This window comes from Toxorhynchites rutilus, chromosome 2, assembly GCF_029784135.1.
Source record: "Toxorhynchites rutilus septentrionalis strain SRP chromosome 2, ASM2978413v1, whole genome shotgun sequence".
In the NCBI taxonomy this organism is placed as follows: Eukaryota; Metazoa; Arthropoda; class Insecta; order Diptera; family Culicidae; genus Toxorhynchites; species Toxorhynchites rutilus.
This window is the reverse complement of record NC_073745.1, coordinates 167,102,210-167,230,758: the sequence shown is the minus strand read 5'-3', so window position 1 is coordinate 167,230,758 and position 128,549 is coordinate 167,102,210. Positions and strand designations below refer to the sequence as shown.

General features: G+C 39.7%; 1 protein-coding gene and 1 long non-coding RNA gene across 4 annotated transcripts; both read left to right on the top strand.

The window, feature by feature from the left end:
* Positions 1 to 16,851: 16,851 nt before the first annotated feature.
* LOC129769025 (uncharacterized) lies at positions 16,852 to 17,535 on the top strand. The gene is made up of 3 exons (XR_008741796.1): positions 16,852 to 16,898; positions 17,143 to 17,200; positions 17,386 to 17,535. It is a non-coding gene; the product is annotated as an uncharacterized LOC129769025 (long non-coding RNA).
* Positions 17,536 to 17,970: 435 nt separating this feature from the next.
* LOC129768995 (WD repeat and FYVE domain-containing protein 3) lies at positions 17,971 to 126,552 on the top strand. 3 transcript variants are annotated; one of them, XM_055770970.1, is made up of 32 exons: positions 17,971 to 18,129; positions 18,217 to 18,515; positions 20,599 to 20,740; positions 21,111 to 21,260; positions 74,765 to 74,957; positions 75,018 to 75,204; positions 75,265 to 75,923; positions 76,249 to 76,398; positions 92,839 to 93,008; positions 93,065 to 93,238; positions 93,798 to 93,952; positions 94,040 to 94,190; positions 94,252 to 95,104; positions 95,169 to 95,479; positions 103,178 to 103,837; positions 108,028 to 108,162; positions 108,227 to 108,379; positions 108,440 to 109,124; positions 111,030 to 112,729; positions 116,037 to 116,188; positions 116,245 to 116,350; positions 116,405 to 116,595; positions 116,648 to 116,951; positions 117,015 to 117,644; positions 121,569 to 121,672; positions 121,740 to 121,954; positions 122,020 to 122,507; positions 122,594 to 122,785; positions 123,994 to 124,114; positions 125,574 to 125,894; positions 125,957 to 126,071; positions 126,208 to 126,552. In XM_055770970.1, the coding sequence occupies exons 2-32, from the start codon at positions 18,241 to 18,243 to the stop codon at positions 126,359 to 126,361; spliced, it is 9,996 nt and encodes a 3,331-aa protein (XP_055626945.1). In that variant the 5' UTR covers positions 17,971 to 18,129; positions 18,217 to 18,240; the 3' UTR covers positions 126,362 to 126,552. The 3 variants fall into 3 exon arrangements, with proteins under 3 accessions (XP_055626945.1, XP_055626947.1, XP_055626946.1); XM_055770971.1 differs by lacking the exons at positions 17,971 to 18,129; positions 18,217 to 18,515 and adding an exon at positions 18,602 to 18,725; XM_055770972.1 differs by lacking the exons at positions 108,028 to 108,162; positions 108,227 to 108,379; positions 108,440 to 109,124; positions 111,030 to 112,729.
* The last annotated feature ends 1,997 nt before the right edge of the window (positions 126,553 to 128,549 follow it).

The following is a 128,549-nucleotide window of genomic DNA, read 5'->3' as shown; positions in this document are numbered from 1 at the left end:
ATAGCCCCATGCTCAAAAGAACTAGTTCACTTAAGTGAACGGTTGGTCACTGAACGGTTCATTAAAGAGAACCGTTTTGCCCTCTAGTGCATCTCTAGTAGATAGCCTTAGATGTGCCAGTGCAGCGCACCGTTGAGTGTAGCGCAATTCAAGAGCATATTGATCCCTCCATCTTTTCGCAAGTACCACACTCCCGGAAGACTCACTCACTCGTTCACATATTGAATTAGAATATTCAAATTTATAAACTTAGGTTAGTGTAGGTGTAAGCATTATACACGAAGCCATGGATAATCTGGGGGGGCAGCTCGTCGATTTGAAACGCGAGATGTCAACAAACAGAAGCAAGAATTCCGCAACGGCTTTAATAAAAATCATATTACGTCACTTATTGATATATATATTTTTTTTATCCCATTTTATTTATTTATTAGGCTCATCAACATTTTATCTGTAACAGAGCCGGGTTTGTATCGTGTACATGTACATATGTTTATGTTTCTATAAATTGTAAATTACACAGTAGTAGTAGTAGACATTTAGGCGTTTGGTTTTCTGTTCCATTATGGTAAATTACACTATAGTAACCATTTAAGGCGTAAGGGTATTCTATCTGTTCTTCCATTGTTCAGCAGACCGGACAGCGGAAACAGTTGATATTGATCATTGTTGGGTTATTTATAGAACAGCAGCCCGATGTTTCTTGCAGAGCAGAGCAGTTGTATGGATGAAACGATCTTGTTTCGACCGTGGATCGATGTCCATCGCTGATGATGGTTGCGTGGACGTATTTATTCTATAATAACACAAAGTTGGTCAATTGAGGGCCCTGAGTTTGAACTCACGATCGATCGCTTAGTAAGCGAACGCGTAACCAAGTGGCTACGAAGACCCCTAACTTATTGATATTTTTTTTTTAATTCGTTTATTTTTACAGGCTCAGTTACTTAAGTTTAAAGGAGCCGAATTCTTAAATATATTTTTAAAACTATATATATATAGAAACAATTTTCTTACATCTATGGTTAGTAAGGTGGAAAACTGATTACTCGCGGTGTACTCGAGTTTAGGAGGGTGACATATTTTTAGGAGAAGGATGGGATATAAGGAAATTGTAACAATGTTGATGAGCACTCAATTCTTAAATCTATTCGAATATCTATAGTTTATTTACATTTCAACTTATTCTACTATTTATAGCAAGGGGACGAATTACCCGCAAAGGAAGGAAAGGAGGGTATAAGGATGTAGGGACAATCACACACGAAGATCTATAGCTTTAAGGAAAACATATATATATGGGACATGTAATCAAGGTCTAACCGAGCCAACACATCTCTCACCGGCACATTGGGCTGTCTTCCTTGGGCCCGAAGGGAGTTTTCTAAATTCGATCTGGCGACCAGATACACCTCGCACGACCAAACAATGTGCTCGATGTCGTGATAACCTTGGCCACAAACGCAGAGATTGCTGCTGGCAAGATTGAAACGAAAGAGTAGTGCATCTAACGAACAGTGATTGGACATGAGTCGGGAGAAGGTGCGGATAAAGTCCCGACTCAAGTCTAGACTTTTGAACCACGGTTTGAGGCTAACCTTAGGGATAATCGAGTGAAACCACCGGCCCAATTCATCTTCATTCCACTTGCGTTGCCAGTTAGCGATGGTATTTTTGCGAACTAAAGAATAAAATTCATTCAAGGCGATTTGACGCTGATAAATATCGCCTTCAATTGCACCTACCTTTGCTAATGAGTCAGCCCTCTCATTACCCGGAATTGAGCGATGTGAAGGGACCCAGACAAAGGTAATGACATAACAGCGTCTGGATAAAGCACTCAAAATTTCTCGTATTCTCTCAAGGAAGTACGGCGAGTGCTTTTCCGGCCTTACTGAACGGATAGCTTCGACAGAGCTAAGACTATCCGTTACAATGTAATAGTGTTCAACAGGTCGTGAGGCGACGCTGTCCAGCGCCCAGTATATCGCTGCCAATTCAGCAATATATACCGAGCAAGGATTCTGAAGACTGTGTGAGGTGCTAAAAAATACGTTGAACACTCCAAATCCAGTGGACTCATTCATAGAGGACCCATCAGTAAAGTATATATTATCACAATTGATACGCCCATACTTTGCATTGAAGATTGTAGGAACGAACCCCAATCTAAGATAATCTGGATTTTCATGGATTTTCTCCTTCATGAACAGATCGAAATGTACAGAGGAATTGATGTAGTCAGGAAAACAAACACGGTTGGGAATATACGAAGAAGGATCAACCTGCATGGAGACGAATTCATGATATGAGATCATGAATCCAGAATGAAAATTTAGCTCGATCAGCTGCTCAAAATTTCCGATCACCAATGGGTTCATAACCTTACACCGGATGAGGAACCGAAGAGATAATAAATTGAAGCGATCTTTTAGTGGGAGTACGCCTGCCAAAACCTCGAGGCTCATGGTATGCGTTGAGGGCATACATCCCAACGCAATACGGAGACAAAGATACTGAATTCGCTCGAGTTTAATGAGGTGTGTTTTGGCAGCTGATTGAAAACAGAAACTGCCATACTCCATCACTGAGAGAATAGTTGTTCGATACAACATAATAAGATCTTCGGGATGGGCTCCCCACCAGGTGCCGGTAATTGTACGGAGAAAGTTTATTCTTTGTTGACATTTTTTACTCAGATACCTAATATGGGCCCCCCAAGTACATTTGGAGTCGAACCAGACCTCAAGATACTTGAATGACATAGCATGAGTTATCGGTTTACCCAAAAGTTGAAGCTTTGGTTTTGCTGGTCTATGCTTCCTAGAAAAAACCACCATCTCTGTTTTCTCCGTGGAGAATTCGATCCCTAGCCCAATGGCCCAGGTTGAAAAATTGTTCAAAGTATCTTGTAAGGGTCCTTGCAGGTCGGATTCGTTTGATCCTACGACAGACACCACTCCATCATCTGCAAGTTGTCTTAGGTTGCAATTTTGTGTAAGGCAATTGTCGATGTCGCTTACATAGAAGTTGTACAAAAGGGGGCTTAAACATGAGCCCTGGGGGAGGCCCATGTAAGAGACCCGACTTAATGCCGAATCTCCGTGAGAAAAGTTCAAATGTTTCTCACAAAGCAAGTTACAATAACATATTATTCAATAGAGGCGGCAGACCCCGAGAGTGTAATTTGTCTGACAAAACCTCTATTGAAACAGAATCAAAGGCCCCATTTATGTCCAAGAATACTGAAGCCATTTGTTTTTTTCGGCGTAAGCCATTTGAATTTCTGAAGAAAGCAACGCAAGACAATCATTCGTCCCCATTGCCCCTGCAGAACCCATATTGTGTATCTGAGAGTAGGCCATTCGTTTCAACCCATCGATCAAGGCGAAACAAGATCATTTTCTCCAAAAACAATTTCCGTATACAAGACAACATTGCTATTGGGCGGTACGAATTGAAGTCGGACGCGGGTTTTCCGGGTTTTTGAATAGCTATAACTCGTACTTGTCTCCAATCATCTGGAACAATATTATGCTCCAGAAACCGATTGAATAAGTTCAACAAGCGATGTTTCGCCACATCAGGGAGATTTCTCAGCAAGTTGAACTTAATTCTATCCGATCCCGGAGCAGAATTGTTACATGAAAGGAGAGCAAGAGAGAATTCTACCATCGAAAACTCGGAATCAAGATCGCACCTATCTTGTGGTATATCTCGAACAATTTTTTGCACAGGAGCGGAATCAGGACAAACCTTCCGTGCAAAATTTAAAATCCATCGATGTGAATATTCTTCGCTTTCATTCGTTGAAGAGCGATTTCTCATGTTTCGAGCCACTTTCCATAATTTTTTCATTGACGTTTCTCGTGACAAACCTCCCACGAAATTTCGCCAATAAGCACGTTTTTTCCCTTTGATCAAGTTTTTAAATTGATTTTCAAGGTCCAAATACGTCTGAAACTTTTCAGGGGTTCCACGTTTCCGAAAAGCCTTAAATGCATTCGATTTTTCTACATAAAGCTTGGAACATATGCTATCCCACCATAGATTGGGAGGCCTTCGACGAATAGTGGAACCTGGGATGGGTTTCGTTTGAGCGGGAACCGCGCTGTCATAGATCAAACGAGAAAGGAAGTTATACTCCTCCAATGGAGGTAAACCATCTCTGGAATTGATGGCTAGAGCAATCGCGTCCGTATATTTTTTCCAGTCAATGTGTCTTGTGAGGTCATATGCCATGTTTATAGATTCAGAAGAATTCGACCCAATGGTGATGGAAATTTTGATTGGCAAGTGATCACTACCGTTGGGGTCCTGGATTACATTCCACTTGCAATCTAACGATAGTGAATTCGAGCAAAGCGAGAGGTCAAGAGCACTTGGGTTAGCAGGAGGTTTAGACACACGTGTTGTTTCCCCAGTGTTCAAAACGGTCATATTGAAGTTGTTACGAAGGTCATATATCAACAATGAACGATTGTCGTCGTACTGTTCCCCCCAGGCAGTTCCATGAGAGTTGAAGTCTCCCAAGATCAATCGTGGCTCAGGAAGGAGTGAGCACATGTCATCAAGTTGTTTGCCGGCTAACCGCAGCTCTCGGAGGCCAATACAAACTGACAATACAGAGGTCTTTGCCTCTGATGTTTGCATGACAAGCAACAGCTTCGATCCCTCCAATAGGTGGAAGGTCAATTCGAAAAAATGAGTGGCACTTATTGATCCCCAAAAGCACCCCTCCGTATAATATTAAAATCGTGGAAAGAGATATCATCTCGCGAAGAAAGCCAAGTTTCGGACAGAGCAAAAACATCACAATTGATGTTATGAATTAAAAATTTGAATGTATCCAATTTAGGGATAAGACTACGACAATTCCACTGTAAAACAGTGATATCTCCGACCTCTCTATCTAAATTAGACATCAAGAGAGATAATCATTGCAAGGAGGGGCCATGTTTGCATCAATTGCTGTAAAATTGTCTTTAATACTGGAAGCATTGAGATGACAAGGGTTCTGATGGAGTCGGAAACATTAAAACACTTGAAGATTTGATCCAAAAGGTCAGACAACTTTATAAATCCCGATTGGGAAGTTGAGCTAGACGGAAAAACAGGGACAGTTGGGGTTTTTGATGTCCCCTCGAGTGCTGGGTCGTTCGAAGGTGAACTATTCCCACGGAAGCCAGGAGGAACCTGATTTTGCTTGTCCGCTGCACTCGATTTTTTAGGCAAGCTAACTGGGGGTATCACCGGGGGGACTTGTTCTTGAACTTTGGGAGTGGTCACATTTTTGCACCGGGGATTCCATTTGAAAATAAACGGTGTGCCCCCGCTAGCTGTGTCCGCTTCCATTTCATCAACTGGCAACGTGGAAAAGATATTGTGTGTTGATATTGGTTGTTGTTGTTGTTGGGCCAGTGGAGAAGCGCCCTTTAAAATTTCCGCAAAAGTGCGCTTCGAGCGTTCCTTTAAAGAGCGCTTCTGTTTCTCCCAGTGACTCTTGTAAGTTTCACAAGCTGAGAGCGCGTGTGGGGATCCTCCGCAATATGGACACTTATGCTCAGTCGCACTGCAGGATTTCCCCTCATGTTGCTCTCCGCAAGTGGCACAGCGCTCCTTGTTGGCACAATAATCTGAAGTGTGACCAACTGACTTGCATTTGTTGCAAGTCATGGGCTTTGGCACGAAGAGTCACACAGGTAGTCTCAATTTGTCCACCATAACGTAGTCAGGGAGGGCGGCACCAGCAAAGGTGACTCGAAACGAGTCTGACGGCGTAAATTTAGTTTGGTCCCCATCATGGGAGAGTTTCCCGAGTTGGCGACAGTCCAAGATCTTTACTTCCATTGAGGGAAGCTTCTTGAACTTGCCTTTTCCTTCTTTTTTTATTTGTTCGCTCGTCAGACCCGTTTCAGTTATCACCCCCGCAATTTCTACGTTATGGGAGGGTATAAATGTTCTATATTCGAGAGTGAAGTGTTGGTCAGCAACAATCTCGTTTGCGTGTTTCCGTTCATTCACGACAACCCGCAATTTGTTCGGTCTAACCCTGCGAATTTCAGATACAGAAGTGTATCTGGCCAGATCTTTCATGATCTGAATCACGTTAAGGCTTTTTCCTTTTGGTTTTGGCCGGAGGAAAACAACCCACGGGCCAGTTCCAGGTGCATCTTCTGGATAAACTCTGACACGTGGAGCGGAGACAACAGAGGGAGAAGACGAGGACGAGGACGAGGACGAGGATTGGGTTGGATCGGAAACATCAGAAGGGGGAAGCGAAATCGATGATGGGAGAGGGGGAGTGGAAGTAACAGTGGGCTCAGAAGGGAGGCTTGCTATTTTCTTAGAGGGGGGGCTTGGAAGGATGAGCAGATTCGTCCCCAGAAGAATTATCTTCTTTTTGAGAGACTCGTTTATGTTTTTTCCCAGATCTTGAATGGGATTCATTATCGGAGATCTCCATCTCTGGAGATCCTCCATATTCTCCATTTTACAAAATTTTTTGTCTTATTTCTAATCTATTATTGATTTTAACAATAATCTCAAAAAAAAAATAACAAAACAAACAAACAAAAAATTATGATGATAATATTAAGCAATGAACATATGAGTTGAACAATAATATTAATATTAAATATGTGTACCTTAATATAAAAGTTGTTCCGATACTGCGCTCTACTGCCCTAACCAGGGAGAGACAGAGGCTACGCGCTATGGATCAACACAATAGCGCAAGAATAGCTCACACGGTCACGTGATGATAATTCCCGTTAACGACAGCCACACGATGGCGATCCCGTTATGCCAATGTTCAACAGCCGCCAAGGGCTGCAAGCTGCAAGAGCGCTGCTTCCTTTGTTCCACTTCACAAAAGGTCAATTCGAAAGCGGACAGCAATGACCTTCACTCGTACACTATACCAATCGCACAATAGTAAAAGTGGCAACGCACAATAACGACACTGAACTTTACTCGTCAAGAGTTGGATAGCGAATGAACTTATTGATATAGTAATGATTAATTTGAAGGAAAACAATACCGAGTACCTTAATTCGATTACATCCGATTTAACTCGCGATGTTGGCTAAATGCGTGAGGAATTTGAAAAGCTGGGTAATTTATCATTTGAAATTGCTGATAATATTAATGACGGATCACAAAATGCCCAAATCGGAATGCAAGTCCTAGATGAGATGAAAATGTTGTCGACTACTCTGGGGGCATCGAGTAGTCATACCGAACGCTTTCCACCTCCACCAGAATCGAGTCCCAGGTTGGCAGAAGAACTGAGCGCAAGTGTAGAGTGAAATACAGCAAATTCAGGCTGGCAAGTTCTAAGATCTACCAGAAGGGCGAAGGCCGACTGGACCGAATATGACGCGCTACTACTTCGTGGGCTCCAACCCAATAGGAATAATCGTCGGAATGTTGAAGGTAGAAGGAATTACAGCAACTCAGAGCACAACTATGTCATTAGATATACAAATAATAACAAAAATGCGCGCCACAGAAATATCAGGAGCAACTCACACATTAATAATATCCGCTATCATAACCCCAACAGATATAACAGTACACTCAACATGAACAACATTCGAATTAATAGTAGCGAATCCAGCAGCAGGAACAAAAATCAACGCAGGAACAACATTAACAATCATCAAACGAGAAACAATACCGTATTTCTACCACCGGACAGGGTACTCTTGGCAGCGGCTAAACATCAGTTCTATAGGCCACCCAAAACGATTCCACGAATGATCAACTTCCAAAGAGGAGAGGTCCTTAAGCCATATCCTGTGGACCATCAATCTCATCACACAACGCAGCTACATTCATCGTCTCACAGGTACATCCTATTCCAAATGTACTAAATTGTTTCCTAGATTTGGTGTTTACTAATTGCACAGAAGATTTCCATGTGTCGAAAGCTGAATGTCCTCTTTGGAAAAATGAAAATTTCCACACCGCAATAGAATACTCTTTATTTATCGAAAGCACAAGCACACGCCCCGCTGATTGTGGTTTTGAGATAAATTTTGATTTCAAAAAAGCAGACTACGAGCAAATTAATTGTAAACTTAATGATATAAATTGGCCATTTCTACTTAAAGTTGAAAGGAACATAGACAAAGCTGTTGAAATTTTTGATGATAATCTATATAGAATCATAAGCGAACATGTTCCAACAAGAAAGAAAAAACCTAATACAAATTCAAAAATACCAGTATTGTTCACTCGTGATATTATAAATTTTAAAAAACATAAAACAAAAAGCTCATAAAAGATACAAAGCAAGCGAACTTTGGATAATTTAACCATTTACAAAGCTATTTGTAAAAACTTTGATGCGGAAATATCACTACAATATGAAAGCTATATTACAAGGATAGAAAATAATATTAAATCCGATTCTAAGAAATTTTTCAATTTTGCCAGCGATAGATCAAATCTAATAATTTCACATCAAGTATAAAATCTGGAGAACACGTTGCATCAAATATTAGTAATCAATTCGCCCTTTTTTCAAGGTAACTGCACAACAAATAACGTGGTCTCAATTGATAATATTACCGCTAACGAACGTCTGGAGGATCTAGATTCATCCCTACAAAAACAATTTTTATTATTTTCCCTGTGACATCTCCCCTTCCCCATATGAAGCTCGTTGTATGTTAATAAATATTGAAACATTGAGAAACGCAGAGAAAATGCCATAATTTTATGTTTAATTGACTTGACAGGATTAGTTCTGAAAACTTACTTGAAAATCTAGATTTTTATGCACCAACACGAGCCTTGCGAGCACGGAATTTGTTCAAACCAACTTCATTTCGAACTTTATATGCTATGAATGGTCTACTCAATAGAATGATGAGAACATACAATAAGTACAGTGATGTAATTGATGTGACAATAACGAAGAAATTATTGAAAAACTCATTGACTGAAAGATCATTGTATTCGTGAATTACAGTTTTGTCATATATGTTTACTGCGTTGCATTTCGTAATTCATTATTATTACAAAATACATGATAACTCTAATAATTGATTTTCATAAATATAGCTATAAATTATTCATTAAGAATATTGTAATTGTAATATAGTGCACCCACGGCCGAGTGGTTAGCGTCTCACATTATCATGCCGGGTGTCCGGGTTCGACTCCCGTCCTGGCCGGGGGATTTTTCGTCAAAGAAATTTCCTTCGACTTGCACTGTGGTCACGCGTATTCTAGAGCTTGCCCCTCGGAATACATTCAAGGCGTGTTATTTGGCTTAAGAAATCTCAACTAAGTATTAATAAACGACGCTAGTTAATGCATAAGTTGAGACGGCAATAGTTCTATAGGGAACGTTAACGTCATTCAAGAAGACGTAATTGTAATATAATGTATGTAATTGTTTGTCTAGTTTGACGAAATAAAGAAATAAGTAGGTTATCGAATTAAAATTAAATAATGGAATTTCAGTACCAAAATAGAATGTAAAACAACAAAAGAATAGAACAAATATCGAAATTGTATAGTTAATAGAACTAAAAACATAAATTGTAACCCAAGAAAAATGAAGAACATATATTAAAAGGATAGGTTATATCTATGATATAACCTGTACCCGTTCGATATCATAAATTCCTGTTCATTCTGACATAGAGGCACACAGACACGGCGGATTGCGATATCCGAGGTTTCTGCCTAGAGCTTGAATCGGGAGTACAATTACGTGTCGTATATAATTTAAAAATGTGTAATGTATGTGAAAATCTGAGTGTTTTGTACATGTATCTGAAAAATTGAATGTGAAGGCCAGCAACCTGAAAAGAATAGAAATATTACAGAGAAGTTACTCATCTGTGTAACGCAAACCTATCTGTAAACTCCTGTAAATTTATATAAAAGGATAACTGGAGAAAAGGTCTGCACAGGGAACCTATTCTGCTTTTACACAAATTCTTAAGCAGGTCGGACATCTAGACAGAAGGAAAGAGGAGACAACCACCAACCACAGGGAAAACACCAACCGCCACCAACGAAGAAATCCCGTTGAGAATCCGAACCACATTGCTTAAAATTGCGCAAGTACAAAAGGCAATTGTGATGACACAAATGGAGTTAGAATATGAAGATATGAGGAAGCTATGGCCCTAGAGTGAAAGTTGCCACCATATGTCCCACTGTACCACTGTCATCGCGAGTATCCAAGTAAGGTCAAAATCACCTCCAATGCGTCACTGAGCGTTGCCTCGGCATGTAGAATTAAATGTAACTTACTATAATACAATATATTTTCCTTTGAATAGGTCTTTTCCTGAGCCTTGTGGTACCCTGCTGAATGAGCTAGTTGTTCATAAAGTGAATTCAGAATTACAAACCGCAAGGTTGCCATAGCACCTATTATTTTACTAAAATCATATGTTTGCTATGATTAAAATATTGATTAAATGAGTGTTCTTACCCGCATTTGTAGTCCGTGTTAGGAAAAAACATCCGGAGTGCAAAAATGCATGCGGATATAAAAGTACCTCCGGCTTGCATGAATCAGTAACTTCAACTTAAATTTTTCATACTATACACTGCGTTTCACAACTATAGAACCACTTATTTTTTCTCAGTTTCCACAGATATTGAAGAATTCGGTTAAATTGAAGTATATAATGTACGACATAGCATCTATCTTCATTTATGAGACTGGCCATTTGAACTTTATTGTTGTGTCCAGGCGCGAAACATTCAAAAAACTAAAATTCCAGTCTTCATATCTATAGAACCAGATGGAAAAACTCTCACTCCTTCACAAAATTACCGTCAATTTCACATGAATTACAATAAGTTTCTAATTCGTAGGTCATCCTTAAGCGGCCTTTACACGATCAGTAGCATTGTCATTATCATTATCAATGATGATGTTTTGTTTTGACGTAGGACTACGTCTTTCATTTCTATACCGGGGTGTAAAATCAAAGTTTCGAAAACGAAAGCGTTACGCCGGAGACCGAGATTTTGAGCGTTAATAGCTCCTAAACAACTGAACGAAATGGTATGATAAACACTTCATTCGATAGATAAAATGTCTACGCGTTCTATACTTGTTACTTTCTGATCCAAAAACTTGTTTCAATAGTCTTAAAATTGCTTTCAAAACAGGCTATTGAAATCACCAATCGGTATATAAGCGAGCGCCGCTCGGAAATCCACTCAGTTCTAATTGAACAGCGATTGGAGCATGTTGTCGCTGTTGTGGTGAAGCTCTTCGTTTATCATGAAAGCGCGAATGAACGGTGTCACCAAGAGCCTGTTTGTGCACCTTAGGCCAGAAGGGAATCCATCAGGAGGAGAGTGATGCCACAAACTCTTCCCCGGGAAGATCTCGAAGCAGCCGCTACACACACACACACACACATACACGCGCGGAATTCTTTCCGTTTGGATGCCATTCAGCATCGAGAAAGATCCGGAAAATAATTTGCCAGTTCCTCTGGGAATTTTCAAAATATAATCATGTGAAAGAGTTTAATTGAATGTTTTCTATCCATGTTACACTGTGACCAAATATGTTTCAATCAAGTGCTATTAACAGGTGGTTATCGAGTTGGCATTAACCACTGGTGGGCTTCCAGTATCGAGGAAAATGTGAAAATATCTAATCGTTACTGAAAATAATCTGCCAGTTCCTTTGGGAATTTTCAAAATATATTCATGTGAAAGAGTTTAATTGAATGTTTTCTATCCATGTTACACTGTGACCAAATATGTTTCAATCAAGTGCTATTAACAGGTGGTTATCGAGTTGGCATTAACCACTGGTGGGCTTCCAGTATCGAGGAAAATGTGGAAATATCTAATCGTTGCTGAAAATAATCTGCCAGTTCCTCTGGGAATTTTCAAAATATATTCATGTTAAAGAGTTTATTTGAATGTTTTCTTTCCATGTAACACTGTGATCAAATACATTTGGTTTTGTGGTTTTTCAATCAATCGCAATTAACAGGATAGCTTCAGAAGATTATTCTTCCCCATCAGTAGGATATTTCCGTATCCAATATTGTATGCGCCCGCAATCGATTATTGCTCAGTCGCCGAAAGTTCTGAGCTCAGAGAGTTCATTCCCCTCTAGTTTGCCTTCCAAATTGCCATCGTAAACCACACCTTCTCTCGATTCAATCACACACAAAAAGCATACTTAAGCGATATTCTGGTGGTGAGACACATTCATTTTTCGTGAGGACATCGACAAGAAAACATCGTTGCCTAACGTGCTGGAGGAGGTGGACGGCGAAGGATCGACACATACACGCGCAGAACTCTTTCCGTTAGGATGCCATTCAGCATCGAGAAAGTTCCGGAAAGATCTAATCATTGCTGGAAAATAATCTGCCAGTTCCTTTGGGAATTTTCAAAATATATTCATGTGAAAGAGTTTAATTGAATGTTTTCTATCCATGTAACACTGTGACCAAATATGTTTCAATCAAGTGCTATTAACAGGTGGTTATCGAGTTGGCATTAACCACTGGTGGGCTTCCAGTATCGAGGAAAATGTGGAAATATCTAATCGTTACTGAAAATAATCTGCCAGTTCCTCTGGGAATTTTCAAAATATATTCATGTGAAAGAGTTTAATTGAATGTTTTCTATCCATGTTACACTGTGACCAAATATGTTTCAATCAAGTGCTATTAACAGGTGGTTATCGAGTTGGCATTAACCACTGGTGGGCTTCCAGTATCGAGGAAAATGTGGAAATATCTAATCGTTACTGAAAATAATCTGCCAGTTCCTTTGGGAATTTTCAAAATATATTCATGTGAAAGAGTTTAATTGAATGTTTTCTATCCATGTAACACTGTGACCAAATACATTTGGTTTTGTGGTTTTTCAATCAATCGCAATTAACAGGATAGCTTCAGAAGATTATTCTTCCCCATCAGTAGGATATTTCCGTATCCAATATTGTATGCGTCCGCAACCGATTATTGCTCAGTCGCCGAAAGTTCCGAGCTCAGAGAGTTCATTCCCCTCTAGTTTGCCTTCCAAATTGCCATCGTAAACCACACCTTCTCTCGATTCAATCACACACAAAAAGCATACTTAAGCGATATTCTGGTGGTGAGACACATTCATTTTTCGTGAGGACATCGACAAGAAAACATCGTTGCCTAACGTGCTGGAGGAGGTGGACGGCGAAGGATCGACACATACACGCGCAGAACTCTTTCCGTTAGGATGCCATTCAGCATCGAGAAAGTTCCGGAAAGATCTAATCATTGCTGGAAAATAATCTGCCAGTTCCTTTGGGAATTTTCAAAATATATTCATGTGAAAGAGTTTAATTGAATGTTTTCTATCCATGTAACACTGTGACCAAATATGTTTCAATCAAGTGCTATTAACAGGTGGTTATCGAGTTGGCATTAACCACTGGTGGGCTTCCAGTATCGAGGAAAATGTGGAAATATCTAATCGTTACTGAAAATAATCTGCCAGTTCCTCTGGGAATTTTCAAAATATATTCATGTGAAAGAGTTTAATTGAATGTTTTCTATCCATGTTACACTGTGACCAAATATGTTTCAATCAAGTGCTATTAACAGGTGGTTATCGAGTTGGCATTAACCACTGGTGGGCTTCCAGTATCGAGGAAAATGTGGAAATATCTAATCGTTACTGAAAATAATCTGCCAGTTCCTTTGGGAATTTTCAAAATATATTCATGTGAAAGAGTTTAATTGAATGTTTTCTATCCATGTAACACTGTGACCAAATACATTTGGTTTTGTGGTTTTTCAATCAATCGCAATTAACAGGATAGCTTCAGAAGATTATTCTTCCCCATCAGTAGGATATTTCCGTATCCAATATTGTATGCGTCCGCAACCGATTATTGCTCAGTCGCCGAAAGTTCCGAGCTCAGAGAGTTCATTCCCCTCTAGTTTGCCTTCCAAATTGCCATCGTAAACCACACCTTCTCTCGATTCAATCACACACAAAAAGCATACTTAAGCGATATGCTGGTGGTGAGACACATTCATTTTTCGTGAGGACATCGACAAGACAACATCGTTGCCTAACGTGCTGGAGGAGGTGGACGGCGAAGGATCGACACATACACGCGCAGAACTCTTTCCGTTAGGATGCCATTCAGCATCGAGAAAGTTCCGGAAAGATCTAATCATTGCTGGAAAATAATCTGCCAGTTCCTTTGGGAATTTTCAAAATATATTCATGTGAAAGAGTTTAATTGAATGTTTTCTATCCATGTAACACTGTGACCAAATATGTTTCAATCAAGTGCTATTAACAGGTGGTTATCAAGTTGGCATTAACCACTGGTGGGCTTCCAGTATCGATGAAAATGTGGAAATATCTAATCGTTACTGAAAATAATCTGCCAGTTCCTTTGGGAATTTTCAAAATATATTCATGTGAAAGAGTTTAATTGAATGTTTTCTATCCATGTAACACTGTGACCAAATATGTTTCAATCAAGTGCTATTAACAGGTGGTTATCGAGTTGGTATTAACCACTGGTGGGCTTCCAGTATCGAGGAAAATGTGGAAATAACTAATCGTTACTGAAAATAATCTGCCAGTTCCTCTGGGAATTTTCAAAATATATTCATGTGAAAGAGTTTAATTGAATGTTTTCTATCCATAAAATATCCATATAATACATTTGGGTTTGTGATTTGTCAATCAAGTACAGTTAGCAGGTTAGCTTCTGAAGATTATTCTTCAGAACAAGGTTTTTCGTATCCTATATTGGATGCATAAAACCTTGTGCCTCCAACGTAACGCTCTCGTTTTCGAAGTCTCCCAAATATTCATTTATTCATTCATTCAGAATGGATTTAGATTCAACTTCAAACAAATGATCTCTAAATCAACGATAGTGCTACGTCACCCTTGCGGTTATACCATAGATATAACCCACTTCCTGTTTTTTTGGTATGGAATTGGTTTGATTTTTTCTTAAAATTCTGAAATTTTCTGCAATGTTCCCGGATTGAATTATTCTTTCTACGCTAAAAAGGTTAGAAAATCATCAATTTACATTGTTTTATTCATAACATATAACAAATGATTCGGTACATGTGTTGTATATAACATTTATTCACTAGGCAATCACTAGGATGTGTGGCAAAAGCAATCCCCTGAATAATCAATGACATCAACAAACTTAATATAATATCGATTGCATCGCCATTATCCACAATTTGGGCTTCTGAAAAATGTCCGGAAGTTAGTACTCATAACCTATATTCACTATCAAACATAAACGTTTTGAAGTTTATCTATGACTTTGGTCCAATCAGGTGTTGGAACTATTGTTATAATTTTCTTACCATTTACTGATGGCATTTATTGGCTAAAAAGATTTTGAATATAAATTAATGAAAATAATCACGACCGAATCTTGCTTTCAAGTGCGTAGAATATACAAACATCATCACTTTTGTAGTTCTGAGCTCTAATATAGATGTCGCATGAACTGATGTAGCTTTGCGTAAATTCGTCAATTATAGTAATGAGAGAGATCAGAAAATCCGGAAATATATAATTATTGCTTGTCGTATCAATTTTGTCAACCCCACACGATCATTGTTATTGTCATTCTGATGAAGTAATGTCATTATTATTTATCGTGTAAGGGACCCTTTAGTTCTCAATCAGTTCAAATAATCCATTCGGGGTGGTTTCGACCAAGCTGCGCCATGCTGTAGTGTGTATTTCGTTATACGCAGAAAATACTGCTCGTTTAAGCTTTCCAAATTACTCATACTGCTTGTAATCTGCATCTACTATTCGTACGATCACTCCTCATCAAGGACTTATGAGGGGTTTGTTCTGGTAAACATGCTAACCAGTTCAGAATCTGAAGTCCCGATTCATTAAAACATGCTTTCCGGATTCTATGAATTGATATCAAATTACCCAATTATTACAGTGTTTTTAATGCAAAAACAGAAGTAAGTGATTCTAAAGTATTTCGTTGCACTTCTGACAGTTCATTGGTGTTGATGGTGAGGTATCTAAACCACGCACAACCACGGTTGTTCTGTTACAGTTGTTCTTTGGGACGATTCATCACGTCATTTCGTTATACCTATATGCATAAGGAATAGAAGTGCCGAGCCACGAATTAGAGGCAACTGATTGTATTTGCAATGTCGATTTTCCCTTGGTTTTGAAGTCTGGGTTGGAGAAACCGAATTCCGCTGTTAATCTGGTTGCTCCTTTTGGTCGGTACCATTTGAGGAGCACAAATTGGACCAATCAAAACGGTGTATTTCACGCGTTTGGATAATGATTGTTATTTAACAATTATCCTATAGTTTATTTTATGAAAAATAAGATGTTATTCATTGTGATAGATACGTACAAATATTTCTTATCAATTTATGCAAACATCCTTACAATCTACTACGACATTCTCAAGTTATGAGCAATCGAAAGCTTTCATTTTTTCCTACATGCCCAGTGTTTAGATTTTCATGTTATGTTCCATATATTCGCTTTTCATAGTTCGTCAAAAATACAGGGATGTCTTGGGTATGGCTTTTATCCTAAAAAATTTAATAGCTAGAAAAACAAAATAAGAAGGCAACAAAGCAACCCAGATTCCTATATTTTACCCCGCCTTGCCACCCGCAGACGGCACTGCCCTAAGCTTCTGCTATAATCACAATAAAACTACATGAATTGAGCGAATCGCTATCACAGCAGCCTTTTTTCCTCATTGAACTGTCAAAACACAACACAACAGTTTTTGGAAAGAGAAACGATTTTTGTAAGTATTAAAAATTGCTTTTATTTTCAGTTTAAACTCAATTTAATTCGTTTCAGATTGGATTGATCGAACTCCCGAACTGCAGAGTAGACAGATAGGACAGGTGAGTAAGTTTATTTCACTGTTCTATCAGAAAAATCTGTTGTATTGGTCGGCAGAGACATAGAGGCAGTTGAATTATTAAAATAATTGTGCCGGATATTTTTCCCGTATACAGGGATGTGACCGGAATAAATATTTGTTATCTGATAACGAATATTTATTCCGGTAATATAATAAAAATAATATCGTTTCTATAGGCTATAATATTTTATATACATGTATACTATTTATTATTTTTATTTCAGGTTAATTTCACATTGCCTTTTATTGCTCCAGCTTCAACAGGCATCATAGTAAATACAGGTGAGTACAATGATTTATTTTTGTTGCATAGTTTTCATGTTTTTTGTTATGAACGGAATCGACCTAATAGTAAAAACGGTTCCTTGTTTCTGGTTTTTTCTAGACCAAGGAATCGTTTTTGTTATCGTTCCTATTATCTCTAACGTATAATGTACTTTCGTATTGATTATTTTATTTATTTTCAGGTTAATCCCGCATTGCCTTCCACCGCTCCACCGACAGCAGGCATTCACATCAATATTATTATATACTACACATACTTTTAACATGAATATATATTTAGATGTACATTATAAAACTAAGTGAATAACCGATAAGTTGATGATTGTATTTCAAGTTGCAATTGTATTTAAGTGTAAATTGCTTTTTCTAGAAATAAAATACATATTTTTTATCAACAGTATTTCTTTCATTACATTTTATTTTCATTTCCTTGAAAAGAAACAGAGCCATAATAAGGGTCGAGCAGTTTTGCGTGTGGTCGACGCGGTGCCAGATTGGCCCAATGTTGGCTTATAATTGGTTGTCAAATACGAAGGGTAGGTCGACAGAATCATTGCAAAATGGCACGATATCGGTACCGTTGTCGACACCATTTGTTGGGACCAATTTTGCACAAAAAAGTAGACTGGGAATGCTGAGATCAAATCTGTAAAATTTCCTATTTCATCGCATATTATTCATCGATTTTTTTACCTTCAGTGAAAAGCGCAATATATGTTTTGCCATATGCGTTGTTTTCGTTCAACCTTTTCAAAACACTTGGGTATGAATCAAGTAATATCAAAGTCCTTGCTGTCAGAACGAGTCGTCCTGAATCGCTGTGCAATTTAGGCAAAGAAAATCAATAAAGTGTTTTTCCAGGTTGTTGAAGTAAAATATACTTGAGCACATATAAAGTTTTATAACATGGCTTTTGAAGTGTGAAGGTGAACATTTTGTTGTTTCGAAGTTGATATATCAATGAGGTTTTTTATTTTCAAATTAAGTTCATTACTCTTTTGTTTACTTTGCAGTTGTTTTCGTTTTAAAGGATCGCTATGAACGAACTAACGACTGATTATGGAGCCACTAGTGGTGAAAACAACAGTAATTCTGAAACAAAATGTTTCAAGCATTTACAAAAACTATTCATGGAATTTATAAGTACAAAGGATTTGTTAACCGACAATGTCAGAGAATTCCAGTTATACAATATGCTACCATTGTTCTGTAAATTGTTCGAATCATGCCAGGCAAGTGATCTGCATTTTCCAGACATCTCTTTTTTCTGCCAACATTTATCGAAACTCATGGTCACAGAAATCAAAAGACGGTAAGATATATTCGTTCTATGTTAAGTTCAACTCAAGTAGACTAATCAATTTTCCATTTATTATTTACGAGTGCATTGTTTTCATTTCTGATCTGAAAAATCGAGCTATGTTTGTGGTCACTCGATTTGTCCAAAACTATCACACCGAAATCTGACTCGTGCGTTTGCATTTATTGCAGAGCAGTATAACAGCACAACAAAAAACAGGAAGTGGGTTATATCTATGGTCTAACCGCAAGGGTGACGTACGACTATCGTTGATTTAGAGATCATTTGTTTGAAGTTGAATCTGAATTCATTCTGAATGAATGAATATTTGGAGAACTTCGAAAACGAGAGCGTTACGTTGGAGGCACAAGTATTTGTGCATCCAATATTGGATACGGAAATATCCTACTGATGGGGAAGAATAATCTTCAGAAGCTATCCTGTTAATTGCGATTGATTGAAAAATCACAAAACCAAATGTATTTGGTCACAGTGTTACATGGATAGAAAACATTAAAATGAACTCTTTCACATGAATGTAATTTTAAATTCCCAGAGGAACTGGCAGATTATTTTCAGTAACGATTAGATATTTCCACATTTTCCTCGATACTGGAAGCCCACCAGTGGTTAATGCTAACTCGATAAACATCTGTTAATAGCACTTGATTGAAACATATTTGGTCACAGTGTTACATGGATAGAAAACATTCAAATAAACTCTTTCACATGAATGTATTTTTAAATTCCTAGAGGAACTGGCAGATTATTTTCCGGATCTTTCTCGATGCTGAACGGCATCCAAACGGAAAGAATTCCGTGCATGTATGTGTATGTGTAGCGGCTGCTTCGATGGTCACCTTCTCTTCTCCTGAAGGATCGGCTTCTCTGTGCTCCCTCACAGTTTCAAACAAACTGCTTGAGTTTCAGGGCAGATCTCGATCCTTCGCCTTCCAGCACCCTCATCAACAATGTTGTCTTGTTGATGTCCTCACGAAAAATGAATGCGTCTCACCACCAGAATATTGCTTAAGTATGCTTTTTTGCGTTATTGAATCGAGAGAAGGCGTGGTTTACGATGGCAATTTAGAAGGCAAACTAGAGGGGAATGAACTCTCTGAGCTCGGAACTTTCGGCGACAGAGCAATAATCGATTGCGGGCGCATACAATATTGGATACGGAAATATCCTACTGATGGAGAAGAATGATCTTCAGAAGCTATACTGTTAATTGCGATTGATTGAAAAATCACAAAACCAAATGTATTTGGTCACAGTGTTACATGGATAGAAAACATTAAAATAAACTAAAAAGATATTTCCACATTTTCCTCGATACTGGAAGCTCCAGTGGTTAATGCTAACTCGATAACCATCTGTTAATGGCACTTGATTGAAAAATATTTGGTCACAGTGTTATATGGTTATGGAGAAAACATCGAAATAAACTCTTTCACATGAATGTATTTTTAAAGAGGAACTGGCAGATTATTTTCCGGATCTTTCTCGATGCTGAACGGCATCCAAACGGAAATAATTCCGCGCGTGTATGTGTGTGTGTGTAGCGGCTGCTTCGAGATCTTCCCGGGGAACCGTTTGTGGCATCACTCTCCTGGATGGATTCCCTTCTGGCCAGGTGCACAAACAATCTATTGGTGACACCGTTCATCCGCGCTTTCATGATAAATGAAGAGCTTCACCACAACAGCGACAACATGCTCCAATCGCTGTTCAATTAGAACTGAGTGCATTTCCAAGCGGCGCTCGCTTATATACCGATTGGTGATTTCAATAGCCTGGTTTGAAAGCAAATTTAAGACTATTGAAACAAGTTTTTGGATCAGAAAGTAACAAGTATAGAACGCGTAGACATTTTATCTTTCGAATGAAGTGTTTATCATACCATTGCGTTCAGTTGTTTAGGAGCTATTAACACTCAAAATCTCGGTCTCCGGCGTAACGCTTTCGTTTTCGAAACTTTGATTTTACACCCCGGTATAGAAATGAAAGACGTAGTCCTACGTCAAAAAAATCATAAATAAAGCCGTCTGGACTTCTATATTGTATATTCACATTATTCTATATTCTATTTCAGAGGATCCAATCAGAGCACAGAAACAGCTTCTATGAAGATAGTAGCTTTCCTCGAGTTTGATGAAAATAACGAACATAGCAATGGCTGGCTACTTTTGACTGCAGTTAACATCATGGCAAATGGAGACAGATCTTTGATAGAAGTAAGATATCAACAGCTTATTTGAATGAAATAACGTGAAATAAGACGAATATGTGTAGAATCTGTATGAACAGTATTTGTCAGTTAGTATTGGAATTCAGAGTAGTAGTTCATCATTGCACATTCAAGTTGTTCGAATGTAGTTGGGCTGGGATTTTCTGTTTCTCCTGTTTTCCTTTTTTTAACAATTTGTTTATTATATGAGCATAGGCGTTATACGAATTCTGTTCACTCATCCCGTCGGTCTTAATTATTTCCCATTGTTCTGATTTTTTTAGGTTTAGGCATAGCAAATATGTCCTAAAGTCGTATGCCAAATAACACATTTCGGTTGCATTTTTATTTGTTTAATTTTTTTTTGTTCGTTTCAGGTCATGACTAATGCTTCAATTCCTTCGACCTTGGTGAAGTGTTTATATTTGTTCTTCGATTTGCCTGAAATAACTGATTGCCAAGTTGAAAAACAAGTAAAGTTCACCAGACATGAGAAACGTCTCATGCTGCAGAAAGTGTTCGTACAGGTAAGTAATACTAATATTCACACAATGTTCTACCATGAAATTTCAGTGATATTTTTCCCTTGACCGTTTGTATACGGAGCGAATTTTGTGAGCACATGCCAAAAATGCACATTATTCTCCATTGCGCGAGCAAAGGTTTCCAGGTGTGTGGAAGATGGCATCGATCTAATTGATTTATTTATTTATTTTCGTCAAACAAATGTAGACTACACACTTATATATTAACACTTAGACAGCCATGGTGTTTTGGCCAAAAAGATCGTAAAAACCTGGAGCGTCCAATGGTTGATTTTTATACTAGATGGTTGCCAGGAACCCATCTAACATGAAATTTCATCCCCATCTGCCATATAAGGGTAAAAACTACCCGTGTGCAGTACTGCACACGCGGCCCCAACTCAAGGTGAACGAGTGAAATATCGATAAAAAACTTTATAAAACAATTTATTTTTTCATTATTTCAAACTCGTAAAATGTCCTCTATTAAAACAATCCAGACCAGGGCACGCCATAGTCATAGTCAACTGAGGTCGGCTGATTAACCGACTGACTATATCCGTAGTCAGTTAGTAATGGCTTTGGCTTCTTCACGCAGTTTCTCTGCCAAAACGACTGAATAGTCAGTCGGGCGTTTAGTCGCTATCTCCCTCTACCGACTCGACTATATCATTTCATTCTTCCCAGTCAAATTTTCCTCATTGCATTTTGAAGTGACTTCCCCCAAAACGAATTCGTTCTTCTCTCTCTTTCCCATGTATCTTTATGCATGCATCGATGTTTGAGTTCACTTTGAGTTCACTGGATTTGACAAACGCTACAGGTGAGCTAGATTTTTTTGTATGTAATAATGTCTTAGGCGGCTCGCACACCGCAGCAATAAGCAACTAGCAAACTGCAGTACACAATATGCAACAGGAAACATATTTTGTTGTTCTTCGCATACCAGAGCAATAAAAACCCCTGACATTATGCAAACAATCGCCTTAATGTACGAAACTTGTCAAAATATGAGCGATAAGTTGCTATTCAACCGACACGCCGTGTTGCTAGCGACATGTGTTGCTCTGTAAAGGCGACAGCGATATCGTATTGCGTCGGTGTGCGAGATCAACAAAGATTAAATGGAAAAATCCATTGGTGATAATATTGCTTATTGCATGTTGACAGTTGCTAGTTGCTCATTGCTCCGGTGTGCGAGCCGCCTTAGGGTGGGTTTAGACTAGGGATATATTCATGTGAAGAAATATGATGAGATTTATAGAAATCGCATCAACCGTTTACACTAGCGTGAACTTCTATAATGAATATATTCATATCTTCGGTGAATTTATTCACCTGAAGTAGAACTGCATCCAACTTTAGTGATTTCTCACCAGTGAGAAATTCACAAGCGTTTACATATGCTGAATTTATTCAAGTTATATATACCTCGAATAAGTGTATCATATTTATTCTCACAAGTTTACACCTATTTTCACGTGAATAAATCCATTTATAGCCATAGATCTCCCTAATGTAAACCCGCCATAACATACTTAAAATTATCCAATTTAAGTCAAATATGCGCCGTTTTGTTCGCAAACTTGTTGCCATTTAGAAGGCAACTTCATAGTTGAGCAGCTCATAGTGGATGATTTCCTCCCAATCCCACCAAACACACAGCAAAACCTTCCTGGTCGTCAATCCGGGCTTGGCGATGGTTTGGGCCGGCTCACCGCGCTTCGACCACGACTTTTTCGCTTTAGGTTGTCGTACGTGAGCCACTTTTCATCAGCAGTCACCATCTTCTTCAAAAATGGGTCGAATTCGTTCCGTTTCAGCAGTGCATCGCAGGCGTTGATTCGGTCTAAAAGTTTTTTTTTGCGTCAACTCTTGTGGCACTCATACATCCAGCTTTTTTTGGAATCCAATCTTCTGCAAATGGTTCCAAACGGTTTTATGGTCTATACCCAGTTATACCCATGGTAGGTCGACACTCCCTCCTCCTCAAGGGGAACTGGGGTGCATAACTCGAGAACTAACCAAGTAAATGGAGCCAAATTTAGCATGTGAAGGCTTTAGGAGGCATGGCAAGAATTGTGTCTGAAAATAGATTTATATTATTTTTTTTCATACATACATTTGTTGAATCTTCCATGATGTTGTAACCTTCGGTCACTAATTACAGTTGTAGCTCCGCCACAAATAGGTTTCACCTGAAACTCAACTACTTGCTACTCGTTCGTTTGTCATTTGACAGGGAATAAGTCTGCCGTTGTAGGTACCTTGGGACGGAAGTTGAGTAGTTTGAACCTTGTAGTTGTGCGCCCAGGAGTTGAATAACTCACACATTTTTCCAACCCGATAGGACATTCGTATGTTCGAGCTCACGACATTTTGATTTGTTCTCGGCATGTCCTGTGCTCGTTCATTCTGTCGTCGACTGTCTCCGAGAATTGTAGTGCGCGTCGTGAAAAGTAATTTCTAATTGTTAAATGTTAAAATTAAAATAATTTAGTGTTGATTTGTTGTAGGATTAAAAATATAACTAATAAGTTTGTGGTTTAATATAAGTCGTCATAATAAAAATATATTTAAAAGAAACCGGTCAGTATGCTAAAAACAGATAGTTAAAACTTAACCTAACCTTAATCTACAGTTTTAATAAAAGTTTCGAATCAATACAAAGGAACAACGGACATATAGTTCACATAAACCAAACACGTTAAAAAGGCCCACACGGAGAATCTGAAGCAGATCGCGCAGGAAGAAGGCCCTGACGAGGGACGATCACATACGGCGCAACTTTACCCAAATACCGGCCAGCGTTCACTATATGATAATTATCCGCGCTGAGAACCTCGAAACCAACTCCAAAAACAGCAAGTACTGTGTACTCACCAAATAAACCACTCACACACTCCCCCATAAATCAAACCCAACGAATAAATACAATTGTTTCAAATATACCCAGTTTTAAGAACATTTCCGCAACAAACAGCCCTCAATTATCTTCCTGTTGTTCGTCACTCGGGTTCGACCGGAACCACCAGGCCTCGCTCGCAGACAGTGGCCAAAGTTACAAGCACGGTTGCCTTTGATCCACCATCAGTGAGATTCGGATTTTGAAGAATCGTGTGTCGTTGGCGACTAGTGGGCATTTGTTCTTATTTTGTGTTCCTGCTTACCAGAGTTTCCTTGGTCCGTACATAAGACGAAAGACTGCATGACTTAAAGAGTCTCCTCTCGCGCATAGCCGGGGAGTTACAATGTGGAAATAACAATATTTTCTAACATAACGTTAGTTATCAATTTTTACAGTTAAAATTTGACATGTGTGCCGGAGCACAACACTAACGTTTGACCACGTTCAAATAATTAACGTTTTTGACGTAGAACTAAGTCTTTCATTTAGGGTGCCAAATCAGAAAACTTTTCACGTTTTTATGAAATAAAGTTAACGTTAATAACTATTTTTGCCACGAACGGATTCTGGCGATTTACATACCAAACAAATCGGAAATTCCTTAAGATTTGTTTGGTATGTTATTCATTACAATTCCATGGTGTGTAACTGGTTAAAATTCATGAAAACGATAAGCGTTTTCCATTTTCCCATACATTTGTTCTGTTCATTTGTGTGCTTTCCCGAACAGAGCTGTCAATAACGGGCAACTTATCGACGAGCAACGAAGGGGAAATCGTAAGATTTTATGTCTTCGTGAACAAAGGAAAAGAAGAAGAACGAAGGGGAATATTTGCCTAGAATATAAACAGTGGATCTCGCTGAGGCAATCTTTCATATTTCGTGAGGACACCGACTAAACAATATCGTTACTGGGCTAGTTGGACGGTGAGTGATCGAAGGCTTTTCTCAAGGCAATGGGGGTGGAGGAGTAATACGAGGAAAAAGTAAAGTGTTCCAAGGGCCTTTTTGAAGGTTAGAGACGAATGAACTGAACAAGTTTAAAGTCTCACATGACTTAGTTTCGGATTGAGCTGTGAACGCGACCAAATTACTGACTCGCTGATGTCTCTAGCATTGCAATCATTACATCAAACTGACGCCATTGCATTAAGGTTCTGAACTACACAATTGTGTGAGGAATCATCAAGCTAGGCTATCGTCAGCTCACCAAGAAAATAAATGTTCTGGAATTGTGATTTGGTTTCGCATGACGGTAGCAAAACTCTCTCCACAAAGGATGACAGCTAAGCTGATCTAGACCTGCTGAGGCAAATATTCAGCCTTTTTCGAAGCAGTTGACATCGTTTGTTTTCCGTCATCATAAAGGCTTCGATGGTGCCTTTGACATTGCATCAATGCATTGAACTGGCGCTATGGTGAAGCAGGAGCAGGATTGTTTGAGGAATACCAAGTCATTCAATAAGTTATTAATTTATTTGGGTTCGCGTGCCAGTTGCAAAACTGCCTTCAACTAAGATTGCATTTGCGCTAATCTTGATCATAATGAAACAGTACTACTCTTTTTGAGGTTGTTGAGATTAACAGAAAGAGTTCATTTCGTTTATTTAGTCACCGAGAAGTAAATGTCGTTCTGGAATTTTGCATGTGATTTGGTTTGGTTTGCCCGTAGTAAAACTTTCTCCACTAAGGATGATAACTGCGTTTATCTCGAGCATATATTGTTCTGCGAGGACAAGAATGAATCATCAACCAATAATCGTCAAATAATTCCACAAGGAAAAATATTTCAGTGTGACCAAACTGGTAGAATGGTTATTTCTAAAATTTCGTAGCATTATAAAATAACATTCGCAGTTATGAACAAGCGACTTGAATTAAACTACAGCGTAGTTCTCAACGTCAACAATGCGGTCGTGTCTTGGACACAACCTCCTATAATTTTTTTTCTTCAGACGTGTAGGTTGACCGAGTTGCCTTGCTAGTGAATTTGGATGATTCATCGCCTTTTCCGCATAATTCCTCCTCGTTTTAAGAAGTTCTTCTTTAACCGTCGCCATCCCTAAGTCTCGATGTATGACACTATTGCGGATGTACCAAGGGGTGCCAGTAATTTGTCTTAGCAGTTTATTTTGTACTCTTTCGATGATTTCGATATTACTTGCTGAAGCTGTTTGCCAAAGTTGACAGCCAAATAGGCTTCAGCATGGATTTGTATACAAGTAGTTTGAACTCTAGTTTTTATTTCGACTTCCTCCCGATTAGCCAATGTGTTTGATTTAATCGCAATTTCAATTGCGTTTTCTTTGCTTCTATGTGTTTCTTCCAGGTTAGACGGCGGTCTAGGTGTATACCGAAATATTTAATTTCATTCGATTGTGGTATTGCAGATCTATTGAACCTGATTTGCGGGCATGTGTTCTGATTAAGCGTGAACGTAAAGTGGAAACATTTTGTTTCATTTACTTAATTCTCCGTTTTTGAAGCCCCTTTTCCACGACCTTTATGTGTTCCTGGAGATCCCGTGAAGCAATCGTTCTGTTTTTGTGACTGTTGAGAATAGCTGTGTCATCTGCGAATGTAGTCATTAAGTTTCGCGCGGTTGGGAGATCAGCTGGTCGGTGTTAAGTCAGAGCGGACCAAGTCGCAGAGTTAAAAATTTCGAGTTATTGATTGCATTAGGTTAAACATCTTGTAAGCTCCATTCCACATTTATCAGATTTGGAAGAAACTTCAAACTCGTTTTCCTCGAAATCATTAAAATGTCACATGCTCCGGTCTGACTTAACACCGACCAGCTGTGTAGATGAGATAGAGAATTGGTCCAAGAACACTGGCCTCTGTTGATAGAATTTGGTTATACCGAATTTTCTTACCAGTAGGTAAGAACGCATAATTTCATATACTTGTGGTAGCATATTTTTAATTTTACAGAGCAGTCCTTCGTACCAGACTTTATCGAATGCTTGAGCTATGGCGCTGAGCAATAACCACGGCCTTCATATACTTTACGAATTTCTTCTATTAATCGGTGCACTTGTTCAATATTGCCATATTTTGCTCGGAATCCGAATTGATGATTCGGGATCAATCTTTCAATCTCGGGCGCTGATTTTATTAGGATAATTTTTTCGAACACTTTTGAGAAAATTGGAAGGATGCTGATAGGTTTTGAAATTCCACTTTCTGTGTGTCTTTCCCTGGCTTAGGAATCATAATGATGGTCGAAATTTTCCATGCTTGTGGGGAATATCCTATATGGATCATTGCGTTGAAAATTCTCGTGAGATGTTTTATTGCTAGGTCAGGTAGTTCCTTGATCATATTTCTGTTCATGTGGTCGATACCGGGTGACTTTTTCACATTGATATGATTTTGGATAGCATGTCTCACCAGCCGATGTTTGATGTTCATTTTGTTTTGGTTTGTAGCACCAGAAAATTCGAGCGTTTCTTGATTAGGTCCCGATTGATTCGGAGTGAAAACTTTTTGAAGATGGTTTGCAAAAGTTGCTGCTTCCATAGTGAGTAATTAGTATCGTGATTTGGTGACAATTCAGTTAAGTAATTATGATATTTTTCATCTTTCTCGTCTAGTAATATCTTTCTTAAATTACGTTGTGCCATATTGAATTGGTTTTTAGATTTTGGCGATCGTTTGTTTTGCCAGATACGTCTTAGTCGTCGCTTTTCTGCAACTGCTGACAATAATAATTTTTTTTGTGTTTCTGGGTCTTCATAGGTGGGGTAGCTATCTTCGCAGCATTCTTCGTGAGTACACTGAGCTGGTTAACTGCGTCCTCGATATCCTCGAGAATGTTAGAAGAGATTTATTTTGTCTAGTTCGTTGAAAAGGTAGTGAGATTAGATGACGTCTGCTCTCTTCCTTTTCTATGAAGTATTCCAGAAGTATTGGTGAGTGATCAGATGATAAGTCCAAAAGAAGCTTCGATCGAATTCGTTTACTATTGATATTTTTTGTGACAGCGAAATCTAGCAGGTCTGGAAGTCGTGCGAGATCCCCTGGCTAGTGTGTCGGTTCACCGTATGATGCAATGTCATAGCCAGAGTCAGTGATAACTGTATAATACGCGTCCACGAGTGGTAATCAGCCTTGATCCCCAAAAGATGTGTTTTGCGTTGAAGTCACCAGCGACGATAAATCGGTGCCCTTGAAGTGAGAAGAAGTCTTTCAGTTCCTCTTTCGAAGGGTGGCGGTTTTTTGACGTAGGACTACGTCTTTCATTTCTATACCGGGGTGTAAAATCAAAGTTTCGAAAACGAAAGCGTTACGCCGGAGATCGAGATTTTGAGCGTTAACAGCTCCTAAACAACTGAACGAAATGGTATGATAAACACTTCATTCGAAAGATAAAATGTCAACGCGTTATATACTTGTTACTTTTTCATCCAAAAACTTGTTTCAATAGCCTTAAAATTGCTTTCAAAAACAGGCTATTGAAATCACCAATCGGTATATAAGCGAGCGCCGCTCGTAAACCCACTCAGTTATAATTGAACAGCGATTGGAGCATGTTGTCGCTGTTGTGGTGAAGCTATCTTCGTTTATCACAAAAGCGCTGATGAACGGTGTCACCAAGTGCCTGTTTGTGCACCTTAGGCCAGAAGGGAATCCATCAGGAGGAGAGTGATGCCACGGTTCCGCTTGGAACATCGGAGCAGCCGCCACACACACACATACACGCGAGAAACCCTCGTTGCTGACAAATATTCTATTACTTCCCCTGGGAATTGAAAAATATATTCATGCGAAAGAGTTTATTTTGATGTTTTCTATCCATACAACACTGCAACCAAATACATTTGGTTTTGTGATTTTTCAATCAATCGCAATTGACAGGAAAGCTTCTGAATATTATTTTCTCCCCTCAGTAGATAATTTTCGTATCCAATATTGGATGCATAACATGAAAAACGGAAAATTTTTCGCATCGCGAAAGTCATGTAATTTTCGAGCGATTATTTGCTTCCTACTCATATAATGCTGCGACCAAATACATTTCGTTTTGGATTTTTCAATCAAGTGCGATCAAAGTAAGACCACGTCTTTCGGCAATTTATTAGAGGTGCAATTACCCAGCGCCAATTAGAGTCGACTATCGATTGCGGCATTCGTACACAAATAATTTTATAATGCAGTTTCATCGGAGTGATTTCTTCGATATGGGAAAATAATCACTACATCATGTCATGTATTTCATATTCTTCACTATCAAATCCATATACATGGCCCCTATCGGTATCGAATTATCATCGACACCACGATTTTCGCTAAATGCTCATTTCAGTTCGGCCTGCAAAAAACTTTTCTGAACTCTAATCCATCAAATTTGGAGCCCTGAAGGGCCGTTGATTATATGCTAAGCTAATATAGCACGATCTCTTCGGATACGATGGGCCAGCTGGATGTCCTTGGGCATAATGTGACGCGTTTTGCGTGTATAGCACACAAATTGGTATCTTCAAATAGGCCTCCTGCAGTGACATAACCGCGGGACTTTGACGAGCAAGTCGGTTTTGAAGTCCTGGGCAATTCCACGAACCAAACGCTGCAAAGGTAGCTTGCGGATCAGCAATTCGGTCGACTTCTGATAGCGATAGACGAATTTCACGCAAAGTTCCCGGTCGATAGCGATGTGGCTTTTTAACACACTTCCTGCGACTGGTGCGCATATCCTAGCTGCTTTCGTGGTGCCTTACCACCGAAAGACTAACGAGCTGTCTGCTTGGTCCCTCAACAAACAAGTCCTCACGGTGCGAGAGTAGAGTAAGAAATGAACTTTTATGGTTTATAATATCACGCTTCCTTTGCTTTCGTTCATTTTGTATGTATGTATGTTTCGTATCGCGAAAATTATATAATTTTCAATCGATTGCTCAGTCGCTGAAAGTTTCAAACTCAGAGAGTTCATTCCCCTCTAGTTTGCCTTCCAAATTGCCATCGTAAACCACACCTTCTCTAGATTCAATCACGTACCAAAAGCATACTTAAGCGATGTTCTGGTGGTGAAACGCATTCATTTTTCGTGAGGACATCGACAAGACAACATCGTTACTGAACGAGCTGAACGAGCTGAACGAGCTGAACGAGCTGGACTAGCTGGACGAGCTGAACGGCGAGGGATCGAGGAGTTCATTACCTGGCCTGACTTGACCTGAAACGCATTCATTCATTCCCTTGGAATTGAAAATTTTTATCCATATAATACTGCGACCAAACACATTTGGTTTTGTGATTTTTCAATCAAGTGCGATCAACGTAAGACCACGTCTTTCGGCAATTTATTAGAGGTGCAATCAATCCTAAGAAGGAATTCCCGTTCTACGCGCACTGGTAAACGATGTTTGCTCAACAATTTCTCAAACGAGAAATGGGTGTTGTGAGAAAGGATAAACGAACGCAAAAAATATGTAGACTGATTTGATGCAACAGTTATTTTGTCTATTGGAATTGGAATACAAATCATATCCCAATACAAGCAATGTATTATGTATTATACAACTATCGTGTGATTGCTTTTTTTTGCTGAATATTGTGCCTTCAACGTAACGCTCTCGTTTTCGAAGTCCCCCAGGTATTTATTTATTCATTCATTCAGAATTGATTCAGAAGCTACTAAAAACAATTGATCACTAAATGAAAGATAGTCCTACGTCACCGTTGCGGTTATACCACAGATATAACTCACTTCCTGTTTTCTTTAATGTTGTGTATACAGGGCACCCCCTGTAGTTTGCAGTGTGGTTGCCACCGCAGTTACTGCATTTTTTTGCTTCTATTGCTGTTCTTGAGACTGGACATTTTTTTGTCTCATGAATACCACTGCAGACTACGCAGACTGCTGAAAGGCCAGTCTGTTTGTGCGGCTCTTCGAACATCACTAAACGATTTAAAAGTCGGGTGACTTAATAAATTGGATGCACTTCACCCGGCTTCAATTTCCTTGTTGATGGCTCTAGTTCTACTCTATAGAGCGGCTGTGGTTGTTTTAATCGGTTCAACATATTAGTAACCGAAGCCACTTCAAAACCGTTATTGGTTAGAACGTTTTTTATGTGATCGGGTGAAACACCCTGTTCTATGCCTTTCAGTACCCAGGGGTACCAAATGTACTGCATCACGACAGTAATCTCATGACTGTCGCCACCATTGTCCCGTGACAGTCACGCGATTGAATTTTTACTACAGTCACACAGTGGAAATGTTATGCGACATATATTGTTACTGTCGTGTACTGTACACGAATACATTCCCATGTGAGAGTATTTTGGTCTTTCGTCTGCGACAGACCCGCTTGCTCATTAGTGATGTTTTTGTAGATTTTGAATGCAATAGTTATACGTTGCTACCGTCGTTGATGATTTTTTCCCTCGTGCTGATGTTGTCGGGTGTCTTAGTATGTATTTTTCCAGTACGTCATTTTATTTCATTTCATTTTCGCAAACTAAAGAGATTAACCTGCTGTGCAGCGAAGAATTAATAACAATTAATAACTGGCGAATTCTGCAGCATATTCCGATACGGGAAAATTTAATTTGTCGATGACGCGGCTATTCTATGTAGAGAAGTTTTCGGGGGAAATAGTGTGAGCAACAGAAGAGAATCTGTTGAATGAGGTGCGTGGTGAAGTGTCGTGGGTGGAGGTCGTGTGAATGAAAGTTATGCGAATGCAACTGTAGGGCCAGATTATAATGCGGCTGGGGGAAGTGTTGCGCACTTAGCAATGTAGGTTTGGACATGAAGGAGATTTTATTTTATTTATGAATAAAATATGTTTAGCGCGTAATCTTAATACAGGGAAACTTCGACATAACGTACCCTCGTTATAACGTACCCTCGATATAACGTCACTCGATATAACGTACATTTTACCTCGATATAACGTACACTTTTCCAAAGTGTTAAGGAAAAATTTTTTTAATATTTTTTTCTGATAGAATAATGAATTATTTTTATTGTGATGCTAAAACAAGTTTTGTACCTTCAATCAATTCCGAAATACAGCTGGCTTTGTGATTCCGGATTCTAAATGAATCAAGCTTTAATCAACAGTACGAAGGGAAACATCATGAGAAAGGCTGGCTTCGTCTTCTGATTGAAGTTATTTATTAACTTTACTAAAACAGCAACACAATAATGTAATATAGACTACGTTTGTGAGTACTTTATTATGCTTCGATATAACGTACAATTCGATACAATGTACAATTTTGAAAGTGAAATGTACGTTATATCGAAGTTTACCTGTATTATCAACAAAATTTTAGTATTATTATCATTATTACTAACTGACCCGGTAAACGTTATGCTGCCATTTAGATAATTGAAATACAGCCACTGATGGGGACGGGGAACTTACTTCGACAAGTAGACGGGTTTAAACTGGTAACTTCGGGTTTCGCGATTCGAAAACCTTTTCTTCGAACCGGATGCAGCAAAAATGGCGATTTTCTTCAACGAAAATCCCATTAGACGGGAATTGAAATAAAACTGTTCTTTTCCACTAAGAAAACAGTTGATACGCTAAACTAATTGTACGCGTAATCAGCACGACACAATTGGATAGAAAAAATTCTCGAAGAATATTCGAGAATTTCACACTTTCGGGGAACGATTGAAAATACTGTGCGTTTTATTCCTTACGTTGTGCTTTAATGACTAATTTGAACAGATGGTATTACATTTTCTATTTGAAGAAAGTCAATGAGAACTAGATCATGAGAGAAAAAGTTAATTGCACACAATTTCGTAACGGTTTATCGATTTCATCAGCTCTAACATTACCGGCCACCTTTTGAAATCAAATTTCAAAACTACTTTACATGAGATGGAAAATTAATCTTCAGTTGCACACTCTAATGGGCAAATTTTGGAGACTGCACGCTTGAAGATTCCACTGGGCATGCGAAGGGTCGCAACTCGGGTCACTCCATCAGGTCCTGGATGCACTTCGAGAACGCGGGCGAGAGGCCAACGAGCTGGAGGAAGGGATTCATCCTTGACGATGACGATGTCTCCAACGGTAATCTGATAGCGCTTCGGGTTGGCACTGTATTGTTGGTTTAACTCCTTCAAATACTCATTCCGCCAGCGGTACCAAAAGTTTTGTGAATATTTCTGGAGCTTCTGGTACTGGTCGAGACGGTTCAGAGGAACATCACGGATATCTGCTTCGGGTAGTGGACGGATCATGTTTCTCACCAAGAAATGTGCCGGAGTTAAAACAGAAAAATCGTTGGGATCGCTCGATAGCGGTAATAGAGGGCTAGAGTTCATGCTACCTTCAATTTTGATTAAAACGGTTGTTAGCTCTTCGAAAGAAAGCAGTGAGGAACCAAGTTGGCGCACCAAGTGGTTCTTGGCTACTTTTACCGCGGCCTCCCAGAGACCACCGAAATTAGGAGCGCGAGGTGGTATCAGGTGCCATTGGATGTTGTCATCGGATAGATGCTTGGAAATCTTGTCGTTGTTTACTCCTGGTTTAAGCATAGTATAGACTTCATGCAAGGTATTTTTCGCACCAATAAAATTCGTACCATTGTCCGAATATATATGCTGCGGCCTATTTCTCCTCGAAACAAAACGGTCTAGAGCCATCAGGAAGGCATTCGTGCTCATGTCGCTCGCCAATTCCAGATGAACAGCTTTCGTACTCAAGCATACGAAAATACATATGTGGGACTTACGGGCTGCAGCTTTTCGATGGCTTGGTTTAAGGAAAACGGGTCCACAATAATCGACACCTGTGCAGATAAAGGCTTCATTTGCTGTCACTCTTGCAGCTGGCAGCTGGCCAATTGGTTGTTGAATTGGTTGCGGGTTAGATCTTCTGCATTCGTAGCATTTTCGAATGGCACTACGAACAGCTCTCCGACCATTTATTGGCCAGAATTCATCACGTAATACAGCGAGTGTGACCATAATTCCACCATGCATGAGCTTGCGATGTTGGTGTTTCAGAAGAAGTTGCGTAAAATGATGAAATCCGGGAATGACGATCTGATGTTTCACATTATATGGCGCGTCAGATAGGCGCAACCGGCCACCAACGCGGATCAAACCATCAGAATCAATGAACGGGCTTAACAAATGGATTGAGGATTTTCCTGATACCATTTGCCCTTTTTTCAGGCGCTTTAGATCTTCGGGGAACGTTTCAGCTTGAACCAGCTTCAAGATGGCTTTCTTGGCATTCTGGAGCTCGGCGACAGACAAAACGCTGCTGACATTACGTTGTTGTGTATTTCTGCGAGAGTTGTTATAAAAACGAAAACAGAATCCAACTGCACTAAGTAGGAGTGAGTACGACGAAAATCTGTCGATCAACGATTTTGACTGGAGCACTTGATTTGTCAGGATCATTTTCGAGCTAACCTCCATTTCCTCGGACGGTAACTGGTTTTTCTGCGGGATTTGAACCGGCCACCTTGATCTATTTTCTTTTAACCAGCTAGGACCAAATTTTCACAGTTTGCTTGCTACTAGTTCTTCTGCGGACATTCCTCGGGAAACGAGATCAGCGGGGTTATCCTTTCCAGCTACGTGGAGCCATTGCAATCCGTGAGTTGTGGATTGAATTTCCGATATGCGGTTTGCAACGAAGGTTTTCCAGGATCTGGGGGGAGATTTCATCCACTGCAATACTACTGTGGAATCGGTCCAAAATACCACAGTAGAGAAATTTATATCTAATGCCGTTGAAATTTTCTCATATAATCGAGAAGCGATGAGAGCCGCACACAGTTCTAACCTTGGAATACTGAGCGGTTTCAAGGGTGCCACCTTGGACTTCGATGTCAACAAACTGATTTTAACGATACCGTTTGCTGTTTCAGAACGGATGTATACGCAAGCACCATATGCTACCTTCGAAGCATCTGCAAAGCAATGCAATTCGGCGCGTTGACATCCGGGAATCAGAGCGTATCTATCAATACGGAAGTTGGAAAGCTGTGGTAATTGCTCGGCGAATCGAATCCACTGCTGATGTATTTCTGGAGGAACTTCCGTATCCCACTCAAGGGCTAGCAGCCACAGATGTTGCATGAGAATTTTTGCCTGCACAATGACGGGAGAAATGAATCCAAGAGGGTCGAATAATTGAGCAATTGCAGACAGGATGTTGCGCTTAGTAGGTGCCTGATTTTCGATGATGAGTGATGTTTCAATTTTGAAAACGTCTGCCTCAGGTTCCCAACTGATGCCGAGAGTTTTGATGGTTTCATCGGGTCCGAACTTAACAGATGATTCAGTTCCAAGGAGCTCAGGAGGAAGACCAGCCAAAACCGGAAGCGAATTCGAGCACCACTTCCGCAGTCGGAATCCGCCTTTCAGCAAAATCTCCGTTAACTCCGTACGCAATAGAATTGCTCCTTCGATTGTGTCGTCACCGCTGATGAAGTCGTCAACGTAAACATTTTTCTTCAGAGCGTTGCTTGCTCTCGGGTAATCATTTCCATGATCTTCAGCTAACTGTAACAGGGTTCTCGTAGCGAGGAACGAAGATGGTGCGAGACCATACGTAACAGTGCATAACTCATAAGTCTGCACGGATCCGTTACTGCCAGGTGGCCACAAAATCCTCTGCAGCGAGCGGTCATCGGGATGCATAAGTACCTGCCGGTACATTTTCTCCGCATCCGTCACTAATGCGATCATAACCATGCGAAATCGAAGATGTATGTCGAGAATGTTGTCCTGCACGACTGGCCCAACTACCAACGCATCGTTTAGTGAGTGTCCGGAGCTAGTTTTCGCTGATCCATCGAACACGACGCGAACCTTGGTCGTTGAACTTGATTGGTTTATCACGGGATGGTGCGGAAGGTAACATCTGATAGAAATAGCTTCATCATCATCGGGAACGGGAACCATGTGACCCAGGCTAATATACTCATTAATGAACGCATGATACTGAATCTTCAGTTCTTCATTCTTCTGCAGTCGCTTGTCCAACCAGCTAAGACGCCGCATTGCTATGGCTTTCGATTCGCCAATCATCTTATTGAAATCGGGATGCTTGGGCATTCGAACAATATATCGCCCAGAGGGATCACGGGAAACTGTATTCTGATAGAAATTTTCACAGTTTTGCTCGTCCACGGAGTAATTAGAAGCGCTCACATCTTCTAGCTGCCAAAATCGCTGCAGCAGTTCATCGATTGGTACAACTGTCGCCACATGACAAGTTGCTATCGCTTGCTTTGAATGTTCACGGTTACTCTCGATCTTTCCCGACGCAATCCACCCAAACACGGTTTCGATAAACAAAAGGTTTGCTATACGAAATTGTCCTTTCCGCAAGAAGGAATAGAAATGAGCAGCACCTATTATCATATCCACTCTACGAGGAGTTCCAAAATCGGGGTCGGCTAAGGCAATGTCATCGGGAAGCTCCAGTTCAGACGTACTGAACGGTACGGATGGAGTATCGCATGTAACTTTCCGCAATACCAAAAAATCGAGCACTTCATGGAAATCGGATACACGTTATCTAACTTCAGCAGATACTTCATGTTTTGCATTTGTAACGGTCCCATCTACACCGGCAATTGGCACGTTGACAGACCTGCGGCTCAAATGAAGTTGTTGGCACAGACGCTCGCTAATGGCATTTGGTTGAGAGCCGGTATCCAGCATGACATGGGCGACGTGCTCTTGAACGTAAGCATCTACTACGATCAACACAACTGTGGTCAGAAGAACGCTGGTAGGATGGAGTACTGTCTTCGCACACGGGGAACTGTCGGTAGGAACAGCAGAAACGGTGAGAACGCTGGAGGGACCCGGATTGGTAGCCCTAGATGTGAATGATCCTTTAACAGCATTCTCTTCGGGAATGGTCGAGCTTAGCTCGTATGGTTCAGGATGAATCATCGAATGATGACGCTTCGAACAATGTTTACACGTAAACTTCGATCGGCATGAGCGAGCGAAATGGTCGCTACGGAAGCAATTGATACAAAGCTTTTTCTCAATCACAACCTTCATACGACTTTTTGCATCCATGTTGTTGAAGACGGAGCAATCAAACAGGGGGTGTTTTTGCTTCTCACAGGCTGGACATAGTGGATATGTTTTCGGCGAAACTTCTGCAGCTGCGTTGGAACTCACACGGGGATTACTGGGACGCTTCGAGATGGAGGATTGATTCGCTGACTTCACTTGGTTGTGGTGTGGACGATTAACCGATATCGTCTCTAGTATGCGGGCTCGTCTTTGAAGGAACTCAATCATCTTGTTAAAAGTGGGTTGATTTTCGGTGGCGATAGACTCTTCCCACGCAGCTAGAGAGGCATCATCTAGTTTATCCTCTAATAGCTCCATCAGTATCGAACTGAAATGCTCGACGGGCTCACCAAGCTGCTCTAAAATCTTGGTGTGACGCTGGAAATCGTCCACAATTTTGTGGAGGGCATCAACGGACTGGTTGGAAATCTTCGGGTACTTCAACAGAGCACGGATGTGCTTCTTACGCAGTAGGGCCTTGTTTGAATAGCGCTGCACTAACGTATCCCAAGCGACGGTGTAGTTATAGCAGTAATCGCGATGGACTGGATCAGGCTTGCAGCTTCTCCTTTCAAGGACGCTCTCAAATAGTGAAATTTTTGGACGAATGAAATCTCCGTGGACGCATATATCATGGACCGGAACGTGTCATGGAACGTCAGCCAATTGTTGAAGTCGCCGTCAAACTCGGGAAGTGTGATGGTGGGAAGCTTCACGTTGTTAGGACCAGGTGCCTCACGAGCCGCAGCGGGGTACGCGGGTGCGACGGGAGCAGCAAGGGGCAGCATCGAAACCAAAGCAGCCTTCGCTTCGAAATATTTTTCTTCCATTTGAACTCTGATTTGTTCACTGATTGCTGAAAAATCTTCACTATCATCCAGTTCTTCGTATTCGGATTGAACGATTTCAAACGTTTCCCAAATCTTCTCAAGGCGTTCCAGCCGATGAGGAATTTCGCCTTGCTGTCTCTCGGGATCATAATTCAGGATAAACTGGATCACTCTATCCATAGCTTTGATGGAATTTTTCTGCTTCGCTTCCTTCGCCTTCAACCTCCTTTCGTCTGGCATTTTCCGTAGATAGTATTTTCGGCTTCCGGAGTGATATTAGACACGACGGCGATGAAGCTGAAACGGTCGAAAGGGACCAGGAAGCACCCCAAAAAACCACGTAATCGTATTGGAGAGGTACTCACCTTATACCTTTCAAAATGAGGCCTTGTATAATATATATGGTAAATATCAGCGACAATATTTCAAAAACGGCTATGTTCGTTGGCAGTCTAGGTTATGCGCAACACGTGTAACGGGACGGGATCGATTTTCCGGGAATTATCAGCACCAGAACTCAAATACGGCAATGCGTGTTGGTAAACGGGATTATGCTTCACGCATGTAACGGGACGGGATTGATTATTCCAATATGAATCCAGTAAACTCCAAAAACGATGAAACGTGTTGGTGTGCGAGGTTATGCGCAACACATGTGACGGGACGGGAACGATTCTTCCAGGATGGATCCTGGTCACTGGCACCAAAATGATGGGGACGGGGAACTTACTTCGACAAGTAGACGGGTTTAAACTGGTAACTTCGGGTTTCGCGATTCGAAAACCTTTTCTTCGAACCGGATGTAGCAAAAATGGCGATTTTCTTCAACGAAAATCCCATTAGACGGGAATTGAAATAAAACTGTTCTTTTCCACTAAGAAAACAGTTGATACGCTAAACTAATTGTACGCGTAATCAGCACGACACAATTTTTTTTTTCCCAAAATATATTTTTTATTAAGTCCAATATTTTGACAATTTTTGTTTTACAACTATGTTAGTAATATGTAACCGATTACTCGCGGTTGGCTCGAGGTTAGTATTACAAGTGTTCTCATAATTGGTATGTTGCAGTCTTCGATGCTCTGTACGTGTGCCCGACACGGGATACTTCCTATTAGGATGCAGCTGACCATTAATCAGCAACGCCCCCCTAGTCTGTACCCCATATCTAGCATGGTGCGTCTTTCTCGACTCGAGGAATCCAGGATAGAATGGTCACTAGCCGGCGCAATCATCAGCTCGTGTAGAGTTGTCATGAGCGGTACAACCTTTGGCTCTTGTTGAATGATCAGTGGACTGCACAACCTTCGGCCCGTGCATCTGTAAAGAGTGTGTGTATGTATTGCCGCGACTAAGTAAAAGTTTATCGATCGGATAGGAGGGATGTGAAACGGGGACACAACGAAGGAAACATCATTAAACGTTGACATCGGCGTTTCTGAGGAACAGGTATAGATGAAGCAGAAGATCAGGATCCCGGCTACCTAAGATATCCCGGACGGGGATATCCGATTGTCTGCCTTGTGCTCTCAGTGCTCTAGAGAGCTGAGCGCGAGCAGCATGGAACCGGATACACGACCAGACAACATGCTCGATGTCGTGGTAGCCATCGCCACAATCACAAAGATTGTTTGCTGCGAGCCCAACGCGATAGAGATGCGCGTTTAGGTTGTAGTGATTGGACATAAGCCGAGATATCACGCGAATGAAATCACGACCTACATTCAATCCCTTGAACCATGCACTCGTCGAGACCTTAGGGATAATCGTGTGTAACCAACGATCTTCACTCCACATGCGCTGCCAACTAACGAGTGTGTCCTGACGAGGAATGTGAAAAAATTCATTATAGGCAATTTGCCTTTCAAAAAGTGTGCCTTCTGAAGCGCCCACCTTAGCTAGCGAGTCCGCTTTCTCATTCCCCGGAATCGAGCAATGAGAGGGAACCCATACTAAGGTAATCTTGAATAATTTTTCGACCAAAACACTCAATAGATGTCTTATTCTTGTTAGGAAATAAGATGAGCGTTTATCAACTTTCATTGAGCGGATTGCCTCTATTGAGCTGAGACTGTCTGAAAAAATAAAATAATGGTCGATGGGCAGTGTTTCAATGATCCCTAGAGCATAGTATATCGCACCCATTTCTGCGACATACACGGAACAAGGATCTTTGAGTTTGAAAGAGGCACTGTAATTTTCATTGAAGATGCCGAAGCCAGTGGACCCGTTTATGTATGAACCGTCAGTAAAGAATATTTTATCAGATCCAACTTTCCCATATTTTTCCGAAAATATCGACGGAATAACATTGGAGCGTAGGTGATCTGGTATTCCATTCCACGACACAATTGGATAGAAAAAATTCTCGAAGAATATTCGAGAATTTCACACTTTCGGGGAACGTTTGAAAATACCGTGCGTTTTATTCCTTACGTTGTGCTTCAATGACTAATTTGAAGGAAGGAAGGTATTGAATTAGAGAGACTTTAAACTCTGAGAGTTCATTCGTCTCTCGACTAATTTGAACAGATGGTATTACATTTTATATTTGAAGAAAGTCAATGAGAACTAGATCATGAGAGAAAAAGTTAATTGCACACAATTTCGTAACGGTTTATCGATTTCATAATCAGCTCTAACAGCCACCTTACTGCCCTCATTCACGGACTTGCAAATGTATTTAATGCTTTTCACGGAACTACAGAACTGCAGAACATTAATATATATGTTGTTCATGCAAGATTTTATTACTCTGTTACATAGAACACATGTTTGATACGGTAGAGTGTGGCTAGGATGCATAGCTCGATTGAACTTGAGTCGTCGAACGGATTACAGAATGCAAAATTGCGATCCGTTCGGGTAATTCTAACTCGATTGTATTTCAGAATACGACGGTATACTTTAACCTGGTGAATTAGGTTTGCCTGGTTGATTCTTGCTTTGAAATATATGATTCATTGACATTCAAAACTATAATTATATCATGATCTGAAGAATTTTCCACACATAGAGATATTTTGATTTGAACATTCAGCTATTTTTGAAAGTGTGAAGTTAATAAAAAAAATATTGCCTTTTTTTATGTACAAATTTATTTCCATGAAATCTTCTACGTGCGAAAATTTTCGTTATACTTGTTTCATTTGCGATTTTTTCGGGAATCTGTTTAATGGGGGAATCAACTCTGGTAAATCGAAAAAATGGTTTTTATGCAATGTTGTACCGGAAGGATTCTTCGATATTTCATTTCGTTGAAAATCTGCAGTAAAAACTATGGGGTCATCTCAAGAGTAACATGGCTGTACGAATCTTTAAGAGCATTTATCTACGTTTATCTCAGAATCTAGTGGACCAATTTAGCAGAAGTTTTTTTTCAGCATGCAAAAATGAATTCTGACCTACGAAAAGTACCTATCTGCTTTGATCGATTATCATCATTGATAACTTCTCTGATAACCACGGCCTTACGATGTTTGTTGAATTTTTTATTATTATTCAAATGGCAGACATTTTGGCAATTTTCATAATTTTCAAAAACCGCTACGTAACAATTCAGATAATAAGATTTTTACATGCTAAAAAAATCAGCCATATCGGTCCACTGGATTATGAGAAAAACGTACAACTAGCAAGAAAATGTTTTAAAGATTTAAAAAAAAATATCTTTCAAATGAAAGCAACATACTTGGCTCACGTAGCGTACTTTTTAGTGTAGAGCCAGTTTAGTTCTACAACTCTGTCATTGTTAAAATTCGAACATATGCGTAGGAGGGTTTTTTCTATGAAATATGATCATCTATCACCTCCTGAGAGATTCTGGGAAAATATATTAAATTCTTCTTTTACATTCAATAATCAAAAATTATATGCATGAAAAACAAATTAAAAAAAACATTTTTGACTCGATTATATACAGGATTCTATTATATACAGTGAAAAGAAATCGGAGACTGTATATAATCGAGTTCGCGCTGCATTAGTTTCCAACTTGGAGGATAAATCTAAACACTCCCAACACTGAGTATTTCCGACGTCACCAATATATTATCGAAGAAACTCTCGCCTAGAATTATTAAGCTGTGCGTGTTTTTCTCATATGAATTGTTGATCATTTGTGTATCTGGATTCAGGCATCCCAACAGTAAAGCATTCTTATTACAGTCGATATGAAATTAACTCGGCTTCCTATGTGTGCACACAACTAGTGATCACAGCCATATGTCCGATACACATCTCAAAGCGTACTGGTGAAGAAGCACAAACGCATAAGATACAGGCTAGCATTACGATCGCCAGAAAAATGTCATGACATTTTTCTGGCGACAGTCACGTGTGACAGTAACCCGGGTAAACCGATGAGATTCATCGCTTCGTCAGCGACTGTTACGGCGACAGAGCGAACGGAATAGCAGACACGAAAAAATCGGAAACGAACAGTCTCCCCGGCTCACTACGGTCGGGCACGACAAATTAGATGAATTCGACGAAACAGCGACTGTTGCTGTATAGTATTACTTTATGCATTCATGCTCTGTCGCTTGTATACGAGTGTAGCGCGCTCACAGAGACTGTCGATTCAATTTCATACCGACTGTTATGAAAATACAGTACTTTTGGGATGCCTGACAGTACCACAGTTAGACCTTTCCAAGCCTTCAAGCGGTAGGTGTAATAGTGAGTTTTTTCCTTCTCTAACGCGTTCGATAATATTTCCGCGTTGCACATTGCGGCACAGAAAGTTGTTGCTACCGATAGCTTTTTTAACTAGTTCAATCGCGTTTCTGGTTACCACCTGACGCAGGTAAATCGGTGCGGGCTTCGGTTGGACAGTTTCTTGCTGTGCACTTTCGTCGTTCACTGGAGCAAGGCCATCGAACCTATTGCTCAGAGGGATAAATGTGTTTGCTGTAATTTTTGTTTTTTTGGCTGCGTTGCCAGTGTTTGCACTATTGGGGCTCATTTTTCTTTTAAAATAGCGATCTAGCCCTGTTTGTACTTTTTTTTTATTGTCTACTGGTTTCTTCAAATTCGAATTGAAATTACTATTTTCCGGCGTTTTGTTCAAAGCGAACTCACTTTCAACGCGGGTTAATGAGTTTTCTACCGCATCACTTTTTTTCGTCGGCGTTCTAGAAAGGCCAGATTTTACAAACGGATTGACTTGTTCTCCGTTCATTTCACTGCGAGGATACTTCGTCCTTCTCACTCTCTCCTAACACTCTTGAAAGAGCGCCAGAAGCGAGCGCAAAATAGAGTGCGAACGCGTACACTATCGCAACGAACGAACTTGTCACGGGCTTGAGGGGTGAAGGAAAAGACTGGACTGCTCAGCCAAGCAGCTAATTATTTATATTATAATGACGAGTTCTGGTAGAAGTGTTCGCGCCCGACTCGACCACTCCGGGGTGACGTCATCGGTACACACATTGAGCGCATGTGCGGGACAGTTTTATTTCATCGCCGACAGCACCGCGCATCGGATTGCATCGCTAGTGTCATCTGTTCACATACCTATAAAAGGATGTGGCATTTGCGGATTTATTGATTCAGTTTTAACGTGTTATATGCTTAACAGAGAATGAAAATCCTAATAGTAAAGTAGTAAAACGTGTTTGACTTCCAAGTGCAATCTTACCTTCCAGGAGAAAACATTCGCACCATCGATATCAGACTAGTAGATTGTCCCTCAAATGCCTGCCTTTTTCAAGGCGGAAGAAAGAGTATGGGCCTGATCACGAACGTCATTTCACGGTGAAAACGAAGTGAATTGTATACAATGTTATTACGGCTGCCACCGTGTGTGTAGATTCCGGAAGAGTTCATCCGTCGTGACAACTTTGATGATCTAGGTGTTATTATGAATACCACGATACTGTCATGTCACGGAGAAAAACAAGTATATTTGTCGCTTGTGTTTTAGATGGTGAAAGCTAGTCACGCGGAATGGAGTAAGTTTAACACTTTGCGAACCGCTCACGAGATTTCTCGTGTTTCGCGTCCCATCCGTTGCGGACCGCTCACGAGATTTCTCGTTTTTGCGTTCCTTCTTTACGGACTTGTGTGAAATTAACGGATAAAAGTTTTTGTTGCGTGCAATTTCTGTTCAATGTCTTGCTGGATTTAATGAATAATGAATTATCAAAAAAGTTGTTCAAATAGAGTTATCGAAGTTATTCGATAGATAAATATTTTGCCTATCTTCCAGCATCAATTTTATCAATCGAAGAAAGGTATGTGAAAAGTTATAAGCCAAGTTGTATAGAAGAAATTAATTATGAGAAAGAAAATTGAAAAAATAATATTTGAAAGGACCCAAAACACTTTCTTGAGATAGTACTTATTCGATATAGAATATTTTATTTATCTTTCATTTTACTTCTAGAACGTTGTTGTGGATCATTCAGTACTGAGATATTATTGAATGAACGAAAAATTTCGAATCCGTATTCGATAATAAATAGTTCAATAAATAACCATCGAAAAACAGTTTTGAAATAAATACTATACACCAAGGATTTTTTCTACGCGAGGGATGGAGTTTTGTTATAATTTGTCTATTTGAGTATTTTCTCAAATTTTCATTTCCAGCCTATTGAGAATGGTGAAAAAAAAAGAAAAACTCATTTTTCACTATAGCTCTTATAGTGAACCATATACGAGAATTATCTTATTATTATCTGAAAAAAACACACATATCTATAAAAGGCGTAGGAACACATTTAAATACGAATTATAGTAGTACTAAATCTCTAAATCCTCAAAAAAATCAATATTTCAAGATTTATTTTAGTACTTCAAATGGTGAATTACATAGGGATTCCAAAAAAAGGCAAAATTTCTATACAATAGAAATTTTTACTTCCTTCCTAACAAAATTGTGGCTGGAAGATTGGTAAAATATTTCTCTATTGAAAAACTTCGATAACTCTAACCGAACTTTTTTTGATTGGACGCTTCGCGTAGTGTGTAGTGAGCAAGAAGAAGAGGAAGGCTGGCTCGAGCCCTGCAAAAAACGAACGCATTGCCGGGGGCAATAAAATTTCGAGGCAAGCGTCATCTAATGATGCACGCGATGTTAGTGCAGTGAAAAGCGCTCGCATTGAACCGAGCCTTCGCATCGAACAACAGCGAAGTAGGCGACTTCGGCGCGTCGGTCGAAAATGTAAACGCCGTTACCCAGGCAGCAACCAGCTCCCCCCGCTGGTGGTGAACGCGGTTGTTCTTGACAAACTCATCAGCGAATTTGCATCGATGGGTGTTACAGGAGAGTACAAGCTGTGTGACATAATTCAGTCTTTTTCCAAGCAGTGAACATTGTTTGTTTTCCGTCATAAGGGCTTCGATGGTGCTATTGACATTGCATGAATGTATTAAATTGACGTCATGGCGAAGCAGGCGTTAAGTTTGTGCGCCAAAAAATCATTTGAGGAATACCCACCTCTTTAATGTCGTACTAGAATGTTATAAGTTATTTGGGTTCACGTGCCATTCGCAAAACTGCCTTCAACTAGGATTGCATTTGCACTAGTCTTGATAATAATGAAGCAATGCTACTGTTTTCGAGGTTGTTGATATTAAAAAAAAGAGTTTATTTCGCTTGTTTAATCACCAAGAAAGTGAATGTCGTTCAGGAATTTTGTATGTGATTAGGTTTCGCTTGCCAGTAGCAAAACTTCCTCCACTAAGGGTTACAGCTGCGCTTAGCTCGAGTATTAGAAAGTAATGCAACTTTTTGACGTAGGACTACGTCTTTCATTTCTATACCGGGGGTAAAATCAAAGTTTCGAAAACGAAAGTGTTACGCCGGAGGCCGAGATTTTGAGCGTTAATAGCTCTTAAACAACTGAACGAAATGGTATGATAAACACTTCATTCGAAAGATAAAATGTCTACGCTTTATATACTTGTTACCTTTCCATCCAAAAACTTGTTTCAATAGCCTTAAAATTGCTTTCAAAACAAGCTATTGAAATCATCAATCGGTATATAAGCGAGCTCCGCTCGTAAACCCACTCAGTTATAATTGAACAGCGATTGGAGCGTGTTGTCACTGTTGTGGTGAAGCTAACTTCGTTTATCTTGAAAGCGCTGATGAACGGTGTCACCAAGAGCCTGTTTGTGCACTTTAGGCCAGAAGGGAATCCATCAGGAGGAGAGTGAAGCCACGGTTCCGCTTGAAACATCGGAGCAGCCGCCACACACACATAAATGCGTGGAACCCTCGTTGCTATCATCGTTGCTGAAAAATAATCTACCAGTTCCCCTAGGAATTGAAAAATATATTCATGCGAAAGAGTTTATTTCAATGTTTTCTATCCATACAACACTGCAACCAAATACATTTGGTTTTGTGATTTTTCAATCAATCGCAATTAACAGGAATGCTTCTGAATATTATTTTTCCCCATCAGTAGAAAATTTTTGTATCCAATATTGGATGCATAACATGAAAAACGGAAAATGTTTCACATTGCGAAAATCAAGTCATTTTCGAGCGATTATTTGCTTATTATTGTTTGGAGGTTGAAGAAAATTGGCAGAAAACATCTTCATTTTATCTTTCGAAAAATGTGAATCATACCACTTCGTTTTGCCAGAAAGAGATTATTAATGCTCAAAGGAGGAATCGAGTCCTCCGAGGAAATTACCCAGCGCAAATTAGAGTCGACTATCGATTGCGGCATTCGTACACAAATAATTTTATGATGCAGTTTCATCAAAGTGATTTCTTCGATATGAGGATATATTCACTACATCATGTCATATATTTCATATTCTTCATTATGAAATCCACATTCATGGCACCTATCGATATCGATTTATCATCGACACCACGATTTCGCTAACGAGCTGTCTGCTTGTCCCAAACAAACGAGTCCTCACGGTGCGAGAGAAGAGTGAGAAATGAACGGAAGCAAAGAAAGCGTCATTTAATAAACCATAAAAGTATAGAATGTAAACCACCCTTATTATATTCGTTGCTTACCCTGAGAGAGAAACCAATAACATCGAAGTAAGTATACAGTAAGCTTGTATAATAAAGAGGGTGTGGTTTACATTCTATACTTTTATGGTTTATAAAATTATGCTTCCTTTGCTTTCGTTTGCGAAGTGTGAAGAAGCCACATTGCTATCGACCGGGAACTTTGCGTAAAATTCGTCGCTATCAGAAGTCGAACGAATTGCTGATCCGCAAGCTACCTGTGCAGCATTTGGTTCGTGGAATTGCTCAGGACTTTAAACCGACTTGCGCTTCCAAAGTTTCGCAGTTATTACGCTGCAGGAAGCCTATTCGAAGATACCAATTTGTGTGCTATCCACGCAAAACGCATCACATCATGCCCAAGAACATTCAGCTGGCCCGTCGAATCCAAGAAGAGCGTGCTATATTTGCTTAGCATATAATCAACGGCCCTTTTCAGGGCTCCAAATTTGATGGATTAGAGCTCAGAAAAGTTTTTTGCAGGCCAAACTGAAAGGAGCATTTTCGTTTGGATGCCATTCAGCATCGAGAAAATTCTGGAAAGATCTAATCGTTGCCGAAAAATTATATGCCAGTTTCCCTGGTAATTGAATAATACATTCATGCGAGTTTATTTTAATGTTTTCTATCCATATAATAATGCGACCACATACATTTGGTTTTGTGATTTGTCAATCAAGTACAGTTAGCAGTGCAGCGACCCCATAATAACAGACGGGTTTATTTACCCAAGTTTACGATAGGGCCCGATCGAGGCAAAATAAAAACATCTTTATCGCACGATCCTTAGTGAGGATCGTGTGAGTCAGTTTTAAGATAAGGTCGGAACGATCCAGAATAAATAAATAAATCCGTTTCTTTTACGATCATATGATTCATAGTTTTTCAGATAGGGAAACATTTTATTGCACGACCCGTGTGAGGTCTAGTTTACGATAAGCTCGGGTCGATCCCGAACATAAATAAATACATTTCTCCTGCACGATCCTGTTTGAGGATCGTGTGATTTATAGCGTCTAGTTTTAAGATAGGAATTTTTGTTTATGTTTTGGTGTTACGATAGCGGGGAGCTTATCGTAAGATTAGGTTTCGTTAAGAGGAATGAGAAAAATAAAAAGGGAGTGAGTTTTGAGACACGAAAGAGGACGGTCGTTGTCTCTCTTGTTAGAACGGAAAAGAAATCCAGTTGCCTAGACCGCTAGGCAACGCCTCTCATGTGGTAACAGCGGAAAAAAGTGCTTCTAAGTACAGGGCCATTTTCTGACTGGATAGAGAGAGCATATTCCGTTATTTGTGGTGAAAAAAATACGATACTAGCAGAACATCATCTACAGTTTGCTATAGTTTAACAAAATTCCGGTGAATTGTAAACTCAGAAAAAAGAAAAACACTTGCAAAGTTTTCTCAAAAAGTGTGGGAAAAGTGTTGATACTCCTAAAGTTACAAGAAAAAGAAAAAAAAAGTCCAAGGCTGACTCTGGATAAGTGAGCGAACGGTGCATTAGTGTGTGAAAACGAGCATAAGAAGGAAAAAGAAACTGTTCGGGGGGAATTTCCCAGCAATATTTTATAAGTTATCGAAAAACGTTTTTTTTTTCCTCTATCTGGCAACGAATCGCTTAGTGTCGGTATCAGTGAAAAAAAAAGGAACTTTGTGGACTCTTTGTGTTTCGAAAACCGAATAAATTTTTATTCCAGTGAGTGAAAATAAAAAAAAAGCAACAGGACCCGAGGAATGTTCTCGTGGAGAATGAGGATGTTCCAAATTTTATTGATAAGGTGAGTTTTTTTTTAATTTTTGAATTACAAATACTTCGGCTTAATCGGGAATAATTTCCACATGGCCATAGAACATATAGGATTGACGCATTCATGCATATACATTACATTCATTTTGAAAACATTTGATTTTGTGAAGACATTTCAATATAATAGTGTATGTGGATTTTTTTGGGAGATATTATTCCAATAAAACTCCTAATATTGGCAGAAAATATCATCAAAAAAAAAAAAAAGTAAGGCTTTTAACTTAGAATCATTCGTTCACTCTTGTTAGCAGTGTTAGTTGTTGTCTCGGCGTAATCATTGTTTTTTTTTTTCTTTAATTTGAAGCGAGAGAGTATTGCTGTTTGACGGGTGTACGCTAAGAGAAACGGGAAGAATATTTTGTTTTGAGCTAATGAATGAAGAAGAGGGAAAACGTGAAACAATCCAGCAGGCGGAAATATAAGATAAATATTCCTAGAGGAATATAAGTGTGTACATGAATATAAGTTTATGGCCCATTTTGACACCGAACGCTAAAATGTTCGAATTAGAAGAGGTTTTCTAGTTACATACTATTTCAAGGCTTCAAAGCTGAAATAAACATCTTGAGTAATTTATAAAAATTGATTCACAAATGAGAGTCATCCATTCTATTTTTTTTCTCGGCATTTGGAACTTTGTAAAGAACACCCTAACAAAACACAGTAGTCATTCAATGAATGGTTTTTCAAGTCAATTATAATTTCTAAACTCATAAAATTTAGTTCGCTGTTGCACAATATATTCTTTCTTTATATTTATTGAAATAAACTTCAAAGGGTGTGAGTTTAAGTGGGTGAATGTTTGAAAAAGCAAACGTCGGATAAATTATTGTAATATTATTATACAAAAATAATGAGATCGCGATGGATTTCATATCATCGTATAATCGGTTCACACGAGAAGTGAAAGAACGATTTATTTACTTCAAAAAGAATATTTCTAAAGATGTTGCCGAATGGAAAGGCAAATTTGCTCCAACAGTACAAGCTGGTGATAAATTACACAAACTTATAGGTACGATCGAAATTTGCAACGAAATTAATAATAGGATAGAATCTAAATTCCTCGCATTTGAACGAAGAATTATAGAACTAGAAAATGAGAAACACCAGATGAAGGTGGATATAAAAAACCTTCAACATGAAAAATGCCAGTTATTAAACAAACTGAGTAATTTTGATGAAATAGAAGAATCAAACAAGAAATTGGAGAATAATTTGGACTGGGAAATTAGCGAAAAAACTGGCTTAAAATTAATAGTTGAAGAAAGGCTTCAAGATATCAGTCGGCTAGAGAAACGACTCAAAAATGAGAAAAATTCACACTCAGTTATTCAAAGCACAAAAATCTCGCTAGAGAAAAAAATTGAGCGCCTGCAGATGCAGCACTCCGAATCGAAAAAAGCAGACGAAATAAATACTGCCAATTGGAAAATCAGGCTCAAAGAAAGCGAAACGAAGCTTCAAAATGAAAGATACAAAAATACACAGCTAACGGAGAAACACTTGCTATTGGAAGAATACAAGCGGAAAACGTCTGGAGAAGTCGAGGAGCTGCGCACGTTGCTGCAAGAAAATAAGTTCGCTCTAGAACAAGAAAAAAGGAAAAACAATCAAGCAAAAACGCAGCTAAAAGCACTGATAAAAAGGAATCATGAACTCGAAGAAAAAAATAAAACGACAGAGAATCAATTGGAACTGTGCGCTAGTAATAACGCCGAGTTAAATAATACAAATGAGCTTTTGGACAATCGATGTCGATCATTAAAGAACGAATTGACAACTAAGGAACAAGAAAAACTATGTTTGAACGACAAAAACAATTGCTCGACGGACGAAATAATGGGATTGAAAAACTCGATTAAGGCACTGGAAAAGAAATTGAAAAATCACAATGAAACCAAAATGGAAAACCATCGTCTGAACACATTGATTGGACAGTTTCAGGTAGAATTGAACACTTTGGAAAAAGAAAAAACGGATCTTATCGTTGCTGCTAAAAAGAAAGAAATGGAAGATTGGAAGAACAACGATATGGAAACAAAGAAGAATAATGAACCAAAGAAATCAAATCTGAACAGCAGACAGGAGTCATTTATAAAAATAAGATGGTAATATCAAACAAACTATCAAGCTAAATATCCCCAATATTTGGATATTTTAAAAAGGGGCAATGTGGGAAAATTTTCTAATTGATGTGGCTTTATTAATTTTTTTTTCTCTTCTCGAAACATAAAGTGGAATCAAAGAAGGAACAACTATTATTAACAGTATTCCATCAATTCTGTAAAAAAAATGCTAATTTCGTTTGAAAAAACATTTCTATCTCCCATACTTCAAAAGTATGATCAGGGAAATATGGGGAAATGCACTTATCGAATTTTAAATGTGTGATTTTGAATTTAAAACAAACACACTTTGGAAGTGGGATTTTTATAAAATGCAAAATTTGCATTAAAGTTTATGAGTAATTAAAAATGTGGGTCAAAATTATATTATCAAACATAAAAAAGAAACATAATAGCGCTATAAATGCGAAGATAATTAATGGAAGAGGAATACACACCCTTCAAATAAATGATAATGGAAGAGTCATACAAACCCTTCAAATATATGAAGAAAGAAATAAAAGAGTGAACAAGGGGATGTTAATAAACATATTATACAAAGAGATATTTTTCATGTAGCTGCAAAAGCTCAACAATGTTGGTCGATAAGACGTTTTGGGAAATTTTATGGAGAAATGATAATTTTATTTTTTTTTTCATTCAGAATTGCTAAATTACAGAATTGAAGGAATTAATTTTGATTCTATGAAAATTGCGAGAGCTGTATCTTATTTGCCTACAGCCAAATTATAACAAGAATGAGTCCATCAATCGCAATAATAGCTTTTGAAAGTACCGAAGGGCTGCTGGGCTCCTGTAAGGGCATATAGGACTAAAACATTCACACTTTAATTTTTAAATAACTACAGATGTGGAATTATAAAAATTTATCTCATGAATTAACGAAAATTAAATGCAAGGAAACTAAAATTTGGAAAAAGAGGAATTATTACCCTCTAAATACATAAAACAAAGAAATTTATGAGAAAAAAAAATTAAGGTACACAAAGAACTGTAAACAAAGCTATGGTCGATACGGATAGAATTCAAGAAACATTTAGGGAGATACATCATTATGATCTCCATTCATCAACATAATTACTTATAACCTCTAGTAGAAATTAAAATTGTATCTGCCCATCATAAACAAAGTTCCAAGTATTTTCACAGATCCCACCTAGGACCTACAAAAGGAGGGGGGAGAGACCGCATCCACAGTTTGTTTTTAGGACCGGAACAGAGTGACGCCACACATCAGCAGAGAGGAGAAAGACGCGATCTATCAACAGAAGAATGGTAAGAAGGTTTAAAAAAAAACGGTAAAAAAACAGGAATAAATTTTCAATAGAGTTCTGGATAAAATACACAAAAAAAAAAAGAAAAGAGAGAAATTATGAGAAAAAAAATGTGTTAATGAATGAGAAGAGAATAATCGAACACGTTTTAAAAAAGTTAAATCAATTTTATTGGTAATTTGCTCAAAAGCTAGAAATATGAAAAAAGATCGGCAATGTAAAAAAAACAAATCAAAACAATGTATGAAATAAAAACAAAGAACGAAACAATGTAAAAAAAAAAAATTTGTAATTACGTACACTGTAAAATGGTCAAACTGGTAAGACGAAAATTAATTTTCAACGAGGAGCGAGACGTGGTCAGGCAGGCAAAGACAGATCTCAGCATAACGCTGATGGGAAGAGGAACGATTCGGCATCCCAGCCGGATGCTCGCAAGAAGAGGACGACGAGTCATGCGGAAGGTCGATGGTCAACGGTGTTGGATGTTGTGAGACGATGGAGCCAAAACAACATGGAGCAATTCGAGAGTCGAGTAAAGCGGGAATCGTGATCACCATCTGATCCTAAGGACACTGGAGTGAAAGTAGTAGAATTCATGATGGAACTGGATTCCATAATTGGAGTAATGACTTTGTACACTTTACGTTGAAGTAAAAGATTACAACAGTCTCAAAAAAATGATTATTTATCGCCGGAAACTGATAATACTGTTAAAAATGAACATGAGGCACATGATGTTTAAAGTATTGATGAAAGATGAACGAAAAGCCTTAAATGAATGGAAAAACTATATTGCAAACATTACAATTGAAGATGCAAATGAAATTCCAAAAAAAAACTGATAAACAAAATTAATTTCAATCCAACAATGGAAGGCGTGGTGGACTTAGGGACCATTCTAAAAGGTTGTTCTAGAATAGGACCCAGGAACACGCATCAGAGAGAAAGACAGATAACGTGACGTGAAGAGGAGGCAAGCGGCAGCCCACACCTAGTATCAGAGACCAACCAATTGACGAGTCACAGCGGAACATAAGCAACCAATTGACGAGTCACAGTGGAAGGTGAGCAGCCAGTCAGCGGACGGACAATAAGAGCAACGATTTTATTTAAAAAACAAGAAAAGTTTATGCAAGAGTGGAAAAAAAATAACAAAAATATTATATTTATAATTATGAGAAAATGCACATGAGATAATGCAATTAAAAAAAAAAAGAAGTAAATTCAATGTTAAAATAATAATAATAGTATGAATCTAATATATACAGAAAAACGGTAGATTAGGATAAAGATAACATAGCAAACAAGATATTGTTATACACATTTATACATATATGAAAAAAGATTAATTTATAAAAAAAAAATAAAAAAACAAATTGATTAGAATATATTAGCCTTTCGAACCAATTTTAGGGAAAACTCTTTTAGTTTCCCCTAAAACTCATTGAGTAGGGGGATATGCAGCGACCCCATAATAACAGACGGGTTTATTTACCCAAGTTTACGATAGGGCCCGATCGAGGCAAAATAAAAACATCTTTATCGCACGATCCTTAGTGAGGATCGTGTGAGTCAGTTTTAAGATAAGGTCGGAACGATCCAGAATAAATAAATAAATCCGTTTCTTTTACGATCATATGATTCATAGTTTTTCAGATAGGGAAACATTTTATTGCACGACCCGTGTGAGGTCTAGTTTACGATAAGCTCGGGTCGATCCCGAACATAAATAAATACATTTCTCCTGCACGATCCTGTTTGAGGATCGTGTGATTTATAGCGTCTAGTTTTAAGATAGGAATTTTTGTTTATGTTTTGGTGTTACGATAGCGGGGAGCTTATCGTAAGATTAGGTTTCGTTAAGAGGAATGAGAAAAATAAAAAGGGAGTGAGTTTTGAGACACGAAAGAGGACGGTCGTTGTCTCTCTTGTTAGAACGGAAAAGAAATCCAGTTGCCTAGACCGCTAGGCAACGCCTCTCAGCAGGAAAGCTTCTGAAGATTATTCTTCAGAACAATGTATCCAATACTGGATTCATAAAACCTTGAGCTTCCAACGTAACGCTCTTGTTTTCGAAGTCCCCCAAATATTCATTTATTCATTCATTCAGAATGGATTTAGATTCAACAAATGATCTCTAAATCAACGATAGTCCTACGTCACCCTTGCGGTTATACCATAGATATAACCCACTTCATGTTTTTTCGAGGCCAGTAATATAAACAGAAGTGTTTCTTTTGAGAATAGCGCAAAATGATGAGAAATGTTTATATTCCTAGTAGTTTCAAGTCACTAATGTATGGCTCTGTATGCATGCTATGGCCAACGCTTGTTTGGCGTTTGATTTACGTTGTACGAATGATGCCTGGAGGTGCAATCCCACTGAGGCAATACTAAATAACATGTAGCATGATATTTGATGCTTGCAAGTGTTGTTATTGTTGTTGTTTCCTCGCGATGCCAAAGATATATTGCTATAATCAACTGTAACCGAGTAATGTCAATTGCGGAAAAGGCCACCGGAATAGCGTTCGAGGTAAATTTTCAATGCATTGACATGAAATAAATTGCGACATACGATCTGCTAGTGTATTGTTCTGCGAAGGCAAGAATGAATCATCAGTCAATTATCGTCAACTGATTCTACTATGAAAAAAAGCATTTCAGAGATTGTTCTACTAAGCAGTTGTTTCTAAAATTTCACAGCATTATAGAATAATATCCGAAGGTTTAAACAAGCGACTTTTATAATATAACAGCGTAGTTCTACGTCAACAATGCGGTCGTATCTTGGACACAACCTCCTGTAATTTTTTGTTTCCACCAAGCTGTGTTTCCCTCACACAGACTTCAAAATCAATGTGCCTGGGGGAATCCGCTTTGTCAAAACATGCAAGTCGGGGGTATTTTGTTCCCACCGAGCTGTGTTTCCCTAACACGGACTTCAAAACTAATGTGCCTGGGGGAATCCGCTTTGCAAATACACGCAAGCTGGGGGTATTTTTTCTCACTGAGCTGTGTTTCCCTAACCCGAACTTCGTAATTAATGTGCCTGGGGGAATCCGCTTTGCAAATACATGCAAATCGGTTTTTTTTTGGTGTTGAGTACTTTTGTACTCGCTTGTCGTTGTGCAGACCGGAATATGTTTCCCTAAAACGTACTTTTAAACCGAGAAGCCTGGGAAATCGTCATTTCACATACTAGAGATGAATGAACTTTCGCGGTTCGAGAACTACGTAAACATGAGATGTGCAATTATTTCAGAGGGAAATGTAAAATACAATGATCGTTTATCAATTCTTCCGTTCACATATTTCGGTAGTCCTAGGCATCATATCAAACGTAAAAGGACGTTCATCAAATTTATTTGTAACGAAGAACATAATCTATTACAAAAATTTCGATGCATTCTGAAATAATATTCGAATCGGTGAACAAGTGAATTGCATAATATAATTGCGTCGTTCTACGTCGAAAATATGCGGTCGTGTCATACATACAATCCCTTACAATAGATTTTCATATAACTGTAATGTTTTTCCAACATTGCAGGGATGGTTTTTGTAATTCAAATATTCGCAATTGGTGGACCCGAATCAGGATGACAGTTTTATCGAATAAGGCCATTGACTTTTGTTTTTACGTTATAGATATTTTCAACGATATTGTTTTGAAGACATACTTTGAATTAAAGAATATTTAAGTTTCAAATAAGGAAAAAATGAATCTATTATTGCAAAGCTTTTAAATTAATAATTTTTAAATTATTTTCTAGTTCTTCCATAATTTTGATATCCGTCTAATGAAAATCTGAATCATTCTCTGCTTTTGGCAAATTCCTTGTAATTCATCAGATGTTTCATATGAAACTTATGCTTCTGACCGACGCTACTGACCAGTTTCTGTTTAAATAATTGTATCAAACCTCATGTCCCGTATATCAAATTACACGATAATGGGAAGAATAAGAGGATTAAACTTCAGAATCCCATATGGGAGTAGCTCAGATTATACTGATCATGAGATGGATAAATTCGAGTTTATTCTGAGATATAGAAGATATTATTATTCATCAAAATCGTAGAAACGGTTCTTAAAAAACAGGAAGTGGGTTATATCTATGGTATAACCGCAAGGGTGACGTAGGACTATCGTTGATTTAGAGATCATTTGTTTGAAGTTGAATCTAAATCCATCCTGAATGAATGAATAAATAAATATTTGGGTGACTTCAAAAACGAGAATGTTACTTTGAAGACTCAAGGTTTTATGCATCCAATATTGGATACAAAAAACCTTGTTCTGAAGAATAATTTTCAGAAGCTTTCCTGTTAACTGCACTTGATTGACAAATCACAAAACCAAATGTATGTGGTCGCAGTATTATATGGATAGAAAACATTAAAATAAACTCGCTTGAATGTAATTTTCAATTCCAAGGGGAACTGGCAGATTATTTTTCAGCAACGATCATTTCTTTCCAGGTTTCCTCTCGATAACCAGCAAACGAAAAGAGTTGCGCGCGTGTATGTGTGTGTGTGTGTGTGGCGGCTGCTTCTATGTCTTCCCGAGAAACCGTATTTCGATGCTGATACTCTCTTGGTCACCTTCTCTTCTCCTTCTGATCGATCGGCTTTTCTGCGCTCCCTCACAGTTAAAACAAACTGATTGCATTTCAGGTCAAGCCAGGTAATGAATACCTCGATCCCTCGCCGTTCAGCTCGTTCAGTAACGATGTTGTCTTGTCGATGTCCTCAGGCGTCGTGCACAAATTACGTAACGCAAAAATCCGGATTTTAAACCTCCCCCCCTTTCGTAACGCAATTTCCTATCTCTAATAAACAGAAAGTAACGCAACATCTAACCCCTCCCCCCTTATCGCGTTACGTAATTTGTGCACGACGCCTCACGAAAAATGAATGGGTTTCACCACCAGAATATCATTTCAGTATGCTTTTCGTGCGTGATTGAATCGAGAGAAGGTGCGGTTTACGATGGCAATTTGGAAGGCAAACTAGAGGAGAATGAACTCTCTGAATATAAAAATTTCGGCGACTGAGCAATAATCGATTGAAAATTATATAATTTTGGCGATACGAAACATTTTCCGTTTTTCATGTTATGCATCCATTATTGGATACGAAAATATCCTACTGATGGGAAAGAATAATCTTCAGAAGCTTTCCAGCTAATTACACTTGATTGAAAAATTACGAAATCAAACGTATTTGGTCGCTGTGTTCGCCATATAATTAGAAAACATTAAAATAAACTCTTTCGCATGGATGTATTCTTCAATTCCCAGGGAACTGGCAGATTATTTTTCAGCAACGATTAGATCTTTCCGGAATTTTCTCGATGCTGTATGGCATCCGAACGAAAATTCTCGTTTCAGTTTGGCCTGCAAAAAACTTTTCTGAACTCTAATCCATCAAATTTGGAGCCCTGAAAAGGGCTGTTGATTATATGCTAAGCTAAAATAGCACTCTCCTTGGATTCGACGGGCCAGCTGGATTTCCTTGGGCATGATGTGACGCGTTTTGCATGGATAGCACACAAATTGGTATCTTCGAATAAGCCTCCTGCAGCGTCATAACCGCGGAACTTTGGAAGCGCAAGTCGGTTTTGAAGTCCTGAGCAATTCCACGAACCAAATGCTGCAAAGGTAGCTTGCGGATCAGCAATTCGGTCGACTTCTGATAGCGACGAATTTCATGCGAAGTTCCCGGTCGATAGCGATGTGGCTTCTTCATGCTTCCTGCGGCTGGTGCGCTTATCCGAGCTGCTTTCGTGGTGCCTTACCACCGAAGGACTAACGAGCTGTCTGCTTAGTCCCGATGAAACGAGTCCTCACGGTGCGAGAGTAGAGTAAGAAATGAACGAAAGCAAGGGAAGTGTCATTTTATAAAACATAAAAGAATCGAATGTAAACCCCACCCTCTTTATTATATAAGCTTACTGTATACTCACGAATAAAATAAGGGTGGGATTTAGATTCTATACTTTTATGGTTTATAAAATGACGCTTCCTTTGCTTTCGTTCATTTCTTACTCTACTCTCGCACCGTGAGGACTCGAGCTCGTGAGTCTTTCGCAGACAGCTCGTTAGTCATTCGGTGGTAAGGCACACGAAGTCAGCTCGGATAAGCGCACCAGTAGCAGGATAGGTGGAGAAGCCACATCGCTATCGACCGGGAACTTTGCGTGAAATTCATCGCTATCAGAAGTCGACCGAATTGCTGATCCGCAGCTACCTTTGCAGCATTTGGATCGTGGAATTGCTCAGGACTTCAAAACCGACTTGCGCTTCCAAAGTTCCGCGGCTATGACGCTGCAGGAGGCTTATTCGAAGATACCAATTTGTGTGCTATCCATGCAAAACGCGTCACATCATGCCCAAGGACATCCAGCTGGCCCATCGTATCCGAGGAGAGCGTGCTATATTAGCTTAGCATATAATCAACAGCCCTTTTCAGGGCTCAAATTTGATGGATTAGAGTACAGAAAAGTTTTTTACAGGCCGAACTGAAAGGAGCATTTAGCGAAAATCGTGGTTTCGATAATAATTCGTTACCGATAGGTGCCATGGATATGGATTTCTTAATGAAGAATATGAAATACATGACATGATGTAGTGAATATATCCGAAGAAATCACTTTGGTGAAACTGCATTATAAAATTATTTGTGTACGAATGCCGCAATCGATAGTCGACTCTAATTTGCGCTTTGTAATTTCCTCGGAGGACTCGATTCCTCCTTTGAACATTAATAATCTCTTTCTGGTAAAACGATGTGGTATGAATCACATTATTTAAATGATAGAATGAAGAAGTTTTCTGCCAATTTCCTTCAACCTCCAAACGTATCTTTCTCCCGTTTGTCGTTTTCGCGTTCGCTAATCCTTTCTCACAACACCCATTTCTCGTTTGAGAAATTGTTGAGTAAACATTGTTTGCCAGTGTGCGTAGAGCGGAAATTCCTAAAGATTCATTGCACCTCTAATAAATTGCCGAAAGACGTGGTCTTACGTTGATCGCACTTGATTGAAAAAATCCAAAACGAAATGTATTTGGTCGCAGCATTATATGAGTAGAAAGCAAATAATCGCTCGAAAATTACTTGATTTTCGCGATGTGAAACATTTTCCGTTTTTCATGTTATGCATCCAATATTGGATACGAAAATTTCCACTGATGGGGAAAAAAAATATTCAGAAGCTTTCCTGTTAATTGCGATTGATTGAAAAATAACAAAACCAAATGTATTTGGTTGCAGTGTTATATGGATATAAAACATTAAAATAAACTCTTTCGCATGAATGTATTTTTCAATTCCCAGGGGAACTGGCAGATTATTTTTCAGCAACGATGATAGCAACGAGAATTCCGCGCGTGTATGTGTGTGTGTGTGTGTGTGTGGCGGCTGCTCCGATGTTTCAAGCGGAACCGTGGCATCACTCTCCTCCTGATGGGTTCCGATTTGGCCTTAGGTGCACAAACAGGCTCTTGGTGACACCGTTCATCTGCGTTTTCATGATAAACGAAATTAGCTTCACAACAACAGCGACAACATGCTCCAATCGCTGTTCAATCATAACTGAGTGGGTTTACGAGCGGCGCTCGCTTATATACCGATTGGTGATTTCAATAGCCTGTTTTGAAAGCAATTTTAAGACTATTGAAACATGTTTTTGGATGAAAAAGTAACAAGTATATGACGCGTAGACATTTTATCTTTCAAATGAAGTGTTTATCATACCATTTCGTTCAGTTGTTTAAGAGCTATTAACGCTCAAAATCTCGGTCTCCAGCGTAACGCTTTCGTTCTCGAAACTTTGGTTTTACACCCCGGTATAGAAATGAAAGACGTAGTCCTACGTCAAAATGATTTTAACGTTGACCTATAACTAAATAATTTCACTATTCAAATGAGTAAGACAGAGCTGAGTACAAGAGTATGCGAGATATCGATTATTAAACTCTTGATAGTCATGCTTTATCTGTAGAATTTATAGAAAGAGGAAATAAAATAACATTCCCTTATGTTCAGCAACTACAATATTCAAGTGGAACCTAGTATTCCTCCTCATTTTCGAACCAGCGTTTGATTCAGCAAACTAACGCACCAAGCAAATGATTCATTGAAATCATCGACGTATAATCGCAAACTTGTCATTTTAAAACATACGTCCAATTAAATGGAATATCATCTCATACACTTATTTATTTTACCTACATAACGTTCAAACGTCCGAAATTATGCAACCGACATATGGTTCAAACGCTCGAAATTATGCAACTGACATGTATCTTATAAACGGGAATGAACTCTTTCACTTCACGGAGTTTATTTTTACACGCAACTGACCGTGACAATGATGATAGGCACAAAAAGATTAAGTGAAGTGTAAGTGACGTGAAAGCGTTTGTGACAGTGATGTTCGTGATCAGGCCCTATATTTCCACACAGTTGAAACGTTTTCCCGTGTTTACAGTCCACTGTCTTGGCGCTGAGGAACGCCAAGAAATTGGTAAGGGTCTATTAGAAGATTAATCAATGAATAGTTCTGCGATTGAATCCACGAACGTTCGCTTAGTAAATGAACGTGAATGTTTGAAAGGATGATGATATCCATTTTGTGTGGGTCGAAGTTTGCCGGGTAGGCCAGTATAATATAAAAGTTGATGGGTCTGAGCCTAGGGGCACGGACGGGATCTTGCCATAGGACTTTGATTGTGTGTAGTAATTGCATTTAAATTGAATGTTTTCATTGTTCAAAACCTGTAGTTTTTCTCTTTTGACACATCAAATGGAAGCCTTGAAAAAACCGTTTCCTGTATGAACTTGTATCCTTTAACGGGTTAGATGAGATAGCGTGAAAGAATCCGGAACCACAATCTGTTGAAAATTGTACACAAAAATTCAATTAAAGCCATAACTACCCTTTTCTTCGGTTTATTCAATTATGCGGAAGAAGACAAAGAGTCATCACGTATCATTTTTGAACACAAGTCTAAATAGTTGAGATCTACGTAAATATAAGCCTAAGTCAAATAAATCTATGACTACAAGAAATATATTATAGATAAAAATAGCATTTTCTCCTTCGTCGCCACATTGTCCGGAACATTGTTTGTTATAACTTTAGAGTCAGGTGATGTATATTGAGTGTTATATGGCCATGAGTGCTCTCTTGAGAAATTCGTATAGCTGCTATAGTGAATTGATCTCATTGGGAGCTAAGTTCTGCACGAATTGTTTGGGCAACATACAGTACCTATTATCGATAAAGAGAGAATAATTTATCATACGCATCAACTCACATTGTGAGCTAACTTAACTTTTAACTTTTAGTTAACTTTTTTTACTATATTCATTGGTCATGTTTTAGGCAAAAAAAATGCTGGATAAATTTCCTGTCTGATGGTATATAACACAATATATGTCGCAATAATGATTTATTTTGAATAATGTGCATATGAAAACCCTTAATGAATCGTTACATTTTTCGTAGAGTGACCCCCTATATAGAAATCAATGACATAGTCCTATGTCAAAAAATTTAACACAACTTTTAGAGTGACACCTCACGTACTGAATAAACTGAATCCTTTATTCATTCTCATTCGATCCTATACTTACAGCATAGTGTTTTTCTTATCAAGGGTATTCAACATTCACTCAGCCTTACACAACCGAGAACATTATAGTAGAACTGATAATGAACCAAACTATGATGTTAAGTGATTTCAAACGTGCTACCTTATTTTAGAGCGGACTTAGCATGTACGATGAAAGTTGTTCCCTGCTCGTTTGTATTATCGCTGCTCTCATAGATCATGAAGTATCGCACCATCGAATTCTTCCAGATGATTTCCTGCGGCGCAGAACGAATTTGGGTATTTGTAATTTTGTTCTCATGTGTCTTCAAGTTGGTGTTAAATTTGCCAGTCTGAATACTTTCGAAAAACTCGGGTTTTGGGTTGATGTTATTTTTATGTTTCTTTATGTGATAAATAAAAGTAACACACTTTTAGAGTGACACCTCACGTACTCAGTTTACTAATTAAAACTGACTTATTTCATTCACTCTCATTCGATATACACTAGTTTTCATATTTACACTATGCACAATGCTTTTTATACAATTCAAATCCCTCTTTGGGTTCACTAAGTCAAGAATCATTTTGGGTTTAAATGAGAGTATCCTCTCTGACGGAAAGCGATCATCTCCTGTCAAGCAAGTATTTCTATATGTAATTAAAAATAAATTAATCTGGTCCTCCAGGTCAAGTTTCTTCACTTCAGGTTCTAATAAAAACTTTTTAATACTTCTTTCACAATCCGGACTGATCTCTCAGCTCGCCCATTGCTAGATGGATTATAAGGTGGACTTTTCATCACCTTGATACCCTGTTTTTCTAAAAAACTCACAAAACTAAAAGAGTTAAATGGAGGGCCACCATCTGTAACTATCACGTCTGGTAAACCAAATCTTGCAAACAATTCAACAAACTTCTTCAAAACTTTCTTGGTGTCCGTGCCATGTTGCATCCACATCACCTCAATCCATTTAGAAAAACTGTCAACAATTAACAGGAAACTTCGCCTTTCAAAAAAGAGAAAATCTGCATGTATCCTGCTAAAAGGTCTCGTAGTAGGTATCCATGAAGAAGAGATTTTTGTTTGTGGAACTATCGCCATTTTTTTTTACATATATCACATGATGCAACATAGCGTTCTATGTCTGCATTAACCCCATACCAATATATGGAACGACGTGCCTATTGCTTCATTTTGACGATCCCTGCATGATTAGCATGTAGAAGTTTTAAAATGTGATTATGCATTGATAGAGGAATTATCACTCTATCTTGATATAGTAAACAGTTGTCTACTATTTCCAAATCATGCTGATTGGATACATTTTTAAACTGTTTCTCCATTTTCTCAGGTCAACCCTTTTGCAAGAAGGCAATAACCTTCTGCAGAAAAACATCCTTTGATGTTTCCTTAGCTACTGTCATACAATCGATTGGGAAATCATGACCAAAATTTATGTTATTTAAAAACACAGGATCAAACTTTTCTGGTACCTGTTGGTCTAAAGGAAATCGCGAACAAAAATCCGCGTTCCCCATTTTTGATGATGGCCTGTATCTTATTTCAAAGTCATAAATGGATAGTTCCGAAACAAACCTTTGAAGACGTGTCACTAATACAGAATTTTTTCCTAGTTTACCAAAAATACCCACTAAAGGTTTATGATCTGTATATACTAAAAATTGTTGACCAAATAGATACTTATGAATTTTTTTTATTGTGCACACTAAGGCTAACGCCTCCAAGTGTAGTATTGGGTATGATCTTTGAGCTATATTCAGAGAAAATGAAGTGAATGCTATTGGTCTCTCTATTCCATCTATATCATGAGCTATAACGCCTCCCAATCCGTAACTGGACGCATCCGACACAATAACATTCGGTTTCTTTGGATCATAGTACTCTAACAAATTTGCCTTCAGAAGCTCCGATTTACTTTCGCTAAAAGCCTTATCACAATTTTCATTCCACAAAAATAATACATTTTTCTTCAATAAATTGTACAAGTGATATAGATTAGATGATAAATTTGGAATGAAGCGACTGTAATAATTGATGAGGCCCAGAAATGATTTCAATTCTGTAGTATTCGTCGGTACCTTGGCCCCCTGAATTGTAGATAACTTGTCAGGACATGGAAGTGAGAACATGACCTAAGTATGGTAAGGTGGACACAAAAAATTGACACTTGTTCCAGTTTATCTTGATATTAGCCTTCACTAACTTATTCAGAACTGTATATAACCGTCTTCGACATTCGTCAAAATCCTTACCAGCAATGAGTACATCATCCAAATAGCAGAAGACTCCATCTGTCTGCCCCAAAACTTGCTCCATTACCTGCTGGAAAATAGCCGCACTTGATGACGCCTCTTGAGGTAACCGGTTATACGTGAATAATCCTTTAATTGTATTGATTACAACTATTTTCCTCGACTTTTCGGATAAGGAAAGTTGAGTATATGCACTCTCAAGGTCTAAAGAACAAAATAGCTTGCAAGCTGCAAGATTAGCAAATAAATCCTGCGCCACAGGTAAGGGATAGCTATTTGGAAGGATCAATTTATTTATTGACACCTTGCAATCAATAACTAATCTAATTTCATTATTTTTTTTCATTACTACAACAACCGGAGACGCCCACTCACTGGTTTTAATAGGAGTAATGACATTTTCTTTTTCGAGTTTATCTAAATGAGAAATTACTCTGTCTCTCAAACGGTAAGGTACATCATAAGTACGTTTGAAAATGGGCGTGTTTTCTCGCAATATTAATTCCGCTTCATAACCAATAATTGGCGTGGTAAAATCTTTAGTGAATAAATTAGAAAATTTTTGTTTTATATCTGAAATAACTGTCTCCACACTGGTCTGTAAACTCACGTTATTAACGTTTTCTGGTTCAGAAAAATAACTTCTCCAGTCCGAGTAAAACACATCTAACCATTTTCTGCCTATAAGAGGAATGAAATCATTTTCGCAATCTATCACAATCAATTTTAAAAACTTTTCAACTTTTTTTTTTTTTTTTTTCAATTTTACATGTACCTTAACCATTCCCTCAATGGCCAATTTTGAACCATTAATTACTACCAACTTTTGGTTACAATGAATAAGCGGCTTGTTCAATAGCCCAACATAAAAGCTTTTGCTCATTATTGTGACCGATGAACCGCAATCGACTTCCATCTTCACAGAATTACCCTCGATCGATATCACTATGTAACATGGCTAATTTTATTTAAGGACGAAACTAACATACAATAATAATCACCTGAATCACTGTCACTGTCGTCGCTATCTTTGTTAGCCCTCATGCGATTGAGTAATTCAGATAATTTCTTGTCAGACTCTGGCCCGTCACTAACACCGACATTATCCACAAAATTAATAGCATCCCGTTTCAAATTTTTCACTTTAAAACATCTCTTTTTTATGTGACCATCAAGGCGCGTAGAAATATATCCTAAGGTGGGCCAACTTGCTAAAACCACTCTTCAGCCATCTTGGAAATCTACTGTGTTTTGTTTTTAAACAAAACACAATACGCTTGTGCCGGAGCTCACTCGTGATCAGTCTGTCTCTTTCACGCTTCAAGGAAATAATTCGCCTTCTGCTTTCTTCCGTACTGTTTTCATATACCGCTCCCCTAACCAACTTAGTGACGAAACGGCCTCACCTAGTACCTTAGACCCGTCTTGGTGACCATATTTGCCACAAAATTCGCAGACCATACCGCTTCCTTTGTCATTCTTATATTTTCGCCATTCATCCGACACAAAACTATCGTTTCCACGATCGTATCCGTTCCTACTTCTTCTATTATAAGATGTTTTATTCCTTCTGTTCATAATGTGCTTTTCGTTCCTAGATTTTATGAAGCCCAAACGGGTTTTTATCGGACCACGAATAGTAGCCACTTGACCCAGATGATTGGTTTCACTAATTAATTTTGATCTACTAGCTGCTAATTCCTCTTCTAGCAATCGTCTCTGAAGATTTTTGTCGAACACTCCCATAGTATACCGATCACATAAGGCCATTTCTTTGAATTCGCCAAACCGACATTCCTGGGCCAACAATTTCACAGCCAGAATAAAGTTCTCTAAACTTTCATTTGGCTGCTGTACTCTGCTGTGGAATCTGAAACGTTGCATAGAACTTGACTCAGCTTTATCATATCTCGATTTCAGCTTCGTCACTATTTCTTCATATGTAAGTCGGTTCAAATCCACACCAGGGTACAGTAGTTTAAGCTCATCGAAGTGTTGCGGTGAAACATTCCGCTCAAAGACCCCTTGTACAGCCATAAAGTAAATACGGCAGAATAGGTAGACGTAGATAACGTATGGGAGAATTGTCAATAGATAAGAGCAAGAAATCAAAAAATAGAATTGTTATCATTTGATGAAAAGCGTGAATTCGAATCTTTGAGGTGAATTAAATTATATTTCCTGATTATTAGACATACTAAACTTACAGCTGATTTCAGACAAAATCAACTAAAATTTATATTTAATTTGGAAACTGATAGAGAATGTATGATCTATGAATGAGACTAATTGTGAGTAATTTATTGATATAACCTGAATTTTGTACTCAATATTAAAATAAACCTTCCAGCTTTGAGCTAATCTCACCTGAAAAGAAACGAGTAGCTTCAAGGAACTCAGAAAGAAAAGTTCAAACAACATTCTCAAAGAATTATCGTCAGAATGAACCGTTCATTTGTCCGTCAGACCCGCTCTAAAACCAGGGCTACTCAAGAGGCTGCTGGAAATCGCAATCAATCTGGCGACTGCGCTTGTGCGACGATGGATGATCCGGACACGACAGCGGATGATAGCTTCGTGCCGTCGGCGATCGATCTGGAGCACGGAGGAGACCATGATTGTGCGGTGTGTGATCGGCCCAACAATGCCGAACTGTATATGGTCCAATGCGTTGGTTCCATTTCTCGTGCGCAAAGGTCGACACAAATGGAGTTCGCGTGAATGATTTTTCCTGTGTGCAATGTTCCACCAAGTTGCCTTCCCCACCTGCGAGTTCTGTTACTGGACGGTCCAGTGTTTCTAGCTTACGGCGAGCTCAGATAGCCCGAGAGCTAGAACAATTGGAGGAGGAAAAGCGGGCACAGGAGAAAGTACAGGAAGAACGTCTACGGATGGAGAAGCTGTTGGTCGATAAAGCGATGAAGGACAAGATGGATCGAGAAAAGGAGTATATCGCTCGAGTTTGAGGATGAGCTTCTACGGCAGCATGATGAGGAAAGATCGTATGCAGGAAGTAAACACAGTAGCCGTAATAGTATCCAGAAGGTGGAAGCATGGGTTCAGGAGCATGTTGAGCCGGCTACAGGGGACCAAGTCGATGTGGAAGCGAATGAAGTTGGCTCTCGTAGCATCGCACAAACGGGAACGAAACCAACCGGAACGTCAACTCCATTGATGACCAGCGGTATATCGGAGATTATCGGAGATGATGTTTCCGTTCCTCGTACCAGCGTAATCATCGGAGGAGGTGTGGAGAATGAATTAGATTCCGAGAATAATCAACATCCCACTTCACCAAACAAGCTGATTTCTTCAAAACTATTGCTAGTTAACATGGAACCGTATAGGCGCCTACTGGAGGATTCTAATTCCGCTCCGTTGAAAAGTGGGTCCAATACTGGGGCAATCCCGAAAATCCTTCCAAAGCTTCCGAATCCTCCTCCATACGACGCATGGAGACAGGAAACCAATGAGCGGAGGAAGCTACAGTGTCTTGAGTTACAACGTCTGCATGAAATCGAACTGAAGCGTCACGAGCAGCATGAGCGTGAGCTGGAAGATCGCCTCAAGCGTGTGGAAGAGGAACGTGACGTGGAACGACGGCGGCTGCTTCAGTTAGAAGACGTCTTGCGGAAGCAACGTGATCTAACGCTGATGCATCAGGAAGAGAACAACCTACAGCGTCAACGTGAAGTGGACCTTGTCAACAAGTTGAAGCAAATAGAACAGCAACATGCGAATGAGAAGAACCAATTACTTACGGTGGAAAATAATTTGCAACATTAGCTTGAAATGAGTCGTCAATTGTACCAGGACCTGAAGACGGCGAGACAACATGAAAGAGATGAAGACCGTCAGCGAATTCGGTCATTGGAGTTAGAAGTGTCCAAATGCCAGGAAACACTTCAACGTTAACGGGAACAGACCTGTTCACATCAAGCGACAGAGCCGCAACAAGTTTCACCAGTGGTTTCGAATCAGTCGATTCCACACGTGAGCACGAATCGTGCTCCTCAGGTAGGGTTTGATGAAATAAATAAACACGTTTCGTTTCCAACACCCTGTCACAACGTTGGTGGTTCGATCAACAGGGTAAACACCCCTCATTTGTTCCCTGTACCCCCGGAATTAGAAACACAGAATCAGTTGCAATACAACTCGTTAGGCAACACTCATGTAGGGTCACAGAATCAGCTACCACTCAATTTCGTAGGGCAGCAAGGTCAGCCTCAGTTCAATCCATTAAGTTCGTATCAAGTAGGTCCGCAGGGTCAACCGCAAATCAATCAGTATCACCCTCCAGGATTCATTCCACCGGTTCAGTTCCCACCAGTACTGTACGGTCCAACGCAGCAACAATTGGCTGCCAAGCAGGTTATTCCAAAAGAACTCCCCGTTTTCTCCGGGGATCCAATAGACTGGCCACTCTTTATTAGTAGCTACAAGCACTCCAGTGAAGCTTGCGGCTATTCAGATTCTGAAAATCTGCTGCGATTGCAACGTTCTCTCAAAGGCACGGCAAAGGAATCGGTCAGTAGTTTTCTTCTTCACCCTTCGACGGTTCCTCAAATTATTTCCACGCTACAAACTTTGTATGGAAGGCCAGAGCAAATTGTCCACAACATGGTGAGCAAAGTTCGTGCGACTCCAGCGCCGAAGGCGGAGAGACTCGAAACATTAATTCAGTTTGGATTAGTCGTTCAAAATTTATGCGGGCATCTAAAGGCAGTCGGAATGGAAAATCATCTATCAAACCCCATCTTGCTGCAGGAGCTCGTCGATAAGCTGCCAGCAGCCATTAAATTTAGCTGGGCACTCTATCAAGAGCATATACCGAACGTTGACTTGAACGCCTTCGGAGAGTACATGGCTAAAGTGACATCCGCTACCAGTGGTGTCACTAACCTATGTATGACAGCAAGGTGTCCGAAAGACGAGAAACCGAAACAGAAGGGAAAGGCGTACATCAACGCGCATGCTGCATACGACCGGAAAAGTGATGGAGTATCCAGTAATCAACCGAAAGGTTTACGTAAGGAGTTACCGGCGAACAGCAGGGGAAAAGAAGGCGATGGAGATAAACGCTGTTCAGCGTGTAAAGCTGGAGATCATATCGTTGCTAGCTGTCCATCGTTCAAGAAACTATCATTGGACGAGCGCTGGAAGGTGGTGAAAGAGAACAAGCTGTGTCGCAGATGTCTCGTGTCACATATTCGATGGCCATGTGAAGGTGAAGCTTGCGGCATCAACGGATGTCAGAAACGACATCACAAACTTCTACATTATGAGCCTGCCCCCGAACAATCCGGGGCAACCACCAACGCTACCGTTACCATTCACAGACAGCCTGTGTCCAAAACTTTATTCAAAATATTGCCGGTAACGTTGTACGGTAAAAATGGTTCCGTTAATACCTACGCCTTTTTGGATGATGGATCATCGGTTACCTTGGTAGAGAAGGGAATAGCAGACAAACTTGGAACTGGAGGAAAGCCACAGTCCTTGTGTATTCAGTGGACCAGCGGGATCAACAAAAAGATTGTAAGCACACAATTACCAAAACTAGAAATTTCGGGACTTGGTTCCAGAAAGCGGTACAACGTCACGGAGGTATACACAGTCGAAAACTTGGGGTTACCGGAGCAATCGATGGATTTCGATAAAATGAAAGAGCAGTTCAAGCATCTCCGGCACCTACCAGTCAAAAGTTTCCAAAGGGCCACACCCGGACTGCTAATCGGGTTAAACAACTCTCATCTCTTAGCAGCATCAAAGCTTCGTGAAGGAGAGGAACAAGAGCCCATCGCTACAAAAACTCGTGTCGGATGGGTAATCTGCGGAAGCCTACGAGGGGGAGATATTCAATTCCAACATCGGCAGATGCACATGTGCGCAGAAGTAGCGGAGGTTGATCTGCACGACTACGTGCGTGAATTCTTCTCTGTAGAAAGCTTAGGAGTTTCGGTAGCACCAAATTTGGAAGGAAGTGATGATCAGAGAGCTCGTCGGATTCTCAAAGAATCGACGGTGAGGACGCCAAGCGGAAGGTTTGAGACTGGGCTCCTGTGGAAACAAGACTCAATCGTTTTCCCAGATAGCAGGTCAATGGCTGAACGTCGACTGAAATGTCTCGAGAAGCGTCTTGACAAGGATCCAGCTCTTTACGAAGGCGTACGAAAACAAATCGCAGAGTTTGTGGCCAAAGGCTATATCCACGCCGTTACAGAATCGGAAATGGCTGCTTTCGATCCAAACCGTATATGGTACCTTCCTCTTGGAGTAGTCGTAAATCCCAATAAGCCTGGAAAAATAAGGGTGATTTGGGACGCAGCTGCTAAGGTTGATGGGATCTCATTAAACTCGGTGTTGCTGAAAGGCCCTGATTTGCTGACTCCTCAACTTTCTGTTATGTACAAGTTCCGTGAACGTGAAGTGGCTTTTTCTGGTGATGTCCAGGAAATGTTCCTGCAGCTAAGAATTAGATTCTAGGACCGGAGTGCGCTTTTATTTCTGTTCCGTAACTCGCCGGCTGAACCTATTGTTACGATGGTCTCTGATGTGGCAATCTTCGGGGCTTCCTGTTCTCCAGCGCAGGCCCAGTACGTCAAGAACCTGAATGCAGCAGAACATGAAGTAGAGTATCCAAGAGCAGCGGCGGCAATCAAGGAGAAACACTACGTCGACGATTACTTGGACAGTGTCGATACAGAGGAAGAGGCGATTGAACTGGCTCTGGAAGTGGCGGAAGTTCACCGGAAAGCAGGCTTCCATATTCGCAACTGGGTTTCAAACCGATTCTCGGTTCTAAAAGCTTGATAGGCTCACTAGTGATCCAGGGTAAGATCCTTCTTCAGGACGTTTGGAGAGCAAGACTGGACTGGGACGATCGCATACCCGAGGACCTGTTCGTACGTTGGAAGCAGTGGCTGCAAGTTCTAAAAGAACTCGATAATGTTCGGATTCCCCGGTGCTACTTCCCGGGGTATGATCCTGCCTGTTACGACGATTTGGAGCTCCACATATTTGTGGACGGCAGTGAACAAGCTTACTCTGCAGCAGCGTACTTCCGTGTTCGAGATCAAGGACAAATACGATGCGCGCTGGTTTCCTCCAAGACGAAGGTAGCTCCACTACAGTTGACGTCAGTTCCTCGGTTGGAGTTGCAAGCAGCGGTGATCGGAGCTCACTTGCGCAAAACGATCGAGGATGGTCATTCGGTACGGGTCAAAAGTACGTACTTCTGGAGCGACTCCAGCACCGTAATCTCGTGGATCACGTCGGATACTCGACGATATCGACAATACGTAGCATTCAGAGTCAACGAAATTCTATCTCTGTCAAAAACCGATGAATGGCGATGGCTGGGATCAAAGATAAACGTTGCCGATGAAGCTACGAAGTGGGGTAAAGGTCCGAACTGCAAACCTGACAACAGATGGATGCGTGGACCCGCCTTTCTATACCAGGAGGAGAATGATTGGCCGATGAACAAAGTCACGACGGCGAGTAGAGCCGAAGAAGAGCTGCGTGCGGCATATGTCTGCAGTCACTTCATATCAGTGCCGTTAGTAGACGTGTCACGATTCTCGAAATATGAGCGGTTGTTGCGGAGCATGGCGTATGTGTACCGGTTCGTTGGAAAGCTGTTGCAACGTATCGAAAAACAGCCGAAGAATGGTGAGGTTAATGTCACCAGTGAAGAGTTGCTAAGAGCAGAACGAAGCCTGTGGCGACTAGCACAATCAGAGAGCTATCCGGACGAAATAGCCACACTGAATCAAAATGCACGTGTGGGACCAGAAAAGCAGAAGGCACTAGAGAGAAGCAGCTCGATAGCTACTCTGTCTCCTATACTCGATGAATACGGAATTCTTCGGATGGACAGCCGCATCTCGACTGCAGACTACTTGACATACGACACAAGATACCCTATAATTCTGCCGCGCAAACATCCGGTAACCAATTTATTGCTAGATTGGTACCACCGCAAATTTCGTCACGGCAATAACGAAACCATTGTCAACGAAGTTCGGCAGAGATTCCGCATTCCTCAGCTCAGAACTGAAGTACGAGCTGCAGAATATCGGTGCCAATGGTGCCGTGTGTATAAAACCAAACCAGAATCGCCAAAAATGGGTCCACATTTATTATGCCGTTTAACGCCGTTCCTACGACCGTTCACGTTTGTAGGAATCGACTATTTTGGCCCCTACTTCGTAACGGTCGGACGAGCCTCAGTCAAGCGCTGGGTTGCGGTCTTTACTTGCCTGACAGTTCGCGCAATACATCTGGAGCTAGTCTACAGTTTGACAACGGATTCGTGCAAGAAGGCTATACGGCGGTTTATCGCTCGCAGAGGAGCGCCGCAAGAAATATATACGGACAACGGAACAAATTTTGTTGGCGCAAGCAGAGAGCTAGAAAGCCAGATACGGGAAATCAGCATCACGATGAGTAGCACCTTCACTGATGCGAACACCAAATGGCGGTTCAATCCCCCTGCTGCTCCCCACATGGGAGGATGTTGGGAACGTATGGTACGATCAGTGAAAACAGCGCTAGGAGAAATGCCTACGTTACGGAAATTGGACGACGAGTCATTCATGACATTGTTGAGTGAAGCAGAACATATGGTCAACTCACGGCCATTAACATATCTACCGCTGGATAATAGAGAAAAAGAGTCGCTGACACCGAATCATTTTCTGCTACTCAACTCTAGCGGAGTCCGACAACTGGTGAAAGATCCGGTGGATGCCAAGAAAGCCGTGGGAGAGAGCTGGAACATGATTCAACATATGCTGGACCAGTTCTGGCGTCGATGGATAATGGAATATTTGCCAGTAATCTCGCGGAGGACTAAATGGTTCCAAGACGTCCCAGCGGTCAAAGAGAATGCACTGGTTTTGATAGTAGAAGAAAGAGTTCGCAATCAGTAGATCCGAGGTCGTGTAATCCGCACATATCCAGGGAAAGATGGAGTGGTACGGCGAGCAGACGTGGAGACATCTGGCGGAATCATGCAGAGGCCCGTCTGTAAACTCGCAGTTCTCGATGTTCGTGGAGAAGAAGGTGTTGAGGCAGGAGGCCATGAAGGCGATGCAGTCGAAGAAGAGATTGGCAGAGATGGTGACCTCGAACCATGCTCCGAGCGTCACGAGGGGGAGGATGTTGCGGTGAAACATTCCGCTCAAAGACCCCTTGTACAGCCATAAAGTAAATACGGCAGAATAGGTAGACGTAGATAACGTATGGGAGAATTGTCAATAGATAAGAGCAAGAAATCAAAAAATAGAATTGTTATCATTTGATGAAAAGCGTGAATTCGAATCTTTGAGGTGAATTAAATTATATTTCCTGATTATTAGACATACTAAACTTACAGCTGATTTCAGACAAAATCAACTAAAATTTATATTTAATTTGGAAACTGATAGAGAATGTATGATCTATGAATGAGACTAATTGTGAGTAATTTATTGATATAACCTGAATTTTGTACTCAATATTAAAATAAACCTTCCAGCTTTGAGCTAATCCCACCTGAAAAGAAACGAGTAGCTTCAAGGAACTCAGAAAGAAAAGTTCAAACAACAGAAGACTTGTTGACCACTATGGTAAATGAGTTGAGCTTTTTTGTCTTCCACTGGAGTCTTACTGACTTGAAAATAAAATTCTAACCGCTCAACCCAGTTACAGAATGAGGTACCATAAATATATGGGTCAATGGCCGATATCGTATTTGATGCCATTGCTTATGATAGCCAGATTTTTGTCTGTCTCACCAAATTGAGCTTTCTCATCAATTTAAGCTTTTTCGCCAAATTCGGTTTTCTCAAGGCTTTCTCACGGTTGTTGAATATGAGAACGATGAGTACTTTCACTGCTTTCACCGCCAGTGAGTGAACTTTTCCGCTGTCCTTTTGTGTACACTGATGAAGGGCTAAAAGAACACAAAAAAAGACACAATTAACATAATAACCGAACAAAAGAAGGATCAAACACAATAAATGAAACAGATTAAAACAAAAAAAATATATATCTTTTTATATGTGTTTTCACAATATTTTCTCCTCTCCTTTAATGATTTTTTTTTACATATAACATTCAGCTTTACACACTGAAAACGCTTAAAGAGAACACTACTTTTAGTGTTCTGTTCAACAGTTACCCACAATTAAGTTTTTCACTTAAAAAAAACTTTCGTCAATAGGATTGGACAAAACTTTTCCCTCGTCGCCACTTTTATGTTTCTTTATTTATCACATAGAAGTAACACAACTTTTAGAGTGACACCTTACGTACTCAGTTCACTAATTAAAACTGACTTCTTTTATTCGCTCTCATTCGATATACAATTACAGTATAGTAGTTTTCATGTCAGGACATTTACTCAGTCTTTACTGGTGCACCACAGTTATGTAGTTGGTTTTATTTATCCCTAATAATTTTTTGCCAATACGTATACTACCTGTGTTTTCAAATATGAAATGCGATTAAGTTACTAACCATCGATGTATTTTAAATAGAGTATGTCGAAATAAAATTGTCCATTTGTCTTTCAGCTAATACGCTCCATCTCACTTTCTATCAGAAAGATATTGTTGCGTTATACAAGAATAATGTCAATTCTAACGCACATTTTCGTATTTTTAGGTTCTAGTACGGCTTTGTTCTCATCCGTATCCAGCAGAAGAATTAGCGCGTGTAGATGATCTATCGTTACTATTCTCAGCAAACACGTCTAATTGTCCTCCGTACAACGTAATATGGAGAAAATCTGCAGCAGAAATTTTGACAACACTTTCGCGACATGGTTTGACTAACTTTGTTGTGAGCTACTTGCACAGTGCGTGCCATTTCTTTTGCTTACACAGAAAAAATATTATTATTTTGTTGCTAATTACAGGTAAAGGCTGTATGTCGCTATGCATAGATAATATGAGAAGATCATCACAACTACTACCAATAGAAGTAGTGGAAATGCTTGTATCTGTTTTTTGTTTCCTCAAAGATTCTAGCGCTGTATCGCAGGTTTTATTAGATGACTTCAAATCCTGTCAAGGATATCTTTTTCTTGTGGATTTTCTAATCAAGTAATATTAACTAAATGTTATACTTAAGTGATCATCTAATCTTAATTTCACTCGTTTCAGATTGGTTCAAGAAGGCCAAGAACTTCCAGAAACTGAGGCTGCAGTGAGGAACCTTGTTCTAATGACGGCTTCATTATGTATATGCGGTTACAATGAATTGAATGTGAAGATCAACAACATTAGTTTGTTTCAAATGCAAGGCTTCAAAATGCCTCAAATATCAAATCGTGGAACTTGTGTACGAAATCTGCATGCTTTTCAAGTATTGCAAACCGTGTTCCTCAAAACAGAAAGCCCTTCTCTAGGGTGTATCATTTTGGATGCAATATCCAGTGTTTATCATTCTGATAACGCAAATTATTTCATTCTTGAATCCCAAAACACGCTCTGTCAATTTTCTGAAATAATCCACCTCAAAAGTATTCCCGTTAGGGAAAAATTCTTTGGACTGTTGGAATTCATTGTGTTTCAGTTAAATTTTGTACCTTGTAAAGAATTGATTTCATTGTCGCTATTATTGAAATCTAATCATTCAATCGAGTGCAGCATCTTATGCATGAAAACGCTACTAAACTTATTGAAACACAACAATCTGTTTTGTGATGTATATCGTGAAGTGGGCATTTTGGAAGTGTTTGTCAATTGCTTGAAGAAGTACAAAGTATTTTTGGAGAAATATAACTCGAATGAAACAGACCAACTAAACGTATCGGATAAGGGTAAGAATGTTACGGCAAATTAAACACTTTATTATTACCGTCAGTAATTGATCCCCAGTAGCATTATAAAGAAGTACATATGAAAACATTGGCAAGACCAAGTAAAATTGATGAAATCTTGAATTGAACTAAATTTCAAAATTCTATGTTTTTGTTGAATATGAACTTTTTTTTTTGTTTTTGTATAATGATGTATTCAAAATAATCGTTGATAGACTTTCGATTTTATTTTTTGAGCTTTGTTTCGGAAGTTTTTCGATTTACATTTGTTTGTTTTTATTTGTACTTACATATTGATAGTTTAAATATAATCCGTTTTTTTCAGACAACTTCGTTTTAGGAGACTTAGTTATTGAAGCGCTGACCTTGTTATTGAACGGAAATAACAATAATGCCACTGTGTTTCGTAGCAGCGGCGGTTCTAAATGCGCGCAGGACATGATACGATTTGAAAGCTGTCATTCTGCCGTTCTGAGTAAGTTTATTTTTATGTATGTATTTTAAACAACAAACGATTGACCGGTCTAGTTTGTTTTTTTTTTCCTGTAGACGGTGTTTTTGACTGGTTAACCATGCCGATTCAATTGTTGTACCTAGCATCATCGTATGTAGAATGTACTTTAAAATTGCAATTGACATTGAATATATAAATGACGTTTTAACCCTCCCATACTCGCGTGCGAAATCATAACTCGTATACTCGCGCGCGGTGTCACAGATCGAAAGTTGAACTTTTCTGTAACATTGCTATTGTATGTTTTTTGAAGAAGAGGGTATAATTGAATGAAAAAACTTTTGAAAATATGTTTTCATCGTCTTCATTCAGTTTGAATAGTCATCCAATTCAGCCTCCTTAAAACACAGTAATTTTTTTATACTTCAACACAAATAACGAAATTCGACATTTTTTGTTATTAATTGAAAGTAAGCGACTGAATATAATTGATGAAAGTTTATAGAGCTATAAAGTAGTACTACCTCCTTCCAGCATAAACTCATACACAAGTACATCTGAAGGTCACCTTATCAGACAGAAACACAAATCGGCCACGTTCTGATTGACTGCCGGCACTTCTCAGATATCATCTACGTCAGATCCTATCGGAGCGCTAACGTTGACACTGGTGATGAAGAAGATGCGCCCAAAACTCGCCGCTGAGGACAACATTCGGTACCGACGCCCGCCTCGGTTGAATCTCGCGCGGCTGAAGCAGCTTGATGTCGCCGGAAATTACGTGCATTCGCTCGATGCTGCGCTGCCGGAAGAGAACGAGCTGAACGAAGCCCCTCTCGAGGACTGTTGGACCACCATTAAAACAGCCATCAACAGCGTAGCAGGGAACATACTCGGGCACGTTGGACGTATTCAGCGGAACGAGTGGTTTGACGATGAATGTACGAGGGTGATGGATGAGGAGAACGCTGCGCGGGCGGTTAAGTTGCTCAGTGCCACTCGTCAGAACGTGGAAAGACATCGACAGAAGATGTTTTACCAGATTTACCAGAAGCTTAACGCATCCCGCAAAGGCTTTGTGACGCGAGCCGGAATGTGTCGGGATAAGAATGGGTGTATTCTGACAGACGATCATGAAGCGAGGGAAAGGTGGAAGCAGCACTTCGATGAACACCTGAATGGTGGAGCAGAGGACCATGGCGGCGGGGAAAGCAATTTCGTGGGTGGGACAAGCGTGGAGGAGGTGCCAGCTCCAACGATAAGCGAAGTTAAGGACGATACCAACCAGCTGAAGAACAATAAATCCGCTGGGAAGGATGGCATCGAAGCGAAGCTTATTAAGATGGACCCGGAGAAGCTGGCCATTTGTCTGCACCGGTTGATTGTGAGAATTTGGGGATGTAGAACAACTGGCGGAGGAATGGGAGGACTGTGGATATCATAACTGCAGCTGGACTGTAAGAACTATCGTGCAACCACTATCCTCAATGCTGCCTACAAAGTGCTATCTCAAATTATGTTCCGCCGACTATCACCAATTGCGAACAGATTTGTGGGAAGTTCGCCGGGTTCGTTGAAGAACGGTCAACGACGGATCAAATTTTTACGTTGCGGCAGGTCCTCCAGAAAGGCCGTGAATACAGTCTCCCCACGCACCATCTGTTCATCGATTTCGAAGCAGTGTATGATATTATCGACCGTGAAGAGCTATGGAAAATTATGGACGAGAACGGCTTTCCCGGGAAGCTTATTAGACTGATTGAAGCTACGATGGATGGTACGCAGTGTTGTGTGCGGATTTCGGGTGGACTGTCGAGTTCATTCGTATCTCACAGGGGGCTTCGGCAAGGTGATGGCCTCTCTTGCTTGCTATTCAACATATCGTTACAGGGTGTTATGAACTGAGCGGATATAAACATGAGGGGCACGATTTTCAACAAATCTACTCAGTTCATCTGCTTCGCTGATGACAAGGATATTGCCGGCAGAAAATTTGCGGCGGTGGCTGAAGCGTACACCAGACTAAAACGCGAAGCAGCGAAGATTGGAATGCGTCCAAAACGAAGCACATGCAGGCAGGTGGAACCGAGGCCGACCGACGCCGCTTAGGCAGTAGTGTTACCATCGACGGCGATGAGTTCGAGGTTGTTGACAAGTTCTATCTATCTTGGCTCACTGATGACGGCGGACGGCATGGAATATTGAACAGAAAGAATTTGAAATTGGGCAAATTTATCATGCGGCACCTCGAACCTCACCACTATTCAATTTCTAGTTTGATGGAATCTAGGACAACATAGAACACTTCTGGGGATTTTTTTCCCAAATGGTTTATTTGTAAGGTAGCGACTCCGCAAAGCTTCTGCGATTGAGCTCTATGGTTAGAAGGATTCGACCGATTACTCGCGGTTACTAGAGGTTAAGGGGGCAACAATTTTGTGGGACTGATCAGGTTTGGGATTTGGAAATTGGGTAAAGTTGTCTCAACCGAGAGTTGCCACACGCACTGTATTGTTGTGTATTAGGACCAGGGATGGCATCTGGTGTTCGAATGGCTGCCAAAGGTGGGCGACGGTGAGGGGACAAGACAAACATACTAATAACGGAAAAGAAAAACACAAAAGTATTAAATTCTTATACTAGACCGTTTCACAAACACATAGATCGACTGCATATTGCAAATGTCGCGAGTTCGAAACACGTCTCTGATAGGAACATAGAGTTATCTTCATTGGGCCTCAAGGGCATTCAAAAGGTACTCTCTGGCTGCGTAATTATCCGTACATTGCCAAACTACTTGATCAATGTCATCGTAACCGTTTCCACACCGACAGACATTGCCTTGAACAAGATTTATTCTGTGGAGATGCACATCTAGCGTCAGTGGTTGGACATAAGTCTACTCATTACACGAATGAAGTCACGACTTACGTCCAAACCTTTGAACCACGCTCTCGAAGAAACATTTGAAATAATTGAATATAACCACCGCCCAAGACTTCCACTTTCCCAATCGGTTTGCCATCTCAAGAGGGAATTCTGACGCAGTAATTGAAAAAAATCATCGTATGAAATCTGTCTATCAAACAATTCGCCTTCCTGGGCACTCATTTTTGCGAGAGTGTCCGCCTTCTCATTGCCAGGAGTTGAGCAATGAGAGGGGACTCATACAAAGGTTATCTTATAAGATCTTTCAATCAGTGCACTCATCTGCTGCCTCACTTTTGTGAGGAAATAAGATGGGTGCCTACTAGTTTTCATCGATTGGAGAGCCTCAAGCGAACTGAGACTATCCGAGTAAATGAAGTAATGGTCTGCAGGTTTGCTGGAGATCATCCCCAATGCGAAATCATTGCTGCCAGCTCAGCAACACATACGGAACAAGGTTCCTGCAATTTACGGAAGGCGCTCGAATTTTCATTGAAAACACCGAAACCAGTGGATTCATTGAGGCGAGACCCATCAGTGAAGTATAATATCTTTTTTTTTTATCAGAACCTCGAGACTCATGTTATGCGTTGAGTGCATACATCCGAGAGCTATACGCAGACAATGATATTGAATTCGTTCCAATTTTAGAGGGTGACTTAGCTGCTGAGAGAAAGCAGAAAGAGCCATCGTTATGAGATCTCCCTCCCCACCACGTGTCGCAAATCGAGCGGAAAAATTGACCCTCTTTTGACATTTTTGCTTCAAATACGTAATGTGGGTATTCCAACTGCATTTTGAATCAAACCAGACACCAAGGTACTTGAAGGTCAATGATTGGGTAATGCTTCTGCCCGAAAGCTTAAATTTTAATTGGGCTGGGGACCGCTTTTGAGTAAACACTACCAGTTCAGTTTTCTGCCCAGAAAGACATCTAGTTATCTAGGGATTTTTGCAATGGTCTTTGCAAGTGTTCGGCATGGGAACCACACCACCATCTACAAGCTGTCGTGCATTGTTTTGCCAAACAACTGTCAATACCTTTCACATACAAATTATAAAGAAGGGAGCTGAGACACGAGCCTTGGGGTAGACCCATATAACTATTTCTGGAAGTTGTCAGTTGTAGAACGAAGAACGAATTCAATCAAATCGCTTCCGGGTGAGGAGTTGTTCGATGAAAGAAGAGCCATTGAAAAGCCAGAAAAGATTGAGTTCATTACTGTAGGCATACGGAGCGTATGATATGGATTCCGCTTCAAAAACCTGGTTAACCAATCATGTACTGCCATTTTCTCTAGCTTGTTGTTTGGGTGATAAAATCGGCTTTCCAGTTCTAGTAGGAACTCCGCTTCCTTCCTGCCGTAAATATGGTCTTTCTTGTTCTTAGTTTCGAGCTTACCGCCTTACGCAAAATGTGATCCTGTAATGTAGACCTGGGGATGTAATGTGATGTTGGTTGGTTTCAATTTTGCGAAAATCAAAGAGAAGAGATTGGTTTCATGTATGGACGGAGCAACCTCTCATGATGGATGTTTTCTACTCAACCGAAAGATGAAAAATAATACGGGAAAAAAATTACTATTAAAAATTAGTCAAGAATTTTGGAGCCCCAAAGGGTGTGTAGGAGGCAAACCCGGCATTTTGTGGGTGGCAAACCCGGCATTTTTGTGGGGGCGCTTGCCACCCGCACACTACGCTGCTGCTCGAGACAAACAATTTTTTTTGCATTTCATGCAGTTGTAGCGTGTTTTTCGAATCTTTTTTCGAAGAGAAGATGTATAACGACCTTCTAGAATTTATATAGTTACCAGATGATAAAGGTTCTGGAATATAAAGTTTGTATATTTTTAACATTCTTTATCTCTGTGTTCTTGGTAAACTAAGAATTAATTTCTTTTTTATGGGGCATAAAAATATGATATAAAATGATTTCTAGGAACTTCTTGCGACTTGTTTTCCTGTCGATATTGTTCAGCCTATATATTAAAAAAATATCCCCGAAACTGTAACTGTAAAACAACCATAAGCCGATTAGTTTATAGTTTGCAATTTACAATTTTTTTCACAAGTGTGTATATGTGTAATTATTGTATTTAGCGAATAACTAAACGAAAGTCAATCATTTGTATTTGGCTTTTGTACGTATGAATCCAACGACGAATAATATATGAAACCGTTCAATCCGGTGATAAAAAGAAATTTAAAAAAATACAATAGTCCTCGTGCATTTTTTACGTATGAATCCAACGACGAATAATATATGAAACCGTTCAATCCGGTGATAAAAAGAAATTTAAAAAATTACAATAGTCCTCATGCATTATATTCAATCAAATTCAAATTCAATCAAATTCCACGCCACTAGCTTTAATTTATACATTGCATTGAACAATATCTTGTCCAAATAGGTTACTCCTATACTCACGTCGGTGTCACAGACCAAGAGTGGTGAAAAAGTGACACACGTCCCCTTAGTATCAACACACGCGATACGTTAAACAATGACAAACGACGAATGACGAAGCTAGAGAGAATCGCAAAGTCGTAGTTTTGATCTTTTCTGAGAAATGAACAAATTATTGATTTCTCGGTCTGTGAGACCAGTGCGCAAGTATAGTAGTGTTTAAAGCAAATCATAATCAGTCATAATCAGTAGGGTCCAACATTTTCGTAGACGAAACATGAAAATCGACTCTCCTCTCAATTGTTCCGTTTCGAGCAGTACTATTTCCATAAACGTCCACTTCTCTCTTGCTACTGAGTCACAACGAACGCATTCGTGTTCAAACGATTGGTTTTCACGGTAGAGCAGATAGCGATGAAAGGGTCCGAATTACTGTTGATTTGTTGTCAGAGAAACTGCTGGAAGAAGCAAAAACTTATTTCCAATTGAATGCGAAGGCCGATGGCCTCACAGTCTCTTGACGGTCTTTAATATGAACAGTTTATACGTCTTTTCCCATTGATATACAACCATTCCATGCCAAACCAATATAGTGGTTCTCAGATTTTCGTCAAAAGTGGTAGTTTTGTATTTTTTTGCTAGGGTGACCATTTCCATTTCACGATGGGCCGAAAAATCTTTTTTTTTCTCATTTTTGCCAAAAATGACTTTTTTCAAAAATTCATAACTTTCGATCCACTGGACCAATTCAGATGTTCAACATATTAAATTGTCAATTGGTCTTTTTTGGAAAAAAAATTAATTGTGTTTTCGTTATTATTGATTGTATTTGTTTTTATAGTTTTCATGATTTCGGGACCAAAGGAGCTGAATTTGTTTATATTTTTTCTGGAAAGCTGAGGATTTTTCACATATCATATCTTGAAACCAGGGACGCGTTTTTTTCCGTTTTTGAGTTATGATTTTTCAAAGTTAACCGATGGTCCGAAAAATCTTTTTTTTTCAATTATTTCTACAAAAATTCATAACTCTTGATCTAGGGGAAGTGGTAGCATAGTGGTCACCCTAACGAATATGCCCATTTCCGACGTCTACATACCGCTTCAATTCCCGTTTCTCGAATAATGTTATAGTTCAAATAATTGTTATTCAAGATAGTAAGCGGTTTTTATTACGAAAATTGAAGATAGTAAAATTAGAAAAAAAGGTGAAAAATCATACATTTTGTTTGCTTGGAGGTAAAGTGGTCACCTAGTGGGGGCAAAATGGTCACTCGCACATATCATGCTAAATGGGATAGATTTATGCGTTTTTTTCATCCTAATTTGTTAAAATCATATTTGATATAGTAGGTACATGTATGAAATAAGCTTGGCCTATTCACCTAGAGTCTCATATTAAATTTTCTCATGCATACACAAACGTAGTAAGAAACACATAAAGTTCCGCATGAGGCTTGGTTTAGTTTGAGTGGCATATTTATTCAGGGTCAAAGCCATAAAAGGATCATCTTCTAGAGCAGCATGTGATGCGGTATATCAGCTTTAGTAAACAAAACATTGTAAGTTGTTATTCACCTATGACCACTTTGTGCCCACACATCAAAGTAATTTCTATGCTAATTAATCACTGAAATTAAACAAAAGATCTGTTCACCTCTCCTGGAATATGTGAACAGTCGTCCAAACTGATGATTTGTCCAATATATCAGACTGAATAAACTGAATTTCACGAGAAATTTTTTAGATACCATGCGCACAGAACTACGGCCTAATGGCTATCGAGAGAGTAATTTCTGTTTTTATTTATATTTTGACATGCGACAGCTCTACTGAAATACAGGGTGGCTGAAAAGTCATTAAATTCTCTTCAAACATAAGATGACTGTCAATACGGCGTCTGTAGTCAATAGTTATACTACCAAACAAGCAGGTGAGCACTGAGAGCACAAGGCAGACAATCGGATATCCCCGTCCGGGATATCTTAGGTAGTCGTGATCCTGATCTTCTGCTTCATCTATACCTGTTCCTCAGAAACGCCGATGTCAACGTTTAATGATGTTTCCTTCGTTGTGTCCCCGTTTCATATCCCTCCTATCCAAACGATAAACTTTTACCTAGTCGCGGCAATACATACACACACTCTTTACAGATACACGGGCCAAAGATTGTGCAGTCCACTGATCATTCAACAAGAGCCAAAGGTTGTACCGCTTATGACAACTCTACACGAGCTGATTATTGCGCCGGCTAGTGACCATTCTATCTTGGATTCCTCGAGTCGAGAAAGACGCACCACGCTAGATATGGGGTACAGACTAGGGGGGCGTTGCTGATTAATGGTCAGCTGCATCCCAATAGGAGGTATCCCGTGTCGGGCAAACGTACAGAGCATCGAAGACTGCAACATACCAATTATGAGAACACTTGTAATACTAACCTCGAGCCAACCGCGAGTAATCGGTTACATATTACTAACATAGTTGTAAGCAAACATTGTCGAAATATTGAACTCCCGGCCCCGTTAGGCTGACGCCATATGAGCCTTAATAAAAATATATACTTTGGATAAAAAAAAAAAGCAGGTGACCACTTTACCCCCCATGACCAATTTGCATCCACTACCCTTACTGGATCGATTCAGATGATCGATATATCAAATTAAAGCCAATGAGCTAGTCTACATATTACACTCTGAACAAAAATGAATTTTGTTTTCGTAATTGCGCATTGATAATATTTGTTTTTTATAGCTTACATCGTTTCGACCAAGGGCGCCATATTTTTTATATTTTTCCTGAAAGCTGAGGTTTTTTTCACACAATATATCGAATACCAGAGAGGCGTTATTTTTCGTTTTTAAGTTATGATTTTTCAAAGTTAACATGTTTTCAGTTTTCGTTCAATATTTCTATGCAACTAGACTGGATGTATGTGACTATGATCCAATTACTTGGCATGTGTGTTATTTTTTTTCAAAGATGGCTAGCTAGTAGGCTTTAATTTGATATGTCGATCATCCAGTAGTTCAAAAGTAATAAATTTTTGAAAAGTCATTTTCGGGGAAAAAGGGATAAATGATTTTTTGGACCATCGGGCAACTTTTAAAAACCATAACTCAAAAACGTTCATTCAGCTCGCGCAGTCCGAAGACATCGGTCGCAAATTTGTTCGCGTCTATCATATAGTGGAGATTATACCGTTATCAGTGGCTGGTGAAGTTATTTCGCCCTAACGGGGTTCTCTTTATTGCGCGAGTGAGAAGAGCAGCAATCACAACCAGCGTGAGGAAGAAGTTCTCCACCGCGGGTGCGGTGCGTGTGCCGTATCATCGCTGTGTGTGCTTTATCAACGTCATCGATTCCATCATCGTGTGGTGGTGCGATTTACCGTTGCAGCTGTACCGAGCGATTGCCACGCGGTTCGATTGGGACACCGTTTCATTTCATTCGCATTGGTGTGCGATTTAGGTATAATATATATATATTAGGTTTAGGAAGATAGAAGAATTCAAAATTATATTATTTCATATCTGCCGTAATGGCAGAAGGTCAAGTTGAAATGGAGATTGAAACTACTGTTTCCTCCTCACATCGTCTATCCAGACGATGCACCTGGAGCTGGGGTTGTATTTTTCCGGCCCAAACCTAAAGGAAAATCTATTAATGTCATTCAGGTTTCGAAAGATCTGGCAAGATTTTATTCCTCCGTGGTCGAAATCTCTAAGGTTAGGCCGAACAAACTGCGTGTTGTCGTGAGTGATCGGAAACACGCAAATGCAATTGTGATCGACGAGAGGTTCACCCTAGAGTATCGTGCCTACGTGCCCTCCCATGACGTAGAAATCTCGGGGGTGGTAACTGAAACGGGTCTGACGTGCCAATTGATAAAAGAAGGAGTTGGTAAATTCAAAAGACTCCCTTTGGTGGGCGTTAAAATTTTGGACAGTCGCCAACTAGGTAAAGTATCCCAAGAAGAGGGAAAAACGAAATTCACGCCGTCAGACTCGTTTCGAGTAACTTTTGCTGGTTCGGCCCTCCCTGACTACGTCATGGTGGACAAATTGAGACTGCCTGTGCGACTCTTCGTGCCAAAGCCCATGACTTGCAACAAATGCAAGTCAGTTGGTCACACTTCAGATTATTGTGCCAACAAGGAGCGCTGTGCAACTTGCGGAGAGCAACATGTGGGGGAATCCTGCAGTGCGACTGAGCATAAGTGTCCATATTGCGGGGGATCCCCACACGTGCTCTCAGCTTGTGAAACTTACAAGAGTCGCTGGGAGAAACAGAAGCGCTCTTTGAAGGAACGCTCAAAACGCACTTTTGCGGATATTTTAAAGGGCGCCTCTCCACTTGCCCAACAACAATCAATCAACACTCAAAATGTCTTCGCCACGTTGCCCGTTGACGAAATGGAAGCGGACACAGCTAACGGGGGCACACCGTTCATTTTCCAAGGGAATCCCCGGCGCAAAAATGTGACCACTCCCAAAGTTCAAGGACAAGCCCCACCGGTTATACCCCCTGTTAGCATGTCTAAAAAATCGAGTGCAGCGGACAAGCAAAATCAGGTTCCTCCTGGTTTCCGAACGGCCCAGCACTCGAGGGGACATCAAAAACCCCAACTGTCCCTGCTTTTCCGTCTAGTTCAACTTCCCAATCGGGATTTATAAAGTTGACTGACCTTGTGGATCAAATCTTCACGTGTTTTAACGTTTCCGACTCCATCAGAACCATTGTCATCTCAATGCTTCCAGTGTTAGAGACAATTTTGCTGCAATTGATGCAAACATGGCCCCTTCTTGCAATGATTATCTCTCTTGATGTCTAATTTAAATAGAGAGGTCGGAGATATCACTGTTTTACAGTGGAATTGTCGTAGTCTTATCCCTAAATTGGATACTTTCAAATTTCTAATTCATAAATTCAATTGTGATGTTTTTGCTCTGTCCGAAACCTGGCTCTCTTCTCAAAATGATCTCTCTTTCCACGATTTTAATATAATACGCTTGGACCGCGATGACAGATACGGAGGGGTACTATTGGGGATTAATAAGTGCCACCCATTTTTTAGAATTGACCTTCCACCTATTGGAGGGATCGAAGCTGTTGCTTGTCATGCAAACATCAGAGGCAAAGACCTCTGTATTGTCAGTTTGTATTGGCCTCCGAGAGCTGCGGTTAGCCGCAAGCAACTTGTTGACATGTGCTCACTCCTTCCTGAGCCACGATTGATCTTGGGAGACTTCAACTCTCACGGAACTGCCTGGGGGGAACAGTACGACGACAATCGTTCATCGTTGATATATGACCTTTGTAACAGCTTCAATATGACCGTTTTGAATACTGGGGAAACAACACGTGTACCTAAACCTCCTGCTAACCCAAGTGCTCTTGACCTCTCACTTTGCTCGAATTCACTATCGTTAGATTGCAAGTGGAATGTAATCCAGGACCCCAACGGAAGTGATCACTTGCCAATCAAAATTTCCATCACCATTGGGTCGAATTCTTCTGAATCTATAAACATGGCATATGACCTCACAAGACACATTGACTGGAAAAAATATGCGGACGCGATTGCTCTAGCCATCAATTCCAGAGATGGTTTGCCTCCATTGGAGGAGTATAACTTCATTTCTCGTTTGATCTATGACAGCGCGGTTCGCGCTCAAACGAAACCCATCCCAGGCTCCACTATTCATCGAAGGCCTCCCAATTCATGGTGGGATAGCCAATGTTCCAAGCTTTATCAGGATAAATCGAACGCATTTAAAGCTTTTCGAAAACGTGGAACCATTGAGAATTTTCAAACGTATTTGGACCTTGAAAATCAATTTAAAAACTTGATCAAAGGGAAAAAACGTGCTTATTGGCGAAATTTCGTGGGAGGTTTGTCACGAGAAACGTCAATGAAAAAATTATGGAAAGTGGCTCGAAACATGAGAAATCGCTCTTCATCGAATGAAAGCGAAGAATATTCACATCGATGGATTTTTAAATTTGCACGGAAAGTTTGTCCCGATTCCGTTCCTGTGCAAAAAAATGTTCGAGATATACCACAAGATAGGTGCGATCTTGATTCCGAGTTTTCGATGGTAGAATTCTCTCTTGCTCTCCTTTCTTGTAACAATTCGGCTCCAGGAACAGATAGAATTAAGTTCAACTTGTTGAAACACCTCCCTGATGTGGCGAAACATCGCTTGTTGAATTTATTCAATCGGTTTCTGGAGCATAATGTTGTTCCAGATGATTGGAGACAAGTGCGAATTATAGCTATTCAAAAACCCGGAAAACCCGCGTCCGACTTCAATTCGTACCGCCCAATAGCAATGCTGTCTTGTATACGGAAATTGTTGGAGAAAATCATCTTGTTTCGCCTTGATCGATGGATTGAAACGAATGGCCTACTCTCAGATACACAATATGGGTTCCGCAGGGGCAAGGGGACGAATGATTGTCTTGCGTTGCTTTCTTCAGAAATTCAAATGGCTTACGCCGAAAAAAAACAAATGGCTTCAGTATTCTTGGACATAAAGGGGGCCTTTGATTCTGTTTCAATAGAGGTTTTGTCAGACAAATTACACTCTCGGGGTCTACCGTCTCTATTGAATAATATGTTATATAACTTGCTTTGTGAGAAACATTTGAATTTTTCTCACGGAGATTCGGCAGTAAGTCGGGTCTCTTACATGGGCCTCCCTCAGGGCTCATGTTTAAGCCCCCTTTTGTACAACTTCTATGTAAGCGACATTGACAATTGCCTTACACAAAATTGCAGCTTAAGACAACTTGCAGATGATGGAGTAGTGTCTGTCGTAGGATCAAAAGAATCCGACCTGCAAGAACCCTTACAAGATACTTTGAACAATTTTTCAACCTGGGCCATTGGGCTAGGGATCGAATTCTCCACGGAGAAAACAGAGTTGGTGGTTTTTTCTAGGAAGCATAGACCAGCAAAACCAAAGCTTCAACTTTTGGGTAAACCGATCACTCATGCTATGTCATTCAAGTATCTTGGGGTCTGGTTCGACTCCAAATGTACTTGGGGGGCCCATATTAGGTATCTGAGTAAAAAATGCCAACAAAGAATAAACTTTCTCCGTACAATTACCGGCACCTGGTGGGGAGCCCATCCAGAAGATCTTATAATGTTGTATCGAACAACTATTCTCTCAGTGATGGAGTATGGCAGTTTCTGTTTTCAATCAGCTGCCAAAACACACCTCATTAAACTCGAGCGAATTCAGTATCTTTGTCTCCGTATCGCGTTGGGATGTATGCCCTCAACGCATACCATGAGTCTCGAGGTTTTGGCAGGCCTGCTCCCACTAAAAGATCGCTTCAATTTATTATCTCTTCGGTTCCTCATCCGGTGTAAGATTATGAACCCATTGGTGATCGGAAATTTTGAGCAGCTGATCGGGCTAAATTTTCATTCTGGATTCATGACTTCATATCATGAATTCATCTCCATGCAGGTTGATCCTTCTTCGTATATTCCCAACCGTGTTTGTTTTCCTGACTACATCAATTCCTCTGTACATTTTGATCTGTTCATGAAGGAGAAAATCCATGGAATTCCAGATTATCATCGATCGGGGATCGTTCCTACGATCTTCAATGCAAAATATGGGCGTATCAATTGTGATAATATGTACTTTACTGATGGGTCCTCTATGAATGAGTCCACAGGATTTGGAGTGTTCAACGAATTTTTTAGCACCTCCCACAGTCTTCAGAATCCTTGCTCAGTGTATATTGCTGAATTGGCAGCAATACACTGGGCGCTGGACAGCGTCGCCTCACGACCTGTTGAACACTATTACATTGTAACGGATAGTCTTAGCTCTGTCGAAGCTATCCGTTCAGTGAGGCCGGAAAAGCACTCGCCGTACTTCCTTGAGAGAATACGAGAAACTTTGAGTGCTTTAACCAGACGCTGTTATGTCATTACCTTTGTCTGGGTCCCCTCACATTGCTCAATTCCGGGTAATGAGAGGGCTGACTCATTGGCAAAGGTAGGTGCAATTGAAGGCGATATTTATCAGCGTCAAATCGCCTTCAATGAATTTTATTCTCTAGTCCGTAAAAATACCATCGTTAACTGGCAACGTAAGTGGAACGAAGATGAATTGGGTCGGTGGCTTCACTCGATTATCCCTAAGGTTAGCCTCAAACCATGGTTCAAAAGTCTGGACTTGAGTCGGGACTTTATTCGCACCTTCTCTCGACTCATGTCCAATCACTGTTCGTTAGACGCGCTACTCTTTCGTTTTAATCTTGCCGATGGCAATATCTGTGCTTGTGGCCAAGGTTACCACGACATCGAACACGTTGTTTGGTCGTGCGAGGAGTATCTTGTTGCCAGATCGAATTTAGAAAACTCTCTTCGGGCTAGAGGAAGGCAGCCCAATGTGCCGGTGAGAGATGTGTTGGCTCGGTTAGACCTTGATTACATGTCCCAAATATATGTCTTCCTAAAAGCTATCGATCTTCGTGTCTGATTGTCCTTATATCCTTATATTCTCCTTTTCCTTTTCCTTCGCGAGAAATCAAATCCCTTCTTACTAACAATAGAATAAGGTGAAATGTAAATACATGTTAGATATAAGATAGGCTTAAGAATTGAGTATGATGAATGTGAGTGTGAACATTTTCAACATATCCTTATATCCCTTCCTTTTCCTGAAAAAAATGTCACCCTTCTAAACTCGAGCAAACCGCGAGTAATCGGTTCTCTACTTCATTAACACTAGAATTAATGAAAAATGATTATGTATACTTGTAACAATACAGATAGGAGTTTGGCTCCTTTAAACTTATGTAACTGAGCCTGTAAAAATAAACGATTTAATAAAAAAAAAAAAAAAAACTCAAAAACGAAAAAAAAGAGTCCCCGGTTTCGAGATATGTTATGTGACAAATCCTCAGCTGTCCATAAAAAATATAAAAAATATGTAGCGCCCTTGGTCACGAGACCATGAAAACTACAGGGTGGGCCATTTAAAGTGGAAGCATCTGGCAACCCCATAACTTTTGACAGAGATGTCACATTAGCAAATGTCATACCGCGTTGGAAGCGTCATTTCAGTACAATTTTAACCATGGAACAATACACACCTAAACAACGCGCTGAAATTGTTCAGCTGTACATTCAAAATAACTTCTCAATTGTGTTAACTAAACGTGCGTGGAAAAATAAAAATAAAGTTAAAAAATCGCCTGGAGACAACACTATACGTCGATTATATGCCAAATTTATATCGTCTGGTAGTGTTGGTAATGCCAGTCATCTGTCCAGACAACGACCAAGACGTTTCGACGAGAATATTGATGCCGTTCGAGCCAGTGTTGCAGAGACTCCATCGACATCAGGTCGCCATCGTTCGCAAGAGTTAGGCATCTTTTTATTGCCATTTGTTCGTGAAAATGAATTGGACAATTACTGGTTCCAACAGGACGGCGCTACATGCCATACAGTGGCTGCCACGACCAAATTATTGCGCGAAATGTTCCCCGGAAGATTAATATCGAAAAACGGCGATTATGACTGGCCACCGAGATCACCTGATTTGACGCCTCCTGACTTTTTTCTTATGGGGATATTTAAAATCCAAGGTATACACTGGTAAACCAAGGACCCTGGCTGCGCTGAAAGACAATATCCGACAAGAAATTGCTGCCATATCGGCCGAAACATTGGGCAAAGTGATGGAAAATGCCGAAAAAAGGGCACATTTTGCGGTCAAGGCCAGAGGCGGTCATTTACGAGATATCATAATCAAAAAGTAGTTAGAACAAATCTCCTTGGACCAAAATAAATGAATTTAAATTTTTTTTTTAAATTCCACTTCTTTACTTTGCTATTGCAAAAATAATTCCTCCACTTTAAATGGCCCACCCTGTATAAAAAACAAATACAATCAATAATGACAAAACCAAAACCTCGCTCGTAAGTTGGCACCCCATGTGGAGTGAAGATGAGTTCGGTCGTTGGTTACACACGATTATCCCTAAGGTCTCGACAAGTGCATGGTTCAAGGGGTTAAATGTAGGTCGTGATTTCATTCGCGTGATATCTCGGCTTATGTCCAATCACTACAACCTAAACGCGCATCTCTATCGCATTGGACTCGCAGCACACAATCTTTGTGATTGTGGCGATGGTTACCACGACATCGAGCATATTGTCTGGTCGTGTATCCGGTTCCATGCTGCTCGCTCTCAGCTCTCTAAAACACTGAGAGCAAAAGGCAGACAATCGGATATCCCCGTCCGGGATATCTTAGGTAGCCATGATCCTGATCTTCTGCTTCATCTATACCTGTTCCTCAGAAAGGCCGATTTTTTTCCCCAAAATATATATTTTATTAAGGCACATGTGGCGTTAGCCTGACGGGGCCGGGAGTCCAATATTTTGACAATTTTTATCTTACAACTATGTTAGTAATATGTAACCGATTACTCGCGGTTGGCTCGAGGTTAGTAGAGACCGATGTCAACATTTAAGGATGTTTCCTTCGTTGTGTCCCTGTTTCATATCCCTCCTATCCGATCGATAAACTTTTACTTAGTCGCGGCAATACATACACACACTCTTTACATATACACGGGCCAAAGGTTGTGCAGTCCACTGATCATTCAACAAGAGCCAAAGGTTGTACCGCTCATGACAACTTTACACGAGCTGATGTTTGTGCCGGCTAGTGACCATTCTATCCTGGATTCCTCGAGTCGAGAAGACGCACCACGCTAGATATGGGGTACAGACTAGGGAAGCGTTGCTGATTAATGGTCAGCTACATCCCAATAGGAAGCATCCCGTGTCGGGCACACGTACAGAGCATTGGAGACTGCAACATTACAATTACGAAAACACTTGTAATACTAACCTCGAGCCAACCGCGAGTAATCGGTTACATATTACTTACAAAGTTATAAGGCAAACATTGTCGAAATATTGAACTCCCGGCCCCGTCAGGTTGACGCCATATAACCACTTTTTAGGAAAATCTGAGAACTACTATATCGGTTTGACATAGAATGGCTGTATACTGATATGCTTGATATACTGATAATTATCGGATCACTGCGTGTTAATAATATTGTTCTTATTTGCAGAAATTGTTAAAGAAATGATAATCAATACTGGTGGAGATGAAGAAATGCTACGACTGGTAGAGATTATGCAAAATGCTCCATTCAGTGAAATACAGTTAAAAATCAACATTTTGCGATCGTTAGTGACCTGTCTCCGTGATAGTCATCGAACGCGAACTATGTTCAGAAAGGTATCACGCGCGGTGATAATTCGAAAAAATGAAATAATCAATACTCTGCTTTGAAGGTTAACGGATTCATCTCTCTTATCAAAGCACTAGAAGCGTTGGAGGGCAGTTTAACTGAAAATACAGAGCATTCCAAGCTACAACAGCACATGCTATTGGTATATATTATTTGCCAAGTACTCACGACAGCAATGCGCTTCGAACCTGCCAATGCCAGGTATTTTGATCAGGAGGTAAGTAAACCCTATTTATAATAATGCTAGAAATAGAAGTGCTTTATTAGATTGATAATACATTTCAAACAGAATCAACCATATTGTAACAAATCCAAACTAATAAAGCATAATGGATGTCGAATATCAAGTTAATTCAAATGACAAGAAATTCTGTGGAGTTCAGTATGGAATATGAATCGTATGAGGAATGCTTAATCTTGAGACATGCTACACCTGAGTTTTTGAAGTTATTACAAAATACATCTCATTTTCATTTCAAACGAAAGGCATGAAATGGTCAAAGTGGATGTATCCATCGAGAACAATTCTTTTTGACAGCCTAATGTGTAACCTTCCAATGTATTGAAGCGGAATCAATACTTTGGAGGGCTTCACTCCAAGGATATGTTATACAACGATATTCCAATATCATCTCAATGTTTCAGTTCTATTGCTTTTCTGAGAGTTATATTTTGAATCACCGTAAGCGACACAAACTAACAATTGTCTTGGAAGAATTCTTGCTCTTTTGAAATACTTATTCGTTATTTTATAAAGTCGACATATTTACTTTCAGTTATGCTCTAACACTTTCTTCGACGCAATAAAACAATTGGGATGTTTTGGTTCGACATCAGTTAGAAAGGATGAGTCATTCTGTAACATGGAAAACATTAAAACAATGAATGAAAGTTTCAACCAGCTATTTATGCAGGATTTCTCCGAAACCAGGTAATGCTATTCGGCTATACAACAAATATAATCCGCCCCATTTCAAATGTACTAATACAATCATTTTCTCATTGCTTTTACTTCTAGTTTTCCGATAGTTGAACCCATATCATTATCGTGTATTTGCGTAATCTATCGCATTTTATACAATGTTGCGTTGGATAGTTTCGATAATTCAGCGATAATTATTCCGGGATTATCAAATAGTTCAACTATTTCTAAGGAAAACATTGACAATGTAATGCGACTACCACCCCTCTTTGTTCTAGCTCTATTTTTATCATTGATAATTATTTCAGGTCGGAATTTGGACGGATTCCAGTGTGACACCCAACTCGACTCAATCTTCATATTACAATGAGCCAATTGTACATCAAGGTGTGGTTTTATGCATGCTGTTGCTACTGCAATCAGTAGAGTGCAAAGAGAATCCTGAAAGCGGAATTGCTCTACAATTTTATTTGGCTGAAATTCTTAAAAGTCTTGTGAGGAGTGAACGAAATCAACAAATTATGTGCTCTGCGGGGATGGCGGGTGTGTTGTTGAAAGTGTATAAATTGCCATTGATAGAGGAGCAACACGCATTGCACTTGCCCTTACAATACATTTTCGAACGTTTAGCCGGCCAAACTTTGCTTCCGAAGGAATTTAGGGAGTTTCTTCGGCTTGGATGTTCCACAGAAGGCATTAATGAAAATCTACAAATCACCAATTTGATCCCCTTGACCAGGATAAAAACTCTTGTTTCGATGACAACACCGAGAGATTTCCGAGCTCACGGATCATATACATTGCCTCCGTTTGTAGAAATTGATATGCATTCGGAAGGTTTTGGTTGTATTTTTATACCTAGTCTAGCACCCCAAGCACCGGTCAATACTAATAGTAGCATTGAAATGGGGACACAAGTAATAGGAGGCATCGGTACTGCCGACAGATGTTTTCCCCCGAGTATTGGATTAAGTTACTCCACATGGTTTTGTATAGAAAAATTTAGTGATCCGCGTGTTGATCCACATTGTCTTCGTTTATTCACACTCGTTCGTACAATCAGCAAACCACGAGAGGAAAACTACGTGTGTTTTAGTATTCTGTTATCAGCCAAAGATAAAGCAATAATCACATCCACCCAAGAGATTCCTTTGGAACAGAGTAAGTTAAAAATATATTTTGATTAGAATTCTTTTACCAACATTTCATATAATGATTTTATTAGAAAATGCTGATTGGGAACCTAATTATTTGGAAGATTACACGGTGAGAGTGTGGTGTCCTGGCATGTTGACAGAAGGCCAGTGGCACCATTTGGTTGTTACCTTGAATAAAGCTGTAGCAAAAAACAATAGTATGTCAGTGTTCATCGATGGAAATCACGTGCACACGGAGAGAATTCAATACATTTCAACGCATCCAGCGAAAAGCTCCAACAGTGCTTCCTCAGTTTTTGCATACATAGGAACACCTCCTATTTGGAGGAATTATTCAAAATTGTGTTGGAAACAAGGAGTAGCGCATATCGTTGAAGACGTAAGTTGTGGCTTGTTTAATTGAACAAAGTTTTAGTAACTAGGATTGCCGAATAATATCTTTATAGTTGAGTAACGAATTAATTAGAATTAGTTGAGTAACGAATTTAAACATAAGAAATGTATTTCGAAGGAGATGGCGTTAGTAATCTTGTCTGTCGTTGATGGCTGCCATCTATGACAAACAGCTTCGACTAGTAACATCGAAATTATCGAAGGAGTATAGTGTAAGCTGCTAAGACGTATTAATGCCGACCCTTGAAACATCCGCAAAAGTGTCATGCATCGAACCCTAGGGACGGGATGATGATAGTTAAAGAATAATGTGCGATTCACTTACAATATCCACGTCACGTTTACGTTCCGTCCCGTCACGTTGCGTCAATTATTCTTCCAAGCAGTTCTTATGCAAACATTCACATACACCGGCAACGGCAACTTCGACTTGCCGTTGCTGGTGTATGTGAATGCTTCAATAGGAATTGCATGGAAGAATAATTGACGCAACGTTACGTGACGGAACGTGAACTTGATGTGGATGTTGTATGTGAATCGCGCTTAAATGTACAAAACGAGGAGAAAATATGCGAAAAACCTTTGCTAGTGAGTGATGTTGGTAGTTGCTATATACGCAATTTTGTTAAACCCCATACATAACTAAATATTGTTATTCCCACATCACGGAAGATGCACTAAATAATTGTATGGAATAAAAGGAACAAATGGAACTGAGGGGGGGTCTTCGTAGTCTGATTGGTTGCGTCTTTATCTGTATAGTTTTGCTCTGAACCTAGCTTTTTAAGGTGACTACAGTTCCTCTGATAAACTCTCCTATTATTATCTTCAACTGTAACTCGTGCTCCTTCCTTCGCAGTGAATGTCATAACCGACGGATTGAAGGTCGGTGTGAGCTTATTACCAGGCAGTAAGTTTTTTACCTAAACCAAACTAACATTTCCTCTTTCTTTCCCTTTTTGCTTGGCTTGTTGATCACGATCAGCAAAATTAGTGAATGGAACCGCCGTGGTAATGTCCTGCAGAGATGGTAGCTTGGTTATTATGTTTCGTCCATACATTAATTCGGTTAGTGTCCTTCCTGTAGTGCTTTGCGGTGTCGAGTAATACATGGATATGTATGCGACCAGATCTTGTTTCCAATCCTTTTTCAAAGCTTGACTGATTTTCAATTGTTTCACCGAAGAACGATTCTGGCGTTCGACCAACTCGTTCTCTTGAGGCCAGTAAGGTGTTGTTCTATTGAGAACTATTCCTCGAGTCTTGCAATATTCATCAAATTCATTATTGACAAACTAACGCCCATTGTCCAGAGTAATAGTTCGGGGATGACCAAGTCTAACAAACACGCTTTCCAGACGATGAGCCGTTTCACATGCAGTTATTTTCCTGAGGGTTTCTACCTCTTTGTATCGGCTAAAATAATCAATGATGCCGAGTAGGTAAGGTAGGGGTCCGAGAAATTTGTCCGATTGCCACATCTATCCATGGTGATTCAGGTAACTTCTAACGTTGCATAGGTTCAGACTCTAGCCTCTGAATCGTCCATACCTGGCCACCAACAAGTTTGTCGAAGTCGCTGTTGCATTTTAGTCCGCCCTGGATGGCCCTCGTGTGCCAGATTCAACATTCAATCTCTTAGTGATTTCGGTACAATCAATCTAGATCCTCTCACAACTAGGTCTACCACCTTACCTAACTCGTTACGGAAAGCGTGATATGGTTTGATCTGTTGTGAAGTATAATTCCAAACGCCACGATTTAGGAACTTTCGGAGCTCACTCGCTCAATCTTTCCCAGACGCCACTTCCAATTCCCCACATCAACTGCTGCATGTTCTAATACACTTTGAACGTAGACCTCACAATCTAGGTCGAATGGTTTCGCTTCAGCGTTCGACAGACGTGAAAAGGAGTCTGCAATGTTAGTTTTTCCTTTCTTTCTTTGTTTTTAAGAGGCTTTAAACTTTGCAGTTCATTCGCCTCTATGTTTTTCCTTTGCGATATACAACATTATAACTAAATGCTTGAAGGCGAAGCACCCAGAGCTCGATGCGAAGACACGGTTTTGATTCCAGAGAAAAAATGGCTTCAAGCGGTTTATGATCAGATTCCAATTCAAATCTAATGCCGAAAAGATATATTTGAAATCGTTCGACTGCCCATACCAGAGCCAAAGCTTCTTTTTCCGTTTGGGCGTAGCGCTTCTTCGTATCCGTGAGGCTCTTACTAGCGTACGATATAACTTTTGAAGTACCTTCATGAAACTGTAAGAGGACTGCCTTGGGACCCACGGTTGATGTATTCTTCCTCTTCAGTAGTCGGATTGCTGAAGTTTCGAATCGCTTCAATTTTCTCCTCAGATGGAAGTATACCTTGCTTATTAAAATGGTGTCCCAAGAAATCGATCTCAGAAAGGTTGAATGCGCATTTCGATTGGTTTAGAAGAATGCCATAATCTCTTCGTTAGTACTCGCTGAAGGCTCCTATCGTGCTTCTCTCCAGTTTTCCCCACTAGGATAACAACGTCGATGAAGTTTGTGGTATTAGGACAATCAGACAAGATGTGCTCGATGACTTTCTGGAATATCTCCGGTGCACAAGATATTCCAAAAACCATTCGTTTGTATCTGAACAAACCTGATGATGAAAATAAAGCATGAAAGAAAAAAATATATATATATGTGTAAGCTTGAAGCAGTTCATTCTGCACTGTTAGTTAAATCTATGTGTTTTTTTCTCGATCGCACCCCACACAAACATTAATTGTCTAATCCTTCCTTACCTTTGTGTGTTATGAACGTGGTTAACGGTTTACTGTCATCGTCCAGTTCTAATTGATGAAATACATCCTTTATATCCAACCGTGAAAAGTATACCGCACCATTCAACTTCCAACGAATATTTTCAATCGTTGGAAGAGGATGTGTTTCTCGCAAGATCGCCTTATTGACTTGTCGCATATCGATGCACAGTCTGATGTCCCCGTTGTCCTTTATAACGATAACCATTGGCGAAACCCAACGGCTTGGTTCTGACACTCTCTCGATAATGTCCTTGGCCATAAGCTCCTTGAGTTTTCCGTCGACTTTCTCCAACGTGGTAAACGGCAGTCTTCGCAGTCGTTGTGCTATTGGCTGCACCGATCTATCAACTGGGTTATGAATTTTAACTCCTCGAATGCTGGGGAATGTATCTTCAACTTGATGAATCAGCTGCTGTCGACTTGGAAGTCCAACGATCAACACTCCAAGTTCTTTCGCTGTCTTTTTACCCAGTAACGGCCGAGGTCCCCCTTCTACTACGTAGAAACATGCCGCAGTTTTCAACTGTTTGCTTTCATCATCGATGACTATATCGGATTCGAACTTATTGGTAACGTTCAGATAATCCTTCTGTGCATAAGCTCGGAACTTCTTATCAGGATGTTGACTGTGTCTAGTAGTTTTTACTGTGTTTTGGACTCTGTGGTCTCTCATGTCTTGCTGTCGATAATGTTCGACTCCACCCCGGAGTCAATCTGCATTTCTATCAGAACGCCTCCAACTCTCGCCCAAACCAATTCTTCGAAATCATTGTCGCAAGAAACCATTTCAACTAATTCGACATTTTCGTCCATATCCGTATCGTCTATGGCATGAAGCCGCCGAACTGAAGATGCCTTTTTGTTCCGAATATAATCACCGGACGAATTCGAAGGATACGCCTGATTGAAACTTCGCTTACCGGGTTGGAAAGATGAAGTATTGCCTCGGGTAAGTTCTTTGGTACGAGAATAACAAACTGCTCGGAAATGTCCTCGCTTGCCACATCTCGAACACGTTTTATTCCACGCAGGACACATTTGATTCACGTCGTGTGAACGACCACAGTACTTGCAGACCGCTTGAACGCGTTGTACCATATCGGTACTGACTGGTACTGATTTGACTTGCCCTGACATTTGATCACTCGCTGAACGTGTTGCCACATATGCATTAATTTGCTTCACTACCTCATCTAACGTCAAATCCGACAATTGTAATAATTTCTCACGCAATTGTATCGGGACAAACTGTAATATTTTGTCTATCACGGCGATACCAGAGTTCTCTAATGGCGTCTCCCCAAAGTTGCACTTGTTGGCATGCTTCTGCACTCGCATTAAGAATGTTTCCAACGTTTCGTCCGACCAGAAAAGATAACGTTCATGAGCTTCATGACGTTGTGGCGCGAAATAACTGTCAAGCTTATCGATAGCAACCTGGTAAGGATCAACCGTTTTATCCTTATCCTCCGCAATATCCGCACCCTGGATAGTGAAAAATATCTCTTGTAGTTCAAACCCGCTGTATGCTAGAAGCAAGCCCTTTTTCTGAGAGCACTCTTTGATCTTGACTGCTCGCAAACAGATCTCATATCCGCGTTTCCATGTATTGGTGATACCATCTGGTCAGAGTTGAAAGTCACGACACCTGTCACAGCAACTTTTATGACCAAAGCATCGTGATTCTTTGAGATATAAATAAATAAAAACACGTAAAATTTATTTATTTAACATATTTCTTGGGAGATCCATGCGGTTAAAATACTCCGGAGATGATGGCTTCTGTTTTTTTACGAGCACAGGAGATTTTTTGGCGGTTTCAGAGTCATCTAACATCAAGTGTAATAAAACCGATGTACAAGCCACAGGTATTAAACGCAAGAGCTCCTTCTGCAACCCAAATTGTGTGGGCTACTGGAATTCTGCACCACATAGTTCAGCATGGATTTGGAAGTGGATGTCAATCGAATATTCTACCAATGTTTCGGTGTTTGGTTATGCTTTTCCTAATCAGATCTATCTGTAATGTTTCATTGTTGATTTCAAACTTCTGTTTCAACAAAATGGCTAAATCTCAATACCGATTCAAGTCACTGACACTTATGAATCAAATATACAGAGTTGGCCTCATTATCATTGAGTTTTTTTTTGTGAAAAGGCGGTGCTTCTGGCGCAGTTCGTCGGTAAAATGACACTTTCGTAGACATTTGGAAAAAATAACCTGGAATATCGAGACAAAACATCACTGTGTCCAATGAAACAAAATCTCTAAATGAACATAGTTGAAAGATCTCGTGGAAGATCCAACTACTACTCTTTATATGCTCACAAAACTTTGGTCTTCAATAAAAAAGATTTTACTCAAAAACATAATACACTGAAAATAATTCTGATTCTGCAACAACATTGAATTTCTCTTAAAATCAGAACAAAGGCTAGACTGTGAAAAAAAAATTAGGACGTTCCAGATAAATCCCAAGATCAGGACATGTCCTGTTAAATCAGGACAGATGGTCACCCTACCATGTATTCCACTTATTCCTTCTTTCATTCTTTCATTCTTCATTGAATACCTACCTTCTTTCATTGAATACCTATACAAGAGAACGTCGGCAGATTTGCAAACGCTTTATTTCCATCCTTAAATGAACTCTTTCGTAAGCAATAATTCGCTCAACATTTACAAGACATATTACCTGTCTCCGGTCTTGAGTCGAGTGAACGGTGCTGAAGAGTTTCCTCAACGCGAGAACAAGGTACGCGGGATCAATACTTTCGCGGTTCCCCTGCTAATTTCAGTTTTGGAGTAAAGTACACCGGGGCAAGTTGAAACGGAAGCCATAACATTTACTTGGAATGATGGATTAATGTGATATATTATTTCAGTAAACAGTACCTTTTATCCCACCTTATGACAACCATAAGCAGAGCATTGGAATGCCTTAACGCAATCCATGCCTGTATACTTTCCGTCGTTCGTGAAATCAAAACAAACATTTTCGTGGGTTTACACTTTGCTGCAGGTGCCGGACGGTTATTTCGGTATGAATGAGTGATTTTATATTTGAATACTTGAATGATCCTATAAACCTCATTAGTGGCCATTTTGAGTGTCGTACTCTGACATGAAAGCGTATGAGTATTCTTGATGTTACTGTTTCGTATCTTGATTCCTAATGTGTAGCGTCCATTTTGCGTGTATCAGACTCTTCCCTCACGTTCTAATTGTACCAAAACCCTGATTTTTCATTTGTATATAATTCCTTCAATTTAGTGTTTCATAAATCAGTTGTAAATAATTCGAGAAGCAAAACCACACATTACCCGCGTAACGTTGAAATGCTAAACTATCTATATCTATAGTTTTTTGAAAACCAAAAAATCACCGGAAATCGGGGTTTACTAAAAAAAATGGTTTGTCAAAAATCGATTTGTGCCACCGACCAAGTACCAAAGATAACTGTAAAGCTCGACCAGTTGTGCAATTTTAGGTCGTTTGGCACCTTTTTTTTTTGAAAACCTCGATTTTCTGTGATTTTTCATTTGTGAAACATTTGTGACATCAGTAAATGAAATTTTCGTGCAAATCAACATTTCGTAGCAAGTTCCGAATGAAAAATTGAGATAAGTATTTTTGGCACCCAAAACCATACTTTTCGTTTCGTATTCCGAAAAAAAATGCATATGGTTGAGAAACAATGCATATGGAAACTAAAAGTTCTGAAAATTTGTGTTTTAAATTGAGTGTGGATTTCTATTTTTGTCGAACGTCATCTGTCATACCTTGTATATGGTGCAAACGGGTTTCAATTTAGTGATTTTTCAAGATAACTTTCAAGTTGAACATCTAAAAAACTGTTTCAACCCCGGTGTATCTTAATCAAATGGAGCAAAACTGAACTAAAAGAACTTAAGAGGAAGATGAGGAAAGCATTCAAAGCGGCCTGTGAAGCACCATCCTTAATCAGAACTGAAGAAAGTGGCACTACCACGCAAGGAAGGGGAACTTGAAATCGTCCACATTTCTGCACGGTGTGTTGTCCTAGCACGACAACTGTGTGAGTACTTCGCAGATTGTGCAGTACCGAGCTGTTTGCACTGCTGACACAGGATACAGCGCTCTGCGGACAGTAGAGGAGGAAATCGCAGAAGCAGAAGAGAGTGCATAGTGCCCACCCCCATCAGCTGGAGCGGTCACACGTCGACAAGGCATCTTATCTGTGGCTAACGTGTTGTGAACTCTCTTCAGTAGTGGAAGCCGACATGATAGCCTTTAGGACTGGATAATGCCGACAAGAAACTATCGGTTGAACATTTCGAAGGACATCCAAAAGTCGGAACTCCTAAGCACCTGCGCGATAGTCCGACAATTCTCTGATAAAGACTAGAGAACATGAGCATGCCGATACGTGCATTCCTTAGAACCTAGCCTCCCTTTGGCATTAAGTAGAAACCCGGAGGCAGGTGAAATTTTCTGGCTTGGTTCGACTAGTCAAAAAGGGTCGAAACCACGAAAGAAGGAAACTCGTGTTCTATAAGTACACGCTAGCAGGCATTATAAAAATAAAATTTGGCATTAAACAGTACATTTTTCACCTAAATCGGTTCGTACTAGCTAACCAAACCCTTAAATTTTATGCAAAATAATGAATTTCTTTTTTTTTTTCATCTTATAAACAGAATTAGAAGTGTAGTGTGTTATTATGGAACAGTATAGTGTTGATGTTCAGAAGCTTTGAATCATTTTCTACGAATTACCGTAAATGATATTCATACGAAATTTAATCATAACAGAATGATTCGGTAGTTCTAGTGCTATTAACGCAACGTAAAGCTAGAGATTATGTCTTGATGTGTTTTCTATTCGATTTATTTTTAGGTTTTCACGCATAATACCGTTTCCAGGATACATGCTCTCGGGCCACACTATTTAGGATCATTACAAGCTCCATATACCGACATGGTGCAAGATGACTCTGTCAGTCCGTTAGTACCAGAAGAACGTGTTCTATTTGGTATGAATGCGAGGGCCATCTCAGAACTAACGTTGTCAAAAATAAGAAAAATTTACAGCAAAATCGACTGCAAAGCAATTGCAAAGCAACTTGGAATGAATTCACACGATAATGTTACTCCAATAAAGATTTTGCACAATTCAGCAGGTCACCTGGCTGGCGCAGCTCGTACACTGGGTGGTGTGATGATTGGATATCTAGGTATAAGATGTTTCAGTCCCAATCCAGTTTCGGCTATCATATATACAGTCGGTGGATGTAGTGTACTGTTGGGCATTATTGCCATGTCTCAAAACGTGGAAAGTCTCTACGCCGGAGTGAAAGCTTTGACCTGTGTCATTAAATCCAATAAATCTATCCAAAGCGAAATGGATAGAAAACGATACTATCAAACACTGGGGATGATTTATAAAAAGAATAAGTCTTTATTGAATTCACATATACTCCATCTGACATTCAATCTAGTGGGCACCGTCAATAGTGGCCAAGAGACCTCAGCCATCCCAAATATTATGTCTTTTCAGGTAAGAGCTTCTTGTTATACTATAGATACAAAGCGTTATCTCAATAGATATAAGCATTTTATATTTAATATGCCTTCGATAATATTTATTGGAAAAAATTACATGGCTTTTATTCAGTTCTTGCAAGTCGAACCGGGGGGACTCAACACTCCTCCTTAACGTTGACAGATTTGATAGCAAACGTCTTCCGCAGTCGTCGAAGTTTGGATATGGTTTCATTAGCAAATAAATCTAGTGCTTGGTCGGACAGTATCAGATGTACAGTGCAGTTGTATGATGTCGCGTCGAACCGAACCATTGACGATGTTTTATCGATGTGTTTTACCTTGTTGACCGTTTCGTTTCAGTTCTTCAATCACTTCAGGGAAGGTCTCTTTTGTAGCCAGCATAGAAAATCATGAGGAATCATAACCTGAAATTAAAAACAAAGTGCTCCGCGCGATCCTGCAGCAGTAATTTTAATTGCAAATCGCCAAGAAAGCCTCCGGATGGGTATCCAAACATCGCTTGATGAAGAAAACTATCCAACGTAATCAAATAATAACATATATGACTAAACGGTAAACAATACGTGAGCCCCTTGAGCGCGAGCCCTGCTTTATGCTGCCTACGCTCAATTCGCATTTGTTGCGATAGGGTTGCCACACAGTGGTCAATCAGAAATTCTAGGTGGCTTTAAATAGAAAAATGAATGGAAATGCCTTGAAATTTGATGTACGGGGGTTTTCGATAGTGCTGAATCTATTTTTGAGTAATTTTATTAAGTAATTATGAACCCCAAAGGGGTAAAATTTGAAATCTTCGGAAAACACGTGTAGGGTGTCTAAATATATGTTTTCAAAGTTTCTGAACACGTTCATTTTACCCAAAACCCAAAAGGGGTGCAGGGGGAGGGGATAAATTTTTCAAAAAATCGATAAACACGTGTTGTTTCGCAAAGTTGTCAGAAATGGCCAGGAGACACACAGGGAAAGTGTAGAGGGTGCTGCCGCACTCTGTATTTAATGCCACCTAGAATTTCTGAGGGACCACTGTGTGCCCGAGCCCCGTAAACAACAGTGTTCGCGGGGAACGTTCACCACTTAAAACATTCATTCAACACATTCGCAGAGAGCTTGACGGTTGCTTTGATATGAGCAATCCGTTTAAATACCATCCATCGTGTATGGATATATGTGAGCAGCTACGCTTGAATGCAAAATAAAGAGATAAAATGAATGCATACCACTCGTTAAAGGATAAAATATTTTATATTAATATTTTAGAACATATTTTCATCACTTTTCTGTGTACGTTCGACAGAAAGAGAGAACATATAAACGTTCAACTGATGGTCGTGGTTGCGTCTGTGCATTTATTTCTGATGTGACTGTTGGAACCGAGCAATGCATTCTTGGTCACATTCACAGTACGAAGTGAGCTGTATCTTTCGCGCAATGGCACTATTTGATGGTTAAGAAAAATGTCGACCGTTACAACACTGCCTCCGTGTAGCAGATAACAATAACGTAACTAACGTAAATAAGCACAAAGACGCTCTCTGACGAATATAGAGGCATGGAGTTACCGTCGATTGGTAGAAGCCCGTAAGTTCCAACACCAGATCCCACGTACAGTTGTCACGATGAGACTGCATTTATTCCGCCATCACCGATTTCCACTCAGTTCATTGCGGATTGAAAATAACTTCTCAATACGACTTCGGTTCAACTAAAGTTTCCTTCCCCGTATTCGCTCCCTTGTTTACAGACGTCGGGTCACCTACGTCATAATCACTCCACAGTCCGCGAAGCCAAATTGAAGAAAGTCCCAACGATTAAAAGATCAGCTTGTAAAGAGCTTGTCGAGAAATCGTTGGAAGAAACAGCGAAAGTGAGAGCCTTGTCCTATTGCAGAAATCTGGATGAGAGAAACAGAGTTAAGAGAAACCCTGAATGAACGATTTGAGCTGGGAGAAGTCTATAACAATCCGGCTGAGGAAAGCATTCGGAGATGCTCAAATAGCAACCTTAAGACTACTAAAGGCCGCAGTAAGCAGAAAGAGATTTAACAAGATGAAAGTCGGATGGACAGTGTTCTCCCTGAGAGCTACTCAGAAAGTATTGAGGAGCTTCAAATGCAAGCCTGTACTAAGCATCCTTGTACTAATGAATGCTCTGCATGACGGAGCAAGAAAGCGATCACGCTACAAAGGCCTCGAGATGCCCGGTCTTTAGAAGGGTGCTGGCCGCAATAACCAAATGGAGAAAACGCAAATAAATCTTAACTATGGTGACACGGCATAACAAGTGCTATGGCAATCCGTAACAGAAATCAAATGCGATGTGGCGATCATAACAGAGCCGTATCAAGTACCTCCAGATAACGGAAATTAGGTAATCAATAAAGCTACAAGAGCCGTAATAACAACCTTGGGAAGACACTCCATCCAGGAAGTTGTATCCAATGCTTACGAAGGGACCGTAACGGCATCTTTGCATGCAGCTGCTCTGCACCCCCGAGAAATCGATTGAGCAGTTTGATCAAATGCTCTATAACCTACCAGAGGAGTTCATCGAACGGAATCCCATAGTCATAGGCTTGGTCGACGAAGTCTCCACCAGAATTTTCCATAGAGTTAGTCGAGAATCAATTATTGATGTCATCTTTTGTAGTCCGACGTTGGCATCAAGTATTAATTGGAGAGTGTGTGATGACTATACTCAAAATGACCATCAAGCAATTTGCTACACCGCCCGCTATCAGAATTCACTTGAAAAAAAGTATAAGATCGAAAAGTCGGACGTGGAAGTCAAAGGAATAAACAGTAGTCTCTTCTTCGAAGCACTCCGAGAGGAACGAACAGTCGAAGGAATCGACAGTAGTGTCTTCCTCGAAGCACTCCGAAAAAAACGAACCAATTAAGGTGCCGGCGAACAGACAATTTTCGTAGTGGGAGCATGTAACGGTGCCATGCTCCGAATACTAATGCCGAAAGGCGAACGTCGCTCAGTTCGTTGGTGGAACGAGGCGGTCGAACAGTCGAGCCAGGAGAAGAACGTCAGTAATACTTCCGACAGAGTAGAGCGCGGATCTGGCATGAATTCAGGCTCAGCTAAATAAAATACTTTGAAGAGCAAGAAATACCTAATGCGGTCCTCAAAGTCGTGGTTCAAGCGAATCCAGATCTATTCACCATGCAAAATTTGTCTGGATGAAGGATGCTTCCTAGATATACGGAAGAGGCAGAAACTGGTACTGATATCTAATCCAAAGAAACTTCTTTCGCTCATTCGCCTCCTTGATACCATCGGAAAACTGCTATAGATGTTATTTTCAACAGGTTGACGAAGTGCACAGAAACGGAACATGGACTCTCGAAGATGCAGTTCGGGTTCCGGAAAAATAGATCCACGGGGGATGCCATTCTGTCCGTTGGCGAAGCAGACAAAAAAAATATTAAAGTAGAGAAGACGTGGAAATCGATAAAGCGCAATAATAACGATTGAAGTGAAAAATGCTTTCAACAGTGCCAGTTGGAAAGCTATTGCTCATGCGTTACCTAACGGTAGCTGGATGCACAGTTTGATTTCAAACATCATCAAGTTGAAGTGAACTTACACCTGACGCAATTCCTATCCAACTATGGTTGCTTTAGATTTTTTTTGAAACGCAATAGAACAGGCACCAGAGCATGTGGTTTCCGACTGTCCCCGTTTTGCTTTCGAAGGAAAAGAAATGTACTTTGCAAGCAGTCCAGATTTAAAAGCGATGAGAATCATTCAAAAGATGTGCAAAAGTGAAAGCACGTGAAATGCAATAAACCATGTAATAAAAAAAATTTTGACGATACTCCAACGAAGATGGAGGAATGAGCAAAGACTCAGCATAGCAAACCCACAGAGTTAACTGAAATGTATTTTGAAGATTCCCATCTCATTGCTAAAAACAGTTCGCGAAATCAGTCGTTGTCGATGTCGTACCAAAAGCCTTGACGCATACTTTCGTTTTCTCCATCCCATCCATGAAAATACACTTTGGAGTTTATAACATACACCTCGTGGCGTTCGTCGTCGTGGCGAAGCAAGACTCTGTCAGCATATTATAGACCTTACCTTCATGAGAACATGAGAACTTTGAAGAACTGTTGTTTCCTTAAAATTATATAATTATCGAATAAAACTTGACTATAACATACTCCTCTGTCACAGGACTTGCTCTGTGATTTTGAAATATGGCTTGGTGCCCCAAACGATCTATTAAAATCTCTATTGGAGCATTTGCTGGAGCTGGTATCCGAGTCGAGCGAGAAACGTACTAACATTCGTATCATGAGAGACTTGCAAGTGCGTACCAAAATAAATGAAGAGATTTCCGCCTTCTCACATGACTACATGTATATATTTTTAGTGTGTATTCAAGTTGCTACATATCGTGGAGGACGTCTATGACCAGGATACAAGAAACGCACTTTACATTCTTTTGGAAATTTTGATAGGCTTCCAACCACGCGTGAATGATTTGCTTTTGTTCGGTCAGAGTCTTGCCTATTATATTCCTCAGGTTTGTTGTTGACGTTGGACTATTATTTCATCAAGATCAATTTAACTTTTTTTTTCGTAGCCTATAGATGACAACGATAAAAATATCAACATTTGTGATTTTGTTTCGGACGGAGGCATGATATTGCGTGACCCAACCACATATCGAAATAATGCAACAGTTCGAAGAATAGTAATACGCAACAGAGGATTATGTCTTTTACATACTCTGCTATTCACTCCGAAGAACACTGTCAACAGTTATCTAACGGACGAAATTTCCAAAGCGTTGGGCATGGACTGGCTCATGTTGTTCATGCAACCTAATGTGAATTCTTCGACAGTTGTTTGGGCAATGCGGATATTAGTTGTCGTATGTGCCAACGAGACAATTATCACACGTTTTCGCGAAAGCGTAGTCTACAGTAACTACCTGAAGAACTCAGAATTCATGATTCAGAAAAAAGACGTAATACTGTTTACATCGGCGCAAACCAGCGTTTCATCCAATTCGAAGACCCCACAAGAGCTCGTGAGTTCCGCTTCCGTGAGTGATGATTCTAGAACGAAAATTTTGCAAACATCAGGATTCAACTATTTGGATTGGTTACTTCTGCATCACATAAGTATTCCAGAACTATATTTCCTATTAACTGCGTTAATAATGGGGCAGCCTGTGAAGATGCTAGGTACAGAACACATGAACCTCGATTTAGACAGGATCTGGACTTTCTTGTGGGGAACACCAGCATCTAATTCATTCAGTAGTAAGCATATGTATTCAATAAATTTTCATATCATATCGATTTGTAACACCTTGAGTTATTTGAGTTAACCATATTCCACCTAAACATTCCTGGCACCTCTCTAGAATAATGCGTGTGAAAAATCAAGATAAACCTGAATAGTTCATTTGTTTTTCCACCCAGTATAACCTGTTCAAAAACAGCCAATCCTCCTAAGATCGCTGTAGTCGTTATGAATCTTAAGTTATGTTATTGATACAGTGATAGACATTCGTTTAGCCGCACTTGAAAAAAAACTCGGAATACTTATAAAACAATTAGGAATGTTTATTTTATCGGGATATTTATTTGCTGTAGTGGTAGTATATTGAAGTAACTTTTATTGAAAGGACGCACGTCACACTAGGTAGGCACTAGGTAGCATCGGTGGATGTAGATATTCAAACATCGTTTCTCCCGAGACATACGTTTAGATTAGATATGCAACGTAAGAAGTTGGTCAGATTAGTGATTCACGTATAATTTAAAGGAATGGCGAAAGGTACTCCATTGATGGAGGAGGAGTAGAAGATAAAAAAGATGTTCAAAGAACAAAAATTTTCACTCGATCACAACAAAAATTGGTCGATCTGAATTTTATTTTATTATGGTACGGAATTTATTGAAAAAGTGCCCGAAATATGGGATAAAACAACCTACAAAAGGGAACACCAAAGTTACTTTGCGTCTTAAAGGTCAAATAAGACATGAAGCAACTAAGAAACGATTGACTCACAAATTAACGCAGAATTGGTTTTTCCAGTAACGAAGAGGCATTTTTCGCGCAAGTTGAACGAGTCACCAAACATCAAGAGGAGGAAACTTCAAGGGAATCTGAAACTGACCGCCACCCATAAGTAAAACCGCTTCAATTTCGCCCGGTAATACATAGAATGGTGACTAGAAATGGCGAAATGTTGTGTTTTCCAACAAAAAAAAAATTAATTTGAATGGCCCGGACTGTTACAGTTGCTATTGGCACGATTCAAGTCAAAGGAATGTCGTGAGATCGAAGCGGAACTTTGGGGCGGAAGTTTTATAGTGTGGGGAGCCTTTTCCTACCACAGCAAGCTTCCCATTTGTTTCATTTCCACCCGAATGAACTTCGAAAAGTATATTGAGTTACTGGTGGACGTGTTGATTGGTCATATTGAGAATAACGCTACCGAGGATACCGTTATTCAGCAGGATAATGCGTCGATCCACGTTTCGAAGCAATCAAAGGCAAGGTTTGCTGAGAAGAACATTCTGCTTCTTGAATGGCCTGCTTGCAGTCCCGATTGCAATCTCATAGAGAACCTATGGGGAATCTTGGCCAGGATGGTCTATGCAAGCGGACGACAATTTGACAACATTTCCAGCCTTAAGGCAGTAATTTAGGAGTATTGGGCTATAATCGATTTGGCAACACTTTCAAAGCTGTTTGACTCGATGCCAAATTGAATTTTCAAAGTGATTCGAAATGGAAGCGGACATACTAACTATTAGCTACCGATTGAACTCGAATTTTGCCGCACAATAATTTTTCGTATCGAAATTTGAAGATGCGGCTAAACGAATATCCACCCTAATTTCACATATTTGAATTATTTTGAAAATAAAAAGTGAACTGTTACATTTTTAATAATGAATTCGATGGAAATAAACAATAATCGTCTTCTATGAGCAAAACTGAACAAAGAATTGACCTATTTTTAAAAATATTGAGGAAAAATAGGGTGCGGCATAACGAATGTCTACCACTGTATTGATTAAACATATTGTGCGTGGTCGCATGTTTCCATAGTTTTCGAAGTTTAGTTATGTATTCCTCAATGATAGATTCATGTTTTATGAATTGTCACTCAAAACAATTATATGATCTTTTTTCTATTCTTTTCCATTCAGGCTCTTGTACACCAAAAATGTCTATAAACCCAGAAGCTGTATGTATATTGCTGAATATTATCCGAAAGATAACTGCTACTATTGATAACGCCGAATGGTTGGATAACCATCCCGTAACGCTCATTCAAGTATTGTTCTCATTATATCATAATCTTCCCGACTTTATGTCAATAATGATGTTGGGAGAAGTGCTTGCTTCGCTGATTGGAGTGATTTTCCCATATAGCACTGCCTCTACTGAGTCAGAAACAAATAGTATTTCATCTCCCTCAGAAGAATTACTACCGTTCAATGTTCGCAAAGAAGCATCGATGGATAAACAAGAGCTGACCGAGCATCCGGTTAGGAAATTCATCATTGATTTTCTCCGTGTAGTAATGGTAGATTCGCTTAGCTTGACGTGTAGTGGGAAAAGTACACCAGTTATTGACTGTGTGCTGGATGCGCATCCCGAGAACAGCTCATTCGAAGCGAGGCGCATATTTCTTACCGAAATAGTAACTACTCTCATGGATCATCTATTAGCAGCTGATATTTTAGTCGGAGAACAAGCTGCTCTGCCTATAGTTCCACTGCTTCAGAGTCATGTACAGAATATAGTACCAAATGTTTTCTACCTAACTGCTAGAATCGTTGACAAGCTATGGCAATCACAACTCAATAAAGATCCACACGATATTTTCGATTTTGTAGTCAAGTTGATAACACAGGCCAAGAGACGTTCGACTATCCCTTCTCTTGATCACTTGTACCATTCGCTGAATCGCTGTATTCTATATTTACTTTCACGACCTACGGATACCGTTCCCGATCAAATGATGGTTATGGAAGCATTACACAAATTAACCACGAATAGATTAATTATTTTTGGCGCTGGTAATCATGAACTCGAATTCATTGGCTGTTTAACGTTTTGTTTAATGCAAATAACCGCTGATGAACGAATAATTTTCAACACAAAGAGTAAAAGAGACTTGGAATCTCGTACAACTACATGGCACATCAATTCAATTGTTTTAAATGACGACTCACTGAACCATCATCAAGGAACCAATTTATTGGCGAATGCTGCGTCCCGTGTATGGGAAGAACTCTACGTGTGCAAAAAGCCTGCTATTGAAGAAGTGTTCAAAGTTTCATTGACTGCCCCAACGTGTAATGCAAAAGCACCGGATGTTGCTGTGACAAGAGAACAAATATTGGATGCGGCATTAAAACTGTGGCTGAACTATGTGGACGTCGAAAGAAAAGCCCAATATCGTATTCCGTGGGAATTACACAATAATCTTCAATCAAAGATTCAGAAAGTGACAGGTAATCTGACCAGATTAGCGAGTCGTACCAAAGTGAAACGAGAAGAGCAAGCAAAGGCGAAACAGGATATTGATATGGAAACAGTTTATCAACTGAATTTAGTTAACTTGGATCTGTTGAAAGAGTACTGGGAGATGCGAAACGCACAGCATACACAAATGACTCAACATACGCAGAGATACGTGCATCAGGAATGGTTACAATCGGAAGCTGAGCTATTTCGAGAGAGAGGTTTGTGGGGTCCGAAAAACAACTTTTCATTCACAAAGTGGATGCTTGATACCACAGAAGGACCACATCGCATGCGCAAAAAATTGATGAAGAACAATCACTTCTATGTCAATTATCCTTACAGACCAGAATTGGAATCCTCTGATCAGGCAACAGTAAGTATATTATGGAATGGATTTTCTGTTGAATCGTCTTTCCCATATCAAATAGAATATATTATGAATAGTCCATACAACTACAAACAAGTCTCCCAAATATCCCAACTAGAGCACTGTTACAGGAGAAAAGTTTTTATAACAAGCAAGCGGTCATTTTATCTATTTACCCTCAATCAACGATACGAAGGGAAACATCACGAGAGAGGTTGGCTTCACCTTCTAGTTGGATTTACCAAAACAGCATCACATTAAAGCAATATGAGCTATGTTTTTGAACTCTTTATTATGCTTCGATATAAGGTACAGTTCGATACAACGTGCAATTTTGAAAGGGAAATGTACGTTATATCGAAGTAACCTGTATATTTTGTTGTATTTGGGAATGAATAGTGAATGATTAGAATTAATCGTATTGCTGATTATCGAGCTAACAGTAACCATACCAAGCTACAGTGCTATTTTGCGTGTCAAAAACTGTAATTTCATTATTTTGCTAATAATTTTTATCCTAAAAATGTCAAAATATACAGGAAAAATATGGTATGCCACGTTCCTCAACAAAACTATATAAATCGAGATATTGTTCACTAACTACTCATAAAGGGTCACTTGACCTGCTGTGGTAGGAATAGGTATACATGAAACATTGGTAGGTTTAGTGTTAAACAGGGCAGTTGTTGATCAGTTGCTCTTCTAACCACCAAGAAAATCAGAGATATACTCAGTATGCTTGTACAGGATGGTCCTCTGTCTACGGCGATATACATTGTATTTTTGAGAGGTTAGAAAAGCTCAGGTATCTGATCATACCTGGATTTCTCTTCCTAACAAGATTAGGCAGCGCGCTCTAACATGCTGTGTACATCCATTCCACGGTCCACCTCCTCCGCAGAAGCTCAGGCATGATTTGTTTGAATGCACTGCTCATAGCGTATCAGATGCCCTCGCCACTACACATTTCCTCCACAAAATTCCCTGCATCAGGGGTAGACTGTCCCTCTTGCTTCGAGGTGAATCTGGGATAGACAAAAACGACGTGCTCCGCTGTTTCTCTACATTTTCGCGACCTTGCGTGTTCAAACCGGTGTAAGTAAGTACTATCTGAAGCAAGCCGAAACCAAATAGAAATTGCGTGTAGGGCAATCGTGGATGTGGTAGCCTTCCTTCGACAGATTGACTCTCTCACATTGATTGGGAATTTTCTCGGAGTTTCGGTTTCCCTCTCCAAAAACTCTCGTAGCCAATTTTTTGAACAAATACATATATTTTTTAAACTAGGAACATTTGCATTTATTTTATGCAAGAGTTTTTAAATTCAGCCATACATTTTCTTAATTTCACTGAGAACCGTTGAAAAGAACGTGTGTTACCACTGAAAGTCCGTCCGAAAGTGAAAAAATGTGTTTCGTATTCATTCCAACCAATTTTCCATGGATATTACCTACTGTGATTTTACGTATTCTCGTAATTTCTGTTAACGGGAATGCTCGAGGTTCAATGTGTTGTACGAGGTGATAGATACTCGCCAACACTGCAACACTGAGTAAGCCTCGGAGATATTCCAAGCTTCTCAAGTTTGGCAAGCAGTATGTTATGATCAACCCTATCAAAAGCAGCCTTGAGGTCAATGTACACAACATCCACCTGCGCTCCAGCTTCCATATTCCTGAGGCAAAGCGAAACGAAAGGAACAAGATTCGTTCTTTTAGGGTAGAAGCCGTGTTGATCAGCAGAAATATAATTTTTGCAGCAAGAAAATAATGCGTCGTTGATTATGATTTCGAATATCTTTGAACAGGCATTGAGCGATGTGATCCCTGCAATCAAGACGCCACCGCCGCGCGATTTAGAACTGTTTAGATTATTACGGTCGTTGCGAAATGCTGTATACATACTCCAAAACAATTGTAAGGAATTAATTCTTTCATCAAGCCAGGTTTCGGTGAGAACTATAACGTCATAGTTGGAATCAACTGCGATCAAAAACAAGTCATCAATTTTTGTCCTCAGTCCGCGGACGTTCTGGTAGTACATCAAGAGACCGTGTTGTTCGCTCGAAATCGGATGAATCATCAATACGTATTGAACGTGGGCAGCTTGGTGTTACGCTGGAGCCTTCCAAGAAATCAGTGGCTTCAATATCCAGATAAATGCTGCAGATTTGCTGAGGAGCACTGAAAGACGAAGAACTATCAGGTGATGGAAAACTATCAGAGATAACGTACTCGCCTGTATTAGAGGCTCGAAAGACCCCGACACCTTCCTCGACCACCGAACCAGAACGACTAAGAAGGCATGTACGAGCTGCAAGCGCGACTAGGTCGGGAGGACTAGGGACTTCCTTAGTGCAATTGGCATTGCGTTCTGGGATGATAGCTGAAGCTGTTACGCTGGAGCCTTCTATTAAATCAGTGCCTTCAATATCCGGATAAATGCTGCAGTTTTGCTGAGGAACACTGAAAGTCGAAGAACTATCAGGCGATGGAAACCTATAGGAGAGAATGTACTTGCCTGTATTAGAGGCTCGAAAGACCCCAACACCTTCCTCGACCACAGGGCCAGAACGACTAAGAAAGCATGTACGAGCTTCTGGCGCGACTGGGTCGGGAGGACTAGGGACTTCCTTAGTGCTACAGGCATTGTGTTCTGGGATGATAACTGAAGCACGAAGTGAATGGCGCTGGCGCTATTGGCCTCCAGTTTGTTGAATTAGATGAACGAAAATATGTTTATCGGTTTAAGCTTAAGGACAAAATATGATCCAATTTGTCATATATTCCTTGGCAAGACAATTAACTCATTTTGTTGAATATGGGATCCCTGAAGAATTCAATTTCTTTCGACATATCTTATTTGTTCGGAATAGCAATTTATTTCAATAATCTTCGAGTGTTTTCACTGGCATAGTTAAAAAGATTCAAACAACATGTACGGAACAACAGAAATGTGGAGAATCAAACCTGTGAATCATCAGGTTTTTTTTATTTATCTCGTTGCCAGCATTGAACCTGCCTGAATTTGAAAAAGCATCAGCCACACAAATTCTGGTAGATTTTGTGGCTGGTCGCACTCAGTCTGTTTTATCAGCCGATATTTAGTTTGTTATTGTGCACATGCGACCCGGGAAATCTTAAACAATACCACAGGTAGCGAGAGTGTTAATGACAAATACAGTTCGGAATACAAAACTAAATAAATATAGCTTTTCATATAACGTAAATGTTTACACGACAGTTAGGATTAACATCATGCATATGACAAAATGTTGTAATATGTATCAATAAAATATCAATATTTTTTGCAGCGTCAATTGAAATACAAAGTTGCTACTAGCTTTGACAGCAAAAAGTACCACGATAATATACAAAACATTCCAAAAGTGCTATCGTTGCAAACAGAGCAGGAGAGTGTACCTTTGTCAATCGTGGAAAATTCAGATCGGAATATTAAGAATAAGTATTGATTGTTATGATAATATACTTCATTTAATGACTAACAATTTTTCACTTTAGGATTCATAATACAGTGCAAAGATATGACGGAGAAGATGACGATCAGGAATTGCTGTCACCACCCGACAATCAAACATTGCTTCGGTTACTTGAGGAAAAGGAAAAGGTAAAAACCACCAGAGTCCTCAAGATCTTTTGAAAAACGTTTATCTTTATGTAGATATCGCACATATTTCGATGTGCACGAATACAAGGATTAGACACTTTTGAAGGATTGCTTCTCTTCGGAAAAGAACACTGCTATGTTATAGACGGGTTTACGCTTCTTAAGAATCGTGAAATCGGAGATATAGACTCGCTACCACTGGGGAGTTATGAGCCCATTCTGCCAAGTCCTGGTAGTACAAGAGTGTAAGCATAGAACAAAAATACGAATACCTTTTATTATTTTGCTGCATTTTAGGTCCCACGAGATGAGACAGAGTTCAAAGTTTGTTTATGAAGATATCAGAGAAGTACACAAGCGAAGGTATCTTCTTCAACCGATAGCTCTAGAGGTATTTTCCGGAGATGGTCGAAACTTTTTATTGAGTTTCCCTCGAAAAGTGAGAAATAAGGTGTATCAGAAACTTATATCGGTGGCTACTTCAATTTCCAACGATGCACAACAATCAGTGGCGGGGCAAAGTCGTACTGCTAATGTAGAACAATCATCGAGCATATTCAGCAGTCTCATAGGCGAAACATCAGTCACTCAACGCTGGGTGGTAAGTGTTGTATAGTAAATAATTACTGTATTTTTTGTCTTACCGTTTGATCGATACTTCTAGCGCGATGAAATATCCAACTTTCAGTATTTGATGCATTTGAATACCCTGGCAGGAAGATCATACAATGATTTGATGCAGTACCCGGTTTTTCCATGGATCCTTGCGGACTATGATTCTGAAAAGTTAGATTTATGTAATCCGAAATCATTCCGAGATTTTTCCAAACCAATGGGAGCACAGTCGAAGGAGAGACTAGAACAATTTGAAAAGCGTTATAAGGAATGGGACGATCCTCACAGTGAAACTCCGCCGTATTACTACGGGACACATTACAGTTCTGCAATGATAGTTTGTTCGTATCTGGTTCGATTGGAGCCCTTTACGCAACATTTTTTACGCCTACAAGGAGGTCATTTTGATCTAGCTGATCGTATGTTCCACAGCATCAAAGAAGCATGGCATTCAGCATCCAGACATAACATGGCGGATGTCAAGGAACTGCTTCCTGAATTTTTCTATTTGCCAGAATTTCTATTAAATTCAAATAATTTTGATTTTGGCATGAAGCAGAATGGTGAAGTGCTCAATGATGTTGTATTGCCCACTTGGGCGAAAAACGACCCTAGAGAGTTTATAAGGATACATCGTGAGGCTTTGGAATGTGATTACGTTAGTCAAAATTTACATTTGGTAAGTCATAGTATAATATTTTCAAATCTATTAAGCGTTCTAGGTTGTTATATTCAAATTCATTTTTTCCGTATTTCGTGTTAAATGTACCTTGCGAGTGATTCTATACAGAAACACAATTGTGCATACAAAAATTTCAGTGTTTATCAAATATTTAGGAAATGTTTCTCTCATTTCTAATCTTCGGCCCTCTATTATTATTCTCTGAGTTCTTCCAACTATTTCGAGTGTTGTGATCATAATCCAATTAAGGTTCGTCAGAGGTGTTCATGTGTTCTTTATTTAATTCTGAAACACGCTGTTCGATCATTGAACAGGATAAATGATGTTACTTCAACGTAAAATATAATGGATGGTTTACACCAGTGGTATTCAACATTTTTCTAAGAGAGGCCACATACACGAGTTACTCATGGTGTCGCGGGTCGCACAAAATATTTAAAAAAGTGGTTTCTTTGCAAAATTACATTTCCAACGTTCTTGGAACACTGAGAACAACAACAGAAAATCCGAACCGAATCGGATGTGCGGTGGGGTGGCGGCGGTAATAGCAACCGCTGCGGAACAAATTTTCACCCTCAATTTTCCTCCGAAAAACGCAACTCTCACCGCAGAAAAATACCTTCTTCACATCCGGCTTGAAAAACACTGCACTTTGAAGCACTTTTAATCCTTTCCGGATCCGGAACAATGCACGAAAATTCCCGAGAATTCTTCTCGTGCTAGGCACAGCACGGCCCGAAGCGATTACATATTTGTTCCCCTATCGCCAATATCTATTTCATAACGCATAAAATCAACATACAGATGAAGAAATGATGTGGTGCAAAATACAGAAGCATGCTTCCACCGAACAAAATCCGAATCTGCCATCCATTTTTTATTTGAGGCCGTCCATAAAGCACGTTATCCCATTTTTCGGGCACCATCTTCTACGCAGTATTTTTTTACATACTTTTCCATATAATTTTACTATTCGATCTGTGGAGGTGAGAAGATGATTGACTATATCGTGATTAGTATTTTCTCACTATTTTTATGAGTGAAATTTGGAATTAATTATACTTATCAGCAGGAAAAATCTGTTTCGCTGCTATTTTTATTTCTTCTTGTGATTTTCAATACTTCATTCGAATCGTAGAAACATTGACACTGGAATCACACAAATAAAACTGAAGAAATGCGGTATTGCCACGAATATTCTTTGTTTTTTTTCTCATATAACAAATTGAGTGCTTTACTTCTGTTTGCAAAGAGTACGAAGTAAAATCAACCTGCAAACGGGTTATTGTTCAATCAGTTTTTGTGATAGCGTATCTTGTTCAACAATTGAAAAGGATTGAATGTTTTTAATAGATATTGTTTTTAATATGCTCTGAGCGCCTTTCTCACTAAAACGACAATTCGCGCAGTTATGCGCAGCGTCGGACAGTGTTGAACTGAAAGCTTATATTTTTACCTAAATTTTGAATGTAGTCACAACCGTGGCAAACGGCGTGGCAAAACATTTAAGCTGGTTTTCTACAAAAATCACAGTTTTTCATCAATTTTAGTCAATTTGTCAAGCTTTCAAAAATCATCTGGGCATCAGGTAAAAACCGAAGTTGGCGTCAGCTGTTACGTTAAAGTGACCAGACGTCCCGCATTTCAACAAAATGTCCCGCGTAAGATTACATCCCGCGAAACGTCCCGCGTTTGGCAAAAGAAACGAAAATGTCCCGCGATATCAGTATATTTCAATATCACAATCTAATCATGTTGATTTTCTTAAATGGATGAACCTCAAAAAACAAACTTTTATTTGGCAGACTGTTCAAGAGCGCTTCTAATACATCCTAAGACTAATACGTTGAGCTGGGTTCATCGCACCGACAGTGGGCTTTTTGTTTAGAGAGAGTCAACTGGAAGCGACAGCAACAAAAATGGAAAATGATTTTTATAAAAGTCCCCTATTGATCCGCAGGGACCAACGCGAGTCAAACGAAAAGATCAGCTTTGGTCCTCTAGCTCTGTCAGGGCTTAACGTTTTAAATAAGCCAGAGAAACTAGTCTATACTCGACAGGAAGAGGGAGGGTTGTTTGATGAAGTATCGTGAATGAAGCGCTGGGCGGTCTTACGGAAGTTGGTCGGAACCTCAACCATGGTCGATGAAAAGATGTATGTCGGCATATTTTTTTACATTTTCGTGGCTTTGGTGGTCGACTGTCTCTCCATTTTGGCCATTCACCCAAAAGTTTTTAACGGTCGCAGCTGGGGAGTGTTGAGAAGGTTAGCGGTCTTCGCGACAATGTTTATCTCCAGCCGATCCATCCTCCAGTGATCTTTTGGCATAATGGGCTGATCCCAGATTCGGCATAAAGACCACATCACCTCCGCAACTTCCGGCAATCACTTCGTACTATATATCTCCCCGTTCACAATATGATTAGAAAGAAGAGCGGCTTGGACATTCGCTTCACATCTGTCAGAGAAGGACCTTCTTCGAGAAGTTGGTGTGGATGATATATTCGAAGTCATCGCTTACCTGGGGAACGTAAAGTACCCGATCCCCTACCATTCGTTAAATTCTAGCATCAATTACGTCTCGTCTTTCATTATAAGCACGGAAAAAAGTTTTTCACCAGTGAAAAATAAGTTTTTCACTTCTTTGGCCGGAAAGAGGATTTTCACCAGCACCTCAAGCTACTCCTTCTGAGTGATTGCTTGATGCTCAGATACGGCCGGTCTCATCTGACGCTTCCACATAAAAATGTCCAGTTTGACCAGATTCTCCTTCACCGTTTGGCCGGTTGCTTCGATGTCCCGGCTTAAGGAGCAGCAGGGATATGATGTTGTAAATACCAGATCGGCTATATCTGGCGGACACAAAGTGCCTCAGGATGTCCAACTCCTTCGCTGTGGGGTGGAGCTTGCAGTATGAAAAAATCATCAAGTTGCTTGACAGTGCTGCTGCTGCGAATCAACAGCCTTGAATAAGTTTTGTTTTAGGCTTAATAAACGAAAGATTTAAGAAAAAATTCGAGCATTCCATTCGGTAATATTCGTAATTTCTTTTTCAAAGAAAATTGTAGAATTCGAATCGTGCTTGCCAGGCGTAAATGCTCTGATTGAGCGAGTGATTTTCAGGCGCAAACAAAATCTAAACCACCGAAAAATCACAACTGAGTGCCGATACTTAGAAAAAAATAATACATATCAGTTCAGACTCGCTAAACTATGGTATATGTTCCCATAACGTATATACATAACGTTTTGTTATTTGTGTCCCGCGTTAGACCTCTGACCATCTGGTCACTTTATGTTACGTAATATTTGTTCCTTTCTTGCCACTTGAATATTAAGTGCTTAAATCCCACATTTGAGCACAATATCTCCAAATCTGATTTTTGAAAGCATTGAAAAATTGATGAAAAACTGTGATTTTTTGTAGAAACCCACTGTGCACTGTATGCAATATCTTTCGTCCATTTTTCTTCGATTCATCAGCGATGAAAGATCCTGCTGTTTGTTTGTTGGAGTGAGGCTGTGACTTGATTAATGATAATCATGATTTCAATTTAAAATTTCACATATTATTCGCCGTAGAACGAACACTGCATTTGCTATTCTTATTTCATGAAAGCTTCCTGTTTTCTGATTTGAAACCATTAATAAAATACGTATTCCAAATTCAGGTAATTATTTTCACAGGTTTTCGTTATTGTTACACATACAAAATTGTTAGAAATTAAGTAACATCAGATGGGCCAACCAGAAGAGCCCGCCGGGAAGCATGCACGATATAAAAAATTGAATTTTAAAGTGCAAATATAAATAACCCGTTAAGTAAAACGAAATGTGACTTGATTCTTTTTTGTGTATGCAATACTATTAAACAAATAATCTTATTGGACATGTTCCTAACCATATATTATTTCTATCAGTGGATTGATTTGATATTCGGGTACAAACAGCGTGGTCATGCGGCAGTAGAAGCAGCCAATGTATTTCATCATCTTTTTTATGAGGGCAATGTCGACATATACAAGTAAGGGTTCCAAAATAAAAACTTGTTCTGCCTAGTTTTTCTCGAATTGATTATTTTTATTTTCTAGCATTGATGACCCTTTGAAGAAGAATGCAACAATCGGATTTATCAACAATTTTGGCCAAATTCCGAAACAGCTTTTTCGCAAAGCTCATCCAGCAAAAAGAATCAATAAATATCAAAGTTTAGATTCTAACTACACCGCCACGTCTAATTGCTTAGGTGACAAACTTTTTTTTCATAATCTTGAGAATTTGAAACCTAGCCAGCTACCCGTAAAAGGTTTGTACACGAAAAATGGATAATAATTAAGGATGTTTTAATTCGATTTTCTTTCCTATTCGCAGAAGTAAAAGGTCCAGTGGGACATATGATTCAGGTCGAAAAATCAGTCTTGGCTGTTGAGCAAAATAAAATCCTAATCCCGCCTAGCTTCAATCGGTACATAGCGTGGGGATATGCCGATCATTCAATCCGCATTGGCATATATGATTCGGATCGAGCTCTTTTTGTATGCGAGAATGTAGCACCAGATTCAGGAGAGATCCTTGTTTGCGCTTGTCCCAGTCCGAAGACGGTAATAATGGCAGGCACTAATTCAATTTTAACTGTCTGTGATATCGACTATAAGCATAAACTGCTGCACGTGAGACACACTCTGCATGGTCATACGGACGCGGTTACGTCACTTTCAACAAGTGTAGCATTTAATATTATCGTATCAGGATCGAAGGACAAGTCGGCTATAATTTGGGATATGTCTAGATACAAGTATGTCCGACAGTTAACTAATCATGTTGGAGTTGTCGCTGCTGTCTGTATCAACGAACTTTCGGTGAGCGACATTCTAGTCGATGTTTATTACCGAAAATATTTGCGGTAAATGAAGTTTATAAATGATTTTGTATTCATATTTCGTAGGGTGATATTGCAACCTGTTCGGCAACTTGGTTATACGTGTGGTCTATAAATGGAGATTGCCTTGCGATGGTCAATACGAGCGTTGGGAGTGCCGACCGAATGCAACAAATTTTATGTGTAACGTTCTCTAGTAAGAAAGAATGGGACAGTGACAATGTCATTACCACTGGATCTACTGATGGAGTAGTTAGGGTGAGCATGTTTATATATTTGCAAGATCAATTGTTTAAACTATAATAATATAAAAAAAATCAAATAATAGAAAAATCAAAATCATAAAAAATTCAATTCGATCGAGCCTAATGTACACTCTGTCCAACTTCTATAAGACCAGGTAATGATCTTGCTGCTTTGTGTCTTTGTAAATAAACAATGCTAGTGTGTTGGTATTGGTGAGTACCATGCACTGCATGATATTAATATATGTTAGTGCAAGCGCTGAGTGTAAACGATTGTTTTTGTATTTTTCAAGTGTCAAGTTTTTATAAGACCAATTACATTTTCCGTTGTTTTAATTTTTGATCAATAAATCTGGAAAATGCTGAAAGGAAAAGTGCTCGCGGAGAGAGAAGAAAGACATTGCATGCATTTCACCAAGAGAATGTTGGTATTAGTGAAATTACGATAAGAAGGAGAGAGCTCTACGTAAATCGAAACTTTCTGACCGGAATAAGCGGGAAATAGTTAGAACAGCTTCGAATACCTCAAAATTGCTTATGCATGGGTGACAATTCGTCAAGTTTTGGGGAAAATCGTAACATAAAAGGGGGTTTAAAAGGTTAAAGCTCCTACACCATCTCACATCGGAAGACGTCTGAGTTTTGCCGAAGCTCACATGAACCGACAGTGGGACATGGTATGTTGTGACAAAGAAAAAATCCATTCAGCAGAATTTGGTAGATAGTATTTCAACACAATTTTTCCAGGGTATTAGCCGAAATGGCAAGGTTGTCAATTATTGACATGTAAATGTTTTGAATTTTTCATTGATAATACTTATGAATTTTGAAATGGTCTTATAGAAACTGGACAGCTGAAATTATCATATTTAAGCACAATAAATAATCAAACAACTCCTTTGAACGAAATTGACGTTAAATATACTTTATTCTAAGCACTCAATAATGTATTAATGTGTCTTATTGAAATTCTAATTTTTTGTTTTGTAATGAAATAGAATCCGGATGGTCTTATATAAGTTGGACAGAGTGTATTAGGATTGAATGTGTATTTAGAATTTTTCTACGATGATATGCAGCTTGAAACATGGTCGCAAATGACCAGGGCCAATTAATTTGCTCTTACCTCTTTTCTCTGAACCCATATCATGCCAATGAAACAATGCGAGCTGAATCAATCATATTTTGTGTTCTATAATTGATTTCCAATTCCAATTCCAGATGTGGTCATTAGATCATGTTCAAATACCAACCAATGTTCAAAGTGGCAGTAATCGCCACGAAGAAGCTCAACCAGTTGATTGTATAATCGCTGACAACTCCATTTCATCGTTAAAGTCTGGTATGTTTTCTATTATATTCATTCTAATGATAAATCGCTCATTTTATTCATTCAGACGTTCGTTTCATCATTAAAAGCATTTTGTGACATTTCAAGGGTGTAGGGAGTGTTAACGCCATTTAAGGTTTTCAGTCATCAGTGATCTGTTGTGGCTATAGTTAGTTCTGTGGATAGATGATTATTGGGTAGCTCTCGTATATTCTATATGAGACGTATAGATGAATTCTCTGCAGGAGCCCAGTACCTTTCAGGTAACACACAGGGGACGCCTGAAACGGCGTGAGGGTTGATGGTGCGGATGATGATGTCAGATGTCATACTTCTGACTTATGCTGGTCCGGCTCTGAAAACGACGGTCCCCATGGTCTCATTGCTTGCAAAGATAATTATGGGATCACGTAAAGCGACTTTGTAAAGCGAGTGGAGATAGCGGCCCGGTGTTGGGATCCAATAATGAAAATATGAAAATGAAAATATTATGGAGGAAATGTGTTGTGACGAGGGTATCTGGAATGGAGTTAACAGTGTAATCATACGCATGATGTCTGAGTCGCATCGGAAGTGGAGGGCCGACCAGCGTATTGACAACGCCTGACTGTGTAAGGTGAACAACTACGAGGGCTGCTGTAACGGATGGTACCTCACGAAAGTTGATGTGAGTGCGCATCATGTTGGAGGGTATTAACTAATCGACGCTTCGTTGGGAAGTGAAATCCTGCGGGGTGACTATGACGTCTACACGTCTACACGTCTTGACGGGTAATCGATTATTGGTGCGATGGAATGATAGAAAAATAAAGCGAGGGGTATAAACAACGCTAGTTAGTGTTGAAGACAAATGGAGTGCATGAGCACAGCCGTCACCGAAATAGTCGCCTGAATGTGATCCCGGGATGATTGAAACTACGGGTAGAGAATTTGGTTTTAGTGGGTGATGAGCCCCAACAACGTTGGGATTACTTGTCTCAGATGAGGCTGGCAGACCTTTCTTAACCTCTTTATAAAAAAAGGGATGGGTCCTTAAAAAACACCTCAACCAAGCGTCAGCTCACTGTATTGATCTTTTTTTATACCAAAATCAAGTGATTCGTCATGTCTAAAATTATTTGTCTAATTCATGACCTTCTGCTGAAAATTTTGTCAACGGTAGCAAATTTTTGTATGTACTCCGTACGCAACTATCTCAACATTTTTCTAATTTTTTTATATTAATATTTCTCACTTATCACCATCTAAGCAACGTAGGAATAATAATGCATTTATTTCATGTTTTTTAATCTTGTTAACCTCATAACCAACGATTTGATATTCAACAACGCGGACCGAATTCAAACGCAACGGTCAGTTATGCATTGACGACTTCTGATACTACAAAGTGTTATGACTTTTTCTTCACTCATCATCATTATCATAAACCGTATAGTCATGAAATACTCCAATTTCTCGAAATATATTTTAGGATCCGTAGTCAAAACACCGTCAGAGATCATTGCACAAAAAGTTTCAGAGCAAGATCAGATTGATCAATCGCCAGGAGAATCTAAGGTAGATTCACCCAATAGTGGTGATGAGGTTGAGATAGATAAATGCGAATCAACAGTACGTTATCAGTCTCTCAAGAACAACACACATGACGTGAAACAGACTTTTTGTTGGAATCGGCAACTAATTTTTCGGTCTAAATTGACCATGCACACCGCTTACGACCGGAAGGATAATACTGAACCCGCAAGTATTACTTCATTGGCAATCTCTAACGATCATCGTACTGTTTTTGTTGGTAAGTAATATTTATTCGATAATCTCTCGACGTTGTGTGTGACTCGATAATATCCATTCAAGGTGACGCAAGAGGACGAATCTTTTCTTGGAATACAGCTGACCAACCTGGCAAAGTTGTGACCAATAATTGGATTAGAGATGGTAGCTCTGATCATTGTGTAGGATGCCATGTTCGGTAAATATTTATAAATTTTGTTTACTTCTGAATATTGTGTGTATAGTAATAAATTCGATTGTACTTATTGTTATTTAGTTCATGTATGAAAGACAATTCTATTCACAAGGTATTGAATAATTTGGTTTTTTTTCAGATATAGCCGCTACGAGCGGAGAAACATTTGTAGGAATTGTGGCCAGGAGTTTTGCAGTAAATGTTGCTATTTTGAATCAGCCATATTCCAATTAAGAATTCGTATGCCCGGACGTGTCTGCAAAACATGTTACTCTCAACTGAAAGATATATAATGGCAATGATAACAATAATATATGTATAATAATTAGAACAAATTAAGACAATATTGTATAAATTAGGAGTTTTGTAAAAAATATTCGTTGTGTTTAAACATAGTTTCGATTAGTATTACGTCGTTTGAAGCGACGGTTGGTGTAGTGCTGAATGGTAGTGAATGGTAGAGGAATAAAGTGTGTAAATTCAAGTTTACACTTTTACTCATCCGAATGACCAATGGCCAAAGTTTTTTTTGCAGAAATGTTTGTACAGATGTGGACTTCCTGGAATATTGAATAACTTCTTGTACAATTTGTTGTCAGAAAAACAAATGAACTTCAGCCTCGGAGAACTGACAACTTCCAGAAATAGTTATATGGGTCTACCCCAAGACTAAAGTGATCAGATGGTCAGAGGTCTAACGCGGGACACAAAAAACAAAATGTGTTTTTTTTTCCAAAATATATATTTTATTAAGGCACATGTGGCGTTAGCCTGACGGGGCCGGGAGTCCAATATTTTGATAATTTTTGTCTTACAACTATGTTAGTAATATGTAACCGATTACTCGCGGTTGGCTCGAGGTTAGTATTACAAGTTTATTTGTTTATTCTGTTTATTTGTTTATTTGGTCAACAGGTAACATTGTACCCCAATGACAAGTAAAATAATATAAATTTACACAGAACACTTCTAAAGTTACACTTATTTGTTTCACGCGTCATATTAAAATTAAAAACGTGGTAACACCTATTGAAGAGACGAGACATACTCCGCATTGCTTCATGCAAACCATAATTCGATCTAGCAGAAGGGGTACTAAGGAACGAGTGTGTACGAAGGCTGCGACGACGTATATTAATGTCTAAAAAGCCGAGCAAAGTAGAACAATCAGTGTTGCCCTGCAGCATGTCTGCAATGAAGCAAGCCTTTGCTACGTTGCGTCTCTCATCCAACAACTCCAGTTTAATAAGTAAGCAACGGGTCTTGTAACTAGGCAGGTTAAATGGATCCGTCCACCTAAGATGACGTAGAGCAAAGCGGACGAATATTCGCTGTACTGCCTCAATCCGTTGGTTTTCATTTTGGTAGTAAGGAGACCATATGACCGATGAATATTCCAGGATGGGGCGCACAATAGAACAGTACAGAGCTTTCAGGCAGTAGATATCCCTAAACTTTTTGGCAAAACGAAAGAGAAAACCCAGCTGCGAAGAGGCTTTAGATACGACGAGTGTAATCTGATCCTTGAAGGTAACTTTCGTATCAATCAGGATGCCCACGTCCTTGATAGTCGATTCTCGCTGTAATTGTACACCTTCCAGACTGTAACCGAAGTGAAAAAGAGAGCGTTTACGTCCAAACGGAATTACCGCGCATTTGGACACGTTTAGTGACATTCTATTACTATGACACCATTTAGCGAATGTTACTAACTGTTGTTGTAGAAAAACCGCGTCTTGTGGCTGCTCAATCTTATAGAACAGCTTCAGGTCATCTGCATACGAGAGTTTGAGGCAGTTTAGTACGAAGTTGACATCATTTAATTTTTTTTTTTTTTAAATAAAATATAACGTTTATTTCAAAAATATAAAAGAGTATTTACATCAAAAAAAATAATTTTCGCATCTTAAGTAGAATGCAAGTGCGCCAACATCAATTCTTCCGTTAATTTCATTAACATAATTGATGAACAGAATTAAAATTTTCAATATTTGACTTCGTTTGGTAGTTGCTATGTTCAGTAGTGCTGGTCGCATTAGTTCTTCGAAAGAAAGACGTTGCCATCCCTCGAGTATTCCTGTTATTCTCTGTTGTACGTAAGCCCAAGCAGGTGCTACCCGGAAACAGTCACTAAATTTGTGTTGCAACGTTTCAATCGCAGTATTACAGTGCAGACAGTGTTCATCATTCGCTCTTTGAATCCTTTTCATTAATTGCCTATGTTCTGTCTTCTCATTTACGAACAGATACGAACTGCTTCGCTGGCTCGACGATAGTTGTTTCGTTAGAATATTCTTCCAAACTCTTTTCCAATTTGTTCCCGGATTTCTCCGTTCAACACGAGGTGTTTCTGTTCGCTCCAGAAAGATTCGGTGGATTTGTTCACTAGATGGATTCGCTCTAACAAGTGGAGGGAGAAGGGGGATTTGTTGGGAAATTATCTTGAAGCAGGGAAGGTCTGCGCGGGGAGGAATAGCCTGG

Excerpts from the sequence above, each read along its gene's own strand:
- LOC129768995 (XM_055770970.1), top strand. The coding sequence starts at position 18,241 with ATGAACGAACTAACGACTGATTATGGAGCCACTAGTGGTGAAAACAAC. Across the intron at positions 116,596-116,647 it reads AGTCCTGGTAGTACAAGAGT|GTCCCACGAGATGAGACAGA; the intron begins GTAAGCATAGAA and ends GCTGCATTTTAG. Across the intron at positions 121,955-122,019 it reads TAGCCAGCTACCCGTAAAAG|AAGTAAAAGGTCCAGTGGGA; the intron begins GTTTGTACACGA and ends TCCTATTCGCAG.